General features: G+C 36.5%; 1 protein-coding gene and 2 long non-coding RNA genes across 12 annotated transcripts; 1 reads left to right on the forward strand and 2 right to left on the reverse strand.

Annotated features, from left to right (window-relative positions):
* Positions 1-13206: 13206 nt before the first annotated feature.
* LOC147653034 (uncharacterized) lies at positions 13207-25338 on the reverse strand. The gene is made up of 5 exons (XR_015287591.1): positions 25247-25338; positions 25009-25064; positions 24764-24841; positions 22625-22684; positions 13207-17106 (listed from the first exon to the last, which is right to left on the reverse strand). It is a non-coding gene; the product is annotated as an uncharacterized LOC147653034 (long non-coding RNA).
* VEGFC (vascular endothelial growth factor C) lies at positions 15762-120182 on the forward strand. Of its 10 annotated transcripts, XM_086891620.1 has the most exons (9): positions 15762-15857; positions 38988-39033; positions 48146-48254; positions 103286-103499; positions 105477-105667; positions 112387-112538; positions 114958-115067; positions 115302-115632; positions 119659-120182. In XM_086891620.1, exons 4-9 carry the CDS (start codon positions 103346-103348, stop codon positions 119771-119773), a joined length of 1053 nt encoding a protein of 350 aa, XP_086747746.1. In that variant the 5' UTR covers positions 15762-15857; positions 38988-39033; positions 48146-48254; positions 103286-103345; the 3' UTR covers positions 119774-120182. The 10 variants fall into 10 exon arrangements, with proteins under 10 accessions (XP_086747746.1, XP_023780773.1, XP_086747745.1 ...); XM_023925005.2 differs by lacking the exons at positions 15762-15857; positions 48146-48254 and adding an exon at positions 25426-25541; XM_086891619.1 differs by lacking the exons at positions 15762-15857; positions 38988-39033 and adding an exon at positions 44227-44415.
* On the reverse strand, positions 34247-51449 carry LOC147653035 (uncharacterized). The gene is made up of 3 exons (XR_015287592.1): positions 51334-51449; positions 44052-44151; positions 34247-35988 (listed from the first exon to the last, which is right to left on the reverse strand). It is a non-coding gene; the product is annotated as an uncharacterized LOC147653035 (long non-coding RNA).
* Positions 120183-121896: the final 1714 nt, after the last annotated feature.

Here is a 121896-nt window from a genome sequence, read left to right on the forward strand (position 1 = left end):
TTAAGAGAATATTTTTCAGTAAGTTTCTTATCTAGAAGTAATAATTTAGATTCTGCTTTCCCTTTTTTAAACTTGTGATTTGATTAAGTGAAATTTGGATGGCTTTGATATAATTGAGAGTAGAGTTTGACCTAGTTGGGTTTTTTTCTACATTACTGAAATTTTGGCTAATCTCTCATAAACAACAAGAAAAATCTAGGGAGTAATAATGCAGATAGGAATACTGAAAGTTTCATAAATCATGCAACTTCAGTCTGTATTTAAATTTGTTACTTCAGATACTGCTTCTCACTCAGATAAATTGTTCTTTTCCCACAAAGTTAAATTTAAAAATTATGGTTAGTACAATATACAATCATTATCTAAAAAGCACATACTATAATGAGATCTAGAGGTCCAAGAAATTATGTCATCAAATTACTGGAGATATTAAACATCTGTGTTAGTTATGCAAAGTTTATCAAGAAGCAGTCTCTAAGTAGAAAATGGAAATAAATAGGATTCAGTGGAACACATACAGAAAAAATTTAAAACCTATGTTCCCAATAAGAAGGTAAGATTTTTAGGCACATTCTCAAAACACTAATTATGTGACTAGATAGGATTTAGATACCTAAGTAATTCTGATAATCTAGATATTCTTCTGTGGAAATAAATCACAAGAATAAAGATATCAGAAGGATAAAAAAAATTTGATTTAAAATATTAAAATCCCATGGTATTTAAGTTAAATTAGTGATAATCTGCATAATGTTTTAAGGAATCTCAGTAAAATATGAAAATTTTGGCCACTATCAGATGAGAAGTATGTCAGTTCAAACAAAATTCGGCCATAATCTTTGGAAGTAAACTTAGACTTTGTTTTTCCCTTCATTCCTCCATCTCTTTTAACAGTTTATTAGTATACTACATTCCTGATGTGTATTGAGCTGAAACAAATTTTAGTGCTAGAGCTTTTTCAACTTCAGAATGCTTCCTTTTCTCATGATGAAGAAATATCTACTTACAGATCAATCAAAGGCCACTCTGTTTTCCATCACTGCACTGGTTTAGTTGACTGCTCCCTTTTTATGTGTGGAGCACATTTTGTTTCTAGTGCCTGGTTTTCTTTTATCATAAATCCAAGTCCCCATAGATTCAGAAGATATTTGTTCACATTACTTATGTTTTCAAGTAGGAACATGAAGTTCAAATTCTGAAATATGTTTGCAGAGAAAAGTCAGAGCTGTTGTTATTAGAGGGAATTCAAACTTCTTGTAACACTGACATGAAACATTGCACTCATTGTTATGGGAGAAGGTCAGTAGTTCAGATAGAATCTGTATTACAGACAGTTCCCAAAAAGAAATTAAATGATAATATATTTTTAAAGCACCTTTCACTGTGCTCACTTATATGTTATTCATAAAAATGTGGTGGCCTTGCATCATAGAGACAATCTGGCCTTGCATCATAGAGACAATCAAGGCAGTGATTTATATAACAGCCTTATCATAACATGCGCTAAGGAGTGAAATGAAAATGTAGTCCAAGATTTCATAGTCACTCCTGGCTTTTTAGGTAGTGTGTACAACAGTGAGAGGCTATTAATGGAGGAAAATTTGCTTTTAATGGATGGGGTCCTAACAGGAGAGGATGGGCACTTAGAAAAGCACTTGAGTGTTACAGACAAAATTATACCACTGGAATCCTACTAACAAGAGAGTGTACTATATCACTGCAATGACTGGCTTACAAATGTGATTTGATAATATTATTAAATAATTAAATGCATTAATGATGTTTGGCCTTTCTTCTTAGTTATAGGAAACTATAATATGATATAGTTATAATAAAATTAAAAGATTATTGCAATTCTTGGACCAACAGAATTCATTCTCCAATGCTGTATGAACTTTTAAATACGTACACTAGGTTAAATATTTTGTCTTCTATTTGCCAGGGAATTTTGAACAAAGATAGTAAAGTATATTGCAGTGTGCTCAACACATGCAATTTCTACAATGTTTTGTTGATTTAGGCAATTCATCATATGTGAACATTTAATTACGCCTGATATACACATCTCTGTCACAAAGAGCGGTGAGGACTCTTAGGACAAGATTTCCTAAGCAGTCAAGCCAAACAACTCTTGTTTCCTTACCTGACGTTATGACATCCTGTTCTCCTGTGTGTGCAGTGATCTGTTGCACCTTCAGTTTTCTAAGTATTAGTCTATCACCTCCCCTTGGGTAAAATGATTTTGTTGATAACATTCTTTGTCAAACAGCAAAAAGATTAAATTTGATATCATGCTATAAAAGAATAATTATTTTTATGAGGGTTATAATTAATGTTATATCAACCAACACAGTTATGTGGGCATGTAGTTGAGGTGCAATAATTGGAAACATAACTAATTTTAGTAGCAACTGAAAAGTCTTACCAAAGAACCTAATTGCTGGATAATATATGACAACAATGTCTGTATGTTCCAAGTTCAATTTAAATGGAAAGACTGTCTCTCACATTCTTTAAAAACCCACTTCAAACCTTTAATCCAATTACACAAGCATCAGTCAGATGTATGCTCATATTTTCATTTCTGTATACTAATTGTTTAATTCTTTTGCTGGTAAAATACATTAATTGTAATTTATCAAAATCCTAAGTTCTCAATTTTTTATTTTTTTTTTCAAGTAGATAATACAGAATTAAATTTAAATAAGAATTTTTGACTAGTTAAATGTGACTCTTCTAACCAGGCACTAGTAAGTGACTGGGTTTTTTTAGGTCTTGAAATTGATTAAATGGATCTCAGTACTAAAAACACATTGTTTGGACTTACAAATGCCTTGGAATATTTGACGGTACACACTGAGTGTACGAGCAACACAGCTGTGGAGCTAGGTCTGGATCTGGAAAAATTTAAGCATTTCTTCCTTTAATGTCAAAGTAACCAGCTGTTTTAGAATCTGTTACATATCCAATATTACTTAATGATGCAGAATTAAGTGAACAACTGTAGGCAGATAATCGAATGAAGTTGGGAAGATACCCTATCATCTCTAGCTACTGTGACTATCAACAGTAGTAAAGAGAGAGCAGCATATGCTTTATCTTATGGCAGCAGTCAGTGTACATGTGGACATGATTTCTGAACCTGAGAGAATTTCAGCTCTCAGGGACCAACTGTTCCCAAGGGAAAGTCTTGGGAACCCTTTCTCGCTCAAGGATTATTTGTGTAAATAAGAAATTACTTTCCCAAAACAAGACACAGATGTTTTGAGAGTGTTTTCTCTCTTATCCCACCAATGGGATGAGAGAGGTGTTGCTCCTTCTACCAATCTGGGTGACTTGGTTGTAACTGCTTATAAAAAGGGGTCTAAAACCCTGCAATAAAGGCTTTTTTTCACCTCAGGAAAAGCAGCTGTGTGTATGATTATCTCAGAACCCTCTAAATACATAGTGTCCTCTAGAAACATGTACACTCTTCCCAAAGCTTTATTTTGCTGGTTTCTTGAATGTCCTAAAGCTCGAGCTGCTGGTGGTTTGTGTTTTGTTACCTGTATGAAGCTAGCTGAGGCGTACACCAGAGTCACAACATCCCATGCACTTGGAGATGCCCTAACAGGACAATTACAGCACCTTCACTGGGTAGGGGACTAGACAAGGAAGAATGGCAACACCAGAGACCACTCTGGTGATGGTTGAGGCCACTTTCATCCTGAAAGTGATTTTTCCCAGATGTAGACTCAGACCTGAAGGAGAATATTCTTCTCAGTCCCATACTTTACAAAAAAATCCAGACTAGTTAACTCAGGTGCTGAGCTATTCCCAGCCCTATAATGTTGCTTCTGACATGCAAACTCTTAATAAGTCTGCAAGGCACTGCACATTCACAGATGCAAAGCTTAGAAGACCTCTCTCTTATCCTGTCCATAGTTTAGGTGCCAGTTTAGAGGAGAGTCCAGAGTCCTGCAGTTAGGTGGGCCTGAACTGTTCTCACTTCAAAGGGAGGTTATGCCTAATGCCCAATGAGATTGCACATCAGAGACTTAACACTGAAGTAAAAAAATACTCACAAACTGCTTTTTTAACTGCTTATTAGCCAAAAAATGGTCTTCCCTGGAGATTAAACACAAGTACCTGTTTACTTATATCTTTTCCCACCTCCTAATCTATGGTTTTCTCAATTAAATTTTGGCCATTTCTAAGTATCGCAAAGCCCTAATTTCTCACTACATAACTATCTTCACTCACAGAAGCTTAAATATTCAGTGATTTTAAGCAGCCTCAGGGTTAAAACCTGAGACTGAAATTTTGGTGAAATATTCAACCAAAAGAAGTTTAAATGCACAAATAGGTCATCGTGTTCTTTGTGTACCCTTTCTCTGAATCTAGGCCACAAACAACATTTTATCTTTCAGTAATTAACAAAACTCATAATGAGTTGGAAGCTACGGACCTCACTCCAGTTATTTTACTGTTTTGCTTATTTATCTTTTACCAATTAGTCTTAAGTGGAGGAAAGAGTAGGAGGATTGAAAATCCATAAGCTTTCATTAATTTGGACCATTTCATTACCAATTGTAGATGTCAAAGAAATTTTCTTTGTTATAAGTAGAAATGATTTTTTTTTTCAGATTGGAGTTTTCTTTCTATTTTACTAACAATTTTCTTGTATTATAAAAAAGTACCAGAAATTTTAAGCAAAGGTGTGAAATTTAATACAAATTTTTTTAGTATTAAATGACCCTTACTCAAAGATACATGGCCAGGTTAACACGTCTTTAGGTTATACTGGAGTTGCTCATTTGCTTTCTGCTAACGCAGGACTCTGGCCAGCAGAGGTCATACTGAGTCAGTGGGATTTCATATTCCTACTTTTCTTAATATCTCTTCAGGTAAAGTTTCCAGTAAAATACAAAATAATGCTTCCAACAAAAATATCTGATGGCTGTGAGACTATTCCTAGCATGGACTGAGCACTTCCTCCCATGGCTGCATGTTGCCAGTTATTAGTCTGTGCTCTGAAAGTAGCGTCTTGTGACTCTGGCAAAATTCATTTGTTAGGCTTTGCTTGACTCCATTATTAATGTCAAGCTTTTATACATGACTGTCCATCCACACAGCTCAAATGAACTCACCAGCAGATGCCAGTCCTACAGCTAGCAAAACACAAGTCCATGGCAACGATGACTTTCTCAGGGCAACACAACAGCAAGAGACACAACTAGGGGTAGAACTTTGCCTCTTAAACCGTAAATGAACCTGAAAATTACCAACCTACACAAATTTTCATCAGACTGCACAGCCTGGGTAGTTTGCCCCAAACTAAAAGACGAAAGAAATAGTCTAGGACTGCATAGGTATTGGAAGATATTACTCCTTTCTCTGCATTTCTCTGCAATAGCAGAGAATGCTCTGGGGGAGGGATGGATTGATCAAATGCATGGAACTGTACCAAAAATGAAACACTTATGCAAATTGCTTCACAGTGGAGCAAAGGCAGGGATAGTGGTATTGCAAGTTTCTCTTCATAACTCTAGGGCAGCACCCAGGAACCAAGGCCAAAGCAAAGGTACCTGCTAGATCATTAATTCCAGGAAGCAGCTGTGTCAGAAACTGAGAGAAGAGAAAAATGAGTACATAAGCTGATAAAAGAAAATGAAAATGAGGCATCTGTGACCCCTCCTGAAAGGTGATCAGGGGAAAATCACCTAGAGGTATTTTGAACAGCAAAATAAGAAACAAGGCTAGAGTGGAGGGGCAGAAGTGTCTCCTTGTTTTTAAAAATAGATTAGTAGATACTATACTTATTTGTCCAGTCACTTTTAAATCTTGCTATTTATATTAGATGCTGCACCAACTCAGAAGATTCAAAATGTTGTTTTGAACATATGCAACAGTAAGCTTTATTGTGATTAACTTAGCTCACCAGGCTGACCTATGGCTGCAAGATTGTTTACTGTTTCTTCAAACTGTGAGAGAATTCACACAGCAGTAGAGCAGTCTAGTCACTCAGAAAAAAAACATCCTTCAGAAATGAAGGATGAAGAAGTTTTAGATGGTTATGGTTCTCATTCTCTTTGATAGAACCTACTGTGTATCCAGGAAAGAACACTTTTCCTACCAGATTTCTGACTGTAACTTTTTTTTTTCTTAAATTGTTTTTGGCAAGCTTTTGCTTTCATGACTTCCCTGTTGCCTAATAGTATAATTTTTGATCTCTTTGCTTGCACACCATATGTGAGCTACAATATGTGTTAAATACTTCTGGACTTTAACTTAATATAAAAGATATGGATTTCACAAAATACCAGTTATGGTTGGAATTCAGTCTGGTACTAACTGGTTGGAACCCATACGAATATCAAGGATTTCTTCTGAACATGAAATCTCCGTTTTCTCTCATCTGTTGACCCTCAAAGCACCATTCATGTCTTGTTTATCTAAGACCTTGAATCAAGTTTATTTAAGAACTATTACTGTCAAGTGGTATGGGCCAACCTATATAATATTTATACTTACTAGATGGTCCATCTCCTTGTTCTGTATACCATAAACTCTATACTTTATGTCACATACACCTTATGAAATTAATAAGTAATCCTTTATATATGTATCTGTAGTGTTAATGATATATACAATATCTCAGTGAAACAGTGGCTTTTTGGAATTAGAAATTTATGAGTGCATGTGAATCATCTTGCATGCAAAGGCTTCCATTGAGTTTTATGATCAACAGAATCCAGCATTACAGAGTTAGGCTCCCACAGCAAATAGATTACTTTCCCCAATGTAGAGTTTTTCCTGTAAGAAACTCATAAGTTCAGAACATAACACCAAGGGATGAAATTTTATATTCTGGTATTCTTATAGGACATACTACATGAAAAGAAAATACACAAATTTACATTTCAAGAAAATAGATCTGTAAATGGATCACACAGTCAATTCAACAAATAATGGTCCAGTACAAATTGTTTCATATTTGGTGTACAGCCAAAATATGCTGAAAGTATGAACATTATTTTTGGCAAAGCTTGAATTCAGCTTGGAGCATGCTACTGATTGCTTACTTTTCTCTTACCACAGTTCACATAACTACTGCATGCACTGAGTATAGTAGATAACATAAAGAATTGTAAACTGCATTGCTTGCTTGTACCCTGCTAAAGAAAAAAACAAAGAGAACACTTGGAATGTGTGGGCTTTAAACTTCTCAGTCATTTCTGTGCAGTGCTGGCCTTTGTGGTATTCTGGGACATGTTAGGATTCAATTAGCAGGAGTCTGCTTTGTTTTCATTTTTAGTATAATGTAGAAGCATGACATTATCTAAATAAAACTTTAGTAGAAAAATAACCTCTTTCATAGTCAAATGATATGAACATTGAAGAGTAAACAAAAGGAAAGAAAGGAAAGGATGCTGAACACAGAGAACAACTTCAGGAAACTCATTTCTATAGTATGGAAGCATTTTTGTTTCTATTATGCATATTAGGTCACTTCTGAAATGTCCTTTTTCTCCGGATAGCAAAATTATTTTAAGTACAGAAAGTACATTTTATTTCTACAGATGGCATTATACCTCAGAGCCCTGTTCAGACTGAGGCTGAAAAATATTTCTGAAACAAAAAAATAGATTTTTACTGGAGATGACTTCTAACTATATAGAAACTAATTATGTATTTTTTTTTATTTCCTTTGAGAAAAACAGATATTTATCTGTAGCCTGAAACCTCATTTGAGTAGCAAATTCTTGGTTAGATTTTTAAATTTCACTAAACTTAGTGCCCATGTTTCATTTTGTTCTGAAATTCAATGTGGTCTTTACTAGAAGAAATTATGAAGCTTTTGAGGGTAATCTCTGAAGTGTTTTTAAAGAGGTACTAGTATAGCTTTGTATCAGTTTGACCTACCACAGTTTTTAGTATTAGTCAGCAATGATTCTAAAGCAATCAGGTATAAATAAAAGGGAAAAAAGACAGGTTTCTCTGGCACCTCTTGTAGATTACATAGTAAAGGCATTCCATTAAAGATTACTGATAATATGTAACAGACAAAAATTCCTGTTTTGGTTAGCAAGAGAATTAAAGATGTTTGCTTACAAGCAAACTCAATTAACTCAGAATATATTTTCAGTATAGACTAAACCCAGCTGTGTTTCTACTGTGCTAAAAGTGCCTAGTGGTCAGCTATCTTTACTTATAAAAACACCCATTTCCCAACAGTTGCCACACTGTGGGGTGTAAGATAATGCCTTTTACCCTTGCATTATTTCAGATACCACTGTGAACTGACTTAGTAAATGCAGACTTTTAGTGTTCAGCTGAGCTGTCCAAATATTTAACTGATCAAAAAATCATCTCTGTTTTCTTAGTTTAGTGGTATTTATATAGTACTAATAAATGAGAACCTAGGAAATTTCTCCAAGAGTTTTGTGCCATCTTCAGAATGGGAAGGAAAATTACAAACTCTAGAGCATAGCTGTCAGCATCAGTAAATGAACAATAAAACATGTCATAATATTGGGTCACTGACAGCTTCTTGTCCAACTTGTGAGATGCAGACTTTAGAAGTCATTTCATCTAGCCAAACTTTAGCATGCTGCGAGTATTCAACATCTATTTTATAAACATTTTTAAAATAATATTCTTGCAAAAGGCTACTTGCTTTATGCAATATGGTAATATTTTTAAAATATCATAATAATGAAGCTTAAATGTTAAGGTAAGAAGTGTAAGAAATTGCTTTGTTTATTTTTGGACATACTGTATACAATTTATAAGAAATATATTTTACTTAGAACTTTCCTAGAAGTTTCTCTGAAACAAACAAAATTAAGGAAAAGACATAAACCAAATTTAAAACATTATTGAAAAGTACAAATTAACATAAGTACAATGTGACAATTTTTAAATGAGAAGGTAAAACGTTATTTTGCAGAACCACAATCACAGTGACTCATGTCTGTTGTAGCTCCTCATTAGAAACGTCTGTCTTGTGGTTATGGCAAGGAAGTGTGACTCAGCAGATACACATTCAGTCTCTGGTGCTACTAGTTTTCCTGTGTAATATCTAGAATGGAATTTAAGGCCAGATTAACAAAACCAGGCAAACACAAACACACTTGATGCTGCAGTGCTGAGCAGCTTTGTGCTTAACTCACTTCGTTGCCCCCAGTTTCTACACAGTGTTCAGCCACACTTTGAGCAGAGAAGCACTTTTTGCTGGCCCAACTAATCCTGAAAATGAGAACGTGGTTTAATTTAAACCCTTACCCTATATTTAGGTATTTTTCTCATTGCTGTAGAGGATGCCTCCCATTCCAACTTTACAGTCCAAATTCTACCTTCAGATAGCTGCCTGTATCCTTTGTTTCAAAACCTGTGTAAAAGTGGTGATAATGATGCCCTCTCACTTTTGCTTTATACAGTACCTTATTGGTTAAAGCACTCTCATAAGATAACAAAGACCCAGGTTCAATACACTACTGACTGAGAAAATTATAACAAAGCTCCTTTAGCCTTTCCTCCCTCCTAATGACCAACATAAAGCCCATGAAAAGTTAAGTACAATTTCTCCACATGTTTTACCTATTCTGTTAGGGGAGGGAAAAAGAAAAGTTGTTAACTAGATCAGACAATGCCACTAAGGCAAGCAGGCCTTCTAGCCTAGTAGTGAAGGTCTTTAGCTAGAGGCAGTAAGATAATAAAATCCTTTCTACTAAGACTTGATCTCTCGTTCTGCTGTCTGTGGAAAAGATTTCTTTCTCTATTTCCACTAGCCTGACCACTTCTGACAAGAAAGTCTAGTGCCTATAATGGGAGTGCAGAAGCTACAGCAGTGCACAGTACAGGCTACTGTACTGCAAAACTGTGATCACAGTTTTGTAGTCGCATGTACCCCTACAGAATATGACCAGAAATCACAGATAGAAACTGCATTTACATTGCATCTTGGAAATAAGTGAGAATACATGATTCTTGATAGATTTAAACTGTCTCTTTAGGCCCTAGTAAGAATGCTTTACCAAATCGTTACAGATCTCTTAAGTTTATTCTACAAAAGAGATGAGCTCATCAGTGAGAAGTTTTAGAGTGGAAAGAAAGAAAATTTTACAGACAACAATCTTAAGGTAAAAAGATGAGAACATCAGTTTCTTACTCTTAAAATCTTTTTAACTTGGAAATATTTGGTACTTTATATTAGATGTTTCTTAAAAGCTTGCAAAATATTTTTTTTAATCACGGTATTTTGATTTATGCAGTCTTTGGCATGGAGCAGTATTTATATTGCTGTATTTTTTTCTCTTCTTTCTCTACTAATATTTTTCAATAAACACTCACTTACTTTCTGCTCATGACTATTAATCTCCAGTCAAGCATAGCTTTGCTGCTGGCAACAGTGGATTAATCTGACAAATAGGGTGCTATCAATAATACTTCAATAACAGCATGGGAATAGTCTTAAGTGTCTTAAGTCTTTTACCTAAAAAATTTTGACAACTCTATTGAATCTGAATTCTTCCATCAGAGATGCCTTCAAAAGGTGGGTTTGAGCAATGAAGGACAAACCACAGAACTGAACTATATCTGATTCATAAAACGGAAAGTCTATTATATCCATTGACACATCTGTGTGTTCTTTCCTGAGGACAGTTTTCCTGACATTCTGCATTAAACTGTCTGTCTCACTTCTTTCATTGTGTCTTACTCAAATAACTGAATATCCTTAGACACCACAGGAGTCAGTGGGAATAGGGATTGTGCTCTTTGAACTTCACAGAATTGCACCAGATTCTTTTAAAACTGAGCTCATTGTTTTCATTGTTTATTACATCCAACTTAAGTGCAAAGTGAAATGCAAAAAAGAAGAATGTATATAAGCAACTTATTTATTTTGAAGCTTCAAAAGGTTGTTATTGTTTTAGAGAAGAGGCAGGTTATTTAACCTCTGTATTCTACTTCTCTATTTTTTTACATGATAACATCATATGTAAACTTCAACTTTATTAAATTTACCTATGCTTATGTTTCCTTCTTTGCTGCCAAACAAGGGTTTTTTTCCCAAGCAGGTAATTTGTAGATTTTTATCTCCACTCAGCATTATCTCACACATGTATCTCTTTTAAAAAACAAACCACCTTTGTCATGAGAGCAATGCTATACCTAACAGTGATAAACTTGTTGTTTAATACATTATCTGTTAATGAGGATGTACAGGTCTATAATGACAGACAGAAATGATCTGCAACTTTATTCAAGTATTGAAGACATAGGAAAGCATAATAATCTTATCTAGTAATGTGCAGTTGTATTTACTATATTTACTGTATTAAAAGTTTCCTTGCTACCCAGATCATTCAATCTGTTCTTACCTTGTTTGGGATGTTTCAGGCACACATAATCTGGAGAGCTGAAAATGGTGTTTTTATTCCCAAGTCTTTCTATATGTATACCAAAGTAAGAATGCCACAAAGACAGAGATATGTTTCCTACTATTGCAAATGAACACTGCAAGGTTTAAAGATTAAAGAGAGCTTTCTTTTGTCCAGTTGAATACTGTTCCCATCGAATCTGTGGTTTATAAGATTACAGGAAACCACAAAGAGCATATTTCTCCTTAAAAATCTCCTACTTGGTAAATCAATACTTTTATATCAGCACTTAAAGTATTACAGAAACCTAAAACCCAAATACTATGAAACAAAATAACACTGTGTAGCTTGTTGACTCCTCATAGCATTTATCATTTTCACATGCATTTGCTTTGCATTGTATTTGAAAACTGAACACCAAAAAGTTCTTGTAAAGCTTGAAGGTTAATGGCATTAGTCTGCCCCTTGACTATAGGAAGCTGTCTATCTAATTTAAACTGACAGATGTGCTTTTACAGCTGGACCAATACAGCGATCTTTGAGTTTTGGCCTTCTGGGAGAAAGTACTGGGTAAAATAGCAAGAAATGCCACTGAAAAATTTTTCCAGAAAAGATTGATCTAAGTTTGGAATGTAGCATGACCTGAGAAGCCCCAAAAATTCACAGGAGTCCCTCTAAAACAATGTTTTTTGTTGACTGAAAAGCCAATTATACAAAAAAGACTAATGGAACCATATGATTATTATATTATATGAATTTATCCAAACAATATTTATTAGTTTGATGGCTTTAGTGCATTTGACAAACCCACTGAAGAATTTCCTCTCTATATAATCTTTCTCAAGTTTTTTTTTTCTTAACTTAGAATGATTAAATCTGTGGGAAAAACTTTTTAAAATGAAAATTTATGTTAATAGAAGAGTAAGTAATATGCAAATTTTGTTGTCAAAGCATGTGTTTTTCTGTCCAAGTTTATTTCCATGAAGGAGCTAAGTTATTTCTGCAAGGCTTTCTAATTTGTGTTTCATCTAAGAATCCTGAGATAAGTTCTATCTGATAATGGCTCATATGAATTAAGTAAATGACTTTAAAAACCACTTTTAAGATGTAACTTTCTTCATTTGTGAAAGAGGTTATACAATGTACATTATATTACAATAGAAATGGTCTTGGTGTCCCAGAAAATCTAATTCAGTCCTATCATATCCCAAATATGCATAAAAGTGACTGACCTGAGAATTATTCATGCCATAATGACTGAAATATTGTGTATCTTATCTTCTCAGAAATAATTTTCAATATAGAATTTTTGCCTAACTTGGACTGTTCCCAGAGAACCAATAATTACAACTTGGAACTTAATGGATTTGAGAGTCATTTCCTCATTCTCTGTAGAAAGTGAAGAAAGTGGTGCAAAAAGTGCTACTGTTGATCTCTAAGGGCTAGCACTGAATTCCCCCGAGATAATACATAGATAGCATCTAAAAGTTTGTTTGGAGTAGAATTGCACTGAGGTCACTGTTCAAGACAACAAACTGTCTGCTGCATTCTCTGACCCCGAAAGGTTAGAGTTTAGGAATTTCCTGGAGAGATTCTGTTTGGTCTAACATTTTTATGAAAGTATCAAGGGGATAGTTAAGAGCAATAGTGAGGTTATTTTCCCCAGAGCTGTAAAACTCTTTTATCTAGCCAAAAATACTTTCAGGGAGATGCCTGATAGGTCTGTGTGAATGCAGAGGAGAGATCAGAACAAGGAAACTGTTTTTTGCAGGAGACTAGGAATACACCAATTTAAAAAAAAAAAAAAAAGTTTTGTGTTTAACTAAATATATTATGTATGTTTATTTAAGTAGCATAGCACTCATGCTTATGTTTCATAACACATGAAAAGAAAGTTCTTTAACATTTACTCATATTTTTAATCTATTTTCATGTACAAAACTCTTTAAATATGGAAGAAAACAGATACATTTTTTTATTGATGTAATGAATTTTCTAATGATGTGCCCTGAAAAAACAGCTGGACACAGCTGACTGGACCCTTGTTGATACAACTATATTCATGATAACTGGGAGGAAGTCAGAAGAAAGTAAACTTTTTCATAATTGCTTTTGTTCGATTTTCCTCTACTTGATTTGAATATTTCAATCCTAAATGTGTATGGCACATCATGCCATAATGATATAAAAAGTCTTTGTGAAGAAAGGAAATTATTGTAGCTTTGTACAGTCCATACTGGTAGTTTTACAGCAGAAAAATTGATTGTGTCTTTCAAGAGCATCCAAAAAGATAAATTTTCTGACAAACTCAGCATGTGTTCTTTATCAGTGTCTAATTTAGGGTGTCTGTAATAGCTCATTAGTACATCTCCAGGCAGAATGTTAGTGCAAATACTGACAGGTCGAGGCAGACAAGCCCTCGGGAACAGGACAGTGCCGGAGTCGAATGCTGATATGGTGGGTAGCAGTTGATAGTGTGACTGCTGTGAGCACTGTACAGCCAACACTGGAGGTCAGCTCAGCCGAGTTTCACATGGACACACCACAGGTGCGCGCTGTAAACAAGGATACAGCGTGGACTTTCAAAGGACAAGCTGGCTGTAGATCCTTTAATGGACACAGTTATTCAGGAGCATCCTAATAACAAAGTCAGAAGAGGTTCTCAAACCATGTTGTCTATTACATTGGCTGTGATTGTTAGTAACCATTCACCTAAGCTATCCCACTGCTACATTCATCGTCTCCACTCACTGACGCACCTACAGCTTGAGTTATATTCACATTTAACACACTCTTCTTGATTAACTTGCAACATGGTCTTGTTTTCACTGATAAGTTATTATTTATTGCTAAAGGCCTATTCAGGTTGTAACTATATGTAATTTTACTCTTGTTCACAAGTTTGCTTCATTGTTACCCTCATTCCATTAACCTGTTTTCTTTTTTCCATCCCCTTCTCCCACATTTTCACTTAGGGCCTTACTGAAGGTTGTTCTTAGAATTGGAATAGTTTCTTCAGCTTTACTCTTTCATATGAATTCTCACATTTTGATTTTTTTCTGAGTCCTATAAATACAAATAATGAGCAGTAGTAGGATTATTCTCCATATAGGTTTAACACTGAATATTAATGGCATTCCGTTTCCTATAGGCCTATTATTACTTCATTACTTTCTCCTGGAGGTTTTGTAGGTGGTCACTTTTAGTAGAAAGTTTCTTTGGAGGAGAAGAACTTTGTTTCTCAGTATCTTGGAGATATCTATAAGATCTTCAAGGCAGACACTATGTCTGCTTTCTGTGTTGTCAAGCAAATCCCAATAAACTCCATCTTACAGCCATGCAAAGGGCAGTCCAGATTTCACACAACATAACAGAAGGAACATTTTGCTAGTTGGATCCAATTTTGGTTAACAGGACTAAAAACAAAACAAATGGTCCTTGTCCATCATGATTCTTCTCACTCCCCACAAGTGAAGGATGGTTAGATCAAACACGTCTGATTGATACAACCCAAAGGAGTCTGTTCATTTTAAGTCAATACGGAAGATCTGAGGTGGATGTTACACAAAGAGAATCACTAAGATTGAGCAATAGCTTCTTTCATGTCTATTTATTCCAAATAATACACTCATATCTCATTATCATATTATAAATGTAACAGATATTTTGCTATTTCTAGGCTTCTTATATTAACAGTATATAAGAATATACTGTTGATATATGAACAGTGGTTCAGCTGACCAGTTGTGAGACGTTTGTGTGACTTCTAATATGCTATTTACTGGCAAAGGCTAATAGCAAAATTTGGTGATTTGTGTGCAATTTGGATTTTTATATACAATAAGTCAAGGTTTGAATTCTGTATTTTCACTCAACTGCTAAATTAATTAGTTCTATAAACCTTTTTAAAAACCTTTTTCTGTATAAATCTATAGAAACAGCATGCATTCTGACAAGGAGCTCACTGATTCAGAAAATAATCAAGGCTTTGTAAAAACAAGATCTGATACTGAATTTCCAAAGTCAAATAATATTCATTTATTCAGAGTGCTGCTATTTCTACTCATAAGATCTAAAGAAAAGAAAAAATACTTGTACTTTGGAATAAATTTTTTGTAGTATTTTTTTTCTCTCACCATTTTGTATTTATCAGCAAGGAGAATATTTATGTTAGCCACTTGTATTGATGAGTTCATTAGAGTAGAGTGAGGTAAAGACATTTAGTTTGCAGAAAGGAGAAAGCACAATAGCTCCCTCAGTGCTTACTCAGAGGGTTTGGGAAGAGGAAGCTGGTTACTAAAAGGTGGATGAAGGTAACCCTTAAAACTAGTAACAGGCAAGGTGAGAATTAGGACAGCCTGCTTACTAAGGACTGTTTGTGAATATTTATTTTAGCCTCGATGTCTCCTGAGCGCTAAATGAGCTCTTACCATTGGCAATCGATCGCTCAATGAAATCAGACATTTTCTGCAACTGTGGTTAAGGATGGAGGTAAGTGCCACTTGTGTACCAAACCAAATTTGGTAAGAAGGGAATTGTGACCTGTTACAGAGTTTTCAGAGGAATTTATGAATTTGAGTAATTGAATCATTAATTCTGAATTTAAAAAAACCATGTTCTTTGTACTCTTACCGTATTGCTTTTCTCTCTGGAATTGAGATTCCATTCTGCCATTAAATCAGTATTAACACACTCAATTTTGGTTTTTGGCTGCTGACCCCAAGATTTCATGGCTCTTAAAAGACATTTTTGAAGACATCTTTCCTAACAGGAGACATAACAACTAACTGGGAAACTACAGGTTTTCCTAATGACCTTGCACTTGAATAGCTACCTTTGTCCCCAGGGATTTAGTGGCTCTTAAGCTTAATAGCAGTGAAGTGCTTTAGAACAGGATGAAAAGAATCCTTCACCAGTTTAAACTGAAGTTAAGTACTATTATTTCATAACTCCACCAATTTCAACAATTCAGGAAAGCATCGTGTAAAATATATGGAACAAAAAAGGAGACTGCTTTTTTCCTAAAATATGCCTGAGGAATTATGAATTTTAGTTGTAGTTATCAATATCTGTTTTGAAACTTAGGTTTTTGTCATTGATCCTTGCTTAAACTTTTCATTCTAAACAAAATAAAGCCAATCTGCTAAATTCAAAATCAGCCTCAAAGACATACGTAAAAATTTAAAAATTCTGTCTTGCAAAAAATGTACAATAGGATCATAAATCTGAAATAGGTATGAACATCTTTCCCAGTTTGCATATCCAATCAGAATGAGCTCTAGATTTTCAGTTAGAAGGATTATATGTACAGTCTATCTGAAGTAAAAAGAAGTTCCTTTCCAAACTGAAATTTAACCTCAAGCAGTACATACATAGATGAAAAGTCTTCACTTTTCTGTTGCTGCTTTATAGCCATTTAATGGGCAATTAAGCTTGGTCCCTAAATGCTGTACTGTGTAGTTTGTCCTTGAACTCTCAAGTGTTGCATTGGCCTCCAGCTGTTGGCAGTGGACCACACTAATATTAGCAAGAGGTATCATTAGGGCTACTAAATGTGAAAAGAAGAGTATTTAAGTTACCATGATCTGGAACATAAATAAACTGTTACTTCATATCCTCTATTCAACTACTCTCTATGGCAGTGTTTACATCTTCCTGCTGGGACTTATTATGGCATGCACTACAGTCCAAATTAGACATGTGTTCAAGGAGTGTCATGGTTCTCATCCAAATCAGAAGTCTGTGAAGAATAAAAACCAGGTCATGAGGAAAAAAAAAAAATAAAAGAAAAAAAATCAGATCAATTTTCTTAAGTGTTTATTCAAACACTATGACTGCAGTAACTCATAGGCATCCCAGTTCCTTAATTCTCTTATCTTTTTTTTTTTTTTTCACTTAGGTACTTTCAGAAATAGCAATTTTACAACATTTAAATTGTTTTGTTGAGGAAAAAAATAATTCTAATTTTAAAAATTACAGTAATTTAACTTTCACAAAAATGTAGCTTTTTACATAGCATAAATTAAGAAATGTTTTTATTCACTTCATTATTTATTAATAATTCTACTCATTATCTCATAACTTTTTAAAAATTTTACAGTATGAACTTAATGTAGCAAGAGGCAAGACAGACTATATTTTTGAGCACTCCCTAGTTCCAAAAAACAATCCTGCACTCTGTCTCCTTTGAGCTATGGTTAAGTGAAAGTTACGATATGCTGCCTGATTTCACTGTTCCCTCCAATATGGCATAACTCTGGCAACTAGGGAATGAAAGAAGACGTGAATAAAAAGTCTTGCATTCCAGAGCAAGGGAATATACTTAAGAAGGGGGGAGCAGTAGGGAGAGCGAAACTAGGGCTTTGTCTTCCAAAGCATAACAGCGTGTTTATAATAGAGGAAGCACATACCCTTTAAAAACTGACTTGATTGGAAGAAAATTACTTTTAGCCAGCTACTGAAATCCCTAAGCACATGCTGGTTTGTTTAATGGGAACCGATTTTGAAAGCATTTATGGAATGTATAGAGGGATCCTGTCTGAAAACATATACAAGGAAGGCATACCAGCTGCAGCTATTCCCTTCATCCTCACTGACATTAGCAATTTAAGATTTAGCCAAGCACAAAACACCCATGACCTTCTGAGCCATGCAGTCCCACAGAAAGCAGTCGACCTCTGCAGTTAGGCAAGCCATCATGAAGAAACATCACTGTACCACAGAAGACCTAAAATAAATCTGCAGCAGTATTGAAAACTGTGGGACACTCAAATAAGAAAAGTCATAAATCTGTGTTCTCTCTTGTCTGTTGCAATACTCTATTCTCAGGGTCTTTATCCCTGTGAAGCTAGCCAGAGAACAAGACTGAAGAGGACTATAATTCAGCATGTTTGGTTCCTATTGTTTTCCCTGACATCAATTTTTCTAGCTTTAAAAGTCATCCAAAAGCAAATTTTGAATCATGCTTCTACCTGGTTTCTGCCTTAAAAATAATCCATGGTTTACAGAGAAATCTCCATACTATATGAATTCCTTGCATGGCTGATCAGAAGCTTGTAGAAGTAGTGCCATTGCCATTCCAGCTCTCTAGCCTGCCCGTTTTCAAGAAGTATCAGCTCAATATAAAAATAATATAAAAATATAAAAAATATAATATAAATAATAATATAATAATATATAATAATAATATAAAAATATATTATGGAAATAATATACACTGGGTAAAGTATTTTATCCCCCCAAAGTTAGTGCAGAATAACAAAAATATACATAAGGAGGGTTTTTTATTCCTGAATTAAAGCTCCATTTTAGTAGTTATCTTTGTTGTTGTTAATCAGAGCTTTTTCAGTGATCTAGTTTACAGCATGACTCTCCAGGCAGGGACATCACCATTTAATGAGGGTAGAAGTGCACAGAGTAAAGGAGAAAATGACCTGGTGGAGATGAGATGGATGTGGGAAATTCCTAAGATAAATCAGCAATTTACAGTTCTAAAACTTACTCTAAACACATTAGTGGGACATTTTATTACAACTTGCTTAGTTGTTTTCTCAGAAGGATGTCAACAGAAGAAATTGAGAAAAACTCCCAAAGCAGATTTTTGCCTTTTACTTTTGAAAGACAAAGCACTGTCTAGGAGGCAAGCATTCCTACAGGCTCCTAAGTCCCAGATGAATTACTTTCTCCCTCAGATACCCTAAGGAATATCACAACATGCCAAAATGTTCACTTTAAGTGTAAGTTATTCACCTATTCCAAGTGAAAAAAAAAATAATTCTAGAATTAATGGAACTATTGTTCACAACAGCGTGAAGAAAAATATCCACCTAGACACCTAAATTAAAATTTGTAAGCAAAGATTGACTCGTTGAAATAAAAAATCTGTAATCTTTGCAAATATAGACTTGTAGGTGAAAATAGTTTTATGATACTTAAAGCAAAAGTTCTAGGCAAAATCCATCTTCATAATGAAACAATATTTTCTCCTGAAAAAAAAAAAGGGTGGGAATTTGCCCAAATGGTTCTTGTGATCCCTCAGCATAATGCTTTTCTCCTTCCATAGGGAAAGTAGAAGGAATGATGATTAATGTTGCCAGCATTCTTGGCAGAATTGTAACATATATTTAGCCACTAAGTTCACATTTCTAAATAATGTTATAACAAATGTGCTTCATTAGTGGTGTACATAGCATTATAAGACCTTTGTGGATGAAAGTTCAAAAAATGCCCAAGGCATCTGAACATGGGAGACTTGGGGGTGATTTTTTACTCTTATTTTAACAAGAAGTGTTCTTAATTAATGCATTAATCAATTAATTAATACAAAGCTTTTTCTTATCAGCATTATCAAATAGATATTTATTGATTGAAAGCTACAGTTTTAAGTTAATTATTTTAGTGTGATTAAATTCACATCCCTGGTACTACCTTACATTTGTATTTATTATTTCCCTTTCTAAGACATGACTGAGAAATAAGGACTTCTAGCCTTTTACTATTGGCTTGAATATTTGTTTCACAGCTTCATAGCCTGAGAAAATTGTATTTCAAAAGGAGAATGGGAGGAAAATCCCTTATCTTTAATATAAATATCATGCCTCCTCCTATCTTCTCTTTAATAGACAGTCACGTTCTATGTTGAGAACTTCTGACACAAAGGTTTCTTCATGCTCCTAGTCATTCTCTTGGGCTATGACTATCTGCTTAAAAATAAGATTTTATTGCTTTTAATTTGAATGAGTGAGACTTTATTTTAGTAAGCAGCAGACCAGTCAGGTCTTGTTGCGTACCCTTACTCCAGAACAAAGTTGATAAATAATCTCTAACGTGTTGTTAATACGAAAGCAATTTATTGAGGTTATTGAGGTTGGCATATTGGAACAACAGTAATTTCCCTTGGCAAATCTCTTTCACTGAATTGAAAGCAATCTTACTATAGGTATAGCTTCAGAAATGCTTTCAGATGATCCCTCCGTCGCGTGGTTAGGTCAGTCTAAAGCTGAGTTTGTAAATGGAGGCAAAGCCCACCTCCAAGGAGGATCAGCAGAGATTACAGTTATCTAACTCAAAGTACATGGAATAATAAAATGCTCTGTTGAATCGTTTTGGTCTGATAGCTGGCATTGATTGAGTAGAAGTTTTCACTGAATATTCAATGCTTATCTTTCTAATCATCCTTCTTCCCTGAAATATTAGCTACTTCTGATCACATACAATGGGAACGACATTTGGTATAGGGGAGAAACCAATCTAAACATAAAATCCCTGAATGCAAATATGAAAGCAAAAAGCTGAAACTTTTTAGGGAATATGGAGAGTATTCAAAAATTGCCTTTATTTTTCATGGCATCTGACTAAGCTGCATAACTTAAGGTGTTTATCCAATTTAGTGAAAATTGTTAGAGCAAGGATGGAATCAATGGACCTCAGAAACTCACCAGGCTCAACCACTCTACATAAACAGGGTCAGCTAATCCTATGTAATTCCTAGAAGGTGCTTGTCTAGCCTTAAACATCCCCAGACAGATACACCATATATCTTCACATTCCAACCTGTTTCAGTCCTTAATTATGACCTACCATTGGATTCTTCTAATGACAAATGAAAATCCCTTGTTTCTTCTTTATTTTTCGCCTATACAGAGAATATATTACTCCCTGAATACTGTTTCCATGCCCACCATTGCTTTTCTCCTCCTCAGCCTAAACAATCACATTTTTGCAGTTTTCTTTCTTTGAAGTCGTATTTCCAAAGCATCTGATTGACTCTTGCTGTAGCAAGAGTTATGTACAGAATCTGCACTGTGCATTAATCCCCATATAAATAAATTAGGCAAGCAATCACTTTGTCAAACACGTACCACAAGAAGAAGAAAATAAGGAAGAAATTAAGCTTTTTCTAAATGATGCTACTACACTCTATCCTTACAAAATTCTAGTTCTGTTATGTTGGGAGGAGGTAGGAGAAGTAGTCAGAAGTACCCATTTTTATATTAAAACCTTCTCCATTTCATGAATTCATTAGGAATTGCATGTGCTCCTCACATAGAAGTCAGGAAACATTTATAATGAGGCTCTAAGGAAAGCTGAAGGAGTCTGAGTGCCCCCAGGAAAGCTGCTTTTGACCTATGGCAGAGGCTGAACAATTTTATTACCCTTTGAATTATAGATTGGCTAGAAGATCATAAAGAACAGATACACTTGCTGGTTGCTTTAAAGAAACATGAAAAATATTTCTGTAGTATGGGCCCAGAAACATTTTTGAAGCAAACAAAATTTTTTTTAACTGATTGAGAGTTAAGAAGAGAGATGTACTGGAGAGTTATGTTGTCAAATGTTTTTTCACCACTTGACATGTCAGCAACAGGATTTGGGCAGGTGCTATGGGAAAAACAAAGTATGTGTTTATGCACATTCAACACCCCTCTGCAGGCACTCTTGCCTCACACTATCACACTGGGTTGCTTTCAGCACGTAATGTGCTTCACAGGGATAAAAATAGCATAGATAGAAGATTTTGCAGAACACAGCAATGTTTGACAGGGAAAACTGAATAGCTTTGAAAAGAGCCATGTTACCTGGGCTAATGCTCAAAAAGGGGGAGGAGATGAATGCCAGTCCTCTACAATTGAGGACTTTTCCTATGTGTGCCAATACAGAAAATAAATTACTGTGTGGTGTATGCTATTGCCAGTATGTCTGCTTCAACAGACAAGAAAGAGATTTCAAAAATACTTAAATATCAAATACCATAGAGAAATTGAATTTTAAGGGGCTCAGCAATAGCTGAAGCTGCAATTCTAAGATTTTATAATGAGATATTTCAGAGTTTTCCTACAGATCTCAAGAAATATTTGCTTTTTTTTCTAAGTAAATTTAGATAAAACTCATGTTTCCCAAAGGGAATTGGCAAATATTTATGAGAATAGGATTCTTTTCTTGTTATTTGTTTGGGTTTTTGTTTTATTTTTTGGGGGGGGTGGGGGATGGGGGTTGGATTTGATAGTTTTTGTTTGGGTTGTTTGGGGTTTTTTTGTTGAGTTTTTGATTTTGGAGTTTCTTGCTTGGTTCATTTTTGCAAGGAGTTAGGGTTTTTTGTGGGGAGTTGATTTTTTGGTTTTGGGTGTTTTTTTGGTGGTGGTGTTGGTATTTTGGTTTACTTCTGTAACAGGATCATTTTCAAACTGAATGAAGCAGGTGGTGATTTTACACTCACTCCATGCAATAAAATAAAGAGATATCCAAACATAGACACATACCAATTTACTTACTAAGAAACTTTTCCAAATCAGAACTGATATTCAGCTGCATTGCAAAACCTGAAACCGCAGAGAAATTAACAAAGGTTGTTGGTTCAAGAACTGTCAGCATACTCTCCCTTTTGGAATCTAATATGACTTCTATAGTGCTAACAGATATATAATAATACAAAGTCACTAATTCAAAAAGAAAGACCTGAAAAATAGAAGTACTACCAAGGTCCTTTCTCAAATGAAGGAGGGACAATTTTTATTATGTGATTTATCAAAAGATCTCAGGAACTTGTTGAAATACGTGTTTAACCTTATACAGGAAGATTATTAAGAACTGAAAAAGCATGCACTTAGTGATCTTAAATAAAGGGTGACACTGAAGAAACTACTGCTTATTGCCATCCATGCTAAAGATTGAAGTCCAATCAAGCAAAAGAATTCAATTAATTAAAAAGCAATGACGGATGTTTTTATTGATGCCTACATAAATATGAATTTAACCTTTTTGTAGACTGGTCTTAAGTCCTTGGTATAACTTTACTAGGAGTAATAAAAAGAGGAAAAAAACCCAAAAAGCAAGACTATGGTGTTTTAGTGGTAAGAGCAATTGTGCATATTTTTTACTTAAATAAAGTTTGGACATATCTCCACAAAAATATGATTACATATATCTTTATCACCTCCTGACTCTCCAGCAGATAAAGGCAAATGAATGTTTCTCATTAGAAACTAATCTGCAATTACTCTGGTCAGATAAGGAAGCAGATAAAAAAAGTATCAATGTTTATATCTTAGATATGTAAAAGATTAAGAGAAAAATACCAGCTTGTTATATTCATTAATAACAGATGCATAACAGTACAAGGTCACTACCCTAGAAAGATACCTCAAAATATTTAGATCTTACTGATGGGTTTAGGTCAGCTCTTTTTTTGTCTTGACTCATTGAAAAGCTTCCAGTTTCCTTATTGATTGCACAAAATCTTGTGTGCAAGTTGCTCAGGGGCTTAAAATTGTTAAGTCCATGTGAAGTATCCCAAGAGCATGAAACCAAGGCTGAAATCTTTCCATGGAAGAAGGAAGGTTTTGCGCTCTGTGTATTTTTTTTTTTTTCCAGTTAATGAAATGTAGAAAATCACCATTAGATGATGACCAATAGTTACAAGAAAAAAACCTAACAAAACAGTTGGAAAAACCTTAGTAAAAAAACAGTAAATATGTATGCCATAATAATTCTGCTGATGTACCACATAAAAATATATAGTTGATTTGCAGAAGACCATTGTAACAGGTATTGATCGAGCTATTAATTGTCCTGTGTTGCAAGTCTCACATTAACTTTGAAGGAGGGAAAGCTGTGCAGAAACTCTGCTACCAAAAACTGAGCTAACCCAAAACTGAGAAGCTAATTAACATGACTGGGGCAAGGACAGTAACTGTTCCTTCATGACTTGATCTCATATCTCTGATTTGAACCATGTAGATTCATACAGACTTAGCCTGAAGGTTTATGTAAGATTTACCTGGCTTTATTACAAAACTGACGGAACACAGTTCTGTAGCCCTCTTGTAAGTCATCTAACTGCAAGTTGACTTTTTCTGTCTTTAATATGTACTAATCACTTGCAAAAAGCTGCTTTTTTTTTTTTTTTTCCACCTAAGGTGACAGGTCCCTGTTTGAACAGGAAAGGTAAAAGTACATTGCAAAGTACATTATTTCTATATAACCTTATAAAAGCTAGCAGTCAAGTTTCTGAAGGCTTATAGTTGTGAGCTAGAAATATTCAAGTTTCATTGTTTGACAAACATATTCAGCAGCAAGCCAGACTCCAGTCCAGCCTGGTTCCTAGGTATGACTGCAATTTACTAGAATATATCTAGTAAAGCAAATCATACTAGATAACTGATAAATTTATGTATGTGTTTACATGTCCTTTGAAGCAAAATCCAGTGGAATAAGGCTTGTGGCTTCCTGGGGGGATACAGCTACTCTCACAATGAAAATAAATTCATTACAGAGAAGTTCTAATATAGTGTGGAAAGAATCATTACCACATCATGGAAATTGGATCTTTTCTTTTAAGCTAAGTGCAATTATTTGGAACTGATACTGAAATTGAAATTGTCAGTTAAGAGATAGCTCACCTTAGCAGAGGGAAGAGTGTACTTAGATGGAGGCTGTGAAGAACATCATAAGTATTTGGGGTCTGCTCAAAGCCATTTCTATAATGGGAGAAAAAGAGGACACAGGGTAATCACATAAAGGTCCATATGGGGTATTTCATCCCAACAGAGTCTGTGTGGCCTCAGTGAACAAAGAGGGCTCATCTCTCCCAGAGCTATACCAGTCTGTAAAAATGGCTACCTTAATACATATGTAAATATTCTACCTTTTTTTCACTGTTGTCAAGTAGGTCCTTATTAGAGCCGTAACATCCTTCATATGCTTGAAATGAACAAAATGAATCAGTATTGATATCATAACAAAATTAATACAAATGGTATAAAACAATTGAAGCAATTGTTAAAAGGTAATATCTGAATTCTCTTTATCTTCTCTATTTTGGCATAATTTTTTCTGTTAGGGAATTCCCCAGTATCATCAAACTATGTAAGAAGTCCACGTACTCCTTCAGGTTAATGAAAAGAAAGTAGTAGCTTTGATGATCTGTGTTGTTCAACCTTGTTTCAATGCAAAGTTATTATATTCATTCCATTCTGGAAGGAATTAAGAAACAGCTGTCTTTAATTTTCTTTGCTGTTCTAGTCAATCACTGTTCTTCTGAGCAGCAGGGAAAGGAAGATTCAGGTGTTGACATGTGCTTCTGATTCCTGTGTGCTGATGAATCACAGCTGCCCAGATGAGGCACAAGTAGCGTCCTTCTCCAGGCCTGAGTTTTCCACTTGGGTATCATATCCATTGGTTAGTTTCTTGATTAATGCAACAAAATTTTGTCATGTTTTTATTTGTTTCTGACAGTCTATGCCTATGTAAGGACAGATTAATATCCACTTAAGGCTAGATTGAACAATAATTTCTTTGTATAAAATCTTGTTTGAATTCAAGCATAGTAGTCACATAGATGAATTTATATTTCCTGAAAACCAGCCTAATTTGTCAGGGCCTTTTGTCACTGCATTTAGCTAAAATTCACTTCCTTTAGTATTACAGTGCTATATAGCATAGAGGCAGTAGGGAGTAAGTAGAAGTGAGGTAAAGAATTTTAATAACTGTTTCACTTTAAATGTGCTTCAGTATTGGCTATCTCATTTCTCTATAGTAAAGGAATTGGAATGACAGAATGTCTGTTATAATAATAGTCTAATGTTTCAGTACACTAGCAAAAGAGTGAGATTAAAGGTAACAAGTCAACACTCTCTGTGAGAGAAATTATGGTGCCAGAAATGGCTGACATTTGTGCTAATTTTAAATTAAAATATGGCCAGAAAACATGGACTAAACTCTTGGGACAAAAAAAAAAATAAATGTTTGGGCAGTATTTTCTTGTTTCCAGAAGAAGTTTGTTTTGGTCCCTGGAAGAATATCAGATTGTACTTAATCTACATTAGATTGTTTTAAATCAGGTGCCTTTTAATCAATAATATTATAAATGAATGTTTTAATGACTTATAATGTTTTAATCACTTAATTTTATAAGTTAATGTGGATAATATTTCTTTTGATGACAAAATTTCTGCTGTAATGAGTGGGAAAAGAGTTTAGAAAAACTTACAAGGAATTAGTTCATAGGTTGCTAAGGAAGTACTTCCTCATACACACATGTGCATTTAGCACCTGATTTTTATTATCCACTTTGGTAAAGTTCTTATTTGACAAGGAGTAAATCTTATGATGTATAATACCTTATTGAATACTTGTTTTCTCATTTACGTGCTTTGTTGACTTCATAGAACCTTTAGGTAGAGAAGAAATGGAGCAGCATGAAATACAAAAATCAAGGAAGAATAGCAGTAAGACCACAAACAAGAAATACTTTTATGTTAGAAATCTAATTCACTGTTTCTGAAGAAATAATGTTTCAGTAACATTAAATAGATCAACAGGAGTAAATATGTTCTTATTTATATACCACAAATTGCAAACAAAATCAGTACAACTCTATAATTATGACAAGTGCTGTTTTACAGTCAGGCTTATGTTTTCTCTTCCTAACCACTGAAGTCACCCAAGTTTATTACCTTGTCTAGCTTCTTAGCCAGACAGCAATTACTGACACCACTTCACCTCAGTGAATTTTTTCCTATTTTCTTATTTTTCCAATTTTCTTATGTCTAACCCTATATAGTTTACTAATGGAGATTGTTCTTAAAGAAAGAGGATTTTGCAAATGTAACTCAGTTTTAAATTGGTGACATACAGATACTGTGAAAGTAATTTTTTTCTTGCCTTTTGATGGATTTTTAATTGGTGAATATATTTCTGGAATTAGGAGGGAGATGGAATAAGATCCAGGGTAATTTCTGGAATGGTGAATGGTTATGGTAATCCTTTGGGATTTGGTGATTGGGTCAAAATGCAGGCAATCATACTACTTTGATACACTTTTTCTTTTAAAGAATTTTCAATAGGTGTAGCAGATGTTTTCTAATGCAATTTGAGTGCCCCAATTAGTTTTAGCTAGTGGGTTGCTTTTTTTTAAAGTGAAAGGAGTTGGATGGGCAAATGAAAGAAACTATACCTCAGCTGACAACCTGTAACTGAAGGAAAACGAATGGAGTAAGTGAAGAGAAAAAATTAAATGAAATGAGATCTTCCTGTGAAAAGTGTTCTTTTTTTCTTCTCAGAGTGGAAATATGGTCATTAGAAAGGTGTTTTTCTTGTTTGAGATTGTAGCATTGATAATTCATTTTAGGTTGTCATGTTTTCTACTCTTACTAAAAATTTGTGACCTGAGTGTCTAAGTAATTACTGTTTTGTGCCCTACTCAGTGGATTTGGACAACTAATACAAAGCACATACAAAAAGACAATTTTAAATGTGCAGAACATACTAATTTATAACCTGTAATTTGACTTTCCTCTCTTTTCTTGTGAGTAAAATTTAAACATAGGGAAAGAATACACAGAAAATAGTACTTTGATTTTCCTCCTCACCCCTTCAGCACAACTGGCTGGTTAGCACCTAATTAACAAACCACTGGTGTTGTTAAACTTTTTTTTTAACCTATTTTGATGAGCAATTTTATATTGAATTTTCTTCGATGCAATCAGATTTCTCATAAGTAACTACTTCTGATTCCTGGAAAAGTTCAATGGAAGGGATCACAACAAAGCAAAATGTTACATCTTACTTTGTCAGGATTTGGGCTGTTTTTATTGGATCCTGTACAACCCAACAGTCCAGGATGTTTATGTGCAGGCAAAATTTTGGCCAAAAATATAAACCAGAAAAAAGTTACCAAAACAATCAGTCCAAGTGTATTTGCACTTGCAGTAAGGAGATAGGGAACTGGTATTAAATATAATAAAGAGGGAGTTTGTTTCTTAATCTTAATCTTAAAATGTTATTTTATCATTAAGCAACTCTGATATTCTAAAAAAAAAACCCCCAAACCAGTAAGTGTCAATAGTAACTCTTAAGTGTCTAATTTTATATTAACTGTCAAAGGAGAAGGCATGATTTCTGTTGCCTAAACCTTGAAAATAAGGAAATTATGTCAGTTTCCCACCTCCTAAATGAGTTTTCCATTCAGTAGATCTTAAATCTATTTTTAAATTTTATTCCCTGTTTTTGATCCAATAAAGCTTTAGTTACTGTTTCAGGAACTCTCTCAGATCTAGAAAAACAGTTAAAAATACAGTCTGAATTTGGTTAATTATTAGTCTCCTGAGGGGAAGGACAAATCTTGTGACTTTTGCATCTTGAGTAAATGACCACAGCTATGGCTGGAGCATACCTAAATGTTTGATTATTGCTAGTGTTTTAACAGCATAAGTCACATACCAAACAGTAAAACAGCAAGGAAAAAAAGGAAAATTTTTATCTTCGCTCACTCTTTCTATTTTCAGCAAAGTGCTACTGAATCATGGGCTTGTGTCCTGTGACTTCGTTCTGTGTATCCCTCGGAATATAGAGTACTGGATGATGACATATCTCTTAATTCTTAGTTATTTAAGGTGTTTCCTAAAGGCACTGAAGTGAAGGAAAAAATAATAAGAGATAATGCAATTTAAAGGGTGAAAGTCATCACTCCAGCAGGAACCATCCCATTTCTCACTCTAATGTCTATTGAAACAGAACAGGGTTATATTTGCATGCTTTTGGAGAAAAGCAAAATAATTAGAGCTTCTGCTCTTTCCTTCTGGTGGAAGTGTAAGCTTCAAGTTGCCCCTTCAAACATTTTTTTTGTTTGTTTGTTTTAGGCTCTGAATACATAAAATTGAGAGAAGGTACAGAATTTACTGTCAAAAAGAATTTGGCATACCTAGACAAGTTGCCAGTCTAATTTGCATTTTTCTCCTGTTTCATCATATTTTAAGTATTTATTTATGTACATGTAAAAGAAATAGAATACTGAATTCATCTAAAGCAAAAATCACTCAAGCATATTAGAGATTGATAATGGATGTATTTTCCTTTTCATCTACTGTGTAATATTTCTAATTAAAAAAAAAAATCTGAATCAAATATTTATGCTGACTCATACCAGATAAGTCCCTAAAATAACAAATCAGCTTCATTATCAGCAATTCTAGAACTAAATTGCCATGCCATTGATGAGGCATTATTTAAAAGGCTTAAGCAGACTTCCCAGGGAGGCTCATTTCCATCCAAATCAAATCTAACGGGAGTGTAACCTCACCTTATTTGTAATGCCTGGTGGGACACGTAGGGCTCCTGTTGTTTATGAAGTATTGCAGTGTAAGTAATTTGCCTGCGTAAGAAATCTATAGCTTGAAGGTCAAAGGTCTTGATTGCCTGTGACCCAGAAACAAGAAATGTTTAGCCTTTCTGTGTACATAAAGTTTGGCCACTTCAAAACCTTTTGAATGTGCCTGTGCTGTGCTGTGCCCCTGCAGCTTTATGTGGCTCTTCTCTCAACAGCAATTGTTTCAAAAATTCCTTTAAAAATATTTCCTTGCAGGAACTGCTTGGCCTTCCAGACCGTGAATAAAAAATATGTTCGCTGTCACATTTGAGCTCTTGGGAGTGAATGATACACTTGCCTAAATATTTATTGCCTTAGGTTACTGTGAAAACAGTAGCTTAAATTGTGATTTCAGACAGTATTTATCTCCATGGTTTTAATTACCTGTGCAGCTTTGAATATGGCAATTAGCCTTGTTTTGTTGGGTTTTTTTTAAATTTTTAATAAAATCTCAGTTTACAATAATGCATTATGTATAAATAACACATCTTGTCTTAAGAAAAGAACTTAGTTTGGTAAATTTCAGGTATCTCTCAGATGAAGAAAGGATTTTACCAAATGATCTGGAATTTATCTCTGCAGCTGCTGGATCAGGCAGCAAGGGAATATAATCCAAAAATATGATAAAATTTGAACAAAACCTGGGATTTTAATGCAGTCTCTTTCCCAGTCTTCAGTGTGATCTCAGCAACATTTTAAATTTTTTTATTTAAAATTAGCTAACCATGGTGTGATGATCTCTCAAGGTTCTTGACAGTGAGATTTTTACAATGAGTTGAATGTCTTGCCTTGGGCTTCTTTTTCTTTTTTTTTGGTAGAGTACTGTTATGCCACTCAGAGGACTGTTAGAAGTATCCTAAATCCATTTTGGGGCAGAAAAGTTCTGAAGATGGTCAATCAAATATCCATAGGTCTCAAATTTGTAGATCTCTTCACTAATGAGTGGAGGCTAGTAACAAAATAGGGGTTTAAAAGCTGCTTTAAAAGCAGGTTTAAAAACCTGCTTAATATGAAGAGCAGCAAATTGTGAGTTAATGGGAAGAACAAAGCTCTTTATCCAACAACTGCTCAGGGTACAAATTTACTTTCAATGTTGAGTAGAAATGATATTACCCCAGCAAAGAGCATCTCTTACTCAGCTGTGCTGGTCTCTCTAGCTGAGCACAGGTGAAACATCAGGACATGCAGTAGGCAAGTGTGGGTGGAGTGCAAGTAGGGTAAGAGTTTACACCTGAGAGCTGGTAGCAATTCTAGGTTAAGTCACCCAGATTTGGTGTTTAATGGATATTTTGCTGGGATAAAGTGTCCATATTGCTCCAGTTACATTCTTATTTAGCTGATTAAAGGCATAAGCCAATTAAATTATTCAATTTGACTTAAGATTTTATGCAGGTTAAATCTCTGAGCTACTGCCTTCTCAAATTTTCCCAAGCTTCTCTTTTTTATACAACTTTATCTTATGGAAAGAGTGACTAGAGAAAAACATATTTTGCCTATTTAAGCTTTTAAACTTACTTCTCAAGGGCTGGAACAAAAGTAGAGAGAAAAAACATCACTATTAAATTTGACTGTAAACAATTAACAGTAGTCTATGTAAAGCAAATTTGTTGAATTATTGACTTCATCTTGTTATAAATTAGTTATTAGTGGTTCAATTCATGTTTGCTTCAGTTACCTCAATAAAAATTAGAAAAAATATGCCAATTAATTTCATTATTTGAATTATTTTATTGTGTGAAGCCTTGTTATTGGACAGATGTTTATGAAGCTAAACTAATTCAAACTGTGGGGTTGAATGTATTTTTTTCATGGTGTTTTAAAAGCTCTCTGTCCCCTTGAAACTTTTGTTATATCTGAGCTGGTTAAAGGTAGGATGGCTACAGAAAACTAGATAGACAGAAAAAGTAGATACAGTTCCGTATGCAGTTTATAAATTATTCACATTGCCATTTATTTTGTTCTCATGATATCTTTAAGAAAACTGCTGAAAATAAGAACATAATATGTTTTTTTAACTACATCTTTTTTGCATAGCCTATCACATTTTGGCAGAAAATACTAGTATAGTCTTACATGGAAAATATAAGTTACTTAGGATAAGCAGGTTTATTGTAATTCTGAGACAGACACAGGATTCCTGCCTTTACTGATTGTCACAGCTTAGCTAAATGTTATAGCTGACAATGTTTTATCTCCTTTGTACATGGATCTCAGTCTCCCATAGATTAGATCCAACTATTAATTTTCCTTGAAGGGACGGGGACTTACAGGTCAGTGCTGACTTTAAATTACCATTTATTTTGAAAGAAACTCAAGTAGTCAGCAGACCACATGGGCTGCTTTTCACTTCGGAAGATACCCATAATTGTAATGCTATTTGTCATTTTAAGACTAGGAATATGACCTAAGATCCCAGGCCCACATAGCAAATAAACACTCCATGTCTCTTGGGAGCAGTACTACCACTCCACTACTAACTTTGGCTCATTATACTGAGTTTGCTGAACATTTAGCCCTTTTAGTGTACTGTGCATGGTGATACATGAGAATGAGTGAGTGGGTGTTGCTTGCAAATGTCCTCTGTTCATCCATAATATAAACAGGCCATCCTTACTGGTCCCTAGGTAACCAGTTTCTGGCTCAGTGTTTAAGCTGCAGTCTCCTAGAAAGATTGTGTGTTGGACCAGGCTCTGTTTGTATTAGAAAATTATCTAGGATTTGCAGAAATTCTAATGATTTACTGTACATGATTCTAGCATATATAACCTAATTTGAATGCCCTGATAACTCCTTTACCCTATATATCATACATGCTTGAGCAATAAATCATTCTAATTCTTGGGTTTGACCCCTACAACATCTTTCCTTTGTCTTTTGGAGGCTACAGCAAGCAAACTGAAGTTCATTAACTCATGGTTTAACAGTATTGTACTAAACGCCTTCTCCATGTGTTACCATCATTTTTTAAAATATTTATTAATGATTCATATAGATTCACTATAATGATTTGAAAAAAATATTTCTTCCCATTTTAAGTTCTTATCTGAGACTCCTAACATTAGAAAATGACAAATTATCCATCTTAGCATAATGGAGCCTTCATCTTACACTTTATTTTCCATTAGAACTTGGAAAAATGGTCAGGCACTTGGGAGAAAAAAAATTCTATTTGATTGGAATTTTTTAGTTTGATTTAGAGTGGTTTTTTTGGCATTTGCAGAAAGAGAACTTTCAAGGTGACTTTTAGGACTTCCCTCTTACACTAAGTTCTGGAGGTGTCTTCATCTGTGAAGTCCCTCTAGCTGATGTGTGTGATGTGCTCCAGCAGCACGTATTACTGCCTGCAGAGTTGTAGCAGGCAGCTTCGGAGCCTTAGAGTCTTGTCTACTCTTGTAGCCTGTCCTCTCTTCTATTCTGTTTACTGCAGACCACACACTATCCATCTCTTGTAATGTTTATCAAACAAAAGCATTCTTTTCACCACAGAATCAACCATGAGAATTGCTTTCCTCTCTTACAATTGCTATATTGTCTTTTGTATTAGACCTGTGCTTCATCCATTACAAAACAGTAATTTCCTATCCTGCTCTAGCAGAGACAGATCTCTAGGTAGATGATATCCTGAATATAATTTAGTAATGTTTCCTGATTTTTAGTAGGAGTGAATACCTCCTGTTTTTCTGCAGCCCTTGAGCACCACGTTGCACCAGCAATCTTGTCTCTGAGATACAGGCATTTCCCTGGAACAACACTTAAAGTGTGCAAGCAGAGTGCACCACACAGTAATCTGAGAATTGGTTGTGACATGAATTTTTGGAAGACCACACTACTTGAGCATTTTCATTCTATAGCAGCTGTTATCTACTCTTAAATGGTTATATTAGAATAAATGTGTGGGATAAAAGCTTAATGAATTTCAGCCATGACCACAGATATATTTTCTATCATAAAACATTTTACATAGTGGTCAACGTAGCGAAATATACAGTTCAACATATATTAGCATTAGTTTACACGTATTAGCAACTTATGTCAGAGTATTCCAAAAAGCTAACAGAGTATTCCAAAAAGCTAACAGAACTCCTTGACTCTTCTTTTTAATTATATTTCACTTCTCTAAGTTCACAGTTGTAGTATTTATTTCAGAACCCTTCTTGTAACGTAGTACTTCAGAGACACTTCAAATAAGAACCAAGAAGTAAAAAACTGCAAAAATGAGGCTTATGACCTACTTTTTGAGTACTATTCACTTAGACAAATTGGCTTGTGAGTTCACCAGTGCATGTGGATCCATTTATTTCATTTGAACTGTGATCCATTTGTATGGATGTTCCATGCTGAGCAACTGAAAAGGCGAGGCAGAGAAGTGGAAGTACAGGATGCCACAACTGGCAGTTTGATAATTCAAGAGCTCTTACATGACAAGACACACAAGAACTCTTACATGAAACGCACAGGACTCGTAAGATGAACACAGTTAAAACTGTACTGATATTTCAGAGTCCATATTACTTACAAATTTTGGTGCTGTGACCTTGAAGAGTAACAAATGTTTTCTGCTTTATAGCCTTTCTTTCCAAGTATTTTTGATGTCAAAAATACTAATAAATATGACATGTTCATACCTATACCTTCTGAGAAAAGGGTAGTAGGCCTTTCAGATCCTTCCCATGCATTTTGTATTTTTTGGCCTAGGAGAGCAAGGTCATCTGATTAAAAAAAGCACATAGCACTGATCTGTAAATACTCTGTTTTACTAGGAAACATTACAAGGAGTTAGAAGATGGAAAATAATAAAATACATTTTTTGGTTTTCCAGATTTAAAGCTGATCAGATCAGCATAACACCATATGTAAGAATTCGTTAGCTTGAGTTTTGTAACCTAGAACACATCTTCAAAAATATCTAGATCTAACTAGAGAACTTGTAGTAACAGTTTGTTTCAATGAGCTCTGCACTCACTGATTACAAATTGTTCTTTTCTTTTTATTAGTACTTGCTTTAGTTTGTTGGTTGTCATATATTTCTGCTACATTTAATGTTCCCATGTCTACCATTGACTTTTCATTTGTTTTAAGCTTCCAGGAGCCAAATGTCTGAAGTAAAGGTAACATAAGGATTGCAAAAAGTCTCCATTTAATTTGGTCTGTTAAGATTTTCTGCTCTTTAACTAACCCTAAGTTCAAAGTGAAGATCACTTAAAATTATCTTTTATTGTATAATAGGAAACTCAAACTGAAAACCGTAAATCTTTTGAGAGCTGGGAGCAGGAAACATCTTGACCACAGCCCAACTGAATGTTTTATCTCCTATATACACATCTTTTCCTATGAATGTAATTTTCCAGAAATGACCGTCAGTTGAATGACTGTGACGGGTGTCACCGCCAGCTGCTCATTGGGCAGAACGGCCTCTGATACACTGACCCATACATCAGCAGCTCTTGCAGAAGATCCCTCTGCTGCTGCAAGCCTTGGTTCACACAGGGCATTAATACAAATTACTCTCCATTACACAGAAAAATGCTGTGGGGTTTCTGTGGGGTGACAGTAGCAGAGTGCCTGATCTTATTCTAGCAGCAATAGCACTGGTAGTCCCTTTCAGGAGCTACAGTGCATTGTTGAGCCGCTTCTTGTCCACAGAATGAAGGCCTGAAGTATTAGTGTGCCTTTATTTCTTAGGATTCTGGATGGTCTGTATGAATCAGATAAAACTTTAGGAAGAACACATTATTGCAGCATTAGTATGCTGTCCTGGAAACACTAACACTACTTCTTAGCAAGGACAGGTTTTGTGATACTATCAAACTGAGCACTTTTGTTCAAACATTGCTTGATTTCTACTTTAGATCTTTAGTAAAGCATCTGTAACTTTAAAATTGAGTCATAGGCTCGGCACAAAAAGCTGTATGACTCGCAATATGAAAGCAAACTTTTGTTTGTTTAGATTTCTCTCCAAGAGCAAATTTTTGTAACTATATAGGGAATATTTCTTGACTTAACAATTAGTAATAAAGCAAGAAATCAATGTTAAAAATTATTAAGAATGTAATAAAGAAATTAAGTAGAAAACACCACTGTGATTATTTTATCTCAGCAGACATACAAGAACTGTATACAATTCTTTTTTATTCATTTCAGTTATGCATGAAAAAAGATTTAGAGAAGGATGACAGAGAGAATCAAATATATAAAGCCATCATCTGGATGAGCAAAAAGCATACTGACTAGGACCCTTCACAAAAGAGAAGACTGAAGAATATATGGAAGGAAGTTTACAAAATGAAATGTGGAGTAGAAGGTGGATAGGGATTTATTTCAGTTCTGTCATAAGAATGAGAGGCATAAAATAATAAAATAAACCTAGTAGTATTCAGAGCAAACCAAGGAAGATATTTCTTCACACAACTTATTGAGCTGCCACATGGTGTTATGGATAGTGAAAATCTACAGGATCTCAAAGTATGACGGTTCTGATTCCTGGAAGAAAAATAAGAACAGTTACATAGAAAAATAGATAATGTTTCTGCTAAAGAAGTTTTTAAGCTGCATCTTGCTGAGGTTTAGATAATATTCTGAGAAAGTATATCTATGTCCTTGCTTTCAACTTCCTCAGGTTCCTGCTGTTGGTCACTGTGAGGGTCAAGATAGCAGGCTAGAGAGACCCTTTTCCCCCAGTAGTTTCACTCAACATACAAGCTGCATCTATTCCAGAAATATTTGAGGGTACCTAACAAGAAAACAGAAAGCAGAAAAGCATTTTTTATAATATGTCAGAGTTAGTTACATCTAGGAAAAAATGTCTTACTTCCCTGAAAAAGAAACATTTCTGTGAGGATACAGCTGCCTGAAAAAGGCTGCATCATTTTCATGTTTATTGCTTCTCAGTCACTTTTGGTTCAAATAAGTTATTATTTCTCACTCAATCTATATAAGCAATATCACATATGAAGAAAATTATATGTTGATCTGATCACTTTTAAAATGACTAATATATTGCATCAGAGAGAATTTTGCATTTTCTCAAAAAATATGTGTTCAGATACTTTCATGTCCTTACTGGTTTCCTTTATGGACATTTTACATAGTTTTCATAGTTATTCTGATTGGACAACAATATATTCATATTCAATTTTTTAAATTAGAAAATAAAAACCAAAATTGTAGTACTGTCTGTTATATATGAGCAAAATAACTCATCTAGTTTGATACATACTGCCTAATCTAGTAGTGTTATTATTTTTCTCTTCTCTTGATTACTTATTTCTTATTCTATAGGTTTTTTTTAAGTTAAAATATTTTAGTAATAATTGAGGTAGAATAGCTGCTTTATTTAATTTTAATGGAGAAAATAAAGATATTTTCATCTGTTAACTGCTTGGGTTTTGCTTTCTACTTTTTTTTTTGTCTTAACTGAGATCACTCATTATTTATTTACTAGTTTATTAGGTCTCTTTATTCTGACAAATGCTTTTGTTTGTTGTTTGTTAGTTTCTGGCATTTTCCCTGTTTTTCACAGTCAGAAAGTTTGGGATTTTTGTCCCAAATGCAAATTCCTTTCAAATAATTCAATTTCAGAGTCACACAAAAAAGTCCTTTGCTAGGATTGCATTTTCTTTGCAACACTAAATTATACATTTCACAATTTTTCTCTGCCTGGTCAAAGCAGTGTCATTAAAATTATTTAATATGAAACCTTAAAACTAAATATTCATTCTTATAAACTCCTGTACCTTCAGTTTATGGGCTGAGGTATTATCCCTGAAAATAATAGACTCACATCTTTCTCAATTTGTACTTATTACATTTTATGTGATACCAAGGAAAAGAAACTTGGTAATATGTGGTTTTGGTTTTTGGCTCATGCTCTATGGTGGTTTTCTGTGGGTTCCCAGTAGTCATCTTTAATAGTATTGTTGGAGTTTTACAGAGGCTGGCAAGAATTCTATGCCTCTGATGGATTTTTATGGCTTTTCAAACCCTGCTAAATCACCTTTACAAATTTTTATTCATACAAAGTTCAAGAAGGAATTATTACATTTCTTTTAACAGAAAAAAAAACCAAACCATCATGATGCTCAGCATCTGAAGAGAAAAATCCTGGGGTTTTATCAAATTTCCCATATTGTATAGCATTTGATTTTACTATTCCTCTTCTTCAAAGCTGCAAAACATTAATTTACATGTTTTATTTAAGGGAGGAGGAATATTTTGGTGGTTTTCTGGTTTTGCTTTCTGAACTATGTATAAATATTTCCAGAGGCATTCAGTGGTATATGAGGTTTTTCCTGCTCCATCAGCTGTGATTAGAAGGGGGAAAATATAGAAAAAAATGTCCTTTTTTAAGAGAGGGAAAACAAACAGTGGAGCCTTGCCCTCCACTTCTGAACATACACACCTGTAAGTTTCCACAGTTTAAAAAGAAATATTCTTGTGGAAGCTGTTTGTTAAAATAGTACAAACTGTCATGATTCTTGGCTTGTTTTCTTCTATTTAGAATAAGCACTAATTTTTAAAAGGGAAACAAAGCCCTTTTGTAATGACAGAATCGGCTCAGTGTAAGCCTCATCTTGTCCCCACGTTACATTTTCATTCCTATAGAATGAAGAAATAGAAAGATATGTTGCTGAGTATGCCAAGTTGGAAAAGGAACACTTCTCTTGCTTTCAATACAGGACTGAACTTGATGGAGAATTAACAATTGATTTTGCAACACAAATCACTGGTGCTATGTTGCTATCAGTTTTGCCAAGACCAATGCATTTGTGAAACCAAAATGTGTCTAGATTTCTTCATCATATACTGTTCTGCCCAAAAAGCAAAACACTAGGCATGAAGCTTTCTCACTGAAGATTGTGGAAAACTTTTTTATTGATTTTTGGTAAATTTTGGATTTTATTACTATTGGAATATTGCTTTCCCCCTCATCCCCATCCCTGAGGCAAATGAGCACAAGGCACGAAATTCTATCCAAAGTGTGACTTATGAACACTATGACTTGAGTCAGATTTTCAGGTAAATACTTGGTAATTTTTTCTGCCAATTAAGTACACCGTAGGTGTTATTTCATTTTAACACTTTGGTTTTTGAATTAAAAATAAAATCTTACTGAGGGGAAATGGGAAAAATCACAGAAACGGAGACAGAAAATCTTTAGAGTTGGACTAAGCAATTCTTAGAATTCTTAGAATTTTATTGGATGCCGAAAGGGGAAAATTAAAGTCCCATATTTGCAGGATCTTTTCAGTTTTTCTGCAGGTAGACAATCCTAAGCAAAATTTTGGAAACATGGTTTATTATCTCATTTTAACTATTATGGTACCATGCATTTGACTGAGCAGCAGGATATCTTTCATGTACAAAACACCAAGTATTGGTAAACTGCATTCCTGTCAATCCATTATTTAAATAAAAGCAAAAAGAACTTAAAGGCCCTAGGAAAAACTGCTAAAAATTTGTGCTGCTTTCTACCAATACAGGATGATTACAACTGTGGGAAGATATCAAGATGAAAATTTCTGATATGTAAGTATAAATATTTTAATAAAATATAAATATACTGTAAGAATTTTAGTGACATGCTTTCTACTTTCCACAGATGTCTTGTGGCCTTCTGCCTGATCTTTGGAAACAATAACTGTGACACTGATATATTCAGTGCTATTGTGCCTGTTGTATTAGAAAAAAAAAGACACTTCAGAATAAGATATTCTGCTTAAGACACATTTGGATGAACCTGGGGTAAATCTGCCTGGGAAAATGGGATTTAAGTGTCTAGAAAACAAGATTAGCCTTTTCCATTTGATCTTTGGTGAAATCATGTTGAACTGAGATGTTTTAGAGTTGACAGCTCCTAGTGAATTCGCTTTTTCTTCACATTACAGAATTGGAGAGCAGAGGCCACAGGCCCTGCTGCCCTTTTATTGTCTTATAGCTCTGTTGTGTCAATTCTCATGCAAGAACTTGTGTTGCATGTATTGAGTAGCTAAAGCTTCACTAATAGTATTTGACATTATAATAGATGTGTAGCCAAATTTATAGAAAAAGATTAGATGGATTCAAATCTCTGTGATTAATAGGATATGTAACTTCATGCAATATTTCTTCTTCTTTGAAGTAGGAATACATAATGAATGTCATAATGTAATTATAATTTTTGCAGCTTCCTAGAATTGCTTTCTCAAATAGGTGGCAAAAAAGGTAAAGACAACTACTTCTTCCTTGTTTTAATAAAAAGTGAAGCAGAAGCCTCTGTAGTTAATAAAAGAGAAGGTTAAGTGCTGTTTTATTTTCCTAATAATGTTATGCTGAAGGCTACATATATGGTACCATTTAAAAAAAAAAAAATGCTATGTGGCAGACCAGCAAGATTCAGGAGAAAAAACTGCAGTGGAACTATTATCTGTTCATAATTCTTTAAGAGACAGTCAGCACTCTATATACAAGATAAAAACTACAGAGCTTATGAAGAAGAGATCTCTCATGTGGAAATCATATCTTGGTTGGTGCTCTCTTTCTAGCCCACTGTTAATTCACTTGAGCAGTTTGGATTTACTGCACAAGAAACTTATGGTAAATAAATCTGGAATTTCCTCATTCCCAGGAAGGATTTATCATTTGCAATGAGAATACCTATAGAGAAATTAGACACAATTTTCTGAGTCTCAAATACTAGAGAAATCAAGTGCTGCATTCAGATAAACTAAATTTAGTCCATAAAACATGAGACTTCTGAAAATCAGATCACTTATATGGAATGATTGATATTTAGCTATAAATGAAAGAATACCTGAATACCTGGGACACAGTTGTCTCATTTCCATTTAATTCTTGTGACATTCACAAAGGAAAAATAGTGCTGTTTAAATTATAACCATAAACATGGTTCCAACAGAAGAAATGGATCCACTTGTGGGGACTTTTCACATCTGGTTTGCTAAAAACACCATCTCATCTTACATTTAGATTGTAAGGACTACCGCAGTGATCTGTGAGTAAGGGAACTCTGCGTGCTTCTCCACTAGTTTGTGTAAACCTGAGACTCTTATGGAAACCACCATTCCACCACAGTCTTCAAAAACCTGATCTGGACATATAATCAGTCCTGCATAACTGGAAAAGGATCTCATATGATCAGAGCTATGTTTTGAATCAGAGGTGTTTATTTGCAGTGAGACAGACATAGGTGTGCACTTTGTCTCAGGTATCTAATTCAGAAGATTTCATAATTGTAGGTAAAATGCTTCATGTTTCACCCCTCCTCAAGCTGGGTTGGGGTTTTTTTCCAGTTTTGGGTTTTTTTTAACCTGTCTCATTTCTGTTGGGAGCAGAATTCTAAATCTAGTCTGGAAGAGAGGAGATTAAGTGACGTTGGATTTTAATGCTTAATAGGTATGTTAGTCATTCATAATAACATCTAAGAGACTGTGTGAGATTTTATTATTTTTTTTTTTTTATCTACAATAAAATTGGACCTTTAAAATACCCAGCTGCACACTTTTTTACATGGCAGAGTATATTTTGCATGTATAATGTGATAGACAGCAATTCCAGGAATTAACATACTCCATAAAAACATAACAGTTCAATAGAAATATCATTCACTAAAAATAAAAAATAAAAAAATCAAACAGAGTCCAGCAAGGCACTTCACTGTGTTACATTAAAATCCTCATAAAGTCATGATAATCAAAAATGCATGTTGTAAAAACTTGAAGCTGCAGTGCAAAGAAAAAAGGGTAGAAAAATGGCATGCTCTCTCTAATGGCAAAAAACAATCAACCTCTAAATGTTGTTTCTTCTTTATAAAATTGTAACCTTTACTTGTTGAGCAGTATCTGTTCACTTTGGTAACCAGAATACTTTGGATTTCAATATTTATTACTGCTGAAATACCAAAGGAACCATGAGTCAGTTTCACCTATGTAAAACAGGCAATGAGATCATCAAAATTGTTAGCAAGTTTGTGTCACAACGTAGATTGCCATAAGAGAGGTTTTTTAACTAGAAAGAGATAAATTGGTTTTTAGTTTCCAGAGTTTAAAAGATTGGCAGGGAAAAAATGTGTGGGGGGAGATGTCAGGTTTTTCTGGGTCTAAGGGTATTAAATGAGAAACTTTTGACTCAGTCTATTACTCTAGTTAGGGTTACTTTAAAAAGACTTCATAATGATCAGATTAAGATCAGGTAGTTTCTTTCTCTTTTTTGACCTGGAATCTTCTTAATCTTGTTTTTGGTCTACCTCAACTTTTTAAGCTTTTTCCACACCTGCTGTGTCTCAATTGCAATTTCCTTCATTTAATCTGTAATCTACTTTCATACTTTGTAGATCATGTAGCTTTTTTAGTGGAGTATTTCCCAACAGATGACTGCATCCCAAAATCCAATCAGAATGTCAGACCATCTATTAATATCCTATTTCTATATGGCTTGATTTTGACAGTCAAATGCCTCAGATAGAAATCAAAGTACTTCAGTAGAAATCACACCATGAGCAAGATGAGAATATTAAGGACATAACAACTTTTTCGTCTGACTTAACCAATTGCAATGTGAATTTTTTCATTCACTCATTTGATAATTCTCCAGTAAAACCTACAGACGTGTCTAATCACCTTTTGTCATAACTTTTAATTTTTGTTCAATCAAGAGCTAAAAAGATGAGCCATACAACAAGTTTAATATGAAAGAATTATCAGTCAACAACCAAATACTCCCCTTATTTTATCCATCATGCCACTATAATGTTTTCTGTACTTTGGTAATCAAATGACCATGCTAAGTTCCTGTCCCTCTTTCCACCTGTATTTATTTGGCATCCCCTTATGGCATTGGATCTCCCCAGGGACAGACATTCTAATGCAGATCCTAAACATGAGACTTCATTTCTGTAACTTGAGGGATCTCAAAGTTACTGTCCTTCTGTCACTAACTGAGAGAAAACATATTTTAGCACATGTCCTAAAGAAAGTGCCAAAGAAATAGAAAACTACTTCCTCCTTGGAAAAGGTCGTTTTGTTTTTCATTGACTGTAATAAGCCATCAGACACTTGGCTTTAGACTGGAGCCTTAACTCTGGGATGACAGAAGGGAGATGAGATCCTCTCCTATTTGTTTTTCTCTTTCTGTGTACAGCTAGTTTTGATGAATATCTGCCCACACATGACTATTGTTGAAAACAATTTTAGTTCTCCTTTTGGATTTCACATTCTTTGGTCAGTAAATGTTGGCATGATGCAAGAGGAATATCAAGGCAACAATGCCCTTGAGGCATCCTGCCATTTGCTTGGATGTGAAGATTTCTATGTATTCTAAAGACTAAAACAAATATAGTTCAACTGATGACCTTAAGAAAATGTCAAGAAAGCAGAAACATTTCTTATATTTTTTTTTTTAATCTTTGCATGGTAAAAATTAGTAGAAATAGCCTGTAAATGTCTATTTTAAAGATAAACTATCTTTTTAATGAAAGAAAGCATTTAAACATGCTTTGAAATGTCAAACTGACAGCTCTGTTTTGTTAAAAGCAAATGGTTTGGCTTTGCATCTTAGGAAGGGCAAAAAAAGGAGTTTGCTTATAAGGTCAAGTGTTCAAGCCAACCTGAAAAAACGAGTTGTGTTATAATTACTCCCACTGCTGTGGAAACATGAAGTTGACTGATGAAATGAGTCTTCTTAATTATGAACTTTGGTATTGTATATTTCGGGTAAGCGTTTGAAAACTCACTGAGTTTGATCCCAGCTCTTTTTGACCTTGACTGAGAGTAGATTGAACTCAAAAAGTTGTTTTATTCCTACTGGCACTCAGCATTATTATTTAACAAGGGATCTGTTACACAGTTTAACTAAACAATAGGTCACACAATGTGCAGAAAATCCTTTGAATCTGCTGTACATCCAGACTTTGAAGTTCTGTTTTAAAAAAAAGGGACTCAAAGCAAATGACTTTTCAAGATCTGCTATGAATATTAACAGCAGCCTTGCTGTGAATATCTCTACATGAATACATCTTTCTCATTTGAATCTTAACCCTTTTGGCTTAGGTGATCAACATACGTGGATAAGGGCAAGAAAGGGAACAGGGATTTAGAAAATCAGATTGATTTGAAGGAAGGCTATTACAATGTAAAAGGATATTATTTCAATTAAGTATGGCTCCAGCTGTCTAAAGATTTCAGTGCAAAACTGCAGGCTATAAACATTAGCCTGTCAGGTGAATAGTTTCATAACTGTATGGAAACAAATATTTCTTTGGACTACTTTGATTTTAATCTAGTTTATTCAGCTAGAATATTAGAACTCTATAGATTGACTAATAAACACCTATTTTCATTCTAAAGTATTAAAAACTTAATAGGAGTAACCCAAGAGCAAAATTGTGTGATGACACCATCTGCTATCTGCAATGCCTTGGAAACAGAAAAATGCTTTTAAAACTATGGCATAACTTGTTTCATCTCATCTCTCTTGCTGCTGTCTTTGTAGTCTCAGCAGCAGCACCATGTAGTTAGTTAGGGTTCCCTGAGCTTCACCAGGTTACTTACCTAATATGGCCAGATCCCAGAAAAACCATCCTGTCTCTCGTTTCTTCTATTTGCATACAGCTGAGCTGACGGGCTTGCAAAGGTTGTCCTTGACTGTACCCTAGTCCATAGAACAGATCAAAGTAAGTTAACAGCAGGTGGTCTGAGAGTCCCACCTCCTCTGTAGCTCCTCAGCTGGGGTAACTCAGAGCCCAGCACCCACACCAGCTTATTCCCTCATCCCAGAGTCCTTCCATAGCACAGGGGCTGCTCCTGACCGGTTGCATCTCAAGGGAACAGAAAAATATGATGGAAGGGTGACTCGGACTTTGCTTGATCCTGCTTAAGCAAGATATCTGTGAGTGGCCATACAATTACATAAAAGGTAATTTTTGACTACTCTGGATTATAAGGCAGAAAAAGCAAGCAAGGGTCTTTGCATCTCTGAAAATTATTTTAATGTAATAATCCACAGTTTGGAACCTATCATTTGTATTTTTTTAATAAAATATTTGCAATTTCTAGCTTTTTTAATGTACATGCTTGTCTTTCTACCTCCTCCTCCTCTCTCCAGATCAGCTAGTTGCCCTGGGAAGATGCCATCACTGCAGGGAGTCTTACTAAGAAGCTGGGGTTAGTTATAGTTCTGAATACACTCAGGCTTATGTTCATTATCAATAGAGAAGATTAGGTTGAGTTCCACAGCTGGAACCTGCTCCTGAAAGTGGTCTGTTGATCTACCCTTTGCACTTAAGAATTTTATGCTGGGACAGATTACTTCAAGTGTCCCTGTGGAGTATGGTTGTAGGTTCATGATGGGATAGGAATTCAAAAAATAGATTAGGCCCAGCATGCTATCTGCTTTTTAGGCCAGCAGTAGCTGCTTGAATTCAAGTTAGAAAGAGATAAGCAACCAGAAGGACGATGGATGTGCTCTGAGCAGCCTGCTTTGCCCAGTGACGGTCTCATATCAGTTGCATCAGTTGCCTAGTTCAGCCTGAAGTGTTGAACATAAAGACTCTGGTCAGAGACAGATTAACAGGTTGTGCTGAAAGTAGGAAGTAGCAAGAACTGGTCTAAGCATGTCTCTTATTGCATAAATTCATTAATAATAATGGGGGGAATTAGCATGGCTTTCACTCTGTTACAGGGAACTAAGACCTCTGTCACCCAGCGTTAAGTGTGTAGGAAAATGAAATTTTCTGGCTAGACAGTGAAGGAAGGAATTATTTGGGGCCTCTGATGCAATCTCCATATCAGTGCACCTTTGCTCTTTCATTTGTTGTCATTGATTTTCCTTGTTCTTTTTATTTGTTTTTTCTTAGCAGCTTTTGAAAAGTGAAAAGGTTTGGGGTTGAATTTTGAATTCTTAGAGATGTTGGTTCCTCTTCCTTCTAGGTTTGTGCCCAGGATGTATCCTGAGGTCTGATAGTAGTAATAACGCTCTTGATCCAGCAGAAAACATACAGCTTTTTGAGGAGAACATGTCATGGTTTCTATTATTCAATTGTTTAGCAGAGAACAAAACCTTCTTAGTAACCAAATAATGCATACTGTAAATTCAAACTTAGTAATGGTAACTTCCTGACTGAAAGTTGGTGTGCAGCTTTCTCATTTTATTTTGTCTTATTTGTTATTAAAAAAAAAAGGAAATAAAATACCTGGAACTACTGCTTTATTGTTTTCCTGTGAGATGTATCCAAAAAGCTGATAAATGGAGTTTGGTTTAGGTTTTTTCTCTTTTTGACTGAATGATTAAATCTAGTTTCAATAAGGAAGGCAATAGCACTCTTTATTCATTTCATTGAAAATCATGAGGACTATTTTACAGATTTGATTTCCTGTGTACTTCCTTTCAACCGTATCTGTTGGACTGACTTTTGGTGTAATAATGATGTGTAAAAATAAATATTTTTGTTATGACTAAGTATAGCGGTCTGAACATGAGACTGCAAGACAAGAACAAATTTACTCTGTGGTTTGGACCTGAATCAATGAGAAATTGATTCAATTTCCCTCAAAATATATGATATGTCCTATTGGCTCAGACAAACTATCTGTCTTGACTGTTTATCTATTTTTTTGTCTCCAACAGTTACAATTGAATATGCTTTTTAAGGAGAGCACAGTGAGTGTCTTCTATTGCAGTCCATTTCCTTCATGCTTTTCCAGCATCTGTATTCATTGAATAAAGTACCCAACATTGGACTACTCCTACCTTTCACCCCTCCAGCTCCCTTTTACTTAAAAATCATTTTCTGGTCCTGATGTCCAGAACTATGTCTGATGCATTTTTAAACCTCACAGTTTAAACCTCTCATAACAACAAATTCTAGAGGCTCACTACCTGGTCTATCAAGGAAAACAAAAGAAAAACTCAACAAACCAACAAATCCAAACCAATATCCAACCCAAACCACAAATCTTTGGCAAAATCAGGGGAAACTGCATCTCTTTAAAGAAACAATTAGTTCTGCCACTGTTTTAGAAACTATATAGAAATGTGTCTTGCATTGATTTGGGACTGTCTTCCCCTGCTATTATACTACCAAATTTTGTAAATATAACTGAGAAGAAAAAGATTTTGAATATGTTATCTCATAGCTCGTCACTTAGAAAACTACTGCAGGAAGGTATGTATCATGCTAAGTGTTTGTATGTTTAGTGGTCATGTGTTGCTAGCTCCTAATATTTTTATTGAATCTAAGACTGTTTATTTAGTGACATATCTTCAGCTACATACAGTTTAGATTGTGCACAGCTTTCAGTTAAGAGGCAGCATAAATTTCCCATCAGTCATTTTTTTGTTTATAGTCAGAGGTTAAAACAATGAACATCATCAGTTTACAGGATGCTAAATTAATATTCAACCTGTTGTTGTGTGAGACCTTACATTACAAGAGGGAAGAAAAACTATGGTAAGAAGAAAAATCATAATGTAAGTCAGCTGGATAAAATTTGTGCTAGGGCTTTCCTCATTCTAAGCTCGAGAGATATGTAATTTGCTTTGGTTAATTCAAACACTTTTCTTGAGATGCAGCCTGGAGCTGTTCATTTTTGCATTATACTAACCTCTTATTATAGCAAGGGTTGGATAGGTTTTACACTACTGAGGTCATTTAGTCTGTAACACAGAGAAATTCTAATGTTAGATGCCAATGGTTTTGATTTTAACAGTTTAAAAAGAGAATCCCTGAGAACAAAGAAATCCCAATAATCCTGTAATCCTTGAATATCAACTGGTGTCAAAAAGCTGAATACTAAGGATTCTTGTCTTGTTAATTAATTTTCAAAAGGGACCAACTTTTATACAAAACAAAAGAGAAATTTCTAGATAACAAAGTGCAGGCTGCTAGGTCAAGCATTGCAGAAAATGATCTTGCAGCAATGATGTCTTTCTCATTGAAGCAAAGTTATTTGTCCTGGCAATAATGCAAATGAATGGATAAAACTACATTTCAGGAGTCCTAGCTGGAAGTTTGGTGCAGAACAGTTTCCCATGGGGTTTTACAAGCGAGGATGTCTGATCAAAGCCAAGGAAAATATTTCAGTAGCTATTGATGATCTCCAAGCCACCATGCTTAGATCCTTTCCTAGGATTATGTAAGGAAATACTAAATGAGGGTCTGTACCAAGAAAAAGATGTGCTTTTGATGAGTGAGGAAGGACATTACTCTCAAAATCAGTAAAACTGGCAGTACTCCTAAATATTTCCATTAAATTATGTTTTATACAAATAAGAAAGGTAAAGAAGTGGACTACAGCCTCAAATCCACTGTACCCTCCTTTTTCAGTAGTCTACTGTAAGGCTGGTTACTCTGAGTAGATGAGCAATATGAAAAGAAATGTGTAATAAAACTTTGGGTTGAATGATTCAATGGGACAAAATGGATCAGTGAGCAGTTGTATTCAGTTTGGCACTGAATCTGAATTATCTTTTCTTTTTTTTTTTTTCCCTAAACATTTATAGCTAATTTATGGTATCTGCATCAGATATTGATATTTTAGACATTGATCAATACCCTTTTTTTTTTTTCTTAAGTTTGAGAGGAAATATGGTGGAGTCCCATCTGTAAAGGAACTAAGGAAGCTTACTTAGTGCTTTCATCTTTTAGGATGATTCCAGAATGGCACTTCTACAGCCTTTTGAGTTGCTGCACACAAGGAGCAATGTTTTCTACTTTTGAGATTTACATTAAATATAAATTCCACTGAAACTTACCGGTAAGACTGGGTGTATTAAAACAAAAATCATGGTATATGATTTTAACTATTCAGTATGCCTCTGTCTGTCTGTTTAATAGGAGCATGAAAAGGAGACTGCTTTAAACCAAACACATTAATTTAAATATAAAAATGATGGAAATTGCATTCTGTAAAAAGAAAACATTTGTTAGCATTTAATTCTACATGAAGAAAGTAAATCTCATTATGAAAGCATGCTACTGATTTTTCTTGCTGCTCTTAACTCTCTTTTATTTCCAGCTCAGCTCACATTTCTTGCAATGAGTTTTCACACTGCTAACAAACAGATTTGAAACAGGCATTGAAATGCCATGTTTCAGAAGTAGAATGTATTTGAAAGGAACACATCAGGTATTTCTAGATACAGGAGAGGAGTGTTCTTGGCAGATGTACATTACACCAACTTGAACAAGGGATTGGGGCCTGGATTGTTAAAACAATATTAAAGAATTAATTTGAAAGATTCTCACTTCTGACATAAAAATTGTGGGTTTAATTTTCAATAGTAGCTACTGTTGTCATTGAAGCATATAGGACAATAAGATCCAGACCTGTCACTATTAGGATATCTCTTTAGTCATCTGTGTTTATAAGGTCACTGTTAGTATACACAGTGTCACTTAGAATTTTAAATAATTTGTCCTGAAAGCTGATTTCTACTTTATTTGAAAACAAGAGGGGAAATATTAACCATTAGGTGGTGGAGAAAGTAAAAAATATATTTTAATTTGTTTACCTTTAAATTAGCCATCTTTAATGGGATGGGGAGAAATACAGAATAGATTAAAGAAAACACTGTTGTGCCAGAGCCAATGGAATATTTGTATGTCTGTACACAGAACATATAAACTACCATATATTTCAACCACTTTCTTGATAAAACTTTGATTAGACTGAGACTTGAGCCACCATGACTATGATTACTAGCTTTCAATTATGACACTTTACACTTGCTATACAGGGCAGTTGGTAGAAATGCTCTATTGCATAAAAGCCTTTGATCCCATGATGGATGTTCTATGAATTGTGGGGGAAGAATGAAAGTGCTGGAGAACTGGGGAAATAAATAATGAAGCCAGCTGATATTATGATGGCACAGCAGGAGTGGTATGTTTCATCCTGTTTTGTGATTTAGTTATGCGGCTTCTCCTTGCATAGCACTCGCTTATTGAAATAATATTATCTGTGCATGATTTGTCAGGCAGGTTTTAATAAAGTGCTGCAAAAGAACTTCCTCTCCATACCAGTCTGTGGTACTTTTGAGAGGTTTTTAATATGTTTAAACTCAAATCAGTAGTGCTGTATTTCTATTTAGATGGATTTTGCATCCTGGACTATGCTCTCTTTAGGCTTTAATCCTATGCTTTGATCTGAAGCGCTGTAAGGGTCCAGTGAAGAACAATGGTCTTTTTAATTTATGGATGCTATTTTGTATCTTCATAGCTGTTCTGTTTAACTTCTACCCCTGTCCTTATTTCATTGCTTTACTCTGTCTTGAAAGTATTTAGAAAAACATTAGTGCTTCAATAATTTTCTAATGACTATACAACCCTCCTAAAATACAGCTCTGCTTAAACTATAGATTTCATTCTGATTGCAAATGAAGTGATTGCTTTCTAGCATCAAACTATTTGTGTAGCAGCATGCTGAAATACCATCTTGGAAATTATAACAAATAAATCAAAAAAACAAGGAGGTACCTGGGAGCCTGCTAGAGACACCTTTATGTGTAACTTCCAGAATGTCACTCCCAGAATAGTAACATAATGGGATTCCCAAAGAATAAGAGCAGTGTAACATGAGCAGACTGCCAGCATCTAATCAAGGCAGTTAGGGATCTGCCCTCTCACTTGGTTCCCATACAGTCTAATTACCAAAAGATGTACACAAGTTATGCAGAAAACAAATTAGAAGCTTTTTAAATATTTACATAAGTTTCAACAATCAAGAAAAAAGAGTATAGGGAATATAACATTTTCCTTTTGCATAGCTGAGATTTGAGCAGGATGTAGAGTGTTACTTTGAAAGCAATGTACATTCTTTTTAAACTTAATCACAGTGTAACTGGAATACAGGATCTGTGCTCAGTTTCATTTAGGGCTCTGAATGGGGTGTTACTTCTCCTTGAAAACAGCTCCAAAATGTTATTGATAGGAAGTCTACAAATAATTATGGTGTTCTTTGGATTACTGTTTCTAACATGGCAAAAACTTTTTTTTCTGCAGCCAAAAATAGCTGCATACTGTCTTAAGTGAAGCTGCCAACGCTGCTCAACAAGTAACTGATTAGGAGTCACAGAAATTTTCTTGCATGATTTGTCTGCGTGAGTTTTACCGAACTTCCACCCCTTGGCTTCCCAGCCAAATTAAACGAGCCGGGCGCTTTGCTTTTTCCTCGGGGCCAGGACCTGCCGCGGGCTTCATCTTCGCGGAGCCGAAGCTCGGGGCTGGAGGAGCCCAGCTCTGCGGGACGGGGCGCGTTCGCCTCCCCCTCCCGGCAGAGCCGCGGCTCGCCGCGGGCGGCCTCTTGCCCGCCGTGCGGGGCGATCGCTGCCCGGCGGCGCCGCCGCGGCAGCCGCAGAGGCTGGAGGAGGAGGCAGAGGTGGCGGAGGAGGAGGAGGAAGGCGGCCGCCGGCCCCTCTCGGCGCGCAGAGGCGCAGGCAGAGGGCGCTTTCGCCATGCGCGGCCGCCGCCGCCGCCGCGCAGCCCCAGGCGCCGCGCACCCCCCGGCCGCGCCGCCGCTGACAGGCGTCCGCACAGAGCGGCGGGCGGAGCGCGGCGGGACCCCCGGCGGCGGGACCCCGGCCCCGAGCCCCCGGCACCGAGCCCCCGGCACCGAGCCCCCGGCACCGAGCCCCCGGCACCGAGCCCCCGGCCCGGCCCGGCCCGCGCGAAGGGATCTCCCCGGGTGCTGCTGGACGCTCGGTCCCGCTCTGCTGCTCCCTGGCTCTCTCCCTCCTTCCCTTCCCTCCTCCTCCCTCTCCTCTCTGCGCTTTCCACCTCCCCTGCTCCTGAGTGAGCGCAGCCTCGGATGTCCGGTTTCCTGGTGGGTTTTTTACCTGGCAAACTCTGGATAACTTTGGTGAGAATTTGCAAAGCGGCTGGGAAAGTTGGGAACTCCCCTGCCGGCGCATAGGAGCTGCTGCTACCGCATCTTCTCCATCCCACGGATTTTACTGCCTTGGATATTGCGAGGGGAGGGAGGGGGGAAAGGACAGCGAAAGAAGGGGGGAGAGGAAAAAAAGGAGCCTCGTAATTTCGGCAGCATTCGTCCGACTGCCCCGCTCCGCGGCCGCTCTGCCATCCCTGCACCATGCACTTGCTGGAGGTGCTCTCCCTGGGCTGCTGCCTGGCTGCCGGTGCCGTGCTCCTGGGACCCCGGCAGCCGGCCGCTGCCGCCGCCTACGAGTCCGGCCAGGGCTACTACGAGGAGGAGCCCGAGGCGGGGGAGGCAAAGGTAAGCCCGTGCCCCCGCTGTAGATGCCAGCTCGCTCCTCTGGGCATGTAGCTGCGACTCCCTCTGAACGGACCGCTTGGGAACTCCACCAAGGAAAAGATGCGGGAGAAACCTTTTGAAGTGGAGGATTGCTTAAAAGCGGGGGAAGGAATTTTTTTTAGAAGCGTCTTGAGTTTTTGGGGTTGCTGGAGGGTGGGTGGGCCGCAGGAGGGACGGCTGCGTTTACAGAGGCACGCGAAACACCTGATGAGCAGCGGCAGCCCGCGGGCTGCGCTCCCGCCGTGCAGCGGGGACCGGCCGGGGGCAGCGGGCCTCGGGCTGCGGCTGCTGCCGGCCCTGGCAGCTGGGGCGCGCCCCGCGGGCGCCTCCGAGCGGGGTCCGGAGCTGCGGAGCGCCGAGGGAGGGCGGGCTGAGAAACGCTCAGGGGAGCAGCTGGGCACAAGAGCGAAGCGGCCAGGGAGGCGTGGGAGGACGATGACAACAAAACCCTAGACTTTCCATTTGTTGAAAAGCCTCTTGGAGTTACTGACGCTTTGGGTGAGCTGCTGCTGCGTGACAGAGTTGACGGGAGGTGTAAGGTGACACTCCAGTCTGAAAACCTTAGTTCTGCCCAGACGCATGGCGAAGGTTGGGCTTAAATTCTCGGATTCCAGACACAAATACTTAAAATTCTCGGTTAATTTTTTGTTTGCACATTAAGTTTCGTAACATAAAACTCAAGTACCTTTGGTACTTGTGGTTATGCAGTTCCTGGTATGCTGATGCGTAAAAAAGATGCATAGTGTGTGGTTGTATAAGCATGTGGCATTGTTAGGAAGACCTTTGATGTCTGTCTTACCCTCATCTCATTGTTTTGAAGATTTCTGACATACTTATTGAAAGCAATCATGACCTAGCTCATTCATTATTCATTTCACTGTGGGTCAGGGAGGGAGTTGTGTGGATTAAATTTAAACTAATATTCTGATTTTTTTCCCCCCTATGCTGTTTGCTTTACTGATTAAAAGTTTGGGAGATTTTACTGTAACTACGTGGGAAGTCAAGTTTTGATAGTACACATTAGCTGCACTTCAGGTATGCACACTGTTGTACACCATACATTGTACACAGAAGGCAGACTTTCGTGCTTTTCAAATAGTAATCTGCATGGAAAAGTTGACTGATTATACTCTAGTCTCACTTAAAATGTTTTAACTACAGCTGAATGCTTACATTGCAATATTCTTAGGGCTAATACGCTGTCAGTGATTGTATTGCTTAGAAGTCTATAAAGTGTTTTTCATACTTAAAAGTAGGAACACAAAACCAATTCAGCTAGCCACTCTTACCTCTTAGACTATTAATAGAAATTAAAAAAAAAAAAAAGAAAAAAAAAAGAAAAAAGAAAAAAAAAAGTCAAAACTTAGTGGAGGGTAAAAATACCTCAACTCCTTCCAACCCATGACTGTAAGTCAGTTATTTACTGGGTGAAACTGGTGTTTGAGTTGTAAAGCCTCAGAACAGCTTATGCTGGAAAAGTAGAAAGAATCCAGACTGGAGCACAGCACATATTTTGTGTACTTAGACTGCTGAGGTAGAACAGTTGATAGGGAAGGTACCCTAGGAGGTATGCTTTGCATTCCCATACATATGGTGTGGAAAGTTACTCTGTTTCTCGAAGAAACCTCGAAGTCTTTGGGAGCTGCCACTGTAGCGCATTGTGTATAGTGCAAGTGCTCCCTGGAAAAAGAGGAACTGTCAGCAAAGCAAAGGAAGGAAAGGTCAAGAGACCAGGCAGTGGGATAGCATGTGTTAAGCAATTACGTTAATAGGAAAACGTTTTTGTGCCTGACTACTGCTGAGTAGTAAGTGGAGAAAGACTCTGGATCCAAGCAGACTTAGTCATGTTGGAAGTCTTTAGCTGTGAGTTTGTTGCTTTTGTTGGAACTGTTTGAGTGAGTACTGCACATATTTGTTTCTGTGAATGTTGAGATGAGTATCTTAAGTAATTATGAAAGGATTAAATAAGTAAACTGCAAATAATTGTTTCAAGGAAAATACGATTGTATTGTCAGTATAAAGTCATCTGCTTGAACTTTGTTAACTTCAAAGAAGTTCATAGATGTTATGTTTTTACTTCCCATCAAGATGCCATGCTGCTGCATGTTAAACTGATGCCTAAGCGCAAGTCATGCAGGCCTTTGGGTCAGCTCTTAATACAATGTATTTATTTCTCTCCACTCCTATTTTAAGAGCTTTAGAAAACACTTTAAAAAGTGTGAATGAAGTTGAGGCTCCTCCAGCATAGGAGGAAAAGCTGTCCAGAAAATAGGGGTATTGTGTTTTTAAGCAGGTAATTGTCACGTATTAAACTTGTCTAGTGATTTGCAGCGACTTGGAAGTGTTACAGATATAAATAGTAGTAGTTCTTCATATACAGCTCTTGCAAGGGCATGTTCTGCAGCAAGTGGGCACTGATAAGCTTGTGCAACACTGCCTCATCCCTCTCCACCCCTACCCCCCCACCCCTACTTTTTTTTTTTTTTTTTTTAGCCTAAGGCTAAAGTTCGTTATTTAACAAGCTTCCAGGGCCCAGATTAATACTTTTCAGCTGAAGTGTCAGCTCAGTGGTTTGGGAATGAACCCTGCCCGTAAATCACCCCTCGCGGATTTCCTGCAGCGCAGGGGGCTGTCCCGAGGAGCTGACCCCCTGGCAGCCACACCCCGGCCCTGCCGGCGGGGCAGGAGCGCAACCCCGGCCCCCTCTCTCCGCCCGGCTGCCTTGTTGCGGAAGGCAGGCTGTGCTTCACGTGCCTCTCTGCTCAAGGAGGGCCCTGGCAATCAGCCCTCCTGGCCCACATTTCACGCCCTTTGGCAGGGACCCGCCGCCCCGCAGGGATGCTCGGAGCAGCTGCAGCAAGGGGAGGGTGAGCTGTCTTACCACACCGGTGGCTTGAAACTTTAGCTGATTGTACTGCCTTTGAGTGTTTTAATAATTCTTATGTTTGGTCTCTGGCTTTTGTTCTTTAGGTTAATTTTGAATAGGGGATGTTGGGTGAGTATGCACTGTCTACCTGGGAGAGTATTATTTAAAAAATATAAACAATTTCTTATTGTTTGTTTGCAGAAAGTTTAAAAATGTACTGAAGGAACTACGTGGGCATTCTATGCGGGAATTAAACTTCTTAGGTTATTGAAATGAAGATGTGGCGGTAGCAGGTACCTAGACTTTATTAATGGCAATGAGATAACAATAGCAGGAATATTATGGTAACAATACCTGGAACAAAACTGCACAGCTGGTGGGATTTGCCATAGCTGCACCATCATTTTGTTGCAAAGTCTTTAGAATTATGTGGCTATGCAAAAACAGTATTGGTCAATTGTCCCATGTAGTTCAAAAAGGTTTAAAACTATGTGCAAAGATTCTTAGTTTTGTATTAGAATGGGAACAGCAAATGAAAATGTATTTGTCTGTTCTAAAGTGCATCCCTAAAAATTTTGCTGGGGCCTTTTTACACAGACAGCAATAAAGTACAGAACAGTTCGTGCTGAGATTGTGTGATTTGGGGTTTTTTGCAATGTAAATACACGTGCTTACTTGAGCTGCATTTTTTCTTGGATGCTACCTGAGATACACCTTTTAATTTTATTATTATAAAATTATTTGGAATCTGACCTAATGATACAGTGCTGCTTAGTGATGGCTAAGAGAGTTCTATACTGTTAGTTAGTGGGAGTGTGAGGAAAAGCAGAATGTCAGTTTCCCAGGTTTCCTGCTGTCACTGTACCTTCATGGCATAATCTCAAACCCATCAGTTTTATGGTCACCAGTGAGTTATCAAATGCCTTACTCTGTGTCCCATGCACAGATGAGAGATGGGGCTGCCTTGTCTGTTCTGAAAACCAGCGCACACCTCGCTCCCTGTACTTGAGCAGTGCTAAATTGAGCATGTAGGGAGAAAGTTATTTTTTCCTCCTGCTGCTGTTTAGTCTGATGCAGATTTTCTTGTGTGTATGTGTGTAACCACTCTCTTTCAGACACGTGAACACAAAAAGATGCTGTTTTTTTAAAGAAACATTATTTGTAGCAGATGCAACAGGATGAGCATTGGCAGTGGTAATTATTTTAAAGACTAAGCAATGTTTCTGCAAACATAGATAATAAACTTTGGTCTAGCCTTTTGTGTGAGGAAAGCACAGTACTAAGCTCAAAGAGCTCACTGCACTTTCTAGTTCTTGGAGTGCATTCCTGGGTGTCTAGTGTAGGCATTCTGGTGTGCCTGGGAGGGACTTCAGCTGTTTGTCAGCAGCAATCCCATGCATTTATGAAGGTTATAAAAAACTGTGGAGGTCATTTTAACTGCAGTGTTAGAGGCATACAGAAGGCATAAATCTCATCAAAAGCATTATTTTTATGCTCACTTAGGTTGTGTGTATTCAAAGTCTTGCCCGCTTTTCAAGGATTTGTATTGACTTATTTTAGTAAAAACAAACCAGGACTTTGACTTCAGACTGTTGTAGCTGAGGAGGATGGTAATAATATTCTCTCATTCATACCCTGTATCCAGGATAGAAAGTCTGTTGAAAACCTTGTGTTCAGCTTCTCTTTTTTGGATGTGGTCAGTGATTCACTAAAAAAATTTCTTGGAAAAAGGGAATCCAACTAAAGTCACACTGGTTTCCTATCAAATGTAATATCCTGTTTAATGAAAAAAAAAAAAAAAAAAAAAGTTACAACTTTTTGTAGAATGAGTTATAAGAAATTCTGAGCAAGATTGTCCCTAGAAAGCTGCAAGCTCTTTCAAAGACTAAGTTGCATCTTAGGAGTTTTGTTTGGTAAAGTACTGAACTTTGCTCAGTGAGTAGGATAGGTATGATTGTTTTTGTAATCTATTATAAATGTTTATTACTTTTTAAATTTCACCTTAGTCCTGTTTAGAGTGATAATTTAATACCAAATTCCCCTCCATGTAAATGTGTATCTACTTCAAAGACATTAATGGCTGAATAAATTGCACCAGCATTTTAATTTAAAGCATTGATAACTTACAGGAGCGTGGACAATTGTTTGTTGAATTTTTCAGCTTGTTTGTCTTTTGTGTTTATCTGTCTCCAGAAGTTCTTTTGGTGACAATAATTGTGTTGCTCTCCCTCTTTGAAGGATTTCAGATTTTAGTTAGGAAATAGCTACACTGTAAGTCATTTATTCTTCTATTCTTCCATTGTAATCTTCATAAATTAATCCTTTTAGCTCAGTAGCAGTTTGTTGGGTTTTTTCTTTTGACATTTCCTGACTTGTCTAAGATAGCTATAACTTCTTGTAAGTATTTAGAGACTGTAGTTGTCAATGGAAGGAATAGATATTCTAGTAAGAAGTTCCTTTTTAGCAAAGTAATCAAGAGAAATGGTGTTTGGGGGAGGAGGAGAAAACATGGTGGAAAACTTCTGATTAGAAGGAAAAAAAATAATAGCACTTGGTGTATTTTGAGTCTTTATATTGTGGTCTTTACTGAGTGTAGATGAGTATGTTATCATTCTTCATTTAGTTATGAAGGCCATATATCATCTGCAGCTAACTTTGGGGATCTTGATTATGGTTACCTTCAATGACAAATGATTGCCTGGGGAAGTTAATGACATTAGTTACCTGACACTGCTGTCACCCTAAACCCTGTATTGCTTCATATTGTCAACGTAATGACTTTATCTACTCAGTTCTGATACCTTGATAACACAGCTTAAAGACTGTTGAAGGCATTTTATAACTTGTTCCTTACTGAACTGAGCAGGATTTTTTATATTGGACAAGGGAAAATTCTGGCGAATAATATGAGAGTTTTTGGAAGGAGATGACAGAAGATAACATTTGTTGGGAAGCAAATGACACATGTATTTCTGTCTGATGTAAAGTGTGACATCACCTGTGTTACTTCTCCTACCTTCTTGTGGCAGCACTGAGAAATAAGTAATTTAGGGAATCATGAAGAACAAAGTCCTTTACACCATTTTATGGTTAAATTCTTTGATTTTCCTTACTCAATAGTTGTGTTCTGTTGAGAAAGAAAGAAGAGAGGAATTAAGCAGTAGGGTTAGCTTCTGAGAACAGATACAACAATTGGCTATTTACTAATATTTTTCCCCATAGTAACCCGCTCCAACACAAGCATGTGTGGAAACCTCTAACATTTCTAAGATTTTTAGAAACAGTAGATACCCTGCTCTCATGCTGTATTTAGCATTGTTGTGGCCTCACCCTGAGTTCTGTGTGCAGTTCTGAGCCCCAGAATGAATACATCCCCTTGGATGCAGCCAGAGGGCAATAGAGCTGGTGATGGAGCTGGAAGGAATGGAGAGCAGCTGAGGACTCTGTCTAGCTTGGAGAGGAGTCTGAGGGGTGACTTCACTGCTCTCTCAGCTCTCTGGGGAGAAAAAGTTGAGAGAGAGGTGCTGATCTCTTCTCCCTCAGGTGCAGTGGTTGGATGCATGGGAGTGGTTAAAATTGCACCAGTGGAAGTCTAGACTGGATATTAGGAAGCATTTTTTACTGAGAGGATGTTTAAACACTGGAACAGTCTTCTCAGAGAAGTGGTTGATGCCCTGAGCTTGTCAGTGTTTTGGAGGCATTTGGACAATGCTTGTAACAACATGCTCTATCTTTTGGTCAGCCCTGAAGTGGTCAGGCAGCTGGCCTAGATGATTGGTGTAGGTGTCTTCCAACTGAAATATTATGTTCTATTTGAGATTGTTTAAAAGAAGCAAAACTACTGTTGTTGTCCTTCAACTTACTTCAACTGCCAAATTCAGCTGGCCAAATGTATTTGTGGTGAACTGCTCCAGCTGTCTAGAATGTACTTGTGGCATCAGTTACAGTATTTAGAGCCAAGAGAAAAACTGGCCAAGTGAGGCTTTACACCTTATCTGCTCAACTTACTCATGTTTGTGTAGACAATGAAATGTTTGGAGGGCTAGTTAGTTTGCTTCATGGGTGTATTTTTTTCAGAGGGAGAGAGAGAAAGTTAAAGCTGGTGGGTAAACTCTCCAATCTGCTTAAGGAGAAGTCTCTTTGGTTTTCTTTGTTCCCTAAGGAAAAAAAAAAAGAGAGCGTTTCTTGCCTCAGGTGTTGGAAGTAATTCTGAAAGGGTTTTGGTGGGGTTTTTTTGGTAATTTTTTTTTGTTTTGTTGTTTGATTTTGTGGGTTTTTAATTTATTTATTTTTTTAAATTATTTTTTTAAGTAATCTATTTTCTTTTAAAATGTTGCCTTTGGAGCCTTGTGAATTTACCAGTCTTGACCTGTTGTTCTTCTCGACTAACAACTGTGAGGTGTTGCACACTATGTGACAGCTTTGTGACTGCTGTGAGTTGGAGGCTATGGTGAAACTATAATAAGTTTCACTGGAAGTCAAGGACAGTGCTTGTACTCCTAAAAGGATAATTCTTTATTTGGTGTGCTGCTAAGGAGAGAATCTCTGCTTAATCCCACACTCACTATTACTTAGAATATACCACCCCTATTTCTTCCTAGAAATAAGGAACTTAAATCATTCCAGTTCTACATATTTTTAACTACCCACAGATGCACTTGACAGAAACATAATTTGCCTGGAAAAATAATAATATCAAGAGTCTTGGTGGAGATATTAGTATTATTTTTATAGAATTGCTACTTATGGTTAGATCAGCAGTGCAGTTAACTGTGAAAGGAAAATACAAAATAAACTTGTGAGATGATGCCTTATTGACGTTGGTCCCTTCCCTAGGGACAGATGTTTCCAAATTAAAACAGAGCCTAGGGACTTCCTCTTCACCCCACCCTCTCTCCAGCACATCTTGCATAATGGACAGAGCGCTGCTGCAGCACAAATACAACAATTTACTTTGTTTCATTTGACTTATAAATGTTTAAATATTCACGTTAAGCATTCAGTATCTCTGCCACAAGGATGTTTTTTAGTTTTACCTCCTTTAATTCATTAGTACTGAAATATTTGTGATTTGGAGGAAATGAGATGATCTTGTTAATAAGCAGGCTTGCGCAGTAGATTTAGTAAATATGGAGAATATTTTTTTTCCAGAAAGGACAATTACTTTGACTTTCCAGTTGGATGTTTTTCTGGCTGGTTAGAGAAGGGCAAAATGTTGGTTCATTTAAAAATACCACAATCTTGTTGTGCAACCCGCAGGGCACAGCTTTCAGGAGAACATTAATAGCTGCTAAAAGTCCCACTGACGTGAGGCCCAATACGGTGGGTATTGGCATGTGTCCTTTGTAAAGTTTAGCTTTGTCTAAACTGCCAGCCAACAGAAGCAGGAGGCTCAAAATCCAATTCTCCAAGGGTTTCTTTGCTTGCTGGTGTGTCAGTGATGCTGAGTTTGTGCCTTCTGCCTTGTGTTCCCAGGCACACTCTGAGAGATGAGAACTTTTTTGAACACTTGGTTTGGAATGGTCTGGGCTGCTTTTGTTGCTCAGCAGAGCCCAGCAGGTGAGCAGCTCCTGGCTACCTCAGTGCAATTTGTTTCAGCTGCCAGGAATGCCATGTTAATAGTACTGGGCACGTGAGAATGTCCCCTCTTGAGAGGGGTTCAATGTTTGTGTGCCGAGGGAGGTAGTTTAAATTAACAGCTGGACTCAGACTGAGATCAGACCACCTAGAGTGGCAAATTGGTTGATAAAGGGCTGCCTACAGTTATGGCTCTCTCCAAGATTGTGGTGCTCAAGTCAGATGAAAGGCAGCCTGTACAACTAAAAGTTGTAAAGTCTTCTGTGATAAAATGCTTTTTTATCCAAGAAGAGCTGCTGATTTATCTCTGATTATCAGTTATGAAAATTATGAAGATTTTTAAGATTAATGATTTTTTTTTTCTCCTTTTGGCTGGACCAGCAGGTGATCAAATCACTAAAAACAAATAAAGGAGTAAAAATCTGTAGAGGAGCTCTGAAGTACTTTCCTTTTTGAAATGTCTGTGGATGGGCTGTAAAGCAGTAAAAGCACAATGAACCATGAATTTGGAACAGGAAGTAGGGGAAGGAGCAGAGAAGAATTTTCAGAGGGCAGGGCCATGCTTCAAAGGAAGGAAGAATTAGGCTGTTCTATTGCATCAGGTAGAACTAAAGATTTAGGCAAACTCTAAATTGAACAGTCACTACTAATCTGGATTAACAGCATAAAAAGACTCTTTGTAGTAATGAATCTCTTTGAATATCTTAGCTAGCAGTTTCAGAAAATTAATGAAATTTTCAAATCCTCATCTCGTATGACAGATGAATGATCTCTGTTTTCACTTTGAGCCTGTAAGTTGCTGCTTTACTCCATGATTAGTTGGCTCATTCCATATATATATATAGAGTATTGAAGTCATGCAAGAGTAGAAGAATATGTCTAGCTGGTCAGACAAAATGCCTGATTAGCCCTATATGCCGTTCTCAACAACCTTGTTGGAGAGCCCATGATGCACAGCCACTGAATTTACACCCTGTGTCCCACTGATGTAGCAGAGGATGATTGCAGAGTGATGTTGGAAACCTCACACAGAGTGCATCATGAGAAATGATCTGTCCCATCTTCCCCCTGACACACCCTTCTCCCCAGCTCCTTCCAGGTGAAGGCTGCCCTTTAGCCACAGCCATGTCTATTCCTGTAAGAAGACAGCACTCAATGAGTCCTGCCCCAAAACGTTTCTTTTTTTTATCCTCAATCACGTGAGCTGCCCTGACTGATTCACTTGTAGGGAGCTTGTTGCACAATATCCAGCTGATTTGTCCTCAAACCACCTCATGGAAATGTTTTGGGATATTTCTATTCCACGTTGTTCCTTCACCCTTGCATCCCACAGACCACATTCAGGATAAATACCTGGTGTGTCAACATGTACCTGCTGCTCACTCCTTGGCCAGCTGGGGACTTTTGTTAGAAAACTCAGCAGAAGGCATTTGCAGGATCCCCAAACTCATCATGTTTGTGAAAGGGCAGCCATGGCAACATGCACCTGGCTACAAGCACTCTTCTGGTCTTGCAGTACCTCTTAGCATTTTTTGGCTGGCCTTCTTTTCTTTTTATTTATGCCCTTACCATCCAAGGCCCTGCCAAATTACAGGATCTGCTTGACAACCTCCTTCAGAGCAGAGAAATGGAAAAGTGTCACTACATGCTGACAGGCTGTTGGCAGCAGCTTGTGGACTTCCTTGCCTTAAATGATGGTGTGTGTGTGTGTGTGTGTGTTATTTCGATTTCTTTAATAGCTTTCAGTTGATTTTTCTCCAGGTGCTCGTTGGGCTCACAGAAGCTTTTCACATCAAAACTTTTCTGTATCAACAAGTATGCCTTTAAGTGGATGTTCTGTTTACTGTACAAAATAGTAAATTCAAAAAAACCAAACAAAGGCTCAAGACAATTAAAAGGATTGGTTCTGACACCTGCTTATTGAATATGAAACTTCCAGAGTCCCTCCTCTGGACAAGGCAGGGAGCAATTCTGTCCATACCGCTTTTGGTTTATTGAGTCCCCCTCTTCACTGTTCTTTTTCAGACTAAAGATCTTTCACCTATGTAAGCTGCTTTTTGAAATAAAACTGTTCTTTACCTTTGATCACCTGAATTCATACCTTCTTAAATCTCTTTAAGAGTGCAGAGCATGCAGAGGGGAGAGCCAGGAGTGCACACAGGATTCCATGTGTGGTACACAGCATATGTGTGTAGGGACACAATGATGTTTTGTTCTCTTTCCTAGTAATTCCACTTGTGTATTTGTTTTTAAAAGTGTGTCTTGATATGCCAGTATTTTGTAACATGTCAGACATGAGTATGATTAAAATGCCTCCTTTAAAGAACTACCCATATTTATACTGAAGAACAGGATGGGGGAAGGCATTTCATAGTTATTACTACTTCCTCAAAATTCACATAAAAGCTGTTCTTAGGGGCCTTTTTCAAGATGATGTATGATTATTTAAACTTTTGTGTTCATTATGCTTTTAATGTGTTTTTCTGCCTGCCACATGTGCACAGTAAGAGATTTAATGGAACTAGCTATCTTTTGAGTTATAAACCATAAGCTGTATATTTAATGTCCTTAATGATTTTTCATTAAAAATGAGATGTGGTCTCAGTGTGATATGCGAGATATGTCAGCAATCTTGCAAAGGCTGTTTGTGCCTGCTAACAGTAAGATGTTACTGTCAGGCAAGATTTGTGAGGGCTTGGTTATGTGCACTAATTAGGTGCATATGACCAAGCAAATTTTAAAACCTGCCCATGCTTGCAAATTTTTAGATAAATGTCAAGCCTAGCCTTAAGCATAAGAATATAGGAAATACCCCACTGGGGCAAAGCAATGGTTTGCCTAGGCAAAGTGGCCTTTGTCATGTCAGCAGCACGTGCTTTTCTGTTTAAGGAGAATATTTGGACTTAATCAGTTTCTGCAGTTCCCTTCCCTCCTACTCACCTAACATGCACAGCTGTTGGATTGAGGATATTAGAAGACATGCCTCTGCCTCTTCAGTGTCTCTTTAAAGATGTCTTGTGATAAGTGTGGTCTGTTTTCATACTGAAGATGCTGTGAGCAGTTAGTAGATTCTGAGCTACATCAGGCCAGGATGGTGCTGGTTTGGGGGCAGTGGAATGTCTTTGATTTTGTTGACTTGCAATGTGTGTAGAGACTTATTCTACAGTTAATGTTGATTAATATTATTAAGATTTTTAATTTGAACCTTGTGTGTTACATAGGCACAGAAGTTATTTTCAGCACTTGAGAAAAAAAGGGGATTTAATTTGAGGGTCTGGGATATATGTCCTTAAATTTTTGAAGACCAAACTAAAAAAAAACAAAAAAAACCCACAACATAAATGGGTCATTTAATTATTTATTTCTGTATTTCAGTCAAATAAAAATTTCATTCGTTTTTATATTTGGGCCAGTCAGAATGACTGAGTGCATTGGCAGATTTCTCTCACCCTTATGCTTAAGAAACTGATTCTATTTTCATCTTTGGACCTTTATTACATGTGTGGTGTCTCTTTAGTTGCTGTCTGCCTGTGGCTTTTGCTATCTTGGGGAAATATTTTCCCTCTAGGTCAGAATTAAAATCTATAGCTCTTTTGAGGTGTTTATGGTTCCTGAAACCCTTATTAGGGATTTATTTGTAGGAAATTGCATCTTCCAAATGCCATTTGATAAACAGTAGTGTGGTGCTGAGTACAGGGGCAATCCAGGAGGGCCTTTCTCTTAATGCCCTACTCCATAGAAAAGTACAGGAACAGTTGAAAGGGTATTTAGAGGAAGGTGGTGGAGTTGGGTCACAAATTTCCCTTAATTCCCTGTTCTCATCTTCTAGGAGGAGGGAGAAGATAAGGGAATTAAGAGAAGCCCTTCAGATAAAGATTTTATAATGTGAGCTTTAGCAGACATTGAGTGTTACCCCTTTAGAAATATTGGTACTCTTCTGAAGAAGATTAAGTCTACTGGGGTTAGAATTTTATTTTTTTATTTTTTTTATCCTTGCATTGGTTGTTCCTTCTGTTTTGTGGTATTGGGACACTTTTTCCTTCTTCTTCACTAGAAAAGTACCATGTTCTGCTGTATTTGAGAAATTTATGCATCTGGCCGAAGGTCCCATTGAGGTGTATTTGTTTAAAGCCTTTTTGTTATAATAGAGATATTATCTAACAAGTGATATGTTGAATAAAATTGAAGTTCTTCTGGACAATAACATTTTTAAATTTTAAATATTTTTTCATATTTGTGCCAACCTACTGATTTCTGGTTTTGTTCCGCATATTTTATTACAATTGTGAAAACAATTAAAATTGTATTTAGTTTTGATTTTGTTCTTCCTCAAAAACATTGGTATGTGTATTAGGGGTCATAAAGCCCCTAATTTAGACTATTTAATATGTATTCTTGTAAAGACTTAAATTATCATCATCACTGTACATATATTTTTTTTTAATCTTTAAACTGCCTAATGAGAAATCTATTAAAAAAGCTTTTTCTGAACCAGAGTAGATTGTGTTCATTAGGTAATTAATTTAATCAGAATGGGAATTTCCTTTTCACTTTGAGTTAGTGCAGTAGTGAAAAATTTAAAGTGCAAAGTTTTACTAAGTTGCAAAATTAATTGCTTATCTTACAAAACTTGCACTGATACCTCAGTAGCAATCTTAAAAGAAAAACAGAATTAATAAATGAAAGAAAAATGGAAATAGTGACTTTGGTAATCCTTAAAGTAACTGAAATTCATGTTTCAAGTAAAGTAACTGAATTTCATGCAGAACTGCTCCAATCTATTGCTTACCAATTTTCCCATCTGCTTTCATAAAATCAGAATTAGTTTTGCTACCAGCATCCTGATACTCTGATATACTTTAGCTGGACTGCAGCAATGGCTTCAAAGTCTTGTAGAAGATTGAAAGAAAACAAAGAAGAAAACCCCACAACCTCTCTGACTGTAGCCAGCAAAGATCACAACAGTTTGACAAGTTTCTACTACCCTCTTTAAGGTCACTACAATATACAGAGCTGTACCTTGGAAGGACAAATTGTTTTATTCAATTATTTTTTCTTACTGAGTTTGCAGTGTTTTTACTCAAGTTGTCTAAAATACATTAGTTTTCTAGTATAATTATGCTCTGTAAACAAAACTGATACAAAGGTGTAATTGACTATTCCTGCCCTAGTTGTTGAAGAAGATAATATCTGTGAGTAACAAGGAACTGTGTTGCATGTGAGCTGTGGAAAGTAACTGTACTTTGGCAGAAAAGGTGCTCTAGCCAGAAGCCTGTCCCTGTTCTCCTAGTTCTTTCTCCTCTCTCTACATGCATTGGGAAGCTTGTAGTGGGGAGGGAAGTACTCCTTATGGTAGCAGCATGGATTTATGCTGGATTTACAGTAACTGTGCAACAGTTCACTTATGAGCACTTCAGGTAAATTTCTTCCAGTGGCTGATCTTGCTTTACTGTGTAGCAAAATTAAGAGTAGTTGTGTACCTAGATGCAGTGTTTCACAAACTCATCCTCGTGAACCATGACTACCAATGTGAACAGATTAATCTAATAAAATTGTCTTCTTTATTTAATCTGTGTAGGTAATAAGGTTCTTATTAGCCAAACTAATTTTGCTGATTTAGCTTTTTTTTCCCCCCTCGTTACATACATATAGGATTCAGCAATATTGAAGTGGAGGGCTGGTAATACTGGACTGATTGCTAATTTAATTAGTCAGCTATGCTTCCTGCAGAACATGGCTCAGAAACAACTATGAAGCACCAACTCAGGTTTCTTTGTGATTGGATAGTAACTGTGGTTGTGTTCTGTGTAGCAAGAAAGTGATCTGCCTAATGATATAATGGTAAACAGGTTAATTTTTGCAACAAATTCCATGTAGTTCATGAGCAGATAAACTTGCATTGACAATTTGCAAGAATGTCCATTGGTGGGTTGTTTATGTTGAGTGAATTATTTCTGTAGAAATAACTAAATTACCAGAAGGACATATAAATATTGTCTTTTACTTTGTACTTGGACTTCCAGTGACACAAGTTTGGTGTCTGGGAATCTTTCTCTTACTATGATATGAAGATTTATTATCAATGCCTTGCTGTCACTCCACATAAATAATATGTTAGACTAGAGCCAAGATAAATCTGGTAGTGCTGACAGGCATTGCAGTCACAAAAGTATAAAGTATATGAATATAAACACTACATCTTGTTACTTCAGTAAAAATAAAGCATTCAGAATTTGGACTGTGCTAATGTTAAATGTTTTTTTGTAGTGTTTAATGTTTTTTCTAATATACTTCTGATACTTGTTGGAGTTACCTGATGTTTAGGGACTTTGAAAAGATAAACAAAAATGCCTGAAGCTGTATTGTCCAAATCTAGAGGATGGCCTACAGCCTTCTACTGTAGAAGAACTGGGCTGGGAAGAAGCACCAGCCTAAGTGCTTCCACTTAGCACCATCATTTCAGCCCATGAATTACATGTTGAACCTAATTTAAGGACTCTGAGTTGATCCATAAGCTGTTCCAGCTGAAGAGATAGAAGCCTGTGTGTCTTAAGACTTTTGGGTGTTTTTTGCTCATTCAAGGCTGCTTTACTATTTACTGTAAATAGTAAAATAGTTGAGGGGACAGCAGGCTTCTGTTCTTTAATCTTCTTTGACCTGTGTTCTTGAGCAGTTCCTGTGTTTTAAATCTGTCTCTAGTTTCTCACCGTTTTCTCCACATCTTGCTTCTCATCTTCATCAAACTATGAAATAATCTGATGTCTCCCTTCTCCTCTTTCTCCCGTGTCGTTTTGATTGGGAACGGCTAGAAAGGAACGACCATGGACTCTCATGGGAGTCACGACACGAGAATTCCCAGTTTATTGCTTCAGCCCTGTCTTATAGACAGATACGTGGAAAAGTACAGAAAGGAAACTCTTATTGGTTAACGAAGTACTACATCACTATCATTGGTCAGGGGCACTTGCCCCCCCTGACTGTCTCCTGCAAGGAGAAACAACAGGTTGCAAAACAACACCTGCAAGGCTGTTTAGTATCTCTGAGAATTGTTTTAATTCCTTCTCATGAATTTCCCAGGCTAGCTTCAGTCAGGCCTGAGAGCTATGGGGCCTGTAATAACTACAGGCACTCTGGTTCAGATTTAGCATCCACACTCCCGTTATAATTTTTAATTGCCCTTTCTTTTGTGAATAAATGGCAATGAGGTTACATCAGCCTGCCACAGCTCTTTGATTCCTTTTCTACTTTTTCTCTGCATAGCAAATTAGTGCCAACCCGTGTCCCTTATGGAGTGTGTCTCTTCCCCCATCTCCCTCACTAGCTTCAGATCACAGCTTTCTTTTCCTGTTTCTCCCACTCTCTTCTTTGAGATCCAGGTTTCAGTTGCAAAGTTCAGATCTCTTCCTTGTGTCCTTTCTTTTTCTCATTTTATTCTCAGGACAGACTGAGCCTTTTCTGTTTTGTGTTTCTTTACACTGAAGTTCATGTTTCTCACTGCTGTTGCTTCATGACCTGCTGCAGACCAAAGCCATACCTGCTCAGCAGGTAATATACACTGATTGTTCCTTAAACCTTTTTTGTGTTTTAGCAGTGCAATCTGCCAAAGTCTACTGGAAATTCATAAGCTGTGATGCTTATTTATTGGCTAAATTTTGCTGGAGATTTTAAAAGTGTGCCCCTAAGACACCCTTCATTTTTTATTTCTTTTCTCATCTTTCCATACCATACTTTCCTGTCAGTTTAAGGTGCTGCAGATCTTCAGTGGGGAGTCTGCACTATATTAATGTGGACAAGAAACAGACATTAGGACAGCTCCTCAGTGGGAAATCAAGCTTCAGGTTAAAGTCTGTCAAAACCTTTGAATAAACAGGTAGAAACAAGGTCTTGAGAGTGGAAAAACTGGAGGTGTTCCAGCTGAAGTTAACTGCCAGCACCTGCATGGTTTGATGCTGATAGCCCAAATGGTGTTGTCATAGCTCACTTGCCTTTTTGTCACCTGCACTGTCCCTTCCTGAGTGCCAGTGGGAGTATGTGGGGAACTGAGTTGGGAACCTGATCCGAGCCACAGCTTGCCTGGGGGGAAGGGGTGAGAGGTAAAGAGTACTTGGTTGAACTGATTTTTTTTTTTTTTTTTTCCAGTCTAGTTTACTTCTTGGCTTCATGTGTGCCTGTGTCTACCCAGGAGACAAGAATTTGTGGGAGGGCATGAATAAGCAGTTGGGAATAGAAAGAGTGAATGTGGGGTTTTTTGTGATAGTCTGGGACATTTGTTGATCAATAACTTAGATCACAGTGGTACTGTTAACCCAGCTGTGAGGGCCTGTTTTCTTTTCACTTTGCAAAGTCCTATGAAAAAATAGCCCTAGAGCAGAAAATGCCTTGAAGGAAGCAGTAATTCTTTGGGAAACATCTGTGATTATTGTGCCTTAGCTGCTCAAAATTTAAGCAGCTGAGTCACGCTGTCTGCTCTTGTGCTGTAGCTACAAGACAGAGGCTGGCTGCTATGAAGAAGACATGGTGTGGCCTTGGTAACTGCAGTTTCAAAGTACATTCACAAATTTCAGTTTTCAAAAGTTACCTTGATTAAATGGGCAGGCTGATTGAGGGGGAATATAACTGTGTACTTGCACATTTATCCTGTGTAACTAGAGCAACTCTTTTCAGTTGCATTTAATGTTTTCCATAGTCTCTTTGGTGAAATTGCTGAGGAATTTTTCTGAAGTATTGGAATCTTTTGTCCACAGATCAAGCTCAGGTTTCTCAAGTATTGAACATTTGCTTGGTGTTTTTTGTTGGTGCTGAGTGGTACGTAACAAGTAACTCAAGGAGAAGGTGAAAGGGATAAAGTAAAGCAGCAATGGAGAGATGGGAACTGCTATTCAATTTATTCCTACTGCTCCAGTAACATGTATTCAGAAACTAAGGTTAATAGGAACACTGTATAACACTTTCTATGCTGAGAGAGTCTAGCATGTTTGATTTTTTTTAAAAAATAAATCTGTATATAGATCAATGAATCTGATTCTTAGCACCAGCTGTTGTCTTGATTCCCATTCACTGCTAATACAGTGGAATTAAAGGAGAGATAATTTTAGTATGGAATTTCCTGAGATCATATAGTTTTATTTTAAGGTATTGTTCTGTATCCGGATGCTGTTGCTTAGTTTAGATCTAGCTATAGAATATAATCATGCTGTTCCCACCCTTTTATGTATAGACACACAAACACACACATGCACATTCACAATACGTCTCTATATCTATATATATATTGATTCTTTAAATAACTTGAAAATAAGAATACATTTTAAATGTGTATTTAAAACTGTCAGCTAACAATTCTGCTATAGCTGAATTAAAATTACTCTATTTTTTTCCCGTGAATTAATCTCTTCTATTTTTATGGTTTTCTTTCCCATAGGTAGTTGCAATTTAGAAAATATAGAATCCAAAAGCAGTTTTAAAATTAAAATAGTCTGAAAAACTGGTATTTACTTAGCTGCCTATTTTTACACTATGCCTAAAACTTTCATACTGTGTCATGGATTAACCCCAGCCGCCAACTAAGTACCGCACAGCTACTCAATCCCCACTGCCCCCAGCTCCTAGTGGGATGGGGAGGAGAATCTGGAAAAAGAAAGGTAAAACTCATGGGTTGAGATAGGAACAGTTGAATAATTGAACTCTTGAATTGTAATAACAGCAATAATTCTAATGGAAAGGAGAAAGAAAGAGAGGACTAAAACCAAAGAGAGACAAGTGATGCACAACACAGATTACTTCCCACCTGCTGCCCAGCCCATCCTCGAGCAGTGATTGGCTCCTCTCAGTTTCTACACCATTTGGGATGTTTTCTGGTATGGAATATCCCTTTGGCCACTTTGGGTCAGCTGTTGTGGCTGTGCTCCCTCCCAGCCTCTTGTGCACCTGTTTGCTGGGAGAGCAAGGGAAGATAGAAAGTCCTTGGCTTAGGCTAAGCACTGCCCAGCAACATAGAGTGTTTTCCATGTCAGTCTCATACCAAATCCAAAACACAACCTGTACCAGCTGCTAAGGAGTGAACTCTGTCCCCAGTGAAAGTAGGATGCTGACTCTGTTAAATAGTGAGGAGAGACTCAAATTGCAGATCAATAAGCTGTGAGACCCGAGTCACCTCTCTCACACTCATTGCATCCGAGTCAGAAATGTTTCTTCTACTTCATTTTTTTGTCATATTTGCCCCAAACTATGTAGTTTAATGCATCTCTCTGCTTTAAACAGAAAAAAAAGTTGCTTTCACTAGACTGCAATTGCAATAAAACCCAGCTGACTAGTAGGTGAAGTGCAGTTCTTGCCTCAGCCCTCCAAGTGATAGTTTCATAGAAAACATGAAAAATAAGAAAAAATGAATGCAGCTCCCAATACTTCCCATTCATGTTTTTATGGCAAAAGGCTGTTAAATTTCATTAGAAAGGAAGCCAAAAATGAATCAATTAAAACTCTTATCTCAGATCCATTGCAGTACCTTGATTTTATTCAACTTGGTAATCCTGACCCTGTTTATGATTCATGTTTATGATTGCTAATGAGCATTGACAGAAACAAAGCATTGTAGAAAATGTATTCTTGAATGCCTAGAAACTGTAATTTGAAGAATGGTTCAACTGTCCTACCATGCTAGTGTAAAATGTCCTTATTAATAAATTTTAAGTGTTTTGTAAAGTGGTCTATAAAAATAGGGAGAACTATAAATAAATGTACATTACTGCTGCAGAAGAGCTTCCTGTGTGGTTGTTATCTGCTATGTCACATTCAGAACCTTTCTTTACCTGCTGCAGTAAAATGCCAGCACTCCCAAGTGTGAAAATTCATGACTCCAGCAAAGCAAAATAATGAAACTTTAAACTCATGATAGTTGAACTAAAACTGTGATTTAACTTCTAGTATTTAAGATTGAATATACTTGTTGCATAGAAGACTAAATATGAAATAGTTCTAGAAGATTAATTTAAAACCCCCAGTAAGAAGTAATTTCTACATTCCAGTGTTGTCAATGAGACAGGATCATAAGAAGCTTATGAATAAAAAAGGGAACAACGGTGAGTTGTAGCCCCATTCCCTCTTCTGCATGTGGCACTTAGTAAGGCAGGGACTGAGCTACTGTCTCCAATTTCGATTTCTACAGATGAACTTGTATTGAAAAACTGGATTGAGGGTAAGAGATGCATAATAGAGGGAAATAACTTCTAGTAAGAGCTTAAAGAGTTTCTAATCAAAAGATGACTGGGAAACCACGTGGAAATCTTTGGAAAAGAGAAAATGTAACATGGTAGAAGGCATAAAACTGAAGTCAAAGACTTTGGTGTGGGCTTTTTTTGTGCTGAACTGTGAGAATGACTAATCTTTGGAAAAAAATTGTCAAGGGAAATGATGACTTTAATATCTATTCTGGTCCTTAAGTTTAGATGCTCTAAGATAGGAGCCCTTATATTTCAAGATGTTTGATCCAGTGCTGAGATAACGTAGGTGAAAATGGCTATTGCAAGCAAGAGGTTGGAGTAACTTCCTTTGGTGTCTCTGGCTCTCCAAGCAGAAGACCTTTGTACCAACATGTATAGTATAGCATGCCAAAATCCTCTCTGGTATGATGAGTATGCCTTGGAAATACCCTGATGAAGTCTGGGTTAGTATTTCATCTGCTTGTGATGATAATACTGAAAGATGGCATCTGAAGTGGAGATGATTTTTTTCCAGTTTTATCCTTTGGTTTCTGTCAGGCAGCAGATAAGGCCTGAGCCAGGGTAAGTAGCCCACCAAGTTTATTATCCAGTTATACATACACCCTCCCAAGTTTGTTGAATTCCTTTGTTGTGGCTGCTTGTAGCTGTTGCCTCCACAGAAATGAGTTTATTGCATCGTGTAATTAAGTCTTGGAAGGGAGGTGGAAATCTCCTCTCCACCCCCTTTACTCTGTTATTCAATTGCTTTTCTAGATTTTAAACAGTTCTGATTTTGTAATAAATAGTGTATAATTATTTTTGTGCTGCTATTCATGTTATTTTTGTTTTACAGCTCTCATACAGAAACAGTGGGGTTGTGGCTTGTTTTTCTTGACTTTTACTGTTCGCTTGCCAGATCATCTTTGCATTTTGAAGTGGGGTGATCTGATTAGAGCAACTTGTGAAGAGAAAGTAGGCTATTAATGAGGTATGATCATACAAGACCAAAATGTAGTTATTTCTTGTTGAGACAGCTGGTAATAGCATTCAGTTTCTTTCAAGTGGTGCATCCAAACATTATTTCAGCCCTATTATGCTAATCAGCGAGTAACACAGTTCTCTCCTAATTTTAATGATTATGTATCTCATCGTATGATTGGAGGGTGTGTGCTGCCTCTTACATGTCCTTCTTGTCTTTAATTGTCCTTGCACAAGCACACATGCTGCTTTTATGTGAGTGTATGTTCATCTGTCATAGATCAGTAAACCAGAGCAGGTATTATCATGGCTTGCCTGTTTCTATTTAAGAGAGAGAGGAGCTGTGATCTTTCCATAAATGTTATGACAGGGAGCAAGCTGTGTGAGTAATTCATGCAGCCCCAGCTTGCCCTTATTTACATCTTGAAGTATCTGAAGAAGAGCACTGGATGGAGGAAGCTGTAGCTATGTGCAGAAGGAATTATTCTAGTGAGCCAAATCTGGTCAGTAATTTTGGGCATCTCAGTCCAAATGACCTTTCTGGCTCTGGAAGAAATATTTAATTTTTTAGAGTTTTTTGTCATTGCTGGGTTTTGTATAGAAACATATGTGGAAGTTTGAATTGTGCCTCCAAAAGTTTAAATAAAACAGTAAAAGTTCTGTTTGAAGATGGAAATAAGATTTGGCAATATTGCTAACAGGAAAAGAAAAGCTTTCAAGCAGTGTATTTAGGAACAAAGATAATTTATTTTATAATTAAATATAAATGCACATTTCCTCGACCGAGCACGCTAAACCTGAAATACACTTTGAATTTCAAAAATATGTGGCTTTTCTGATCTGTTAAGGATTATAAAAGTCATAAACTAAAGAAGCTAAATCTAAAAATCTAAGAGTTATTTTGGCTTATGTTCTCTTACTTACTCAGTTTTATATCACAAATAAGTGTATAAGGTCAGTAGTTGCTCTGGGCTTGCACTTATGTGGAAACAGAGTGCAATCCATGTTTTTGTCCCAGTCTGCAGACTTATGTCAGATCTACACGTAGAAAGAAACAAAATGTGGAGCCACCATCCGCAATACAAGTCTCAAGTCTTTACTTGTGGCTATACTTTTGGGTTAAAGATCAAGGGCTTGATCTTTGTGGCAACAAAGTGGGAAAAAGGGCAACAAAGTGGGGAAAAAGGGCAACAAGCTGCTAAGGGCCAGATCCAGTGAGCCAGCATGACTGCACTCATGGCTGGCCTCTTGGCACCGAGATGCTGGGTAGCTGCCTGGTGTGAAGCAAGACACTCTGATCATTGGGTGGCTGCTGAGACTCACTGAGTGGTTTTGAACTTGTGATAGAAACTCCTCTGAGATAACAGATGCCCATTTCCAAGGAAAGCATTCAGATAGCAGGCCATACATAAAGAGTGGTCACTGACCCCCTCTACTAAGTGCAATTTTTAGACAGACGCACCTGCTGCACCTTGCACAAAACTCAAGCTTTCAGAGTGTGCCAAAGGGATCAGCTTCCTCAAACTCCTTGTGAGAGATTCTCCTTGTGAGTCCCAAAGAACTTCACATGTGCAAATGGTGCTAGGACACGCTGTTGTTTCAAACTGGGAAGCAGGTGTGGGTAAGTGTGGTGAAACACCTTGGGGTATTGGGCATGGTTAGACAGAACTTGCAACTTCAGTTTCTTTTCTTGTCCCTGTAAAAATAGCCAGATGGAATGCTGTTTTGTGTGGCATGTTATAGAAGTGTGTTAGGTGCATCTTTGGTGTACATCATTTTGTATCATTGGCCAGAAAAAAACTTTTAGGAGGGATTTTTGGTTTTTGCCTTCTGAGAAGCACAGAGATGGTGTAGGTGGGTGGAGGGTAATGGCCAACCTTAAGGTCCTCTACCTCTAATTCACTCTACCAGGCTGTGCAGCAGCCTGCTGAGCAAATTAGAGCTGCTTCAAAATTTCAGGCCAGAGTAGCTCTGGTGTGGAAGTTCTTCCATGGGCATTTGTCCTCCTTCTTTCATTCCCTAAGAGGCTCTACTTAAAAAAACCTGTAGCACTTCATACAAAACACAAAACACTTCTGCTCTATAAAATGCTCCTTAGAGCCATTGAGTCCCCTTCTCAGCCTGTGAATGCAGCTGCAGTGTCATGTACAGAGGGCAGACCAGGTCAGACTAATTCCCTCTTTGGGAAGCATGGGCACCAGCCAGAAACTTGAAATATGCAAGAAACTAGTTTTGGAGAAGTCATGGACATGGTAGTGAGAGCTGGTGTAATTCTCTTCTTATTTATGGAAAACAAACAAAAAACCACAAACCCCAAAACTGCTGCATTGCTCAATGTGTATATATAAAGCCATAATAATTGCTACAGAAAGTGGACACCCAAAGAAACTCCTTTTGTTTTGCTTCTGTAATTTTCAACAACCTTTTAGTTAAGGTTTACAGTGGGAAGGGAAGTTTAGAAAGCAGTATCTTGAATTTATCAGAGGACACCTGTTCTTGAACCCCTGTTTAGGATAACTAATGGGGTATTTCTAGGCAGGTGGCTGGGGCAGGGTGCATCTCTGGGAGAGCCTGAATGAAGTTTCTTGGAAGGATTTTAACCATGCTTAGTTCTGTGTTGCAACAGCCACTTCATTATTAGTGCTTCACCTGTTAGTGCCTTTACTAGGTAACGAATTTGCTGTTAACTTGTGCATCATCACAAACTACCTTCATTTTCTGTTGGAACTTGAAATAAGTGCTGTGATCAAATATAAGGTAGGTACCATGAAGACAGTGACAGGCTTTCTTAATTCAGGTGTGTCACTACTGGTCTGGAGACCTACTTTGGATATTCAGGTGGTGAATTACAGCTGTAATATATCCTTGGAATTCTAGTTAAAAAAAAACAAACATAAATGTGGAAGTGTACTTCTTATCTCTGTATATGTAATGTTGGCTATGCAAACTGTAAATTGGCAATATCAGGTTTTTTCCTGCTAGCAGTCATAATTTTGATATCTGTAGCCCCACTTTGAGTTTACTGGCTACATTTCTGGGTTGAATACTTTTGAACTGATGTCCCTGTACTTGAAGATTAGGAGCTCTCTAATAGTTATGAGGTTCAGGGTTTGATTCAGTTTCTGAAGTTAGCAAAAGACAATGGAATTTAGTAGGCTGTGATTTAGTCCTAGTGCACATAAATAGTTATTTTAATGGGAATAAAGTGTGTACTTAAATATCTTATAAAAAATAAAAGATACTGCCAAGCAGTTCTTTTGCCATTACTTATAAGATCAAATTAAAGATTGAAGTACATTTATGTTATTAGACAACTACATAGGGATATGTGAAAGTGTGTTAAGCTATTTGTTTTCTTTCTAGTATCCTTTCTTTAAAAGGCAGCATAGAATAATTTCAAGTGAGTGGTGTCAACTTTTTTTCCACAGTCTTAAAAAAACAGTAATCTTCAGAAAATGAGGGATTTGCAAGTTTGTGGGCAAAGGAGTAGTTATTACCATTGGAGGACTTTAGTGTGCTTGTTAACTGAATTGCATTTTGAACACCGTCCAACATCTGTGGGCATTTAGCCATGTGCTGTATTAGAAACTTGGTCACCCAAAGCTGTTGTGAGAGATCAGGGAGAGGGAACAGCTTCAAAGGATAAACCCATGCAAATTCTAAATTAGCCCCTGGAAGTTCTCTCTGCATGGACTAAGGCATTGGGAAACCTGAGATTACCTGGTGCCTGAAGTGGAATGTATGGTAATGTTGGATTATTTTTTTTTAAGTTGTTACGAAATGTTCTCTTTTTTGATAATAAAGGTCAAGTTCATTTCCTACATTGCTTCTATTGAGGCAGATTTAAAAATAGTGACCTTTTTGGCTCATGACTTGGACCCATTTTTTATTTGTTTGGATTTGGAGAGGTTTGGAAGTTTTTGAGTTTTTGTTTAAGGATCCCCTATTCATGGGTTTTCTGTGCCTAGATCTCATAGGATGAGTCTGCACAGGTTTCTGTTAATCAAGTTGGTTGAAGAAGCATTTTATCTTGCCTTGGTCTACCTCTAATCTCTTAAAGCAGGATTTTGAGACACCCTGGGCATCCAGTAGTTTAAACTTCTGCTTTCACAGGTATTTCTTCACTTCAGCTGAGATAGATGAGTCAATGAACAGCTTGGGGCTTTACAGAGATTTCTAAGAACTTTGGGTTCCAAAAAAACCCCAAAAAATAAGTTGAGGCACTATTAGAGAGCCCTCACCATGTTCTTTTCTGCTTCAGTTCTTGTCCTCTACATAAGCTCTAGAGAGCAGCCAAGATTTCTCTGCTTCCAGGTGGCTGCTGAGATGGAAGCTCCTTCTGCCTTAGGTGGAGCTGTAACAGTCAAATATAAAAATCATTATGCTATGAAAGTATGTTCCTTCACTCTTCTCTGTTCTGTGATGACATCCTGAAAAGTGGGATGAAAAACCAGCCTGAAACCAGGCTGCAATATGAGCTTATAATGCCATATGTAATCCAACTATTCATTTAACCTTAGTATTTAATGAAACCGGCTTTAGTTAATGTATTTAATCAGATTTTTGCCCATATATATTTGTTTCTGAGATTTTGATTACTATTCTTTTGAGATTTCTTTTTGCAGATACTAACTGATCCAACTGCATTTTATGTTCTTTAAAATTGTCATATCTCTACTTTTATTTTGAAAAATATTTATAGGCTTAAATCTTCTGAGAGCTCATTACCACTACAAACTCAATCACACCATATCGTGAGTTATGTAACAAATTCCAGCTTCTCCAAAGTCAAAACAATAGTATCAGGAATTAGCTTAAAAATTAGTACATATGCCAAGTAAACATCCACAAAAAAAATTATATGCATCACACATTTTAATTGATCTAATTTTATTTACTTTCTAACAAAGATTTCTCTTCTGCTTAGTCAAAACCTAGTGGGTTTTTATGAGTGGAATTAATGGAAAGGAAAATAGCTGTTGCTCAGTATTGGAGTATGCACCTTGAAAGAATAAGAGTTTGATACTTTTTGCAGTGGAATTTTTCACATGCAGAAAATGAGATTAGTCCTTGGAATTTCATAATTTAATTTATTTAGAAACTAGCTAGAGTTAAGATTCAATATGGACCTGTTTCAGAGATAATTTAAAATTGTGTCTTTAAGAGTTTGCGAGGGTTTAAAATTTTTACCAATTGCTTTAAATTAAAATTGAATTGTATTTAAAGTGGGACCAATAGTAATTTTCTTTTTTTATTCTCCCTAAAACTATGCTGTTTAAAACAGAAACACATTTGATCTCAGTTACATAAATGTAACCTAAATCAAAGCTGAAATGCTGATGTCTTTATTATAGGGGGAAATTCTTTCTGAAAAGCCAAATGTTGCAGCTTTTTATGACTTCATGATATAAATTATTCTTACTGTAAATTGTCACGCAATTCAAATAAACTGATGATTTGATTTCCATAGCCCTCCTTTAGATTAAAGCCATAATATGGTACTGAGTAGGTTTTGATGGGATTAATTCATACTCTTAATTTTTAGAACTTTAAAACAGTTTTACTGATTAGAAAATTGTGGTTTAAAATCAACCATGTCAAGTAAATCAAGTGTCTCTTACACAAAGGATTGGCTTCTGGTTAATGTCTGCATGACACGACCTACAAAGGAGGGTCATTTTGTCCCTAAACCATAGATCCATTTTTATATGGACCCAGTGCAGGGATGGATGGCTTATATCTGAATTCATGAATGGGAAAGGTAGCCAGCAATGTGTGTTCTGCTCACTGAAAGATTACATTTCGCTGTTGTGACTGCCCTTGTGTTTTGTCTTCTTAAAGCCTAATTAGATTTCCCCTTTTTTTATTTTTGCTTTTATGCACACTTATATATGTGGCGTTACAAGATTGAGGTGTATTTTGTCTAAAAGTCATTGTAAATTTTGCACAACTACTAAGAAAACAAAAGAAAAAAGAGCTCCTGCATTTCAAAGTGTTTGGAATTGATCCATTAGTCAGAAAAAAATCTGTATCCCTTTTACTCCTTTCCTCTCCCCCATCCTCTTAAACTACTGGGTGGCAATCCTGATTTTGGAACAGGTGTCCAAATAACATTTGTTAGGCTGTTTTGTAACTGCAACAAAAAGTTATAGTTTAGAAGTACTTTATGTATTTTCACAAGGCAATTTTGTTGGCTGGTTATATCCAACACCTTTAAGGAAAAATACATCTATTGGATTATTTCTTGGGCATTTTAAACCAACTGTGTTGTTCTTTTATGTAATTAAATGTATTAGAGGGAAAGATTTTCTTGGAATCAGGTTTTAGTGTAGGGGTGTCCACATGAATTTTGAAGGAGTAACTTGGGCCACTCAATCTAGCTGAAGCTTCGCAGTAAAAGAAATTTGAATTAACATGTCCTTATTTTGTTGCATATGCTTGGAATATTTACAAAAATTGCTCATGAGATATGCTCAGCTAGTTTCATTAGAGAAGTGCGTTGATTGCTTTCCCAGTTTCTTCTGTACTGGTTTACGACAAGATGAGCAGAAAGCAAGACACTGGTTAGATTCAAAGCCAACAAAAAAGCCTCGAAAAAAGTTTTCGTGTGACACAGCAAAGGGAGACTATTAACAGACAAAAGGGGAATTTGTTTAATATGGCTTCATATATAGATCTCTAGAAAATAAATTGATTCAGCAGAATTGTTTTTCCTAATATCCAGTGTAAATAACATGTGCTGTAAGTATAAATCTGTAAGTGTAAATTATCTTTGTTCAAGATAAGATGGATATGGAACATTACTTATTTCCTCTTTCCTTATATTTAGCTCTTAACTTCCCTCAATCTCCTCTTCTTTAGACTAAACACTGGTCTCTTCAGTGTGTTTTTAGTTTTTAACTCATGTTCAGCTTGTGACTTATAGGTGGTTTTACTGGAGAGCTGCTACAAAGTTAGAACTTCTTCAGTTGTGTTTGTCCTTTTGAGTATTCCTGCTTGAAGGACTGAACTTAAAAGATTCTGAAGAGTAGAAGTGTCCTAACAAAATCTCATTGTCTTTTTTTTTTTTATTGACAGAGTTTCTTTTGAATTCTGATCCTGTCATCCAAACTTTTTACAGCCTACCACTAAGCAGTCAGAAACATATTTTGGTAAATGACTCTCCTCTTCAGCTACCCAAATCCGGAATGAGTATGTTCAACTGCACAGCAGCAAGTGTGTTAACTTTGACAGTGAACACAGCTGTGTTCATTTGACAGTGAAACATTGACAAACAATGTAGGGTACAGTTTTCCAGCAGTTTTGCTTCCCTCTTTGTAGTAACTTCCTCTAGACCATATTTCCTGCATCTTAGAACATCAAGGAAAAAGCCTTACTAAAGTCAAAATAAATTACAGAGTGGACAAGATGAGGCTTGTAATTCTCACTGAGGTCACAAGCTTTCCAAGAAAACTGAGCTGACAGAAAAAATTACACAGATTTTTTTTCTCAAGAATACTCAAAAGAGGGAAGTGCAGCTCCATGACAACTGTTTGTGTTTCTTGTACTCCTTAGCCAGTGCAACACATTGGAGAAAAGGCTGAGTTTGCTAATCAGTATCTTTTAGTGGGTTCCTTTGACCACAGAACCTCTCAATATCATTCATGGGGCAGAATCATGGGGACAGGGGTTGGGGAAGCTGTTATACAGGTGCAGCCATATCAGGCTTTGGTTTCTGACTTTATTTAGGCTGCAGATATAGTGAGTTGAAAATTCTGTGTGACCTGTCTTGCAGCAGAGGCTGTCCGGATCTGACTTGTGGCTGCATATGCATGCAGAGAGGCTGCAAGGCTGAGTTGCAGGCAAGCAGAGGGAGAGTATTCCTCATTTGACAATGTGACAGTGCTGCTTATTGCCATGTAGAAGGTTTCTCCTAACTCATCTAATCCATATTGCTCTGTCCTGATCAGGAAACCATTTCCCTGCCATAACAGGAAAAGATAACGATACTAATTTATTGTGATTGGTGTGTTACACATAGCTGTAACAGATGTTTACAATCTCTTGGGGGATAAGGGATAAGGACAACTCTTCATTTTCCTCCCTGAGAACTTGCAAATAACTTGTTTGTTTATTGTTTGCTCTAGTGTTTGTGCAGTTGGAATTGAGCCTGGGGTAGGAACTCTGGTTTTTTTTTTCTAGTCTCCTGAAACCATCAGTTTGAGTCCCCCAGATTGGTTGTTCTCAAAGATGGCAAGAAATAGCCTGTTATTCCTTCTGAAAAAATTGAAAATATCTTATAGAAAACTAGACAAAGTAATTTGATTTTTAAAGCATCCAGATTAATGCAGAGGAGAATGCTTTCCCTATTTCAGTTGAAGCCCTTTGTTACTGTTACCATGCCCGATTACAACTGACCTTTTTTTAAAGCCAAATATAAAGACTGAAAGGCATAAATATGTCTTCTCATCACCATCTGTCTATAAGTTGCTCTTCTCCTGATTAGGTAGAAGATCAACTTTACTTTGAAGGTTAATGCTCTATTTAATAGAAAACTCTTTCCTTCTTCACACTCTGGATTAAGTCCTCCCATGTAGTTTGAGTAGGCTTTAGCAATAGTTGCTCTCTAGTGATTTGCTCTATCCTCTGTACTGAAAATTGTGATAAGCACTTAGCAGAAGCTTGCTGGACAATCTGTTCTGCTTCATTCTTTCTTCATCAGATGAGAGAGTTAAAGCACGTTTGTTTCTCGGTACTCATGTCCCATACATTGGGTGGTCGGATCATGAGAGGCCAAGTCCTGCTCATCTTTCTGTGGTTAACGTTCTTTCCACTGCCTTTATTCTTTTTATTCTGGTTACTATCCAGTTGCAGTGGATTGTCTGTTTAAAAACAACACATGCTGTAGTAGAGATAATGATGCACAAATTGGCATCTATTGCAGATAGAGCTTTGAAAAAAACACCCATCAGTACTTGCTGATACTCTGATTTACCAGGTCTCATGTTCCCTGTGCAAGTCAATCACTCATTTAAAAAAAAAAAAAAAAGAAACTAACAAAAACCCCATAAAACAACAACAACAACAACAAAAAGACCAAAATCCACCCCCATCTGTAAAAGCTAAACTAGATAAATTTGTGTCTGGTATATAATTTGAACTGATTAGAAGCTAGAGGGCTGGATTTAGAGCTGTACCACTTTACATAAGCTAGCAATCTGGTCTAGGAAAGGAAAAACAGCTTTATATTTACAAGGACATAAGGTAGATTTATTAGAGTTTGTGTTTTTGGTGATTGATGTAGTACATAGCCATAATAAGTGCCAGCTGTTACTCCTCTGAAAATCAGAAACAATAATATTTCCTTTTATTTCAGTGTGAACTATCTGACTTGCTTGAATTCCTTTTTAATTCAAAGGACTTTATATTTGCAGTTACAAATTAGAAATATGTCTACACAAACAAATTAGAAACATTGCACTATAATACTATGATGGAACCTGAGAGCAGCATCCCAAATGTGTATTGTCATGGTTTGTTATCCTTCATGAGCTAGATCAAAAGCATTTTTCCATTTCTGCCCATGCTTTAGAAATACGTACTTTCTCCATTAAAGCTGATGTGGTTTTGGCTGCTCACATCACTTGGTACTCTAGCTGTATATGGAAGCATAGTGTTTTTGTTAATGGAATTCAAACAGACTTAACTATTCTGCTCCTTTTTATCTCCACTTTGAAAGTTCATTCTTTGTTAGCAACTGTTAAATAACAGATTTACATATTTGGCATGAAAAAAAATCAGAGTTTTGATATACTGTCAGATAAATCTAGTGAACTACATGCTACAAGTAGTTGTCATAAACTCATGATTTATCTGGTCTCTTTAGCCCTTAAGGAAACTGCATTTTCACAGTCTTTCTTTTCAGTTTTCTGTAACTAACTGACATGTTGAGAAAAGGCATGTGTGGTATAACAGGACATAAAAATAAAATGTTGTGTTTGCATAGTGTAACTGTGTAAAATGGAAGAAAGTAAAGTTGAAATAAAACAATTGTTCAATATGCATAGTCATGTAATGCAACAAGCACATTCCTGCAGCTTGTTAATAAATTCAATAAGTGAGAGTTATCAACAGCTGGTATCTGCCTGTGTTGTTGTCTGAATGAACAAATGGTCCATGGTGACCTTTGATAGTTTATTTTAATTACATTTTAATGGCTGTTTAGGATTCTCAGACAGGTTTAGTTAATAAAAAAAAAAAAATAGTCTCGCTGATATTCTTATAGATAATGAGTGTCTTACAGTGGTTCTCAGCCTTCAAGTTACACAACTTTTGCCTTTTTAAATGAGATCACACTGCTGCTTTTAAAAGACACTGCTACTCAGTTTGTGTATGACAAACTTAAACAGCTTGCTGTGGTCCACTGATGCTTAACATTTAGGCCCAATCCTGCTAACTTGTGTGTGCGAGTTTTGCTGAACCTTAAACTCCAGATAAGGGGAGGTTACAGATTGTAAAAAGAAGACCATACTTACTTTTGGTTTGCACCTGAGTTTTTCTGCTTTAGAATATATGAAAAAAAAATTATTACTTTTGTAGTTATTTGTGTCTTTATAATGTTCTGAAGTTTAAATAGAAATTAACTAAAGCATTTTTATTTCTGGAAACACACAAAAATGTCATTTGCTTTTAAATACATATGTATAATATTTATATGTTTTGCTTTTAAATATACGTATTTTGGATGTATTTTATTCTGTCATTCTCATCTGTTTAGTCTTAAAAAAGATTATTAGAAGTCAAAATACAGAGGTGCTACCACTTAAGAGATGTAAGCTGAAGCTTTGTTATTTTAGGACCTGTGCTTTTCAGAAATATGTTTCCCTAATTTGACCCTCAGTAACCCTTGAGAGTCTTAAGAGCAAGTTGCAAACTAATTACATTAATTGCTTTACTGGAACTTGCTAGGCATTTTCTGTTTATACATTAATGTAATATAAATATATCTCAGGCAACAAAAGCCCTTGGGGCAAATTTATGTCCCGAGTAACCCTGTTCTAGTGACCTCAACAGAATTACTCAAAGTCAAGACAGAATTTAAATTGGAAGACCAGATCTTCAGCTGCTGTTAATAGTCTCAACTCCACTAAAAATCAGTGTAGCTCTGCTCACAACAGCCAGAAAGACAGAATGACTCCTTCAATTATGCTTTTTGATTTGCAGGCACTTCTAGCAAAGGGAGTGGATTGCCTTTTCATTCCAGGTTTAAAAATTAGCAGAATTTAGCTATAGAAAAAATTTTCATTTTAGTCTAGTAATTTTATAATTTATACAGCCTTCTTTTTTGTGCATTTCGAAAAAAATCCTTCATGGAATGGTGATGAACACAACCTCTTTTTGTCCTGCATCTTTGGTTTTTCTGTGCCATTTTCTGCTCTATGATCTAGCATCTAAAAAAAGTTTCTCTAACCAAGCAATATATAGGAAGTTATATTTAACAGTTCCATGGTGTTGCTTAAGAGTCTGTATAAATATAGGAATAGTCACCTAGTAATATAAAGCTTTTTTCAAAAATAAATTTAAAATAAAGGCTAATCTGCACGCCAGTCCTACAGATGTCACTTTATTTTCACCTTGGGATTATCTCCTTGGTTGAATTAAAAAAAGATGGGTCATAATTAAGTGTGGGTGAAAGAAGATTCTCAACTAGAAAGTTGAATTGTGAGTATTTGGTTTGGGAGGAACTGCAAGTGATCTACATTTTTTTACAATATTATAGCAATAACCTACCAATGGGAGTTGTTTGATAGAGTTTTCATTCAGTAGTCAACATTAACACTTTTTTTTCCAGCACATTGTATTGTGTCTCTATTCCTCCTCTCAGAGGTTTTTTGAACTAACTGTAGGGGTCAATAACATCTTGTTTTTTTTAAGTGACCTCCATTTGCTAAACAAATATTAAGTTACCCTCAGTCAGTTGACGTGCTGGAAGAGAAGCTGCATACACTTCTTATATGTTCTCTAAAGCTCTTCTGCAGGCTTAGCCAAGGAAGTGGAATTGTAGGTCAAGATGCAAGGCCGGTGATCCTCACTGTTGATTAATGTTTCAGTGTCTTGCTGGTCAATATCCCCAGCAGAACTGAAGCCCTGCTGATTTTTTTGTCTCAGGAAATGTTTTCTGTCAAGGCCTCTTGTCTATCAAGAGAGTCAACTGCACCTCCCAGCTGGGGTGCCTGTATTCTGATCCAGTGTGTATCCTGTGCCAAATGAGATGGAGTTAGGCAGTCTCAGTTAGGCAAGCTGTAGATATTCCTAGGGTAACTTTTAACAGAGGTGGTTGGAGTACCAGTGCAGGATAGCTGTACTTATGTGGCTGTTTGATCAGTTCCAGATAATATTTTTAGTATTCAGTTCTGGTTTTTAAACCCAAAGTGTTAGATGGCTGAGATTTTATCCTTGTTTGGCTAGGATAAAACATTTCTTCCCATTGCCTACAAATGTGTTGGATATGTTATTGCATAGACTTCTACAAGTTTTTCATAATGTTAATTTACAGCAGTACAGCTTCTCCCAAAATAGCAGTGCTAATTTGAAAGTGTGACAGCTGACAGACAAACTTTGTGAGATTGTCTGTACACACTTTTTAATTAATGTTTTGTTACTGGAGTTGAGAGGGATGGACACAGATTTTAGAGAAGAAAAAGAGTTTGTTGGAAGAAAACAATCAAAATTTGGATGACAGACAGAAAAGTACTATCAGCAGATGGTCAAATCTGAGGAAGAACAGCTCCAAAGCAAAACATAAATCTTCTGGTTTATAGACTGTCAGGGAAGAATTGCCTGCAGAGAGATGCACACAGCCTAGGAATCAATCAGGAAGAGACAGACCTCTGCATGCAGACCTATCAATAAGGCATTGTTGGAACAGCTGTGATGGATGGGTGTAGGAAGACTGGCAGGGAAGAAAGGAGTGGGGGTTTTCCTTTGCAAGCAGAAGCAGTTTGAGAGGGTGGGTTTCTTGATTAGGATCAGAGGAGGGGCAGGTATGGGTGACATAATGGTGAGCGTAGGGATCACTTGCTTAGTACGAGAGTAAGAAAATGTCATATTTAAACAGCTCCGAGGCCCTTGTTCTTGGGATGGACTTTAGCCTCCCTCCTGCCTGCTGGAGGAGCAGTGCATAAAGGCAGCCCAGGATGTTTCTGGAGACTGTCAAAAGGATGCTAATGAGGGTGCAATATATCTGAGTGAGAGTCCTCACAAATAAAGAGCTGGCCAAAGAGGCAATAATCAAGGACAGCCTTGGCTTGTAGCAACCAGGAATTACTGAAGCTCATGTGAGGAATTTGAGTTACAGGGTATCATCCTTCCCATGAAAAGAACCAACTTTAGTTTTAATTAGAGAACTGGTAAATGGGATATTTTTGGAGTCAGACTGTGAATGCTAAGGGTAAATCATGCTTGACTAATCTGATCACAGTCTCTGATGAAATTACTAGGTTTGTGGATGACAGCCCTCTCCTGGGATTTGTCTTGTTTTACTACAGTCACAGATCCACATGTTATTCTGAGTTGGAATGGACCCACAAGGATTGTTGAGTCCAATTCATAAGTGAATGACCCATACAGGGATCAAACCCACAACCTTGGTGTTACTGTGCTCTAACCACCTTTTTGTATCTTTGAAAGTTACAGGAGAAGAGGGTACATGATGGTGAGCCAGAGCACACCCCCATATGGTTTTTGTATAGCAACAAACTGGAGGTGTGGAGGCAGTGAAGCTGACAGGTTTGCTGTTGAGAAGGACTCAGGTACACTGGAAAAATGGACTGTCTGGAATCTGATGAGATTCAGTAAAGACAAATGCAAATCTTTAACCTGGGATGGAAGAGCTCCTTGCAGTGATGGAGGCTGAGGTTCAGTGGTTGAAAGCAGTTCTGTGGGAAAGGACTTAGGGTTCCTGGTGGATGGTTAAGCTGAACATCAGCCGGTGTTATGGTCTGCCAGCCATGCAGACTGACAGTGTCCTGGGCTCCCCCAAAAGGAGTGTGGCCAGTAAATTGTGCAAAGTGGTTCCCTCTATTTGACCATTAAACCACATGGGGAATACTGTGCTTGGTTTTCAGGAAAAAGAAAAAAAAACAGGAAAGATATTAATAAACTTGACTGAGCCTAGCAGTGGGCCACCAAGATGGGCTGAAACATCTGCCCAATGAGAAGGATCTGAGAGAACTGGACCAAATAGTGGTCTTCCCCTTAGAGGTTACTTCAGATATGGAACCAGGCTTTTCACTGAGGTGCACAGGCTTAGAACAAGAGGCAATGATCATATGTTGAAATAGGAGAGGCTTCTAAAGGATATAAGGGGGAAAATATATTTTCTATGGGGATGATTAAGCAATAAAACTAGTTTTGTAGAGAGACTGTGAATTTTTTTGTCCTTGGAAAATTTGGGATGTTGGACTAGAGGGCTGTTGGGGACCTTTCCAGTCTGTTACTCTATGAGGATTAGAAGGTAACCAGTACTAGTTGGCCATAGGCAAGCAAACAAAACAAGAATAAAAAAACAAAGAAAACCAAACCCACACACATTTTCCCCTCTGAACCAGGCTCATAAATCTTCACTTGGGAGATTTTTAAGTGGAAATTATATTTCCAAGTTTTTAATTCTTCCTTTACTTACCAAAAATACTACCATGTGACCCAGTAATATATTGAAATCATTAAAATGGGAGTCACTAATATACCTGTGATAAATCTGAAGTAATGAAAGAACACATATATAACTATATATTCATTTATGCCATTTCTACCTTTGCATTTTTAATTTTTCTTTGTCTTTTTTATTTTTCTTTGGAAAAAAAAAAGTAAACGGGGGTTTTTTTAGAATAATGTGCCATATTTTCTGTCTGACAATGCATTTTCTGACATCTGTTTCTATCTAGAATAGTTCATGCTTTCTGAAAAGGAGGTTAAGTATAAATCTAGAGGACATCACTTCAAATATAATGAAATATCAACTTATTTTTGATATACTATACCTTCTGATTCAGAATATGATACCAAGTGTAACTTCTACCTTTATTAGCAGATCCAGGCCTTTTGTCAGGAATATTGGTATAGTCAGTTAAAGACCACTTCCTGTTTGTTTTTCCCAGAAAGAGTTAAAAGTTAAAGTTTTGTGGCTTTAAATTTGGAGGTACTGCAAAACAAGTATAATTCTGCCCGCTAGTGATGTTTGCGTAACATGGCTGTCTCAATGAATTCATATGGGGCTTTAGTGTGTACTGGCACGGGGCAGAGCTCTAGGAGCTGAAGACTTATTGCTCCCTTTTCCATGTGTTCCCTGCAGTTTCTGTGTGATTTTCTACTAATGTGATTACTCTGTGATTTTTGTACTAATTTTGTACTGGGAGAGTGTCATGAAATGTTGCTGTTCATATAAGGAATGTCCATATGCTCTTCAAAACTACCTTCAAATGTGTTAAGCCCTAAGAAAGATCACTTTGCCTTACCCTAAAAAGGGTGCTGAGTCTGGCAGCACTGAAGTCTACCTGTGGGCAGAATCAGTAAGCACAAATAGCTTTGGCAGTCGGAGCTGGGAGACTTTAATGCATGTGTCATTTGGTCTTAAAGATGATTGTGAGAAGTCTTAGGCAACTCATTAAGGAATGCTCTAAGGAAATGTTAGCATTGAGCTCAGCATGCCAGTCTCATGTGGTTGGAGAGAACAGGGATCCGTCCTTAAATGCTGAATATTTGTTGAAAATCTGAAAAAGGCTGAGAACAGAATGTATCTGGACATGTCAGAGAATTATTTTTCTGTTCTGAGTGCAGGCTGCAAAGCACCATGACTTAGTGCAGGCTTCACTGAAAGAAGGTCAAGATAAGACATACAAGAATTTCAATTCACAGAAAAGACATTATTTGGAGTTCAGTTTAAAAACATGCACTATTGCATGCATTTACTGCCTGGGTGTCATGCACTTTGTTACCTTCTAAAATTTGGGTTGTCCAGTTCTAATTCATATTCTCCATGTGTGTGCTTCGTGTTGCTTACAGTGAGGCTAGTGGGGTAACACCTCTTTCATTTAAGTTACAGCAGTCTAGACTTTGAACTGCATCACTCTGCTGGGTTATCCAGCCTCCCTTATTGTATATTATATTGTATAACAATTATACTACATTGAGTATCCCTTATTATATATTATATATTGTGGCATTTTGTCCCATGATACTGAAGAAAACGAAGATGTTCTGCAAAGCCCGCAAGCTGATCTGTACTGCTCTGTACCTCATCTAGCAATTAGCTGTGCTCTTTACTGCAGCTGTATGTGCCAGGGTGAAAAGAGTGGTCAAGGTGGTGCTTGAGCCCCAGAAGTTAACCACTGTTTCTGAGTATATGAGTCTAGCACCTGCTGACTGTAGCAGTGTCCCAAACTTACCGAGTTTGCATCCCTTTTTGTCAGTGGGAGTTAAGTGCTCTTTTGCATTTAAAGTAAATAGCTGATAAAATCTTCTGACTAGCATGTGCCTTTCAAGCATGAAAAATACCAGTTTGTATGTCATTTGGCAGTGACTGTTTCAAACTCTGTTGGAACATAAGGTAACCTTGAAAGTGGACCCCATTAAATAGTACTCTTATCACTCACATAGTGATGTCACAGAAACTGCAAACCTTGAGCAGCAATTATACATTTGCTGCTGCTTGCAACTCACTAGAGACTTTTTAACTAAATGAATACTCAGTGTGTTTAAGCTTTACCCAGTGTGTTGCTTTATGCTTCTGATCCTCATGCAAGCAACTCTTCATTTTTTGTCTGCTGCTCAAGAAATTTTGTTAAAATTACAGTAAAATGTTATTAAAAGCATGTTGGAGCATTGGCCTCTTGTAAGACAAAAATCAGTCAGTGAACTCAGTTTCTCAGTCTGTGGCTTACAGTTGACATATTGCTCACAAGTCAGAAACTAATATTTATAACTGAGGCTAACAGAAACATTTGAAGTTACCCAAAGACCCGTCTGAGCTAAGGACTGTGGGCCTGCATAGAAACTAAATCTATAGATTTAAAAATCTAAATGTTTTTAACATAATAATAATATTGAGTGCTCACTAATGCATCTTTCTAATCAATAGAAAAACATGCCTTTTTCTTGAAAATGCATTAAGGAGGCATGTATTTCTCTTAACATAAGATTTTATTTTTCTATATCTCTATTAAAAGTATTGTGCTACAAAGATGGAGATGATATCACTGATAACATGAGTGTAGATAGGATGACCCAAGGTAGGATTACAAGTCTGAGGGAGTTCAGAGGGTGTGAGACAGTCATGTAATGGTTTCCTATGGTAAGACCAGTAAGTGCTTGGCTTTCTACCTGGACAGCTTTGCTTGTGTTGTTTTTGTATTTTGCTTGAAATGTTTGCAGTGATAGAGGCTAAGTTTGTGATGTAAAAAGTCTTGCAGCGTTAATGTTTTTTCTTTAATTCAGCAGACCATTTAGAATACAGGGGTCAGAGAACTTGAGGTAGCTACATTTCCACAAAGACCTTGCATGGGGAGGGACTATGGAGAAAAGCCCATTTCCTAAAAATGTATCTGATTAATACACAAATGCAACAGGGATTTATCATGTATTGGTAAAGTTGATTAGACAAAACTGTAGCTCCCTGAAGCTGCTTGGTTTCCTTGTGATAGGACTTGCATGAGGAAGTCAGGGAGTCCAATTAAAGCCAGGCTTTACTTGGGGAGGTGTTAGGAGTTAATCGAGATTTTGACAAGGGTTGCACCAAATGTATCTCATGTTCATGAGCTCCTGTTTAATGTCTCTGAGGCATAATTACTGTTTTTGTTGATTTGGAGGGTCTGTCAATTCAGAGAAACTTGGTTTGGTTGGGGTCTTTGAGTATAGTTTGGATTTTGAATTGTCAAGGTATGTGCTTCAGCCCCTTGGAAAGGTTTTTGTGTAGTGTCGTACTGCAGGTTGCATATCCTGGGAGGTGACAAAAGGGTTTTTTCTTGCTCGAGTAGCTGGGATGTGCTGGAGATGAGCTCATGGTGTTTTGTTTTGTGCACTTGAGTGAACTGTCTTGTCAACTGTGTCTGGATTTCCTCATGTGTTCAGTTTGGATGAGGAAGAGACCAACAGGGCTGAACTGACAACATAGAAGCACCCTTGTCTTTCAGTTGTACAGCTAGACTGATAAAAAATTATGGCATTCACTTTGTCTAGATTGTAATGTTTGCATAGTGATGAAAAAATGTTTCATGAACATATGTTGTGTGGGGTAAGCTAGGAAGACTGCAGGCAACCTGATGTAAACATGTTAAAAAAAAATAGAATTGAGAATTAATCATACAAACATGCCGTGGCAAGCAAAAATGTTTAGAGAAGTCAACAAAAGTTATTATGGGCATTGGTAAGATAATGTAAAAATCACCAGATTGCTTAGATAAGGACCCAAAATGTAACCAAGAATTTAAGAGACTTTGGAGTAGGAAACTGTCTTTGGGTTTAAACAGAATGGCTGATATAGTAGTTAGGTCAGTAAAGGTTTAGAAAGCAAATTAGAATGTTTGAAATGAAAATTATACCAGCAGTAAGACAAAGGTGGGTTTCCAGGTAACTATTTTTTAAAGTCCAATAGTGTTGACCATGGAAGAGCCGAAAAAAGAGAGGATGAAAACCAGAAACTGCATTTTAGGGCTTTGGAATGGTAAAAGTCTTAGAAAGTTCAACTTGGTATTTAGGTCTAGTAAAACTACAGATACAGTAACCGTAGGGACTGAAGCATATTACACAAAGTGATGTATAGATGCAGTAGTTAAGCTAGGAGGCTGAATCCTGTAATCCTCACTAAACAAAAATCCCATTGAAGTCGGTAGAAGATTTGCGTGAACAAGGAATGTATAACCAGGCAATTAGAGACAAAGTTGCAGCCTGACCTTGAGTGGGCCTTTGTGCCTGTGATTAGCTGTACCCAGAGCATCTGGGCACATTTGTTTAAAGGCACAGTCAATTTTAATGACAGCTCAAAACAGAAATACAATTATGCCATACTTTAAGTTCTAATGGATCCAAATGACAAATGCAAGTAACTGTAAAGAGACGTATTAAGGCAACACTTCAATAATCTTAGCCTTTTGAAACAGCAAATTCTGTGTTCTTTGTCCTTTCTTTCTCAGGAAAATCAGGAATTTAATAGATACTGCTCAAGTTTCGCCACTTATAATTGAGAGTGGCAGCTATTTGACTTTTCTTAAATGTAAGAGACCATGGGAGATCATTGTGTGAGGTGTCAGAAACAGCCTTTAGTTAAATTAATAAAAATATCTAATAGCATCTGCCATACATGTTTATAAAGCTAAATTAATAATTGTGCTCCAAATTGTTTTAGAACTATTTCAGTATGAAACAAAATGTCCTTAAAATTCATCCATTTACGTTTTTCCTTCTTTTACGATACTAGTTCAAATAAATTTGAAGATAAACAAAACACTTTCTTTTGAAGCAAACTTTAATTCAGCATACCAGAAATGTCATTCTCACTGCCTGTTACTCTAATGAGACATGTGTTCCTTGTGTCTGAATCTATTTTGTTTGAAAAGAGCTGCTGTTAAAGCATTGAGGAAATTGCAGTTCTCAGTAAAAGAAATGTTAGAAACATGCAAGAACAAACAGAAGTTGTTTCATGGTCTGGTCCTGTAAATGGTGACCTCAGTGACTACAATGGGCTCTTGGTATTACTAAGTGTGTGTCCAAAATTCCAGTGTCCAGGACTGCAATCCTGTAAATACATGTGCACTTTGTGGTACGTGCAATAAGTTACTGGAGGAAAAAAATCAAAGGAATCCTTCTACTGCGTTATTTTTGTGTGCACATAATTCCACCATGGTTTTATATGAAAACCATTATACATAATCTCTTCAGATTGTCTTTAGGAAGTAATTTCATATGCTTGGAAAAGTACTTCCTGAAGGGTTTCCAGTAGTGCTGAAGAATTTTAAATTTCTATCTTCATAAATTCTCCTGCTTTGACACTTTCTCCTGCTAAAATCCAAGAAAACCTCTAGAACCTTTGATTTTGAAGTTGGTGAAAATGATAGGATCTATTTTTTAACGATGTTAAGAGCCTTTAGTTGGATTTTTTTCCCAATTTTTGTATCAGAATCTGTCATCTCAAGATGTGTACCTTTACTGCTGAAGAATAAAATCTCAGGGTGTTGCACAGTCATAGTACTAACCCACTTTTACTCTCTTATTTCTTCTCCCATTCCTGTTTTCATGTCACAAATCTGACTGGTTTCTTTACCCAAAGTTCTTCTGTTCAAGGCTCTGTGACCAAGTGGCTACAAAATGCAATGATGCAAATCCATTTTTTTAGTTAAAAATTTGTTTGCTTCTACTAGTAGATAAAAAGCTTAACTTGAGTAAATATTTCAATATAACATTAAGGTTTATGCCTATGCTTAGCTTAATTTTAAATATTTTTGTTATGTCTTTGTACAGACTTGGAATAACCAGAGCCCCTTTCTCCTGCTCTCTGTATGCCTCTTTTCAATATATATAATCCATATAAGTCTGTTTTATTTTTCATAGTTTCTGGGCCTGGATAAGAATGGAGGTAGCTCAGCAAAGTGGTAGAGGATAAGTTTCAACACATTTCGACTAATGTCAATTATCATGGATTTCAAGATGCAATGTTGTATCTTCCATCAGGGAATATATGTCTTCCTGCCATTCAGTGGAAGTCAATAGTGCAGGGCATACTTGCAATAACTTCATTCGGCGATCAAGCCTCATTCAAAAACTCTTCTGATAGCATACTGTGTTCAGCCCTGGATTACTCTAGGTCCTGTCAGTGTAAATTAGGATTTATTTTAATACTGCTGATGTTCCCTGATCCTTTTTAAGTAACATTTCTGTACAATACGCTATTCAGAATAATTTAAGCCAAAAATAATGGGCAACATACATTCTCCTGATTTAGTTGCATGAAAGGGAATTGTCACCAAGTCTCAAGTTCTTGGATTTGCCATTCTCAAGGTTTCATTTGCCTTACTCTATCTCTCATGCCTTGCTGGCAAATCTCTTAATACTTGTCAGGTTTTATATGGTGCAATAAGCTTTCTCCTTTAGTGATACGCAAGTGTGGTTTCTCTTTTTGTGATCAAAGACCCTTGGTTTTGTTTTTCTATAAATTTTTTTCCTCCCCATGGTTCAGAACAGGTGTGACAGCTCCACAGAACTACTGACTTTTATACTGTAGTTTGGAATGAAGTTAGCCAGTCAGGGAAAAGAAGTATTACAGGCTGAATGCCAAAACAAATGGGTTTGTCTCTGCATAACTTATCTATAACATTGTGGTCCAAAAGATGTTTCATGCAGAATTCAGAGTAGAACAAATTTCCCACACAAATTACCAGGTTAGGCACAAGCGGGTTGTGGGTAGCAGGTCCTCTGAATTGTATACCTACTCAGGCTAAAGAAATTCAGATGAACTCTTCCTTTTGCCTGGATTAGCAAAGATCCTTTACATAAAATATTTAAGTAATAGCTTGATAACAAAAATAAAATCTTCTTCTGGTGCTTTTTTAATTAATGAAATCTCACAATTTAATACCTTAGTTTTCAAACCTGTCTGATATGTTAATATGGTGTGTTACTTTGGTTTATTAAAAAGACTTGGGTCAAATTAACTGAAAAAACATGATGCTCAATAGCATAAACCAATAATAACTTAATTTTAATGGCATATACTTAGAAACCCTAAAATATAATAAAATGCACAGGTTTCTGAGGCACTTTGTCTTTCCTCTTTCATATATACAAAACCTGTTTGCAATAACTTAAAACTAAGATTTCTTTTTAAAAAATAGAATTAGTGTATTATAACTTGCTCATTTTTCTTCAGATTTTTGTTGAATTTTAAGTAGTGTGTTGAGTTTATGGCTGGAGTATATTTTTAAATAGTGACAAAGTAGGTGGTCCTGTAATTAATAATTTTGTACAGATCTGTAAACTGTGCAAGATTTGTTTAACAAAACAAATCACGTCCTTTTAGATTAAGACATTTGTTTAGGAAAAAAGTTCAAGTTTGTCTTTGAAATTCAATGATCTAGTTTCATGGCTTATGAAATGATTTGTTTTATGAACCATTTTGAAAATATAACTAATTCAAGAAATTTCTGTGACCTGTTGCTAAATATTTAGACCATGGATTAATTATATTTGCTCAGTGTTTCAAATAGTGATTTTAAAAACTTAGTGAAAAGGTAAGTTACTTAATAGTGAGAGAAATTATTCAACAATGATAAGACATGATGTGTTCATGCAATTTTTTCCTCCTATAAATGACTACATTTTCAAAAATTCAAGAATAATAAAGGTGTTGATTTAAAAACTAGTCTCGTCACAGTGAGGACCTATGTGTTCAGCATAACTCAGAACAATTCTTATAGATATGCAATTTGTTGTTCTTGCCCTTAGTGAAACCTCCTTTTGTGAATGATTGATCTATAGAATAGAAAACATGATGTAAAAACTACCTACTGTTTTCTTGAAGCCAGTCCCTTGATACGTAGCCAGAACTCCTACTCACTGACTAATTAAGATCTGGGATGTATTCATGTAGCACAGGTACTGTGCTCAAGCAGTGTCTCATTGTGCTGGCATTGAAATTAAAATGAAGGGGCTGCCCCTTACCTCCCCACTTAGGAACTTGATACTGAGGAAGTTTTTAATTCTCACTGCTGGTGTTAGACTTGCTCAATGGTGGCAGCTCATTGCAGTGCTACCATGATAATAATTTTCTTCAAAAAAGGATGTTATATTTGATATTTTTTGACAAAGCTAATGGTAGTTGTTAATAAAAACAATGCCAGTGGAAGCTCAGCAAAGACTGAGAATAAGCAACCTTCTGTGAAAGGCTTGATAGTTTATTCTTTTGTACATATTTTGATGGGATACACGTGGCTGCTGAAAGGAAAACAAGAGGTTGCAAGGTATTTTACTGGCATTTTATTTTAAATGGCATTTTATCTTTCTCTGAGAAAGATCTTATAATAAGGAGGATTTCTAGTAGTAGTACGAGTTTTTCTTTTCAGACTTGTGTGCTTTGTTTTTGTCAATGTTAGTTAAAAGTTACTTAAAAGCATTCAAAATGAACATATTGTTTTATAATGTGTCAAATTCTACTTCCATTCAGAACTGCCATGTGACAGCATCCCAGAAGTCTTGTAGACAGAGCATACACAATCAGCACCAGAACCTTGCTGGCTGCAGTGGCTGTGCTGCAGAGGGCACTGGCATTCTCATTGTGTTAATGGTCTCCTTTCTGGCAGGGTTCCGTATCTGTTGATCACCTTCATATCCCAGCAATCATCACAGTGCTGTCCTTTATTTTCACTTTACAAGTGTTTTTTACTTACAAAGGGCCTCCCCTTTCTTCTAGTCATGCATCTGGTCATGCATGGCGATCCACACGTTTGTCACCACTGGCCACTGGAGCAGCTGATGACCAAGAAAACAGACAAATTTCATCTTGTACAGATTGTGCTGCCCAATGTCTCCAAGATTTAATCAGATGTAAGCCTTTCAGCAGCAATAATCCAAATCCTTATTGATTCCAAATCTATCTGTAATTCTAGCTGGAAGCTTCAGTACAAGCCCTTGAATCAATTAAACAATCCAGATGCAGCTTCACTTAGACAGCAAATGGTTATCCCACATATCTGCAGCCTTTGACCTTTTTGTAGGCTTATCTAGTGAAAGCTCCTGAACAGTGAATTAAGTCTATTGATAATGGGTTTGATTTTTGTATTTTATTTTTCAGTTACAATTTGCTATCCTCCTAGAAATAGTCTGCAGAGATTTAGGAACACTGAAGACTGCTGCTTTGGAACAATGCAGATTTTAAAGATCAGGCTAAAGTGTGTGAGAACAAAACCTTTCCTGATACTATAATCTAGTTGTGAAATTGGTTCCAAAAAAGAGTCTAGCTAAGGTGCCACAAATCCTGTTCTGAAAACTGCTCTCTGTTAGTTAGGAATGGTATTAATTGCCCAAGTTTGTAGAAACCTGTGAGAACTGGCTGTCCAAAATGAGTTTCTAAAGCAATCAGGCAACAGCCTACAGAGATGCTCCAGAAAGCAACTAGATTTTTTTTTCTTTTCTCTCCTCTTCCCAGGGAACTCAAACTCAGATTAAAAAAAGGGTACTTTCATAAGTAATTCCCATTGAATATATCAAAGTCCTGGCATTTTTTTAGTGAGGGTTGAGAACCACTGAGGAATGCAGGTACTTGAAGAGTAAGTACCAGCCAAGAAGCATTTTTCAGAACCTCAGCAGCAGCTAAATGTTTGACTAAAGGACTTAACGTAAGTACCTTTGTGCAAATCTATAAACTTCGATATATATTGCAGCATTTTCTGAGAATATCTAAATAAAATATTGCCCTAAAAATGCTGACATGCATAAAATTGAATTTCCCTTAACATGGAAATTTTACATTGCCTACTACCTCACCTTAAATACTTGTACTTATAAACAGAAGGAGTTAAATAGTATAAGCCTAGGGTGATTTTCTAGCAGTTTATACATCTTCCTTTCAAAAAATGGTCAAAACAAGAGAAAAAAAGATATGATTTATAGTATAGAAGTGAAACTTCTGTAGTCCTAAGTTTATCCTTATAGCCAATGTCTTTTTCTTTCTTAGCAAATTCTCTTTTGAATGTCTTCCCAAATTAATTTATTTTTCCTTGCCTATCAACTTTGTACATTCTCTCCCCTCACTCCTCCCATTTGTTTTCTTTCCCTGATGTTATTCTCAGTATTTAAAATGCCATAGTGAATAGAAGTCACTTAAAACATAATATAGATCAGACTATTTTATTTATTTATTTTGTACTTTGATTGTTACTTATGTTTGTCTGATGTGCTTTGTAAACTCTTTGGAGCAGAGACTGATTCTAATCTCTCTTCTGTTTTCATGATGTTTTGATTTAGTTCATATTAACTGCAGTGGTCTTTCTACTTACTTGGAGTGATTTGAAATAAAATTTATGTTCACTGTTACTCTTTGGCTTCTGTAAGGCACTGTTTTGTTACTGTAGTGAATGGTAACTTAAAAGTTTGCAACTACAGTCATCTAAGTTTGCTGGTGACAAATAAGTGCATGGGAGATTGAAATCAGGGCTTTTCTAGCAAGGTCATAGAAGTGGGCATAAAAGTTTGATTTAATCCTTAACTGTAGCTACAGTTTTTAATTCGAATATTTTCTTTTCTTTTTACTGACATCAACTTCTAAAAAAACTAGCATTGAAATACATGAAAATTGCAATAAATTATTATGCAAGTGAAGTGTTTATAAATACTTTTCTCATGCAATATTTCCATTTGCTTGCAAGTAATTTCAACATTCAGATTTAAATACATGATTTTAATCCATTTCAGTCAATGAATAAATACATAATATAAGCATCTTAAAATGGAGGGGTTTATAGATAACATTTTCCTATTAAGAATTGTCCACAAAATCCTTGAAAATGAGCTGACAACTGTAGTCAGAACAGATACATAAGGTACCATTACAGCATATTGCACCATCAATTATGTGTCAAGCAGGCTGCCAAATATTAAGTGTTCTGACCTTTGTTATTAATAATAGAGGTAAACACCAGGGACATGTGAAAGATAAGTAATGTAATGCATGGAAAATCTATTATACTTTTGACTTTGTTAATGGATATAGAGCCTATGTGGTATCATGCCCTTTCCCTTGCCAGCCATAATTTTATGAAAAACTGGACATACCATGTAATGGAAAGCCACATTGTGGAAAACATACTTTGATAAAACAAAATATTCTGAAGTTAAATAAATAATAGCAAGAGAGCACTTGCCATCAAGCTTTACACCTTTATTTATGTGTATTTGACATTTCCCCTGTTCCTCATGAAAAATATGAAATTAATGAAATGGACAATTACATCTTTATTGTATTCTCCATTCATACTTGTATTTTTAGGTTGTCATTTTACATAACATCACCTATTATCCTGTACAGTTTGGTTAGTCAAAGTTTTAATCAGTGTTTTTCTCTAGAATATACCTTCTAGCATTTTCAGGTGTTCATGCAGGACAACATTGATAATAGATAAAAATGACAAAAAAATAGTAGAATGGTCACCCAGAGGATGTAGATGAACACTTATGAAGGGAGTGGTGATGATTACAAAAAAAGTTCAAACCTCAGTCCCTTAATTGACTTGAAAATGCCAAGAATATAGAAAGCCATGGGAGAGAGAAACCTCTTTCCTGTGCGATCACTCTTGGCACTATTTCCTGCTTCCTTCTAAATGTTAAACATAGATCCCAGAATGCATTACCAGTAAAACATTAAGCAGTTGGTCCACAATTTCATCAAGAGTGCTCTGTAATTATATGAAAATCAACAGTCTGTTTCAATTTATCAAAAGACTTTCTCTAGTCCTAAAAATCATGGAATTGCTCTTATTACAACCTGTGCTAATGTTCTATTACTTTTTTTTTTCCTTCCTCCCTTTGAACTTAACATTTGGGAATAACTACCTTGGTGACAGTAATTGCAGCTACAAGCCATATTTTTTTTCTGAAAAAAATCTCCACCAATCTGCACTTGCAAAAGAAGAATGAAAAATGAGAACCCCTCTGATCTCTTGTGCATTTTTGTCGACGTTACTTTCTTTGTGTTGTCATATATTCTAAATACGTGCTTAAATCTCAAAATTGTTTTGCATTGGAAATCCAGTGTCCTAAACTACAAGCCAATGCATAATTAAGAAAGAGCAAAGAATAAAAGATATGGACCAAGAGAGTCTATTTTTGTGAAATTAACAAAATTTGCACAACAGCAAAAATGTTACTATTACATTTACTACTATTATATTTACAGACTACTATTATATTTACAGAAGCAGATACATCCTTCTCTTAAAAAATAGGAAACTCTTTCTTACAATTCTTAATGATCTGATGCTTATCCTGTATGCAGGACACACTCTTGTAATCGTCCAAAACTTAAGATTTCATTTGATGTTTCTGTCAACAAGACATTTGGCTATTCTACAAAATCAAATCACAAGTTCCTTAAATAAATGTTCCTATAAACAGGTTTTTTTCACAGATGACAGTAATTTGCTGCAGTTAAAAAATACATAGATGTACAGGAAGAAATTGTTGATCTGTATCTCAAGATAACACCGTAAGCATATTGAAAAGTCAACATATATTTTCTAATTTTTTTTTGGTCCCTAACTCTGGACCCTAGGTGTAGTGTATTTAGTACAGATATATTAATTTCCTTCTCCTTTTCTTTGGAAATTGGAAGAGGGGAGAGAACAAAAGTCCTCTAGTGATCAAATTTTTTTCCATGATGTAAATTTGAAGCCATCTTTACAAGCAAATGGCTTTATTAAGCTAACCAGAAAATACTTCAGATGCAATAATGATGATTTTTTTTTTAAATAACTTTATATATCTGCTCCAGAAATTGTTTTCTTTTTGTTTATATTGAGTACTCAGAGAATCATAGAATAAACTGAGTTGGAAGGGATCCGTCACGATCGGTCAAGTCCAACTCCTGGCTCTGTGGAGAACCGCCTCGAGAGTCACGCAATGTCCTGAGAGCATCGTCCAACACTCCTTGAACTCAGACAGGCTTGGTGCTGTGACCACTTCCCTGGGAAGCCTGTTCCAGTGCCCAACCCACCCTCTGGGTGAACAGCCTTTTACTGGGATCCAAATTAAACCTCCCCCAACTCAGCTTCAGTGACAGGATTTGAGGAAATGGCCTGATCTTGTGATGAGATCAATGTCTGCCCTTCTGCGTCTCCTCATGAGGATGGTGAAGACCACAATGAGGTCTCCCCTCACCAAGTGTTCTCAGTCACTTCAGACCCTTCACCAATCTTGTGGCCCTCCTTTGGATGCTCTTTAATAGCTTGATTCTTTTTTTCTTTTTAATTGGGGCACCCAAAACTGCCCCCAGCACTCAAGGTGAGGCCGCCCCTCAGAGCAGGGAGGGACAATCCCCTCTCTTTCCCAGCTGGCGATGCTGTGCCTGATGTACTCCAGGACATGGGTGATCCCCCTGGCAGCCAGGGCACTGCTGACTCATGTTCAGCTTGCCATCAACCAGGACCCACAGGTCCCTTTCTACACTGCTGCTCTCAAGCCTCTCCTTCCTTAATCTACACACACAATGAAGGCTGCCTTGTCTCAGATTGTGGGCACATGGTGCTATAGCCCATCGAATATCTAGGGTAAAGCAATACTTTATTATGTTTGATACAATGCTTAATTTAAGCCATTAATTTCTTCATATTTTGAATTCTGTTCATACATATTTAATATATGTATAAATTTTTTTGTGGCCAGTTGAAAAGACATTATTTGATTGCATGACCAAAGAGGAATTAATCAGCATGCATTATTTTCAACAATTTCACTTTCCTGCTTCATGCCTGACTTTTTACCAACAAAATAATATTGAGTTTCATTACTTATTTTCATGTTGCTCTAAGCCTGTACTTTGAATATCTGCAACAGCAATAGCCAATGTTTTGTCTACTGTGGGCTGTACAGGCTTTCAAGGATTCATCAAAGGTGGCAAAGCTTTGGTTGAATTCTCCTTCCATGTTACCCCATGATCTGCTAGGACTTCCTAGGATCAGCTACTGGATGTCTGATGGCACTGGATGGCACAGGTTTTATTCCTGTGCCTTTTATATAATAGACTGGCTTCCAGCCTTGTGACAGGATAAACACGCTGTGCCATGCATATTCCCATCACGTGGCAGACATGCATCTGCAACACTGGCATTGTGCTGGTGCAGCAAATTGCTTCCCATTACTCAAGGGCCATGTGCTGCAGCACCCTCAGGAAACAGTTTGGCAGGAGTGAGGGTGCTCAAACCCTGTACTCTCACCTCTCAAGAGGTGTAAGCAGTGAGTAGCCAAATTAATGTTTGTTAAGCTGGGATTTTTGTCTGTGACCCACTGATTGAGACCCTGAGTGGCATCCTGCAAGGAGAGCAGAAGTGATGAGGAGTGAAATTCTGTGTTAGCATTAAATTTGAAGGCAAAGCTCTTGGGAACCGCTTGATGCATGGCTTGGGTCAGGGATAGCCCTTCCTATGGTGGCAAGGAGTGAGATGAAGATCTCCATGGGCACATTTCTGAGACAATAGCTTGGTTGGTGGAACCTCCCAGGGCAAAGTCATCTGCAAGGACACTGTGGTTAGCAAGGCTTCAGTGAAAACATTTTTTTAACTTCATAACGGCTTGTCAAATAAAATTAATTTTAAATTGATATTAGAATAATAGAATCACTGAGTGGCCTGATTTGTAAGGGACCTTAAAGATCATGTTAGCTCCAGGTCCCCTGCCATGTACAGGTACATCTTTCGTTACACCAGGCTGCTCAGAGCTACATCCAGCCTGCCCTTGAACAGTTCCAGGGATCAGACATCCACAGCTTCTCTGAGTGACCTATTCCCATGCCTTATCCTCTTCAGTTCCCCTTGTAGTTCTGCATATGATTGTATGTACAGAAATGAGTTCTGTAAATTTGCCCTGTCCTGAGGTGTTTCTGCTGTATTTGGCACCAGATAAGGGAGTAGATGCAACCTTACATGCCATTTTATACCCTCATAGTTGTTTGTGAGAGGTGGAGCAGTTTTGATTCAGGCGGGATCATTCTAAATTACCTGTTTTACTCATGTAATGTTCAAAATCATTGAACTGAAAGAGTTTATTTTTCGTTAGTAGCGGAGTTGGATAAGAAATTGTAAATTTCAGTTCATATAGTTTTGTATTTCTGCATTGAGACGTGTTTTGCACTCTTACAACCTGGTAGGTTTTGAGTAGAGCAACAGTTTTGTAGAAAACTTTAGAGTCTCCAGCCAGTTGATGCATTTTGTACAAAGTGTACCTCTATATTTCATGTCTCATACTGCCATCTAAGGGCCATCTAGGCTGAGAAGGTGGCTAAAGGTTCTTCAATACTCTTCCTTCTCCATTCTGCCCTTCCCTTTGGGAAGTCAGCAAGTCATCAATGAGAAAGGTGGGCAGGGGATAAACACCAGTCTTTTGCTGCAGTATGTTTCATCTAAGAGAAACAAGAGTCTTCCTGATAAGTGATAAACTGGAATGTAAATCTCAGTCATTTAGAAAATTGTAATTGCGAAGAGTTTGTGTAAAGGCCAGAGAATAAGAAAGCAAGATCACAGGATTTAAGTCTACTCCTGAAACAGAAAGGGAGTGTGAGGTTTAGTTACTTCAAGGTACCAAAGTCCTCGTTTCCTACTGATTTAAGGATTAATGTTTTATAATAGAATTTGCTTATTAAGATTTTGCCTAGAAACATACTAAATAACAAGAATTAGTTTCTTGGTTTGGTGTTTTGTTTGGTTGGGGTTTTTTTAACTGGTTTTGCATTTCTAGCTGTGTTTAGATTTTCTGGGACTAAGGGAAAATGGGAAAAACTGGGTGTTACTTTAGGAGTATATGATATTAAATAACATGCATATTATTTAAATATTTTGGGGTTTAAGCATTCAAAATGTTATCGCAAAAACTTATCTTTCCAGGATAAAAATGCATGGTTTATAATCTTCAAACTGCGTTTGTACAGGCTTAATTCTATAGCTCTTTTCTTACACCGATATTTGTAACTACAAGGGTGATAAAGAAGTGGTGGAGGAAGCAAAACATTTTATTATTTGTCAGTATAGTAATGTTGGCAATGACTGACAGATGCAGTTTTTATAATGAGGATCCCTTTATTTTACAACGTATGAGTTGTTTTTCAGGCTAGTTTCCAGCAAACCTTGTGTACTAGAAAAAGTAATTAATCTTGCACGTTACTTTGACAGGCTCATGGAAGCAAAGACCTGGAAGAGCAGTTGCGGTCTGTGTCCAGTGTGGATGAACTCATGACAGTACTTTACCCAGAATACTGGAAAATGTTCAAATGTCAATTGAGGAGAGGAGGTTGGCAGCACAACAGGGAACACTCCAGCTTTGACACGAGATCAGATGATTCCATTAAATTTGCCGCAGCACACTATAATGCAGAGATCCTGAAAAGTAAGTACAGGACACAATCTGTGTTCCAACGCACCATAAATGAAAATTTGAAGGTTTTTCAGTTGTGTCAAAAGTATTTTAAAAGCTAAGCATTGTCAGTAAACCAACCTCAGCAGTTTGAGAGGATTTGTTGTCTATAATATAAAATCTTTGATAGTCAGCCTTTCATAATGAAACAAATCACTCTACAGACAGATTTTAGGTATGTCCATTGTAAGAAAGTGCTTTCTCAGCTCAGTAGAGAAAGGAAAGTGCTTGTCTTAAAGTATAAGGAATCGTGCTTTGTAGAGGCTGAAACAATTTTGTAGAAAGCAAAGAGGATGCTAATAGTTGGATTCATTGAACTATTTCTTCTCATTTTCTGAAATTGCATCACGGCTGGTAATGCTTTCTTCTCTTATGCATTATGGCTGTGGAGTGCCAAACAATCCACCTGTAACATTTTCATGTCACAGAGGATAGTTGTAATGATGTTGTGCTAAAACAAGTAAAACAGTTTTCAAACCAATGTGTTTGAATACCTTTCAGTGTTTCAGATAGCTTGGATGAAAATATATTAACTTGCAGTTTAAGCAAGTGCTTGTAGGCAGAGAAATGCAGGATTTATAGTAGGTGTATTTTTTGACATAATATTGGAAATCATATACCTTAATGGAGAGTTTAAAATACACATAAGGCAAAATTTCCATTTTTGTTGAATAGCTTATCAAAATCTAGTGCCAAAAAGGAATAAAGGGGCACGTACAGCTGCAAGTCTCAGGGCTGTTTAGTGTAAGATTATATTTAGAAAAATTCTGTATAACATCAGTCTTTGTCCAAATTTGTGTGGATAATTGGGCACAAAAATCATCCGTCAGATTAAATCACATGCTGCACATAATTGCTAAAGAGTAAGCTTTTGCTTTAAATTATACCCTTCTAGTTAACAAACTAAACATGTATTTAAATTAATTTAAATTATATACGTTAAATGTATAAAATTTAATATTCTAATATATTATATCCAAATGAAGTGCTGTGTGGGGCTGGTTAAAATTATTTTGCAGAAGTGTGTAGTACTAAAGTTCAGACTTTACTGAAGATGAGGCTTGACCCAGGTGAAGAAAGGACATGTAGAGCTTTAGCTGCTGGCCAGCAGTTTGAGGGAGGTGACTGGGTCCCTCCCTTTGCCCTAATGAGACCCCATCTGCAGTACTGTGTCCACAGTGTCCAGCTCAGGGGCCCCCAACACCAGAAGGATGTGGAATTGTTGGAGCAGGTCCAGAAGAGAGCTGTGAGGATGTTCTGAGGGCCAGAGCACTTCTCCTGTGAAGATGGGCTGAGGGAGCTGGGCCTGCTCAGCCTGGAGAAGAGTCCCAGGAGTTCTTATAGCAGCCTTCCAGAACCTAAAGAAAGTCTGTAAGAAAGATGAGGAGAGATGTTTTAGCAGGTCCTGTTGTTTTAGGACAAGGGTAATAATTTTAAACTAAAGAAAGTAGATTTATACTTGATAAAGGGGAGAAACTTTATGATAAGGCTGGTGATTTACTGCGACAGGTTGCCCAGTGAGGTGGTAGATGCTGCATCCCTTGAAGCATTCAAGATCATTCAGGTTTGGATGGGGCTCTGAGTAACCTGATCTGCTTGAAGATGTCCTTGCTCATTACAAGGGGGTTGGACTAGGTGAACTCTAAAGGTCCTTCCCAACACAAGCCAGGCTATGATTCTGTGGTTTAAGGTCTCCCCTGCCTGGTAGGTTCCCTTTAAGCTCCACTGTGACTTTTCATCTGCTCCATGATGATATATCATGCCCCTGTGAAGAAGAAAAATCAGCGAGAAGGTAACATAGAGAGATGTGTGTTTCACTGACTAAAGGGTGTGACTCTAGTAACTCATATTCTGGTTTTGAAGTTTAAAAAGGAATCCTAATTTACTGCAGGATAGTTTTGACTTTAAACAGTTACTTTATAACATATGAAATTCCCTGTAACTTGGCAGGTATTGATACTGAATGGAGAAAAACTCAGTGCATGCCACGTGAAGTGTGTGTGGATGTGGGAAAAGAGTTTGGAGCAACTACAAACACCTTCTTTAAACCCCCATGTGTATCCATCTACAGATGTGGAGGTTGCTGCAATAGTGAAGGACTTCAGTGTATGAATATCAGCACAAATTACATCAGCAAGACAGTAAGTTCTCACTCTTTTATTACCGTTCATGTACTCCTTGCAAATGCATTTATGGTCATGCATATTTTAAGCCTTCTCATTTCTACTATGACAAAGGAAATAGTTGATTCCAAAATATACAGGAAAAACAGCTGAAGACACTACTGCCTGGAAAAAATGTGTTTAATGTTCTTTTCCCCAAAATATTTTTATTTTTCAGGGGACAAAATAAATTATCATGTCCCATTCTTCCATTCTTAATTTTGAGATTATCCATGAAACTTAATTCTCTCTCTCTGTCTTTTTTTTTCTTTTTTTTTTTTTCCTTCTGCCTTATAGCTGTAATGGGGCATGCACTCAGTGGAGAACTAGCCTGTAATTTTATTAGCATAGACTGCTACAAGACATGTGCAGACAGGATACATTTTTCAAATAAAGCCTTTTAGGAAGGGTGTTATATCATATTAAGGCGTATTAGTATTATACACCTATTTGTTTTGTTGTAATGCATCTTCTTACAGGTGTATGTGCAGGTTGCGTTCTTAAGTTCAGGGTTAGTGATCAGGTAGGAATGTGCAGAAATCATGCACTGAGACTGTGAGCTGACTTTAAAGCAACACATACTACATTATTCTAAGTAGATACAGGAATTATCACAATTATCTTTCAATATTTCCCTCAAAAATCATGTAAAAATAGTCATACTTAAAACCATTTCCTAGGGTATTTTCCTGTTATTATAGTAGTTGGTAGGGATTTTGTTGGTTGTGGGCTTTTTCACTTTTTAGTGTAAATCTTGCTTTCTTTTTCAAGAGGATTCATATAGCAGAAGATGCAGTATGTATTTATAATGAAGACCAAAAACTGTATAGCCAGTTATAAAACTGAAGCCCTTAGAAATGTCACTCCCTTACCATAAAACCTCTTAGTGGTGTGGTATGGTATGCTCTGAGATTTTCAGGGTGAATTAAGAAAAGGGAATCTAAAGAAAACAGCAAAAACCCGCTAATTTTGTAGAGTGTATTTTCTGCCATTATTCTCACCAAATCTGTCTGTCTGAAATGCTACATCCATCAAGGAATTTTCAGTCCTAAATTTAGCTTGCTGGGAGACAGCCATGCAGCACAGGAGTAATGTAATTCAAATAGCTTAGATGAGGACAACTACTACTTTGACTTTGTTCAAGCCTTACTGTTTTTCTCATTATTAGGAGAAACCACTGTCTCAATTCCACTTGCTTGAAAGGTGCAAATATATTTTTCATTTTAAAACCCAAGAAATGGGACTATTTTTTTTTTCCACATATCTGTAAAGTTTAGTTTGCCAAAACAAATAATTCTCATCACAGAGAGAGCCATTCTACGTAACACAGATTTCCTAGTTTTTGAGCACTATGTCAGTTTGGGCTAAATCATGTCTTTCTCTTCATCTTACTGTTCACATCTATCAAGTGAAGTAACTTTTTACCCAGTAGAACAAGTTTAGCAATGAGTTTCCTTTTGAAATTCTTGATGTTATTGGTGATGATATGACAGGAGTAGTTAAAGATTTGAGAGACTCTGAAAAGGAAAATCTTAAAGGTCTTATTAGAAAGAATAGGCAATAAGAATGTTTTGTTTTCTTATTCTGTAAAAGGAAGCAATTGTATCTATGAGTTTTTTGTCTTGCATCCGATTTCCAGTTTTATCTGGTCTTTGACAGAATGCAGTTTTAAAAAGCCCTTATTAAAGGAACAGACCTATATCTATATCTGTCACCATCTCAGATTTTTTAAAATTATGTGACCACAGTTTACTCCATCTCATATGAGAGTTAGGAAGGAAAAAATATTGGATTCAAGGCCTTCTGTGGAATTAAGGTACCCTACACATCTATTTTCACCACAGTTTCTCTTCCTGAAAAATGATAACAAAGAGTTTTCTCATAATTCAACAATTTTTGGCTTTATTTTTTGTGCATAAACTCTGTAAGATAACTTCATACAGTTCACCCTACAGAAAAAGTGCTTAATGGGAAATTGATTTTTCAGCTGGAGTTCTTACTGTGAGGGCAAGCTCTAACATTGGTTCCAGACATTAAAATATAAAGCAAGATTATATCAGCTTTCATCAAAATTAATTAAAAATAAAAAACTAAGAAACAGAAATTATTTTTATAGAGGGCAGATAATTGATTTCCAGGAGAATGGACCAGGTCAGATGTTCCCAGATTGCTTTGTGGAACACAGTGGTAGTCCAGAGCAGGGTCAGTTGTTTTCTAGTTCAGGCCACGTTCCTCCTTTCTATCTACTTTATTGGGAGAAAAGTACAAAAGTATTCTGCTTTGTTTTTAATACAGTTTTTCCCCAAACCTTTTTTTGTAGTTGCTAAGGGGTGTTTATACAACCAGAATTGAGATATGAGACAACTTCTTAAGATACAGTACAAGATCTATGACAGTATTTGAAGACTCTCTAGGCTAATTCGCGAACTGCGGTAGATCCTCTCCTGACTGCAGTAGCCCAGTTTATAAGCGGTGGCTTTTCTAGTAAGGATATGTGGGAAATGTGACTGGTTGGGTTTTCATTTTGTGGTGTGGTTGTTTGGGTTTTTTCTCTAATTTGTTATCAAACAGCTGCTCTCTGTTTCCAGGGCACAAATAATTCAACAGTGCTAACAAAGATTGTGGAGCTACGTGGTGCAGCCACAGCCTGTCCCTCAGCAGCACTTTTTTATGCCCTACCCATAGGTACTTGCTAATAGGTTGAAGGGAAGCAGAGGGCAGATGTCAAAGAGCTGTTTCATCCCATTCTCCTTCTTGGCTGTCAGGAGGGACAATTTTTTGGGCTTCTTTATGATCACTTCGTGTAAAGGTCCTAAATCATCTTGTTTCACGGTTACAGTTATAGTCCCTCAAGGGAAAGCATCTATCCAAGCAGATCAAAATTAGATTTAGAGGAGATTTTCTCACAGGAAACAAGTTAATAGCTTGAAATTTTTTGCCCATTTTGGGATCTATGTGGTGATTTTTTTCACAATTCAGAGATACACCACAAGAATATTCCATTGTTTTCAACATTACCATTTCTACTTTTTCCTGTGCACTTTTCTGTTAATTGCAGTGATATAGTACATACTTTTAATAGTGGGAGATATATAAGTTCCAAATGTTTTTCGTTAATATTTCTGGGAAAAGAAAGGGATTAAAATAGAAAAAGATAGAATAAGGAACCCAAGCATATTAAATAAATATGGATTTATTGTATTAAGTATCTATTGTTTCATCCCACATAAACCTTGAAATAGTTTTACAAGAAAGTTCAACAGTAAAATAATGATAACGTGTTGTTTCTCAAATAGTTTATTTTTATTCTTTTCAATACAGAGATGTTTAGTTTTGAAATCAGTCTTATGTCCTTAGTTTAAAAAACTCTTTAGACACATTGTACTGTGTTACACTGGTTATATTTGGCTGGCCTTACTGACACTTCGGAAAGTACAAAAATCACAAGTGATGGGAACTTAGACTCAATCAATTTAAGAGAAACTTGCCAAAATAAACCACAAACCATAAGAAGAATACGGGGTAATTAATGTAAATTTTGGGGAAAAAAACCATACATAAATCCTGTATTTGAAAAGTGTCTAGAATGGTGGCCTTCCCACATAATAATAGTTTTGATATATTTCAGAAGGCAGTAAGCATAATAATAATTTTATGTGCACTGATACAATGGTTATTGTCACATACGATGGCAGCGCTGAATAAATTAATTTAGCCACTGAAGCAAAGAAATACTTTGTATAAAAAGCCTCAGTTTTTCTGGTAAGTATGCTATGAAATCTAGTGTAAAGAAGAAGCCTTCAAAGCCATGGATCAAAATTTTGGGGCTTTTAGTAACCTGGTCTAATGAAAGGTGTCTCTACCCATGGCAGAAGGGCTCTAATTCATTGATCTCTAAGGTCCTTTCCAAACCATTCTGTGATTCTAAGGATCAGTGAGAAGGAATACATGGAAAATTGGCTTTTTCAGGAGTTCTGATAACACTTTTTGTCAACACATTCAGAGATTTCCATCTTCTGTTAGATTTTTTACATCTACTACATTGGTGGAAAAAAGATAAAGGACAGCATGGACAAGTTGAGTCTATTTTTTTCTTAGATTTGCCTCTGACTGGAGAAATACCCCTAAATTGCTGTTTTATTTATTATAACTACTAACATTTTTCAGAGCAATAGAAACTCTCCACTTTTTGAAGACTTCTCTAATCCCTACTGCTATCAGATCTTGCGTTCCTCTGGGGACTGAAGCTCATTCGTTGTAGTCTTTGGTACTGAATATCTGTCTTTAGGCATTGGTACCTAAAGGAAATAGCTTTTCCCTTTAGAGTGAGTTAATCTGGTTTTTATTATAATTTAAAGTTGGAAAGGAAGAGAAGATTTGGGCTTCTAAGAATGCAGTAAATCCAGTCTTTTAGAGAATGAGGGATCAAACAGAAATATAAGCTATTTGGTCTCCAAGAAGAATTACCATTTGGGCCATGTGGGTGCCAGCAATAGTAGCCACAGCAAACAACGGTGCCAGAAAAAGAATTGAAAACCAGCCTCATACATAGATGTTAGGAGGCATTTTTAATAGAAATATCCTTTCTAGGTATTGATATTTGACTGTTAAATGTTGCCAGACATGCCCTGTAGTGACAGCAGATGTTGAGCTTATTGTTCTGGTGGATGAGGAAGGTGAGCAAAAATTAAATTGTACGTGTTATCAAAAGCATAAAGTATTGCTTATGGTCAGATTTTACATAGCCTGAAATGTTTTACTTAGATGAAGATTCAAATATAACTTATGCATGTTGAGAGTTTATTCACTTAAATAGTTTCACTGAATAAACAGTAGCAACTCTTGGGTGATACAAAATACATTACTATTAAGAGAATTTATTTGAACAAGCTGAAGGTAATTTGAGGAGGTCAAGGAAGGCTGGTCTACCTTTATATTGTTTAACTAGACCTTTTTCTCACTGCACCACTGAAGTGTTGATGGGAATAGTTGATAGCGATGTTCATCTCCAAACTGATACCATTTACAGCTTTAATGGAAGGATAAATGTAAATTAAGATTAATTCACGTTCACCATCATTTCCATTACCATGATTGATACATCTCAGCTGTTTGTGTGAAATTTCTATCAGCGATCTCCTGAAGCTGAATAGGACAGTTGGGCAGGGACCTACCTCTGTTAGGTGCTTTGGAAATGTAGCAGCTGTCCTATGCTGCCATCCCCAGTGCTCTGCAGTCTGCTATGCTTTGCACCATGACAAATTGATCTACTGCAAGAATACAGGAAGAACATGCACTTGCTTTCCAGCTGCAGTTAGGTCCTTTCAGACTCACACATATTTCATTTTCTAAGATTTAGCAGTTCTCTCTTTAACAGGTTTTTATTTCAGCTTCAGAAAAGCAAGTTCATAACTGTCATGAGAGAGCAGAAAAAACAAGGTTCTCTGTACGTGTGCATTATTGTAATTAAGTTCATGCTCTTTTTTTCTGTCCATCAATTCATACATATCTTCTACGAGTCAGCTTTCTAAGCAGGTAAACACATCCCATAATGCTGTATTTTATATTTTGAAGCATTTAAAATTACCGGTTCTGATTACATTTGCATGCTGCCTATATGACATACTCTTAAGTTTACAGATTTTTAAAGAGCATTGCAAACACATCTCACCTAAAAATTAGTATTTTTATACAGTCTTACTGTCTGGAACAGGAATAAGAATGAATGACCATTTTTAAAGGTATTAAAGTCCCCACAGGATGCAGAAATATTCTTAAATGTATTTGGAAGAGTGACTGAACACCTAAAAGACAACAGTGGACTGTTGCCTTTCTTAAACACTATCAAAAAACAGCCTTTAAGACTTTGACCTAGTGTTTTTGTTGTAACTTTTCAGGAGATTATTGAGACTTGAGTTTTACAGCAAAACCTACTCAATTTGGTAAAGTAGATGTCCTGAACTGAAAACTGAAATTAGTCTGCTTTCCTGTTATCACTTTTCAATTTTACTACAAGGTACCACTGAAGTTGTCCTCTTTCACAAGTTGAACTATAATTCCCTCTAAAATTAAGGTTTTGTTAATTCACATACAGATTATTTTATCAATAGTGGGTATTTCTTAATACTTTGGGAAAAAAAAAATAATAGTTCAAAATATATTCCATCAGGATAGGCATATAACTTGCACAGTTACAAATAATAAAAATTTGAAAAATGCAGTGTGCTGTAGTTCAAATGTTATTCATCCAGAGCTGGTTTGATCAAAGTCCACCATACCGCTGTTTCACATAAGATTTTTGTAATTGTGCAACTGATGTATTAGGTGGTAACTTAATGTCTTATATTATTCTTCAGCTTTTCAAAGCACCTTCCAAATGTTTCATTTTGTATTTTTTTAAAATGCCGCCAATTTGAAGTCAACGCCTCTAGAAAAACGAGTTCTTTGAACATTTTCCTCTTGTATATTAAATGTTGTAGTAACCAAACTGGCATGTAACAGGGTTTAACACTAAAAATGTTAGTTGTCGTACCATAGCGGTTGTATTCATTTTGCACACAGTAATTATTTAGCAGTATAATTGAATGCTGGAACACAACAAAAAGATCTGAACTTTAATTTGTGATAGGTTTTTTGTATGTCCTTCCATTAGTTTTAGCTGGGTCTGTATAAGGAGTGTTTTGCTTTGCCTTTTGTAGCTGTTTGAGATCACAGTGCCTCTGTCTCACGGCCCCAAGCCCGTCACCGTCAGTTTTGCCAATCACACGTCCTGCCGGTGCATGTCCAAGCTGGATGTTTACAGACAAGTCCACTCCATCATCAGACGTTCCTTGCCAACAGCACAAACTCAGTGAGTATGAGGCTTCTCTTTCCTTTCACATTAGGAGCAAGACTATGTAATTCAGATTTAAAACACTGCCATGGAGTTGTCACAGCTAAGATAGGCAAGCTACGCATAGCAGTAGCAGAATGCATTCTGCAAGGGAGCTGCAATTACTTTGCACAAAGAGAATTTTACTAAATTAACATCACCTTTTTTACCCAGTAGATAAACTGGAGCAAGATGATTTAAAACTGGAGCATAGTGTGTGTGGGATTTGCTTGATGAAAGAGCTACAATCCAATTGAGACTTAAAGAAAATACCAGAAAAATCAATTTCTTTTTTAAAAAAAGCTAAAAATATCTTTGTAAATAATTAGGAGACAACATTTCTCTTTCAGTCTGTATTTTCATATTTTAAATGCTTTTTTTAAAAGGCTTGTTTTTTAGGGAATCTTTAACTTACAAATGTTTTTTGACGTCTTCATATGCCAGAGGTGCATGTAAAATAGAATGGAAGGGGAAAATAAAGGGTTAATTGGCATTCCACAGAAGTAGCATATGAATTTTTTTGTGTGTGTGATTTTGAATGAAAAATGTCACAAAACAGTCTGGCATGAGAAATATTTTAAGATTTTGAGTTGGGTTTTTTTTTAAGTTATTTAAACACTTGAAGATCTCCTTCCTTAATTTAGAGGTCTGATTGATGATTTTATGATGTATAAATATTTAGGAGGTCAAAAATACATAATAGACTAACAGTTGCTTTGAGGAAGAATCAATAACTAGAAGCCAAACTGGATTGAATTAACATTTTTAATAAGGTGAATGAGTAGAACAAATTTCTCAGAGGTGTTAAGCATTTTCCTCAGTGGTTTCACTCAGTTTAAGTCTGGATGTTTTCTGATACAGTCCTAAACATAGATTACATTCTATTTTGGTTTAATTTATTTAATTTTTTCATGAAAATATGAATCAGAAACAGTGGCTTGGAAATAAATCCATTAATAATTTGTTTAATTACTTAATAAACAGATTATAAGAAAAATATATAATATATATAGGTCTTCTCTACAGTAACTTTCTGGATTTTAGTTTAGAATCCATGTCTCTGTGCAACAAAACAGGCAGGCTGGTTTGCTTTTTTGTTGTTGCTTGGTTTGATTTCGTTGGTTTTTAAAGCAGAATTCAACATGTCTGTAAATTATCCATACTATTTCTCAGGCGGAATTGGAAGGCAGGCTGAAGGAAATGTGTGCCAAGTGAGGCAGCGAGAGTGAGATCATTAGTGTAATGAAATCAGGAAACACCAGTTTGATAAAATGTGATGTGAAGCAGGGTGATATTAAACCACAGCAGTCTTTACAAGGGGAGAATTTAGTGTGTTGAAGGGGAGTGATCTACTTGAATGATGATTATGGAAGAATGTCCCAGCACCTGCACTTTTGAACGTGTGAGTAATGGTGCTTGGGGGAATGAAAAGTGCATCAAATATATAATATAGGTATTGTCTTGAAAGATTAGTAAGATTATAGAAATACTACAGAAATGATGAATAAATGACACAGCCCGGATGGATGAAGTTAAGCTTGACTTGTTCAAAGATGTAATGTCAGCTGTGGTGATAAAGAAATTGCAAGCAAGGAAGATGAGATAATACACATAAATATTCTATCTCTGATTCACCAGATAGCTCAGTTCAGTCATTCTTTTTTTAAAAGGCAGCAGCTGCTGTTTGGATTTTTTTGCTTTCTTTGGTACCACTACCTTGGCTGCAAACTGAAACAGGAAAAGAGGACTGAAGTGTTAATTTGGTTATTGGCTTTATTTTTAAAGTGAAGAGGCATCACTGCTGAAGACAAATCTTTATGTTCAAGAAGGCTGGCCAGAATGAGTAACTGATGAGAAAATCTCAGCTAATGGCACATAATTTTCACATAAAGACATTAAGTGGATTCTGATAAACTGATTTTATTTTCTAAAGTTTTGCCTACAGCATTAATTCAGAAACTATTATCTGAACTATTGTTAAGACATCTTAAATTTGAAAATATTTTTGTACTACAAAAAACGACATGGAAAATGATGCCTGTTACTACGCAGTATCTGGCATATGAAGATTTTTTATGCTCTACTATATTAGGCTTATGTTCTAGGGTTAGGTCTGTTTCCAAACAACATCAGCAAAGTACAAATATCAGCTTCTAGAAGGTGGAGCTAAAACTTGAAATGTGAGAATGTTTCTTCAACAAATGGTTGAAAATCTCTATAGTGGGAAGCATCTTTAGTAACAGATTTGACAGGAATAAAAATAAAATTATGAATGAGCTGACACTTAGGAATATATTTGCAGTGGAGAGAAGCTAAAGCAATCAACAGCTAAAATAGATTTTTCTTTTTCTCCTTGAGTTCTTATGGTAGTAAATAAACAGCATTTTTTATTTGACAGGTGCCATGTGGCAAACAAGACCTGTCCAAAAAATCATATTTGGAATAATCAAATTTGCAGATGTTTGTCACAGCATGATTTTGGCTTCTCTTCTCACCTTGGAGATTCTGGTAAGCACTTTTCCTTAAATCATCAAATGTCATCCTAAAGACAAGAAGTTGTAGTAATTATTTGTATATTTTTTCTGTATCAATGCAACTACTGGTTGTTGCCTGTCCTTTGACATATGCTTGTTTTTGAAACACCATAAAAGGTGTGGATTTGCTCATTTCTTCACATAAAAATAGGTGACAGAGTAGACACAAAATTCTGGTACTAGTGCAACTTCTCTGCTGCTTTTCTAGACACATCTGAAGGATTCCATATTTGTGGACCAAACAAGGAGCTGGATGAAGAAACCTGTCAATGTGTCTGCAAAGGAGGCGTACGGCCCTCGAGCTGTGGACCTCACAAAGAGTTAGACAGATCATCGTGTCAGTGCATGTGCAAAAACAAACTTATCCCTGCTTCCTGTGGGCCCAACAAGGAATTTGATGAAGAAAAGTGCCAGTGTGTATGTAAAAAGACCTGTCCTAGACATCAGCCGCTAAATCCTGCAAAATGCGTCTGTGAATGTATAGAATCTCCCAATAAATGCTTCTTGAAAGGAAAAAGGTTCCATCACCAGACATGCAGGTAAAACCTCAGTTTTTATTTCTTTCATTGTGTTCAAGGCCTAAAATTTTGGGTTGTGACATCAGCTGTTTTGTTGATTTTCTTGGTAGTCAAGTAAACAGTAAGCCTGGCGTCAGTTCAGTTTCATCTTCTCTGATTTCTATAATCTCTAAGAGAAAGCTACTAGGCATAATAAGCATTCTAAAGCATGTTTAGTTTCTAGTACTCTTATGACTGCTTCCTGGAACTTTTCTTCCTTTTCCTTTTTTTTCCTGATGAAACTGAACTCTAAGTTCAAGCTTGCTATGTCCAATTGTATTTAAAATCACACAACGTTTTTGTCCAAGAACTGAATATTGCAATTCAAGTACCTCAAATATTCAGATAACTCAAATATTCCGAATTAGATTTCAGTTCCGGAGATAACATCTTTCATTTCCACCTCCTAGATTTTGGAATCACCTAACTCCGGGTGATTTTTGTGAAAAGGAGGGATATATAACTATAAAACAGACTGCCTTCATTCACCGTTTAAAATAAAATTTAGTCAGGAAGAAAATTCTGCAATTTCTTTATATAACCCAAGACCTTTACCTTCCATGACTGCTACACCCTTTAGCAGTTTATAAAATGTGAATGACTTTGGTTTATGAGAATCAAACAGTATTATTTTTGCTTTGTATATTATGTGACGAAAGTTTTCCTGTAAAGTTCTCTTGTAAATTCCTTGAACAAATTTCTTAGTTAATTTTTATTTTTTTACATTTCCTACACAAAATGCCATTTGGAGAAGAAAGATCAGTTATTTCTAATATAGGGAAAGTATTTCTATTATATGGATGACAAATAACAATTCAGGCACTGCAAATGGAAAATAGCAAATTGGAACATTTAAAAAACATTCAGAACTGGAGAAATCAAGCACTTAAGAAGCTAAGAAATGTCATATTAAATATCTGATGTTGATTTCAATATCTCTGTTGATTTAAAGACTTATTTGAGGGAGGAAATTAAGTTCAGTCTTTCTCTGTTGTGTTGTGGTCGAATATGATAAAGAGTTTGAATCACTTTCTCACTTCCAAGGACAGTATGGTACAGGATGCTTTTACCCTTTTTCTAAGATGTTTTTTTTCTCTTTGAGTGCAGAAGGAAAGGTTTGTATATGTTGTTACCTTATACCTCTGGAATCAATAGTCCTGTCAAGGAAAATAGCGGTGACAATCTCTACTCCTTAAGAAAAGAGTTAGCATAAGTTTCTCACATTTGGGCTCTGTCCAGCACAAACTGTCTCTAAAAAGGATAAAAATCCTGCAACATCCTTTTTATCTCTGAAAGATCTCTTGCTCATTTAAAACAGCATCAATTGTACTATTTAATTAATATAATAAAAAAATGAACTATATTAATTATACAAATTTATTAAAAATAAATAGAAGTACCACTCTGTTTAGAGTTGTGCTAGATGTGTGAGCCCTAGACATGTGCATAATCCTGTAGTCATGTCCTAGATGGCTCCCTGTCCTACAAGCAGTGCTTGTAGCTTCTTGTTTTGAAGCACTCATCTTTTTATGCACTTACCTAAAATGCCTCTACCTGTAGTGTTACACCCTACTTCAGATGAAAGGAATACAACATCATCTACAAAGCACAGCATGGGAAGGGAAAAAAGGCTCTCAGCATACTGTTTTTTAAGGTGATTATGCTGTTTATCAGCCCACAAAGTAATGTTTCCTCTGTGGAGTTGTTAGACTGCCCACAATGACAATCTGGGCATTCTGCACAGCAAAAAAATCACAATTATTGACCATAAAGAGAAAGTTGCTGCTGCTTTGCTCAGCACTACAAATAGTGACTCAAGATGTATCTTAGCTCCAGCATGCTCAGATTATCCTCATTGAAACAGACCTCTGTCACATGAAACCACTCCGTAAACACCATTCAGACCCAATCTCTTGAAAGACCTGGTCTATTGTTCAGCAGTTTCCTAAGGAAACTACATTTTTGTAGTTACAATGACTTTGCTGCTATTCACCCTGTGCTACCACCTCCAAAATTTATTTTGGTCAGTTTTGGCTGGGCCAGATAACTAGGAACTTCATCTGCTAAGCACTTTAGAGGAGGAGAGGGACTTTCTCGCTCTGTTGAAATGTCCCAAATAAGGATAAGACTAAAGTAACCTGACCTTGACTGCTACTAGACACAAACTCACATGGGAGAGGTGCTGTATAGCACTCCCAGCTGCAAGTTGAAGTTCACAAGGAGGCATGAATCCTATACAAAGTGAGCTGTTCCTGCTTAATCTTTGCATGACTGCTTTTCATTGTGTACAGTCATAGGTGTGTAGACGAATTTGGCTTTGCCTCTTTTTCTTCTTATCTTATTTCATTTTACTGTCATTCATGGCAGAGACAGCAAAAAGGTGAGTTGAGTGTTTCATCCATTGCATCTCTGTGGAGTACATTTTCCCCAGAACAGATCTACTGCTGGTTGCCTATTCGCTCACAATATTAGATCCTTTCACAAACCTTTTTGTTGCCTTTTAGCACTATTTCCAAACTTTTTGGGGAATAGGTCAGTAGAGCTTTGAGAGATTCCCATGAGCTGCTACACCGATTTCAAATATCTGTTAAGTGACACAAAATAATGTTATTCCCTTAGTTACAGAGACCACAGTGGTGAACTAATCTATGAGAAATGACATTGAAAACACTGAGCATGATGTGACTAGTTAATAAATGTCCCATTTGCAGTCTTCCTCATTCCTTATTGCTTTCCTCATTGCCAAATTCATTTGTTGAACTAGACGGTGTGAATTAATGTAACTGTAGTGCACACCTCATATCATAAATTATTGCAGGGCAGTAAATTACTATCCAAAACAAGCACACAACATACTAACTTACTTGCAACAACAGTAAGAGTAGCCACAGACCTGAAACAAGAATTACCCAGGGAAGAGGAGAGTGATATTGCACAATTTAGCCTGCTCTATAGATGTAAGTAAGAGTTATCATAATACATCATAATATTGGTGTTTCACAAACAGGCACACATTATTTAAGTACAACTGTGCTGAAATTCAAGACATATACTTTTGTCTTTTGACTCATTGCCAGTGTCTGAAAAAATCACAGACTTGTACTTTGTCTCCATTATACACCAGAAAGTATTTAGCATTGTTATTGTAAGGTTATTTTGGGTCAAGTTCTTGTTTTAATAGAAAAATTAAATAGGAAAAGGAAGGGTTCAGGGACAACCAGAGATATTATCTTTGTATAAGTTCTATTTTTCAGTCAAGGAATTGGTCAGGAAAACTTCTGCTGCTGCATAGGGAGATGTGATCTGTGGTTCAGTGTTGTATTCCTGTTAAACCTATTTTAATCAGGTAGACACTAATTCTGTTCTTTTTCCATTAAGATTTATCAGAAACATGATAAATAGGCTTTTTCTTCAGAATGCACACAGATGCAATATGAACGTAGATGTATTCCCACTGGCTCAGAGGCTGGCTGTGGGAATTTGCAACCTGAAAGGAAGAGTGTTCTCATTTTCCAGATTAGAGCCACAGTGTAACACATGTAGACAAACCTATTGAAATAATCAGTAAGATGAGAAACATCCTAGGCAGGAGGATGATAGATTTGGTTATCACCTGATTCTGGATTACCACCTCCAATTTGCAGGATGCAGTAGGTTATAAAAAAACAATTTGAATACAGAAATATATCCTATTTTCAAACTAAAGCTTTAAAAAATACTACTCAAGATTAGAATGCAACTGCACCCATCAGTGTGGTAAAAAAGATCCGTATGTATCTGTTGCGATAGAATAATTTTTCTTCAGTATCAATCGTTATTGTTTCACTGTCTTTTGTGAAGAATTGTTCAACGAAAATTGTTGCAAGAACATAAAAAGTTAAAATTCCAATTTGTAGGACTTAAATATTCCATTGAGAAATGGCAATGTGAAGGCACACAGATTTCTGCTCAAGTTAAATATAAATGGTCATGTTATATTAACGCCTGCTTTTCCCCCCCTTTCTTTAGTTGTTACAGACCTCCGTGTACAGTGCGGACGAAACGCTGCGAGGCTGGATTTTACTTTAGTGAAGAAGTGTGCCGCTGTGTACCCACATATTGGAAAAGACCACTTATGAACTAGCAAAGAGAGCACTACTTGCCATGTTGGTGTACATTTTTCCATTAGATCAAAAGAACAGCGGAAACTTTGCTAATATTTGGAATTAAATGTTCACCAGAGACCCTGTGGGGCTTTCAGAGACAGACTTGTGCTTTTCTCAAGACATGGAAAGCAAATGTAGAAGACAACTGGGGTTCACGTTTTGTAAAGAACTCAATAAGGACTTATTTTCTGTCAATGACCAAACAGCCTAGGTTCTCCTTCTTGTGATTTTTTTTTTTTTTAAGAGATAATGACTATATAATTTATTTCCACTAAAACCATCGTGCAGCATTTCTGTTTATAGCAGTAACAATTGTTAAAGCTCACTGTGATCAATATTTTTATATCATGCAAAGTATGTTTAAAATAAAATGGAAATCATATTATATAATGGTGAGAATGTTTAATCATCAGCCAAAAAAGGAACTCAGATTCAGCTCTATTTTCTGGATTCTTAACAGGGGTAGAACAAATAAGGAAAAAGCACTTTTATGAAGGAAGGCTGCAGACATTTTCTTTTACCTGTTGGGCTTGCCATTTGGAGTAGAGTTATACTGAGGGTTTTGTGAGCCAGTGGTATTTCTGTCTCTAGAATGAAAGTAGCAAAGAAAGTACAATTCATAAAAGGAGAACACTGGGGATTCTGTACGTTGCCTAAGTATAAGGACTATGTTTAAAGCACAGCAGCAACTACTCACTTTGCAATATACTCATCTCCAATTTTATATCTTGGTTCCATTCCCAAAAGAAAGTATAAAATTATGTCTGTTCAAGGTTATTGGCATGAAAGTGGAAATACCAACACGGCTTTTTATTTAGTATCACAGGCTACATTATAAATTTTACAGCTAAATCTTTCAAAATGCTTTGCTGAGCTTAACCCTTATGTAGTCAATCAGATCTCTTGATCAATGTAAACAGATGCAAATATATTTTAAAGGGGAAAAAATATACTCCAATGGGGACATGAAAGTATTGATACCAGTCTCTATATTAAAAAAGTCTCTTTCAGAAAATGTGAAATCAGACATCTACAATTTTAAAACAAGGTAAGATTTTTTACTTGCATGGGAAGGTCAATCTATTCAGAATTAAAATAGAAGTTGGAAGGAAGTTCTTTACTTACAGAAACTTTGTTGGGTGCAGAGTGGATCAAGCAAAGCTGCAAAGCAGGAGTTTTGTGACAGGAATGGTCAGATCTGTAAAAGAATTGTCCTGGATCTAAGCAGCTGTTCTTAAAAGAGTTATTAATGAAGTAGTATTACAGCCTAGAGCGTTGGCCAGGAGGTGTTGCTTTTCTAGATTCTTTGTATTTCATAGCTCTTAAAACTGAGTGGAAGTTCCTGTTAGTTACTCAGTCCCCATCATGGGTTGAGGCAGAGGATGAGAGATACTTTGAGACTTCACACTTTCCACTGTCTGCCTGCTATGCTCAGTATTCTTCCTAAGAGGCCTAAGAGCTATTCATTATCCAAACAGGATAATAGGGTGAAGTTTAGGCATGCAAATACTGAACAATGTCTTTATTGCTGTATTGTTTCAGGAATCAAATGCAGGTAGAAATGTGGATGACAATTTAACACTGATGTACAACTTTAGCTGTTATAACAACTCACACTTCCCATCAGTAGGATTAGTAGTCACGCAAATCATCAGTGTCTAAATTGGCAATGTTGACACAATAGCTAGAGGTTAATGATCAAACTTAATTCAGTATTCAAAAAAATCCAATCATCCACTTCTGTAGGTTACCTGCTTGAAGGAAGCCTAAAATACCTAAAAAATAATTAAATAAATTAAATTACTGCTGTGACTCCAATTGGCAAACTAAAACCACTACACTTTATATTATAAAGACTTGAGGAAAAAAAAACAGCACTGTAGGTGAAGATTTTAAATTTCTATCCCAGCCCAATACAGAAGAGAGGCAGTGAAGAGAAACACAAAATCTGGTACCAGGAACAGAGCCTAAGTAAGCAGGTATCTAACTAACAGATCAAAAATGTACTTGTGGTTATAAAGGAGAAGGGCACAGGTGAAGGCAGAACAAAATCTACATTTCATCAAGTAATTCCACATAGATTTTAAAGAGTGCATGTTAA

This window comes from Cyanistes caeruleus, chromosome 5, assembly GCF_971803275.1.
Source record: "Cyanistes caeruleus chromosome 5, bCyaCae1.hap1.1, whole genome shotgun sequence".
NCBI lineage: Eukaryota > Metazoa > Chordata > Aves > Passeriformes > Paridae > Cyanistes > Cyanistes caeruleus.

Bases quoted from the DNA above. Each gene is read 5' to 3' on its own strand.
- VEGFC (XM_086891613.1), top strand. From the start codon at position 51,588: ATGCACTTGCTGGAGGTGCTCTCCCTGGGCTGCTGCCTGGCTGCCGGT. The intron at 112,539-114,957 runs GTGAGTATGAGG...TTTATTTGACAG, and splicing joins TTGCCAACAGCACAAACTCA to GTGCCATGTGGCAAACAAGA. The intron at 115,633-119,658 runs GTAAAACCTCAG...CCCTTTCTTTAG, and splicing joins TTCCATCACCAGACATGCAG to TTGTTACAGACCTCCGTGTA.